Genomic DNA, 144,179 nt, shown 5'->3' on the forward strand with positions numbered 1-144,179 from the left:
GGATAAAAGAGACAGAAAGGAAAACATCTGGGACAATGAAGATGCTAACCCTGAGTGGGGACCTGCAGAAAGGCAGTGGCTCTATTCCTTATCCTTTATGGTCCATCTCTACCAGAGCTGACTTTCTGATAAAGAAATAGAACTGTTCTTTCAGAAGTGCACATAGAGACCTATGGGTGGACTCCAGGATACTGATACCCTGCACAGGAGCAGCAGCTAGGGAACAGATATGGTCTTGAAATGGCAGGAGCTGATATGTAACATCTTTGAGACCCTAATACTTGTTTGAAAAGAGGTGTTAACAGGTGAAGGGTTACTCGCAGGTTGGAGTTCCCCATACCAACTTTCATCAGAACCCCCAAGATTTCAAGGATGATGATCACCTTCACAGTCCAGTATGTATTAACAGATGTCAAGACATGGAAAGAGGTTTGTGTGTCAGGAGGGAAGGTTGAGATTGGGAACACAAGGAAGTTAAGAGTACAGACCCTTGTACAGTTAACAGAAAGACACATGTGTCCTTGGGAGCTGCAAATCCTAAAGATTCCAGTGGTGTATGCCAGGCAGTGGAAAATGCATAGCAGTATATATGGAAGAGCTTCCCTGAGTGCCCATATTTGGTGTTAGGAGTGAGTGTGCAGAGGGGAGTGGAGGGTCCAAAGGCTAGGGCTGTGAGAGACAGCATATGGGTGGCAGGACAGTATGGAGGGGACAAATCCAAGGATAAGTTGAAAATATCTTAGGGAAAGAATTTAAGAGCCATTATGTGTATAAATTTAATAACAAGAGCAGAAGATTTTAGGGAAGAAAAGGACAGAAGATGAATAGAGGCTGGGGAAAGTAAGACAGAGGAAGACGTCAGAAAGCAAATCTCTTCCTTGGCAGTCAACTGATCTGGATTGTGGTTGGATGTTCAGTTGTTCTAAGTTCTTCAGATCAAACAAGGAAAGGTATGTTAATGCAGTGAGTTGGAGCAAGAGTGGTAAGTGTAAGGTCGCAATGATCAGATTCAAAGTTGCCGAAATCCAAGGAAATGGGCGAGATTGGTCAGGAGTTGCATAGGCAGTCTTGGCAGGTCAGGCAAAGGCCTTTTTATTGCTGCCAATGAAGAGACACTGAGGAAGTTATGGAGAGGCAAATCTCTGGAAACTAATTTTGGTGGCCTATTTGCAGAAATCTTTATCTCCATTCCAGCCATCCTCATGCGTCTACTCAGATTCATCAGCTTCCTGTCGGGCATGGTGGAATCGCAATTCTGAAGAGAGCTAGGCAGTGATAGGTCTCAGGAAAGCCTTGGTTACTGGAGGCAAGTGATGTCAGAACCAATGAGATGAGTGGATGGCATCATTAAAGGTTTTCAGGAAATCTGCAGTGAAACAGTCAGGTTTAGGTCAGAACCCAGAATCCTGTCTGAGAGGGAGGGACATGACAAAGGTCAGCGACAGGGTTAGGGAGTAGACAGGAGTGGATGCATCACTCCATATCCTCTAGGATGCAGATGAGGCAGATCAAGGTAGGTCCTGTGCAGGTGGAAGATTATTTAGTAACTGTATTCGGATTCCCAGGGGCAGAGGGGACTTTCTTTATGGAGGACAACTGGTACCAATGGGAGCAATCTTAACATTTGGATGAGATAGGGGTGGTTAGAAGGAGCCAATGTGGACTCTCATATATGGGCTTTAGAGGGCTCACCGAAACAAAAATGAAAACAACATCGCAAGATACAAGAAGCAAGGAGAAGTCTAGTGGGTTAGGAATTGGATTGGGGGTGTGGGAATTAATAAAGGACTACAGCAGGGTCTTAAGAAAGTAAAATAGTGATGTGAAGAAGGAGGATCTTTTGATGGGTTCAAATTAGAAGGAGGTGTGGGCAAAAGGGAGTGCCTATACATTAAACTCAGAAGGACTGGGAATGAGGGGGTTATAGATAACCTCAGGAAATTTGAGTAATGCTAAGGGCAGGAAAAAATCCAGTCCTGTGTAGCTGGAGAAGCAAGCTAGATTGTTTTGAAGATGCCTCTCTCCCCTCTCTCTCTCTCTCTCTCTTTCTCTCTCTCTCTCTCTCTCTCTCTCTCTCTCTCTCTCTCTCTCACACACACACACACACACACACACACACACACACACACACACTCGTTCCTTTCCCAAAGGACTGGAAATGATAAGGACTATAGAAATTCTTTGGGCATTGAGACAGTGGAGCTGATCTACTGGGAGCTCACCAAGGCCAGCTGGACTATGACTGAAAAAGCATGGGAAGAATTCGGGACCACGAGGCGTGCATCCACCCACTGAGACAGTGGAGCTGATCTACGGGAAGCTCACCAAGGCCAGCTGGACTGTGACCGAAAAAGCATGGGATAAAACCGGACTCTCTGAACATGGCGAACAATGAGGGCTGATGAGACACCAAGGACAATGGCAGGGGGTTTTGATCCTACTTAATGTGCTGGCTTTGTGGGAGCATAGCCAGTTTGGATGTTCACCTTCCTAGATATGGACGGAGAGGACCTAGGACTTAACACAGGGCAGGGAACCCGGACTGCTCTGTGGACTGGAGAGGGAGGGGGAGAGGAGTGGGGGGAGGGGGAGAAGGGTGGGAGGAGGGGGAGAAGGGTGGGAGGAGGGGGAGAAGGGTGGGAGGAGGGGGAGAAGGGTGGGAGGAGGGGGAGAAGGGTGGGAGGAGGGGAGGGGAAATGGGAGACTGGGAGGAGGTGGAAACTTGTTTTTTGTTTATGTTTTTTTTTCTTCTTTTCGCAATAAAAAAAAAACTGGACTCTCTGAACATGGCGAACAATGAGGGCTGATGAGAAGCCAAGGACAATGGCACGGGGTTTTGATCCTAGGCAATGTGCTGGCTTTGTGGGAGCCTAGCCAGTTTGGATGTTCACCTTCCTAGATATGGACAGAGGGGGGAGGACCTAGGACTTACCACAGGGCAGGGAACCCTGACTGCTCTTTGGACTGGAGAGGGAGGGGGAGAGGAGTGGGAGGAGGGGGAGAAGGATGGGAGGAGGGGGAGAAGGGTGGGAGGAAGGGGAGGGAAATGGGAGGCTGGGAGGAGGTGGAAACTTGTTTTTTTTTTCTTCCTTTTCTCAATAAAAAAAAAAGAAATTCTTAGGGCACAGTTGATCCATTGAGTTATTTGAAAAGCAAATTCAGAGCCATTTTCAAATTAAATGGAAGGCCTGTACCCATAAGTGAGAAAAGATTTTGCTTAGTAGCCTAGAGGCCACACTGGAAGTAAATTTTTTAGTAGTGGGGAAAGCCTCTACCAAACCTGTGAAAGTGTCAACTCCCACTACTACCAGGAAGTAATTGACGTGGCTTTTGGGATGTATGAGTTGAACCATACATAGATGAGTTGAGAAAGGTGAGAACCTAATAGTAGCTCATAAAGAGACCCTATGACAGATGTTACACTGTTTATAGAGATCCTGTAAGTTCTCTTCCATAAAAGAGTGAAATGAACACATTTACTAAGGACATTTCAGAGGGGAAAGTGGCCTAGAAGGTATCAGTGACTTTCTTGGAGGAAGAAAAGGTTTTTTAGTTGAAGAGGTACTACATTGTTAAGATACTAGTAAGCTTCTCAAAGGTTGTCTTTAGGGATCTGAGTGTTGAAGGAAGCCACTTGTTTGTCCCAGCCACCCAGAACCAAAATAATCCCACAGAAACTGTATTAATCAAATCACTGCTTGTCCCATTAGCTCTAGCTTGTTATTGGCTAACTCGTATATTAATTTAACCCATTTCTATTAATCTGTATATCACCATGTGGCTGTGGCTTACCGGGTAAAGTTTTCAGCATCTAACTCTACTGGAGACTCCATGTCATCTCTCTGACTCTGCTCTTCTTCCTCTAGCATTCAGCTTAGTTTTTCCAGCCTAGTTCTGTCTGCCCCTGCCATAGGCTCAAAGCAGTTCTTTATTCATTAACCAATAAAAGCAACACATAGAGGAAAGGACCTCCCACACCATCTGAGCTGTTTATCATAATAAGTTTGAAAATGAGAGAAAAGGAGTCAAAGGGGAAAGACAGTGGGGTACATCCTAGCTCTTGGCCAACCAGCAGTCCCAGGATTAGGCAGTCTTTGCCCCAAAGTGGAACATTTAGCAATGGGGTTGCTTCAAGGAGACAGGGATGAGTTTCCTGGTAATAACAAGGTATTCGTTGAAGTGAGAAAACACTACATTCTCCAAGTTGAAGTGCTTGAATGAATTATATCATAGGTATACTGAGAATGAGTGTAGATGCTAATTGTGGTGTATATACCTAGGTTTAGGACCATAGTGAGTGCAAAGAATTCTGCCTGTTGAAAATTAGTCTGATAAAAGAGAGAAGCTGCCTCTACCAGCAGCTGAGGGAAGCAGTCAAGATCATCATGGTACCCCATGGTACCAGTTAAAATAACAATCTCAAATTGTTATCATAGCTAGCACAATAAGGGCCTTCCCTGAGAAAACTACCTTCAATGAACCAATCCAAAGGTCTAGGAATGGGAGGTGGTAAAAAAAACCTTAATGAGCCCTCCATTGTCCTAGAGTAATTGTGAAGTATTGGGCTACAAGAAAGAAGTTATCTGTATTTGAGAGAAGAGTAGCTAGGGATGAGTGAAGGGCAGGGCTGGAGAGAAACTACAGTTTAGAAAAGCGTGGTGTAACAAGACTCGGAGCAAAAGGAGGAAGTGCAGGAGAGTGAAAGATGGCTACTCATGTTGCACACAGGTGAGAGGAGAAAAAAAAAGATGTTGAGGGAAAAGTAACTTTGAAAAGTCTAGGGATGAGCAGGATGGCAGTTTCTAGAACATTGTGGCATAAGGGGCCACGTTGATATATACTTCAATTTGTTTAAAGAAATACTGGTTGGGCTTGAAGAACTAAGACCTGGTTATGATCACTACAGAGGTAAAGGTAAAGAAAGGTCAGGAGGGGTGGGGAGCCCAAGGGCAGAACTTCCTGAGGGCCTGTTTCAGGGTGATGGAACTTGTGACTGTGTCTGGAGTGGAAACCAGATGACCATGAGATCATCTTTGAATGCAGCATAAAAAGGTTAGGAGAGGCGCACAACGCTGGAGACCTGTAGCAGGAAGTAGTCTCTGAGACTTCAGACTGCAAGAAGGGCTCTCTCAGTCTTAGGAACTGGTATCGAGTTCACAACAGTTGAACTATGTCATATAGTAGAATGTTGTCGGAAGACGAGAATACTTGGGAGGAGAAAGAGGGAGAGTGTAAGCAAGAGAGAGGAGAGAAGACTGAACAGGAACAGAGTGCCCTTGAAGAACTTTTCCCAAGTGGTAGGAGCCATCATCAAATCTCTGTGGAGAGCAATCCAGGTAAGTCTCTGAGAGAAGTTAGATTCAGGGATGGTCAAAGTGAAAGGAGAAAGTTCCAAGATTTGCTAGAGGATAATGGTGAAGAAGGCAACATTGAGCCCAAGACTGAAAAGAGAACTGATGCCTGGGGATCTGTGAGAAAATAGTAGAAGGGCCAGGTGGTGGGGGCACATGCCCTTCATTCTAGCACTCGGAAGGCAGAGGCAGGTGGATCTCTGTGAGTTTGAGGCCAGCTTGGTCTACAGAGCAAGTTCCAGGACAGGCAGGACTGTTTCATAGAAAAACCCTGTCTCAAAAACACAAAAAATAAATTTAAAAAACTTTTTAAAAAGTAAATAGTAGAAGGTTGGGTATACGTGAGTAGATTAGGAACTGTCTAAAGGTCTTGTATAAGGTGATAGGGACATTGAGCTTTCAAACGTGTAGGACAAGCATGGTATTGTTGGGGGAGTTTGTGGGCATTAGGATATTCATAAGGAGGTAAGAAGTGATGGGTTTAAGTCCCTGCCGCCTGGCAGAGGAAAATGGATGCTTCAGAACTGAGATAAATCAAGAAGGAAGTCTAAGAGAAATGAGTTCCAGGTAATGGTGTTGGGCAAATGTCAGGTGGCCTGTGTCCTATATAATAGGGCTGATTTTAGAGACAAAAACAGGATTGAGGGATGTGAGGGAGTCACCCTCAGGTGCCGTCTAACACAGAAGGATAAATTGAAGATAATTTGATAGTCAAGAAATACATAGTACCGATGCAAGTTTATGAAGCAAGCCCCCTCCTAATAGAGGAAATTGACAGTGGGGTAAGATGAGAAATGAGTTCATAGGACTTACGTTATAGAAGGAAAAAATGAATAGGGGTATGAAATGTGGAATCTCGGCTTGGGCTTTCATGCTGGTGACAGAAAGTATGCTCTTGTGGCTAGGAGGGCAGTGTAGAGGAGTTAGACAACAGAAGCATTCTCCACTTTATTACCTTGTGCCAACCCTCAGAGAGCAAGGCACTGGGCTCAAGAGCAACTGGTTGAGCTACCGGATGGGAGATGGTTTGGGAGGAAGAATCAGCAGAAGCTCTAAAGGTGGAATCTCCAAGGGAGAATGAAGGGGATAGACTCTTTCAAGAGAATTTGGGTTGGAAATTTTTATGTTGCAACATCTGAAATGCATATACAGTATACTAAAATAGACATTATATTACCTAGAGTCACCCTGCCATGCAATAGCTCTCAAAAATCTATTTCTCCCATACAAAATTTTCTTTTCTTTCTTCAGAAATTACCCATTCTCTAACTTCCAATCGACTCCTGGTAATGTTACCTTCAACTCTACAAAATTCTACATATAACTGAGATCATGATGTATTTAATTTCTGGGCTTAACTTATTTTATTTATTAAATATCTTTTGGGTTTGTATATGTTGTAGCAAATGACAGAACTCTGATTCTTCTTTTGAAGACCATTTAGTGTATGCAAAATTATAATTATGCTGCCTTTTAAAAAATCATGGAAAATGTAAGAATGCATCTGAGTGATAGAGAGTTCTTTTAGTATGTGAAAGGGCCTGGATAAAATTCCAAGGAATACACACACGCAAATACACATAGTAAAAAAAAAATGTGTCATCTTGTAAAATTTGCATGTCCTTGAATGCTTTTCTGGTTGTATTCTAATGAACCATTGCAAATTTCAATCCTACTTAGTCTGTCTGATTTTACTTAAATTGAGGAACGCTGTAAATATCCTGCTGAGTTTAACACATATTTTTATCAGATTCTTGATTTAATATTTAATGTAAGTTGTAATTAAGTCTTCATATTTTTCATTGTACTGATATATTTGAAGGGTGACAATAGATCTAATTTTTGGGTTGTTTTTGCCAATATATTATTATTATTGTTTGATGTGAATTTTTTCTTACGTTTAGAAAACAATACAGAATACGGAGCACAGCCCTGCTGTTCCAACCTTGAAAAGCCTGTGGTAAGTAACTAAACTGAAGAGTTCGTGATCTTTTACCTTTTCACTCTTAATCCTCGCAATCACTGTGATGTTTTCTTTAAAAGAAGATTCATTGAAAGTATTTACTGTGTTAAATTTCTGTAATCTCCTTCAGCAAGCAATAATAACCAATGCAGCACCATTAAACATAAAATTAATAGCTAGATATTTCATCACAGTATTTCAGCACCTACTATGAGTGATACACCTAATATCAATTAAGACTGAAGAAAAAGACTGTATTCAAAATTACACATCATGATTTTTAAGTATATTCCTTGCATTTCTATCATTTTAGATTTCTAATATCCAAACAAGATCTGCTACTGTTTCATGGAATCTGAACAGTACTGAAAAATGTGATCATATTAATTCTCCTGTGACATTTGAACTGGCACTATCTAGCGATGGTAAAAATGAAATCTACAAAAGCATGTATAAGTAAGTCTTTTTAATTACTTTGTGTTATTCACTTCAAGTATATTGTATAAGCATATAATCATTGTGCCCCAACTTATACCTAGGTTAAATTCTTCGTTTTTTCCTAGATTCTTCCATTAGACAGGGTTAGTTTTTAGTTTAGTTTTTTCTAATAGTTGGTTTTCAAAAAATCAAAAACGCTCATTAGATTGAAGATGTTATTTAAATATCAGATCATCCATTTTCATCTACAAGCTTCCTGGTAGACAAATTTGAACTTTAGGAGGATAAAAAAGTGAACCTCCAATTCCTCCTCATTTTTCAATTGCTACAATTTAGAAAGAAAGAGCTCCACGTGATGCTGTCGTTGGGTAAACAAGTGAGATAGTTTACATGGCAGTGAAAATTCAAGCCCTGGATTCTTAATTAAGTTCTGGGAGCTGGTTATAAAAAGGAGTCTGTTAAAATAGCAAGATAAATTGAGGGGTGTGGCTCAGAAGATGATCCAGGACTATAGAGAATACATTAGAAGATAACATGTGCACAACCAGATGTTCTAAACAGCAGTCAGCCTGAATGAAGTTGCAACAGACAGAAACAAGGAAGGAAAGACATTCAGATAGAGAGAAAGGGACATTCTTATATCCATTTTTCACCTTAGGCAGTAAGAAAGCAAGACATGGTGTACAATACTTTGAAAATCATATTAGACAATTTGATTTTCTAAAACTCTTTTTGGCCAGATACTCAAGGTAAAAATAGGAATTTATGTAAAGTTTCATAATTTGATAATTATCATGCAAAATTATGAGATTTAAGAATCACAACTCACAATCCTCTATACTGGGTAAGAGACAGGGAAATGCAAAATTAACTTGCATGGAAATCTATTTCTGGCATGTCATGCACTTTACACACATCACTAGTTCAGTACAACATCCCTTCATGATAAAGGTCTTGAAGAGAGCAGGGACACAAGGAACATACCTAAACATAATAAACGCAATATACTGCAAGCCAACAGCTAACACCAAATATATGTGGAGGTTGCTCATTTGTTCCTGGATGCACAGACCCAAAATAATAACACAGAAACTATATTAATTACAACATGTTTTGGCCAGTAACTTAGGCATATTGCTAGCTAACTCTTATATGTTAAATTAACCCAAATTTTCCATTTTTTATACTTTACCTCAAGGCTCATGGTTTATCAGTAAGGTTCTGGGGCCTCTGTCTCTTTCGGCACCTCCATGGCATCTCTCTGACTCCACATTCTTTTCTCCTCTAGCTCGGCTTAGAATTCCCACATTACTCTATTCTGCACTGCAAAAGCCACAAATTAGATTCTTTATTAGTCAATGATAATAAAACATATTCACAGCATACAGAGGGGAATCCCACATCACCTCCCCCTTTTTAATTGGGTTATTTGGAATTTTGATGTCTAATTTCTTGAGTTCTTTATATATTTTGGAGATCAGTCCTCTGTTGATATGGGTTTGTTGAAGATCTTTTCCAATTCAGTAGGCTTCCTTTTTGTCTTATTGACTGTGTTCTTTGCTTTACAAAAGCTTCTCAGTTTCAGGATGTCCTATTTATTTACTGCTGCTCTCAGTGTCTGTCCTCTTGAGGTTATATTCAGAAAGTGGTCTCCTGTGCCCATGAATTGAAGGCTACTTCCCACTTCCTCTTCTATTAGGTTCAGTATGGTAGGATTTATATGGAGGACTTTAATACATTTGGACTTAAGTTTTGTGCATGATGATAGATATGGATCAATTTTCATGCTTCTACATGTTGATATCCTGTTATACCAGAACCATTTGTTGAAGATGCTTTCTTTTTTCCATTGTATATTTTTAACTTCTTTGTCAAAAAATCAGGTGTTCATTGGTGTGTGGATTAACATCAAGGACTTCAATTCAATTCCATTTGTCAATCTCTCTGTTTTTAATGCCAACACCAAGCTGTTTTCATTACTGTAGTTCTGTAATAGAGCTTGATGTCAGGGATGGTGATGCTTCCACATGTTACATTATTGTATGGGATTGTTTTGGCTATTCTGGGTTTTTTATTTTTCCATATAAAGTTGGTTATTGTTCTTTCGAAGTCTGTGAAAAAATTGTGTTGGGATTTTGATGGGGATTGCATTGACTCTATAGATGGCTTTTTGTAGGATTGCCATTTTATTATGTTGATCCCACATATCCAAGAGAATGAGAGATCTTTCCATTTTCTGGTATCTTCTTCAATTTCTTTCTCCAAATACTTAATGTTTTTCTCAAAAAGCTCTTTTGCTTCTTTGGTTAGGGTTGCCTCCTATATGTATACACACACATACACACACATATATATGTGTGTGTATGTGTGTGTGTGTGTGTGTATATATATATATGGTTAATATAGTTTAAGTCATTTGTGGCTATTGTAAAGGGTGATGATTCTCTGATTTCTTTCTCAGCTTTTTTATCATTTGTATATAGGAGGGCTACTGATTTTTCTTAGTTGATCTTGTATCCTACCACATTACTGATGGTATTTCTCAGTGGTAGAAGTCCCCTAGTAGAATTATTGGGGTCACATATGTATACTGTCATATCACCTGTAAATAATTAAAGTTCCACTTCCTCATTTCCAATTTGTAGCCCCTTGTTCTCCTTTTGTTTTCTTATTGCTATAGCCAAAACTTCAAAAACTATATTGAATAAATATGGAGAGAGTGAGCAGTCTCATCTTGTTCCTGATTTTAGTGGGATCGCTTGGAATTCCTCTCCATTTAATTTGATGTTGGCTGTCAGCTTACTGTATATTGCTTTTATTATGTTTAGATGTTTCTTGTATCCCTGATCTCTCCAAGACCTTTATCATAAAAGGGTGTTGGATTTTGTCAAGTGCTTTTTCAGCATCTAAAGAGATGATCATTTTTTTATTTCTGTTTATTCATATGATTAATTACATTGATAGATTTTCTGTGTTGAACCATCCCTGCATCTCTGGAATGAAGCTTATTTGATCACAGTAGATGATTTTTTGATGTGTCCTTGCATTTGCCTTGTTATTATTTTACTGAGTATTTTTGCATCTATGTTTATGAGTGAGACTGGTCTGTAATTTTCTTTCTTGATTGAGTCTTTGTATGGTATTGATATCAGGGTAACTGTAGCCCCATAAAATGAGTTTGGCAATGTTCTTTCTGTTTCTATTATGTGGAACACTTTGAGGAGGATAGGGATCAGCTCTTCTTTGAAGTTCTGCTAGAATTCTACACTGAAACCATTTGGCCCTGGGATTTTTTTGGTTGAGGGGCTTTTGATAACAGCTTCTATTTCCTTGCAGGTTATAAGTCTATTAAAATTGTACACCTGGTCTTCATTTAATTTTGGTATATGGTACTTATCCATGAAATTGTCCATTTCTTTTAAATTTTTCAATTTTGTAGAGTACATGTTTGTATACTATGACCTAATGATTCTCTGAATTTCCTCAATATCTGTTATTATGTCCACCTTTTTATTTCTTATTTTGTTAATTTGGATGTTCTCTTTCTATCTTTTAGTTATTTTAGATAAGGATATGTCTATCTTGTTGATTTTCCCAAAAAAACAGCTCTTTGTTTTATTGATTATTTGTATTGCTTTTGTCTCTATTTTGTTGAGTTCAGCCCTCAGTTTGATTATTTCCTATCTTCTACTCCTTGGGTGAGTCTGCCTTTTTGTTCTAGAGCTTTCAGTTGTGTTGTTAAGTCAGTACTGTGAGCTTTCTCCATTTTATTTATGTAGGCACTTAATTCGATGAACTTTTCTTTTAGCACTGTTTTCAGAGTGTACCATAGCTTTGGGTATGCTGAACCTTAATTTTCATTGAATTCTAGGAAGTCTTATGTAGGAGAAGTGTCGCTTGTTAGTTCCCAGCTGCCCGTCTACAATAGACCCAAAATAATCTCACAGAAATTGTATTATAAATCATTGCTTGGCCCATTAGCTTTAGCTTCTTATTTGCTAACTCATATTATTTTAACCCATTTGTATTATTCTGTATATTGTCACGTGGCTCTGGCTTACTGGATAAAGTTCCTAGCTCTGTCTCTGGCGGCTCCATGGCTTCTCCCTGATTCCATCTCCTTTCTCCCACCATTCAGCTTAGCCTACCCAAGTTCTGCCTTGCTATAGGTCGAAAGCAGTTTTTTTTATTAATCAATGGTACATAGGGAAATCCCACATCAGTCTTTAATTTCTTTCTTTATTTCTTCCTTAAACCAGGGGTGGTTCAATAGAGCACTGTTTAATTTACATGCGTTTGTGGGTTTTCTGAAATTAGTGTTGCTGTTGAATTCTAATTTTAAACCATGGTGGATCCGATAGGATACAGGGAGTTACTCCACTTTTTTGGTATCTGTTGGGATTTGCTTTATTACTGAATATGTGATCTATATTATAGAAGGATCCATGAGGTGCTGAGAAGGTATATTCTTTAGCACTTGGGTAGAATGTTCTGTAGATATCTGTTAATTCCATTTGAATCATGATATCTGTTAGTTCTCTGATTCTCTAATAGGTTTCTATCTGGTTGACCTGTCCATCCAGGCGAGTAGGGTATTGAAGTCTCCTACTATTAGTGTGTGGGGTTTGATGTGCCATTTAAGCTTTATTAATGTTTGTTTTACGTTAGAGGGTGCTCTTGTATTTGGGACATAGGTTCAGGATTGAGACTTCATCTTGATGGATTGTTCCTGTTATGAGTACAAAGTGTCCTCCATATCTTTTGATTGATTTTAGTTTGAAGTCTATTTTGTTACATATTAGGATAGCTATACCCGCTTCTTTATTAGTCCATTTGATTGGAAAATCTTTTCCCCCAGCCTTTACTCTAAGGTAATGTCTGTCTTTGAGGTTGAGGTGTGTTTCTTGTATACAGCAGAAGGCTAGATCCTGCTTTTGTGTCCATTCTTTTAGCCTCTGCCTTTTTATAGGTGAATTGAGTCTTTTGATATTGAGAATTCAAGGACCAATGATTGTTAATTGCTATGATTTTTCAGTGATAGTGTGTGTGTTTCCCTTCCTAGAGTTTTGTTGATGTGAGGTTATCTGTTTACTGTCTTTGTTGTGGGTTCAGTTAGCTTCCGTGGGCTGGGGTTTTCCTTCTAGTACTTTCTGTAGAGCTAGATTTGTAGAAGGATATTGTTTAAATCTGGTTTTGTCATGGAATATCTTGTTTTCTCCATCGGTGATGATTGAAAGTTTTGCTGGTTATAGTAGTCTGGGCTTGCATCTGTGCTCTCTTAGTGTCTGCAACACATCTGCCCAGGACTTTCTGGAGTTTGTAGTTTCCATTGAGAAGTTGGGTGTAATTCTGATAGGTCTACCTTATATGTTATTTGACCTTTTTTCTTACGCAGCTCTTAATATTATTTCTTTATTTTATATGTTTTGTGTTTTGATTATTATATGGTGAGGGGATTTTTTTTTATTCAGGCTATTTGCTGTTCTGTAAGCTTCTCGTACTTTCATAGGGATATCCTTCCTTAGGTTGGGAAAGTTTTCTTCTATGACTTTGTTGAATATATTTTCTGCGCCTTTGACTGGAGTTCTTCTCCTTCTATCCTTATTATTCTTGGGTTTGATCTTTTCATAATGTCCCAGATTACCTGGATGTATTGTGTTAAGAATTTGTTAGATTTAATGTTTTATTTGACCACTGAATCAATTTCTTCTATAGTATTTTCAACACCTGAGAGTCTCTCTTCTATCTCTTGTATTCTGTTCATTATACTTGCCTCTATAGTTCCCATTTATTTACCCAGAGTTTTCATATTCAGAATTCCTTTGGTTTATTTATTGCCACTATTTCAGACTTCAAGACTTGAACTGTTTGCTTCACTTGTTCGATTCTTTTTGCTTTGTTTTTTGGGTTTCTTTGAGAGATCTATTAATTTCTTCTACTTTTTGTTTGTCTTTTCCACCATTTTTGAAGGGAGTTTTTCATTTCCTCTTTAACGGTCTCCAACATCTTCATAAAGTTATGTTTAAAATCATATTCTTCTGCTTCTTCTGGGTTAGGATGATCAAGTCTTCCTGATGTATGACCACTGGGTGCTGGTGTTATCATGCTGCTTTTTAGGTTGTTGGACGAACTCTTACATTGGCACCTACCCATCTCTTCACTCAATTGATGCCAGCAGTATCTTTGCATCTTGGTCCAATCCTTGAAGTGCCAATCTTTGTCTTGGTAACTGTTCTTGGTCTGCTCTGTACTGTCACTGTCTGTGTCTCAGAGGTTTTTGAGCCACCCACCTGCAGGACACTCACCTACTGGCTGGTTATAGAAGCTGAGAAAGGTGGGGTCTGGGGTTTTGTCCAGGTATGGAAGGCCTAGTGAGTGGGGTGTTCTGCTGGATGTCTGATCACTCACCTCTTGGTAGTAGCAGGCAGTGTTTCAGAATTCCACTGAGGTTTCAAAGGGATAGGAGGACTTGTGGGCAGGGCGGGATTTGTAGATTGCAGAGTTTGATAGCTGGTGTGGGGGTATAATAGAGCAGCCTACCTGCAGGAAATTCTCCTGCTGGCTGGCTAGAGAAGCCAAGACAAGTAAGGGAGAGGCCCAGGATTTTGCCCTGGTAGGGAGGGCCTAGAGAGTGAGGTGTACCACCAGGTGGCTGGTCACTCACTTCTTGGTCCTCTCTGTATAATAGAAGGCTATGTTTCAAAGAGTTCCTCTGAGGTTGAAGGGGATAGGAGGTTTGGGGGCAGGGCTGCCTACATATTTATAAAACATGAGACTCTTACTCTCAGGGTCATGAATTTGTGCCCCACATTGGGCACCATTTCATAGGTATAAGATGCCCGTTCATTCCCAGTCACCCAGACCCGAAATAATAACACAGAAACTCTATTAATTAACACTGCTTGGTCAATCACCTAGGTGTGTTGCCAGCTAGCTCTTATATCTTAAATTAACCCATTTCAATTATTTTATATTTTAACACGAGGCTCACGGCTTACTGGTAAGGTTCCAGGGACTCTGCCTCCTTCAGCAGCTACATGGCATCTCTCTGACTCTGCTTTCTTTTCTCTTCTATTCCCACCTTGCTTTATTCTGCACTACAATAGGCCCAAAGCTGATTTTTTATTAACGAATAGTATAAAACATATGCACATCATATAGAGGAGAATCACGCGCCACTAAACAGACAGAAACTCAAAGCAATACCGCTGAAATTGAGAACAAGACAAGGTTGTCCACTCTCTCCATATCTATTCAATATAGTACTTAAGGTTCTACCTAGAGAATAAGACAAAAAAAGGAGATCGAGGGGAAACAAATCAGAAACAAAGAAGTCAAACACTCACTATTTGTTGATGATATGATAGTTACATAAGTGACCCCAAAACTTTTACCAAGGAACTCATACAACTCATAAACACCTTCAGTAATGTAGCAGGATGCAAGATGAACTCAAAAAACCAGTAGCCATCCTTTAAACTGATAATAAATGGACTGAGAAAGAAATCAGAGAAACATTACCCTTTACAATAGCCACAAATAACATAAAATATCTCAGAGTAACTCTAACCAAACAAGTAAAAAAATGCATGACAATAACTTGAAATCTTTGAAGAAGGAAATTGAAGACACCAGAAAATGTAAAGCGCTCTCATGCTCTTGGGTAGGTAGAAATAACACCATAAAAATGCCAATCTTACCAAAAGCAATCTATAGATTCAATAGGATTCCCAGCAAAATCTCAGCAAAATTCTTCCCAGAATTCAAAAGAACAATACTCAAATTCATTTGAAAAAGCAAAAGCCCAGGATAGCCAAAACAATCCTGTACAATAAAGGAACTTCTGGAGGCATCACAATCCCTGACTTCAAGCTCTAATACAGAGTTACAGTAACGAAAACAGCTTGGTGTTGGCATAAAAACAGACAGGAGAAACAATGGAATTGAATTGAAGACCCAGATATAAATCCACACACCTATAAACATCTGATTTTTGACAAAAAATCAAAAAATATAAACTGGAAAAAGAAAGCATATCCAACAAAAGGTGGTGGCATAAGCAGATATCAACATATAGAAGAATGAAAAGAGATTCATATCTATCACCATGCACAAAACTCAAGTTCAAATGGTTCAAAGACCTCAAGATAAAACTAACCACACTGAACCTCATAGAAAAGAAAGTGGGAAGTATCCTTGAATGCACAGGAGACCACTTCCTAAATAATATAGCCCCAGTAGTACAAACACTGAAAACAACAATTAATACATGAGACCTCCTGGACCTGAGAAGCTTCTGTAAAGCAAAAGACACATTCTACAAGTCAAAATGACAGCCTACAAAAAGAAAAGATCTTTAACAACTCCAAATCGGAGAGAGGACTGATCTCCAAAATATACAAAGAATTCAAGAAACTGGTCATCAAAAGAACAAAAAATCCAATTAAAAAAAATGGGGTACAGACCTAAACAGAGAACTCTCAACAAACAAATATAAATGGCTGAAAGACACTTAAGGAAATATCAACATCCTTAGTCATCAGAGAAATTCAAATCAAAACAACTCTGCAATTCCATCTTAAACCTATCAAAATGGCCAAGATCAAAAACACCAATGACAGCTTATATTTGGAGAGGACATGGGGTAAAGAAAACACTCCTCCATTGCTGGTGGGAGTGCAAACTGGTTCAGCCATTTTGGAAATCCGCATGGCGATTTCTCAGAAAATCAGAAAACAACTTACCCTCAAGACCCAGCAATACTGCTTTTGGGAATATACCCAAAGGATGCTCAATCATACCACAGACAGGGACACAAGCTCAACTGTGTTCATAGCAGCATTACTTGTAGTACCCAGAACCTGGAAACAATCTAAATGTCCCTCAACCAAAAAAAAATGAATAAAGAAAATATGGTACATTTACACAGCAAAAAAAAAAAAATAGTGACATATTGAAATTTGTAGGCGAATGGATAAAGCTAAAAAACATCATATTGAGTGAGGTAACACAGACCCAGAGAGACAAATATAATATGTACTCACTCATGAGTGGCTTTTAGACATAAAGGAAACAAAAAACTGCCTACAATTTACAACCCCAAAGAACCTAGACAGCAAAGAGGACCCTAAGAGACACATACATGGATCTATACATAAAGTAGAAAAAGACAAGATCTCCTGAGTAATCTGGGAGCACGGGGATCATAGGAAAGGGTAGAAGGGTGAGGGGAGGAAGGGAGGGGAGCAGAGAAAAATAATTAGCTCAGTAAAAACAGAAATAAACTAAAAACAAAAACAGAAAAAGAAAACGAAATTAGCTTTCAATGTTTGGAGGAAAAGGCAGGGAAAGAGGATGAAGTTGCCTGTTTTCTTACATTTCTGATCACACTTAAAGGCTTTTAAGTAGGCTTTGCTTAAAAGTATCAATCCCTTCAGTCTTTAGAGGGGTCTGTTTAGGAATTCCTTAGTGTGGTGAAATACACTTAGGTGTTTTTAAGGTTTTGCTCAGGAAGACATAGGTTGCGGACTATAATCCCTCTGATTGTGTGGCCAGCTAGGGTTCCACCGCAGAAACATCCTTCTGAAACTGATTGAATGAATTACTTGAGACATGGTGTTCTTTGAAGTTTTGATGTCTACACTCTTTTAAATGGGCTAATCAAAAGAAAATCTATACTATTTTTGTTAAATGTATGTGGCACTAAAATGCAAATTGACTGATTTGAACTACTGTTATGATTCTTGGTGTGTGGTATAAAGATTTATTGATGTAAATGACAGGACAAACCTAGTACTTCTTAGTGGCCTCTTTCCTGATGGCAAGCAGTACCTTTCTCAGCATCTCTAGCCCTGGGCATCCCGGTCTCTAAACTTGAGCACCTGACATAGAAATTTAGAGCTGTTCTGTGGTGTGTCCTCCAGCTTGTGACAACCACTCACATCCCAGATCATATCCCTCATCAATTTGGTATGCTTGGTGAGGCGCTGCTGCTCCTCAATGCAAGCTGGAGCCTACTAGTAATATTTTACACATATAAAGTGGTTTAAAGTTATCCGAACTTCAAGGAAAACTGTGGTTCTCTATCAGTTATTCAGGTATTACAAGACTAGGAATGCTTATTAGCTATTAAATATATGTCAGATCCCATGTAAACAAAGATTATCTTTTCAGTGGTAATGAGGGTACTGTGACCCTACATCATCTCCAGCCCTGCACAGTCTACTTTTTAAGGTAAGAAGTCTATCCTATACAACCTGCCACCAGACTGCAAGCCAAGCAAGACTCCTTAACCTATGAGAGTTTTAGTACTGAGAATTTCTGAAGTCAGCCTGTTTATTTATCAGCAAAATGCCCTTTCCTTCTACCTTCAAACAACCCTATCTCCATAGGCATGTAAGCAACCCTAGTTTAACTCATTAGGTTACCCAGAAAAGAAAGGGCATGAAGGTAAAGAGTGGCAGACTATTGGGAATGAAAAAGGAGCAAAACAGCATAATGGGAAAGGAGAGGGTATTATCTTCTATGAAAATGCCATAATGTGAGCCATTACTATGTATAAACAGGATATGCTAACAACAAAACAACAAAACCTGTGTCTAGAAACACAATCCTGCGACTCAGTACTTGAAAGCTTATGACAATTGTTGTTACCCTTTCAGAGTTACAACCATAAGAGACACAGAGCACAGAAATGTGTCTGAAGTGGTTAGTTTCACAACACGTGGCTGTGAACCGGACCCTCCATTTGCACCTAAACTAATTAGTAGAACCAAGAACAGCCTGAACCTGCAGTGGAAAGTAAGGATTTTACTAACAAAAGTATCTCATTGTGACTTTAAAACACTCTCCGGAATCCTGAACTTTAAAGATGGATTATGCATGCTTAATCAAACTTACTTCTCCAATGCTTCTCTTCACAATGCTCTTTCTCTTCACTCTGAGAGGTCCTGCCAAGCAAATTGAGAAATGTCAATAGAATTTAGATAATTAATAAAAAGTGAACTTCCCCTTCCCAGCGCTTAAATTTTGGTATTAGTCATCACAATTACTAATAAATATATCTCTCCGTTTTCTTAGGTATCACTTTTAATTTCTTTCCTTTTGTGTAGTCTGAAAATACAAAGTACAAAATCACTGTGTGTCTTGTAGACTGTAAAACATGTGCTTTAACCTTAAATCTGAATTGTTATTAAAAAATACAAAAATTTTACAGTAATTTATACCACCTTAAATACATACACATATGTATATAATATGCAACACATTTAAATATTTATTATGTAAAAATAACCCAACATAATTTTATCATTCTGATCTTTACAGGGTTCCAAAGACAATGGATCCAAAATAAGCAGCTTTCTTTTGGAATGGGATGAGGTATGCACACTTATTTTGATTTTATTTTTATTAAAATAACTTTTCATATAATATATGCAGATTACAGTTTCCCCTCCCTCAACTCCAGGTCCCCTGTGCATCCCCCATTCAAATCCACACACTTTGTCATTCTCCTTAGAAAATAGGCATCTAAAACAAGAAAGAAGAAAATAATAATAAGCTATATAAAAACAAGGAAACCTGAATAGGACAAAAGAAACATGAACAGAAAAAAAGAGCCAGAGAAAAAGCAGATAAACACATATGGACATAGAGGCCCATGTTCGCACACCAAGAAATCTCATAAGAATCAAATACCATAATATCTAAGGAAAAGACATAGAGATTTTTAAATGCCCAGACAAAGCATTATGAGTCACTAAAAGAAAATCTTAAAAAAATACTATTTGAGTTCATTTTGCCTTGGTCAACTACTGTTAGGAATGGATCCTGCCCTTAAGTGTGGTTTGGATACCCAGTGAGACTCCATGGGAGAAAATGTGTCCATTTTCCCCTCTCAGTGCAGGGACCCCATCGGGCTTAAACCTCTTGCACAGATATCATGGAAAATCATTCACCTGATTGTGAATGATTAACGTTATGATGAGTATGTGCTATTAAGTGCACTATTTTAAAATATTCTAATATTTTGTGTGCATTGTCAAGGGTAAAGGTGAAGAGTTCAAAAGTTGCTACAGTGGTCCCATGAAACAGCACAAGATCTTTAAACTGACCGCTTCTACGAAGTATGCATTCAGATTAGCTGCCAAAAATCACTTCGGCTCCAGGTACACTGAATTATTTTCACTATTGAAAAATCTACAGTGCCATGAGATCCTGAAACTGGTGTCTCCACTTTTACATATCCTTTTAGTAATTACAGTGAAATAGCCGTCTTCCACACATCAGGAAACACACCTCCGGCACCGCTGCCTCCTAAGTTGAAAGAAGCAGGAGTCTATCGTTTGTGGCTGGAATGGTGTGCCCCAACAAACCCAAACCCAAATGACACTCTTACTTATGTCCTCGAGATGGAGGAACCAAGATCTGTAAGTGTCCTGTTTGGGGGCTATGATCTTTAGCCTCATCTCTCAATACCTTTTTATACTCACTTCTCACTTGGAGGGGGGAACAACCTTGAGTCCCTGTGTTCTGAATGGGCTCAGTGCAGAGCAACTGTTGGGCAAGTCTGCATAGGTTGCTCAACCTCAACTAGCTCAAGGCAACAGCAGCATCTCTGCACTCTGCTCGTTCTATTCAAAGACATCTGTTAGCATTTTCAGCTCCAGCTCTGTTCTGGCTGACTCTATGTGGTCACAGATAACTTTCAGCACCTTTACACAATTCTGCCAAGCTGTCCACCTTCATCTCAGTTTCCTCATGTGGGTGGGCAACTATTTCATTCCATTTGGAGCTTTCAAATCTGTGTCAAAGAGCCGGTCAATTTAAACAGCAGCCACAAATTACTATGTACAAGCCACAAAATGTTAAATGGAGGAGATAACATTGAGACGTGTTCTGGGTCGTAACTAATAGGCTCATATAATATCAGAGCTGGACAAGGCAACCCAATAGGAGGGAAAAACTCCCAAACAAAGGCAAAAGAGTCAGAGATACACCCACTCCCACTATTAGGAGTCCCAAGAAAGCATCAAGCTAACAGCTGTAACATATATGCAGAGGAACTGGTGCAGACCCTTTGGGGTTCAGAAAGTCTAAGGTACTTTCTCAAGACCATTAAGGTAGATAGTAAGTTGAAGCTAGAGCTTGAACCTAAGTTTCGTTCCTAAATTCCCTGTCCTCCATTTTCAGAGATTCGGTTTTAAACCTAAATACAATGGAGAAAATCTCTCCTGCATTATAAGGCATCTTCAGAGAAATACTGCATACAAGTTTCGGGTATGTGTAATAATATAATAATTGGTGTTGCCTTTTCATATAAGACTAAACTCTTCACTGGAATAAATGCTTGTTTTTTTTCTTTGAAATGAAATTTTGCTTTACATTTAATTCTTGAAAATGCTCACCCAGCTGCACATTACACATTATCAAAGCAGACGTTTATTGCCAATGTCCAACAAAATATTTTCTTTTACACAAACAGATTTTTGCCTGCAATCTGGAAGGAAGAAGCAACCCCAGCAGAGAAGTAAAATATTCTACTCGTCCAGTCAAGCCTAGATACCCAAAGAAACCATATGTAGTGGGAGAAATTCAAGCACACCAAGTAAAAATTGGATGGGGTAAATAATTCGTCTATGTCTAAAATTTGTTCTCCCCATAATAACTGTTGAGAAGAAATCTTTCTGCAATTGCTCTAAGCTTAAGAAAATATTCCCATTTGCTTGTGAAATATTCTGCCAAATAAATAAGTTTATATAACCCTATTATTTTTTCTTAATTTGCTATTGAATTTCCTATAGCTAGCTTAATTATTCACACATGAACTAACTTTTGAACTTCATATGGATCCTTAAATAACCATCTTCCAAGTAAAATTTTAGAGAACATAGTTACCATAGAAAGAATTCTGTGTCACAGATAAATATCAGCTTAAGCAAAAGTTATATTTAAACACACTTATTGCCTCAACTACATAAATTAAAGTTATTCCCATATTCTTGTCAGTTTAGTTCCTTACCAAGAACTTTGAAATACTATCTAAATATTTGATGAGTGATATCAAATGTATGTAACTTGTACTAGGTTTGTAGATTATTACTAGTATACAGATATAAATACAACAATGAGACATATTTTTATTTTTCTCTTTGAGAAGTTACAATTTATGAGATAAAATTTTAGTGAAAGACTTGCAAGCTTTTTCTAGAATCACTTACAATATGTTTCTCTTTTTAGACTCCCCCAGAGACAATGGTGGGATGCACATTTCAAGTTACAGTTTAGAAGTCAGTGAAAATTCAGATGGTGGTAAGGCAATACACATTTTAAAATATTTTATTTTGAAATAATCTTACACTCATCTAGAAGCTATGAAAAAATAGTACAGAGTTCCCTAGAAAAACGTTGACTTAGATTCACCTAATAGTAGTGTGTTATGTAGCCATAGTACAATTGAAAGAACCAGAAACCAATAGAAATACACAGCTGTAAAGCCAAACCACAGAATGTAATTGGAGTCCTTTGAGTTTTGACAAGAAATTGTTACTTACTGATCCCTTATACTTTTGTTTAATTCTACTGGGAACAGAATAATTTATTATAAAAAGAATACTGCATTTCTCTAGGTAGTAGTGGCACACATGTGTAATCCCAGCACTCAGGAGGGAGAGGCAGGCAGAGCTCTGTGAGTTGGAGACCAGCCTGATCTACAGAGTGAGTTCCAGAGGAAACCCTGTTTTGAAAACTCCCCCACAAAAAGATTATTGGAACCACTTATGTTCTAAGATGGTTGTTCCTTAGCATATATCATGCATATATTAACTATGGGGATTTGAAAGTTAGAAGTGACCTATGAACAAAGTGAGCCAAATTGCTCTTCTTCCTGCAGCAAATCTCTGGAAGACAATCTACAATGGCACTCTCCAGGAATTTCTGTACGATGGCCTCCAACCAGGCACCACATATAAACTGAGAGTCTTTTGCACTTCACCTGTAGGCCAAAGCCAGGTAAGAAATCAGAAAGGGGAGAGTTCTCAAACTGAGGGTTGAAATAAACTGCTATATTACTGAATGTTTCTAAAGCTGATCTCCAATTTAGTAAAATAGTAAAATATTTTCTATCTCTTAGCCTTCTGATGTATTGAAAATTCAGACACCTACTCTACCTCCTGCATCTTGTCGCTCACTGCCCTTAAACAGTAAAACCAAGTGCAAAGACATAAACCTTGGTAAGTAACTGAGGCTTCCTTACATGATTGACAACTGTGCTTAAACTTCTAGTCCTGTGACTATTTTGAGTGCCTGTGTTAATATCATCAGGCAAAGTTTCCTTTTAGTCTGAATTGAATGATTCTTAGTAAACCACTGCTTGGTAACAGAAACCTAGCTTTTTAATGTGTAAGTCAAATTATGAGGTTAATAGATGTAATAAGCTTGGCGTCTCTAAGTATTTTAAGAGAGGAGTCTTAACTCACTCCACAGTATATTGTATTGTTTTAAAGAACCATTCCTATATACTAGAGACTTGGAATGGAGCTAAAGGATAGTGTATGTGTTTAGTATAAACAAAAATGTGTTCAAACACTAGTACAAAAATAGCTAATTTGGAAAGAGGGGAACTGAATGCATTTTATGTATTTTATAGGCAACCAATCCATTAATCGGAACTTGGAAACAGTCATGCGTGGCAAAAAAGCAAAAGGTCGCCGGAATGACAGAAAGGAGTATCCAGGCACTGAAAAGAAATGTACAGTAAGTAAATGACTTCCTGAAGAACCCACAGTTTCTGGCCAAAATCATAAAATAGGAGAAGTTGCACTGCCCAGGTGACCCACTTGAACTTTATTTCACTTTGAGTGAATACATGCTTGCACTGTACTTGCCGTCCAGGTAAGGAGTGACCACGCCTGCAAAATCATGCATGGGTTTGTTTATTTGTACGTCTGTTTAATTTGTAGCTTGGATCTACTTCAATGAAGTGTGAAACTGTACCAGCCCAGCACCCTCCTTCTCAGTGTGGTACACCTGTGCTAACCTGCAAGGGTCCAACCTGTGTTGTTGTCAGTTGGGAGGTATTTCACTGATTCAACTTCTTATTAATTGTGCTGATACACAAACATGCTAATGGGTTAGAACATTTCTAGGGAAAACTTGAAATCTCTCATGAATAATAGAGTAGAATTAGGATCCCGTAACCCTCAGAGCTTGGTTTCTAGAACATACCTAAAACTTGATACCCGTAATATCATGAAGACTACAAAACTGATATTCTGCTCTTCAGATATCAACTATAAAAGCAGGGATCAAATTGGGTTACTAATTGAGGTTTTAAAGCTAATGCAAGAGACAGCTAAGGTAAATCATTTTATAAAAGTTTAACTTTCTGTGCTGCTGAGGACTGAAGCTGGGGCTGATTCATGCATGCTAGGCAAGCGCGCTACTTCTGAACAATATCCCCAGCCCAGAACTTGCTATTCTTTGAAGAACGTCATTGAAAAATCTTCTGGTACCATTTCTAACCTGTAACTGCAAGCTGGTACATAAGGTATATTAAAGATTTAAAAATATGCTTTTAACAACCCATGTGAATGTCTTACCAAACTACTTACATTCTTAAAAATATAGATTAACCTAATTATTTAGGCAAATAGGTTCATTTGGGTTGTTCTTTTTTCCCCAGTCTCAAGCATTGGTTTATTTTTTAACATTGACAGAAAGGCTTAGTCTGTTAATAATGTGTGACAACACTGATTTTTAACTTATGTAGGCCAATTCACCAGGGCATGTGATCAGTGGTTTATCATACTAACCAATGGCAATGTTAAACAATATTAATATATTCGTTTTCATTCATCTCAGTTGTGAAATCAGCGTGTTCTTTTTCTTACTCTAACTTGTGCATTTGAATGTGGTTCTAGTGTCCAGCCTGTGTTTGTTCCTATCCATCTCTATCCTGTTTCACTTGATGGATTACAAGCTTCATGTGTTATTCTGCTCCACAATATCTCATATAGTGACCACTTAGAAAAAGGATTGAATTTCTGTGTGCATTTCGTCTTTCAGATTCCTAAATGCAATGGTGCTGAAATCACTGCTTACCGACTGCAGTGGGGACAAGATGAAGATTCCATGCACTTGATTTACACTGGCCCTTGTATGCAGTACAAAGTCAAAGGCCTTATTCCAGCAACCACGTATTTTTGCAGAGTCCAGGTAGAGATGGCATTTCTTTCACTATAAAGAAGACAATAGCTATTAAACTGAACTTCCCATACCAGAGTAAAGTCAAGAAGGAAAGGATTTCTAAGAATATTGCTTATCTTTGACTATAGCATTTGGAGTTCCTTATATTATTTAAAGCCCCAAAGGATCTCACATGTACTTTCCAGTCCCACTTGATCTGTCATATTTCCATTAGATTTCTGTGGTTCTCAGATCTCTCTGAACTTAGCAATTATCTAAATTGCTTGTTTAAAACACTTGACTTGTGTCAGCCTGTCATACATGCATATATTGCCACAATTTTAGATAATGAGGAGGAGGATTGCCACAGGTTTGAGGTAAGCCTGGGATATATAGTAAGTTTGTCTTAAACAAACAAATACACCCATTCAGTTCTATACAATCAGTTTCATTCTTTCCTTTTCTTTTTCTTTCTTTTTTTTTTTTTTTTGGTGGGGGTTGGTTTTGCTTTTGGCATTTCAAGAAAAAACAGGGATTCTCTGTGTAGCTCTGGTTGTCCTGGAATTCTCACTGGAGACCAGGCTGTCTCAAACTCAGAAATTCAACAGCCTCTGCTTTCTCAGTGCAAAAATAGGTTGACTTTGAGAAAAACTTGGGATAGGCGCTTATCAGAAGTCAAAAGATTAAGACGATGAACTTCATTTACTCACTAGGGTTCTTATAGGGCTAGTTCTTGGAAAAGCCTTACTGGGGGTTCTGGTAATTTTCTTGAATGACTAGGTTGGTCTTGTGGGTTAGATGAGATGATGTTACTGATTTAAATAGCATTACGGGAATGATATATTCAATTAAAGTCTGCCTTCAGAACACTGAAACTCTTAGTCTCATGGAAAGGGATACTATTCAGGCCAGAATGACGCTGCCTTCAAGACAAGATGGCTGTGCTTCTGTTCTCTCAATTCAGGAACTATGCTTGTGAGGATGTCTCTAATGATACTTCCTGTTAGAGAGGGGCGACAGTCCTAGGAATGAAGGGTCTGGAGGAGGAGGACAACTTTAAGGCCTTCTTGTGAGTTGACTGTGCTAGGAAAACTGAGGTGATCCTGTCAGCCAAAATCTTCTGGAGAAAGTTAACAGATCATGGAAGGAAGAGCAATCCCAGAATGATCATGATAAGCAGGAGCAACCAAAGGAGCAGCCAAAGGAGCAATTAAGTATGTGAAAGGGTTAATCATGAGATGGAGGACTGCTGAAGAACAATGACTCTATCCTTTTTAATTTTAATTTTATAAAAATGACTGATTCCCACAAAGGCCAGAATAGAAGGCTTAAGATCCCCTAGAACAAGAGTTACAAATGGTTGTGAGCCACACTGGGGATGATGGAAACTGAACCCAGGACAGCTGTAAGAGCAACAAGTGATCTTAATCATTAAGCCATCTCTCTGGCCCAGTAGCCTTTAAACCTTGTAATTCATTCCTACCAGAGCTGACTTACTGGTAAACAAATAGCACTGTTTATTCAAAAGTACACACATAGCCCCCATAGGTGACCTCTAAAATTCAGGGAGGGCCCAGAAGTTCTGCAAGACAAAAACAGCTAGGTATTAACTGATCTTAGATTGTGAAGAGCCAACATTTAACACTGCTGATGCTCTCTCTAACACTTGTTTAGAGAGAAAGACAGGTTAACTGATGAAAGGTTTCTCATAGGATGGGAGTCCTCGTATCTAACTCCATCATGACTCCCAAGGTTGTTTAGAGACCCTGATGGAGGCTGAGACCTGGATAGGTACATCAGAGGGGAGAAGTGGCATGGCAGGGGATAGAAAAAGGAACGAGTACTTATTCCTATCCAATTAAGAGGAGACACATGTGGGTGAAGAAGGCGCAATTTCAGAATAGGCCCATGGTACAAGCCAGGTAGAGGAAGGGTCAAATCAGGACATCTGGAAGAGCTCTCCTGAGTATCCATGTTTAGTCTTAAGATTGAGTGTGCCAGAGGGAGAAGGAGGCTCCAGAGACTAGGGCTGTGACAGGATAGATAAGGGAGCAAGGATAGCCTGGAGGAGACCCTTCCAAGACATAGTTGAAAGTATTGGATTTTAGAATTTTAGGATTTCAGAGAAACTGAAGGTAAGACTCAAATATCAGATGGACATGGAGTTGGAGAAGGGCAAAGGAGGAATAGCGGTTGGAAAGTAGGTCATGAGGAAGGAAAGTCAGGATAGCTCTGTAAACCAGGCTGCTTTCGAACTCGAAGAGATCCACCTGTCTCCACCTCCCAAGGGCTGGGACTAAAGTCATGTGCCACTACCACTCATTTGTCTTTTTCTTAAAAAAAAAAAAAAGGCCAGTTTTTCTGTGTATCCTAGATTGGCCTTGAACTATTAATCTTTCTGCCTCCACCAAACATGTACTGGAATTGTAGGTATGTGCCACCATGCCTGGCACTCTATGGGATTTAATTTGAGAAGTTTAATACTGAGTGTTCTTTGTCCATAGTAAAATCAAATTATCAATCAATACAAAAGATATCTTAAAGGTTTATCAGAGAGAAATTAAATAATACAGTTTCAGATTTTATATGATCAAAGCTGAAATCTCAAGGAAAAATATTAAATGAACAGAACTGGATAAAAATCGAAATACACTCTGCCAAAATGAGTGGGATGAACTAAAACAGTACTGAGGAAAAAAACTCAGAATATTAGATGCTTATATTACTACAGAACTCGATTCAGTAATCTAAGTTTCTATATCAGGTAATGAACAGAATGGCAAAATAAATGAAAAGCAAGAAGAAGGGAAGTAACAATGGAAAACAATAATAAAATTCAACAAAACATTATGATTGGTTCACTAGAAAAAAAAATAAGAAAGTTGAAAAAACTTCTCATAAACTGACAAGGATGAAAAGAATAGAGCAGCTGGGGTGATCAGTGTGAGAGGCCATGGGTTCATCTGCACTAAAAAGGGAGGGACACAAATCACTGATTTCCAGGATACAACAGCATTATTTTTATAAACTCAGGACACTTTTATACATGAGCACAAGAAGTGAAACTGGTTCTCAAAAATCACAAAGCAATGAAGCTCAGCCTAGGTAGTATGTAGCAGTGTCGTCATAAAAGAATTTGTGTCTATATAATAAAGACACTTAGAAATTTCCAGTCCTAAACGGTTTCACAGGAGAACTCTCTAAAGAGTTTAAAGGCAAATTAGCAGTGAGTTTACATCTTCCTTTCCAGAATGAAACCTTAATACTAAATAAAAGTATAAACCAGAAAGCACATACATGTAGTATCAACTACTCGAGACTGAAATGCTAGGGTCCCTTAAGTCCAGGGGTTTCAGTCCAACCTCAGCAACATAGCAAGAATCTGGCTCTTAAAAATAAATAAAGTCCTAAATTTATAAACAAGAACAAAAATAAAACAAAAACATAAAAATGTAAGAGAAAAATCTATGTGATCTATGTCTAGGCAAACACTTGATATCAAAAGTAGAGACCCACAAAAGTAATAGTGGTAAGTTTGAGCTATTAAATGTTTAAAATTTTTACTTTTCTATGTTCTAAAATGCATGAAATTGAACCTACTGGCTGGAAGATAATATTTGCCATTCTCATATCTTGAAAAGGGCTAGAACCTAAAATACATAAAGACTCTCAAAACTCGGGAGTTATTTCAGGCAACTCAGTTAGAAAATGCATACAGGCCAAGCAATGATAGCACACGCCTTTAATCTCAGCACTCAGGGAGGCAGAGGCAGGTAAATCTCTATGAGTTTGAGGCCAGCCTCATCTGCAGGGTGACTTCCAGGACAGTAGAGATACACAGAGAAATCCTGACTCAAAAAAACATAGATAGAAGAAAATGAATAAAGATTGGTGACTGAAGATAACGTACCAGGGCAAGTGAGCACATGCAAAGATGTTCAGAGTCATTTACTATTAGGGACATGCGCAAGGAAATTCCATTCGGATCTTTCAGAATGCCTAAGTTAAGGATGTCGAAGTCCTAAGGAAACTGGTCACTCACACTTTGCTGATGAGAATCATAGCCTTTCCAGAAAAGAGCACAGTAGCATCTTACATTTATGTGTAGGAGTCAAAAACTAAAATCGGCTCAATATCTTTCAACATGTGTGTGGTTAAATAAACATCCATCCATCTAGGTATATCTATAATGTGGCACATGGTTCAGTAATGAATTTGAACAAATTACTAATATATAGGATAGATGAAAGCTCTGCAGATTATTACAGTAACTAAAAGCTGAGCCTGCAAAGTTATGTGTTGTGTTATACTACATTCTGAAAACAAGAAATTTGTAGTAATGATGAATAGCTAGCAGTTAATGGTTTCCATGAGTTAGAAGTTGGGCAGAGTAGGAACATACTGTGGCTGGAACAGGAGCACATAGAATCCTTTAATAAAACTTCTTTGTATTGAAGTGGCTATGGTCACTGAAAAAAAGTTAAGTACACACACAAATAACTGCACACAGTTCCAAGTAACATCCATGGGTTTTATCAATGGTGATTTCCTGGTCATAGTATTGAGCTGTAACTATTGAAAAAAATTGTCTCCAGAGAAAAGTAGGTATAGGACATATGTATATATTATTGTTCAGTTTGGGATTATATATTATATGCTTTCCCAAGATCAGTGAAACTGATTGACTAGATGGGAATGTAAGAGATAAAAACTCAAGCATGAAGAATGGAGAAAAGCTTAGTGGCATAGTTGATGAGTCTTGTGGGGGGTTAATTATCTAAAATGTCCGTATAACACTCCTGACTTTCCTTCCCTTGTGTGCACTCTTTATCTTCCTCAAGACAGAGCCTGCAAGTCTCAGCATATATTTCTGCAATGTAGAACCAAATTGTTAGAATATGAGTTTATGATGCACTGTTTTGTTATGCAACAAAATGGCTCATGCACAGAAAATCATCAAAATGAATTGCTAACAAATGTTGCATGTGTTTGTCAGGCTGTCAATATAGTTGGGGTTGGAATGTTTGGAGGAACTGGAAAAGTAACTACACCGGGAACTGTACCCGCCAAAGTTCCAATGTTACAGGAAGTTGAAGACAAAGTTCCTGCCGAACTATCCTCATGTTGCATAGCTATCCAATGGGAGGAGCCAGACTGCCATGGCTCTCCAATCACTGGATATAACATCGAGTATGGAGATAAAAAAATCTTGACTATTGATAGAGTAACAGAGTATGTTCTGAAAAATCTACAGCCTAATACTACATACAGGTAAGTCACTCATATCTTATTTTGGAAAGGTGGAAAAATGTTGAGAATTTTGAGCAGATCTGCTTTTGTATATTTAATACACTTCAGATTTCTTTTGAAAAAGAGTTCTGGCTCATTGGTGAAATTTCATATTAGTAAGAATCATTTCTGCCTCTCCTCAATAGTTTTCAATAGTAGATCTACCTTGTAAACCTGTCTTGTAATCAGTATAATAGTCATTCTATATAGAGATAGAGTGGGTTGGCTTATATGAAGAAAAGTATTTCCTCTACTAAATATAAATTTATAAATTTTAACTTATTTTTACCACTAGAATCAGAATTCAAGCTATTAATCATTATGGACTAAGTCCTTTTAGCCCATCAATAAGAAGCAAAACCAAACCAATACTACCTGAGCCTCCACAGCTTGATTGTGTGGTCCAAGGACACCAGAGTCTCAGACTCAAATGGGGGAATGCATCACGGAAAAAATCACATGCCAACTCTATAAGCTACAACTTACTAATGGAGGATCAACCTGGCAGGTAACCACTTTTACCATTTAATGTCTACTGTAATTAGAACACTTTGAACTGATATATCTTTCCAGCCATATTCTCTCTCTCTCTCTCTCTCTCTCTCTCTCTCTCTCTCTCTCTCTCTCTCTCTCTCTCTCTCTCTCTCTCTCTCTCTCTCTCTCTCTCTCTCTCTCACACACACACACACACACACACACACACACACACAAACACAAACACATACACACAAAAGTCTAAATCTGTAGTTTCAGTGAACGAAGTCGACATGAAAGCAACAACACCAATACTTTTAGTCCTTGTCCAAGGATAAGCTGTGTATTTTCCTTTCTTACTAACCACTTTTCCTTTACCTAGTGCAATGTAAGTACTAGAGAACAGAAGTTTTGGAAGAAAGAGAGAAAGCCTGCCACCCTGACAGTATTGATCTTGTGACTTGATTTCTTTTTGCCTTTTTCTTTGTTTTCTCTTTCTGGCTTGTTTTGACTTTCTTGGGTTCAACTGTTGATTATAACATTGCTTCCCTAATCTTTATCTTTTTCCTCTCAGATTTTCTGTCATTTACCATGGGCCTGATCTGACTCACAAAGTGCAAAAATTGAGTGAATATACACAATACAAGTTTAAAATCCAGGCATGTAATGAAGCTGGTGAGGGACCACAGTCTGATGTCTACACTTTCACTACAACAAAAACCCCACCTGGTGCTCTTAAAGGTAAATGATGCATGCAGACACTGAACATTTTCTTAGAGCTTCCTCAGCACACACATATAAGCAGTAATTAGAAAATGCTAAGTCAAGAGAGGCAGCAAGGCTCAGAAGCACAAATGCCACATGCACTCTCTCATGGAAATTCTGACTTCTAAATTTTATATAAATGTATTTAGGTGAGAGTCAGTATGGGTAGAGGTGAGGAAAGCAGAAATCATAAGACTAGGGGAGACTCTAAGGAAAGGGGTAGAAAGGACATGAAACACATATGACATTAAAGTAGAAGGGGATTCAGGAGGTTGAGGAGTACAAGTAGTAAGACGGAGCAGGAAACTGAGATGCACAGCTGATGGAGAACCTAAACAAATTCAAAATGTTTGAAAACGCCATAAGAAAGTCTCTTACTGGACTGGAGAGATGGCTCAGAGGTTAAGAGCACTGCCGGTTCTTCCAAAGGTCTGAGTTCGACTCCCATGAAACACATGGTGGCTCACAACCATCTGTAATGGGGTCTGGTGCCCTCTTCTGGCCTGCAGGCATACACACAGACAGAATATTGTATACTAAATAAATAAATATAAATGAATAAATAAATAAATAAGAATGCCTGCACAATAAAAAAGAAAGTAAGTCTCTTACTTTCTTTGCTGATTTAAAAATTAAATTAAGAGCCCTGGCTCCACTTGCTAAGCACCTGGGTTCAATTCCCAGCACCCACATGACAGCTCACAACTGTCTGTAACTCCATTCAGGGTATCTGGCTCCCTTGTAGAGTAATACCTGAAGGCAAAACATAAATGCACATAATAATAATAAATAAACTATAAAAAAACAGTGGGGCAGTGGTCATTCACACTCAGCTGGACAGAAGCATGCAGATCACTGTGAGTTCGAGGCCGGCCTGGGCAACAGAGCAAGTTCCAGGACAGGCTCCAAACCTACACAGAGAAACCCAGTCTCAAAAAAAAAAAAAAAAAAAAAAAAAAAAAAAACAGAAAAAAATGTAAAAATTAAATTAAATTAAATCTTGGGGCTAGAAAGATGGTTCAGTAGTTGGGAGCACTAGATGCTCTTGCAGAGAACCCAGGATCAATTCCCAGTGCCTACATGGCATCTCATAGCCATCTGTAGCTACAGTTCCAGGGGATCTAGTGCCCGCTTCTGTCCTCCACAGACACCAGGCACATAGTGCAGATATACATATATGTAAGCAAAACATCCACATACATAAAATAGATAAATGATTTAAAATTTAAATTAAATCTTAAAATTAGCAGCAGTAATTTTTAAAATTCACTAATAAAATATCAGAAAAGTAGTGCTTAATTGTGTACTTCAGGAGCAAGAAAAGATTTATCAAGACTTCAATCCTGGTGGTGGGGGCACACACCTTTAATCTCAGCACTTGGGAGGTAGACCCATGCGGGTCTTTGTGTTCGAGGCCAACGTGTTCTAAAGAGTGAGTTCCAAGACAGCCAGGACTGTTGCACAGAGAAGCTCTGTCCCAAAAAAAAAAAAAAAAAAAATTAAAAAGGATTAATAAAACTCCTGCCATCAATATTTTTCAAATATCTTAGAGATCATCTAATTTAAGCACTGTTAGTTTTAAGTGTAAGACATGGAGCCGAAGAGAGGCCTCAATGCTTAAGAGCACTGACTGCCCTTGTATAGGACTCGGGTTATGTTCCCAGCACCCACTTAGTGGTTCAAAAAATCCACAACTCCGGTTCCATGGAATCCAATGCCCTGTCTCTGTGAGCACCCAGAACACACACTGGTACCCATACCTATACACATGCAAAACACAGGCTCCTGGTTTCCATAATGGTGGGCTGCACACATTGTCATATCCATTCATTGCTACACATTAAATTTTCTAAAATGGTTTGTTATGAAGATTATTCAAACCCAAAACTACACTAGGTGTTTGGGAACTTACTGTAGCACTGAGCCTTTCTTAGGGTGGGCTTTTAAGCACAAAAATCATGTACTGGAATGACATACTTTTAACAAGAACAGTTAGCCAGAAGTAGAACTATAGAAGCCATAAAACAAAGTTAGGACATTTAGAGACTTTGGAGTCAGTTGTCCTAAGGTCTGGGGGCATGTTACAATCAGAACAGTTAAGTCCAATCTTCATAGCAAGTTCCAGACCAGTCACAGCTACACAGGGAAACCATCTCTCAAAATACAACATAAATATCTTTTTAAAAGATGGTTACATGTTTCTCATATTAGGTCTACATGTGCTTGTAATGACTGTGTGGTTTAAGTCATTTTAATGTATTCAGCATCATTTAGAAAAAAATAGAACGTTCTAAAGTGCAATTTTCCTTTTCCAGCCCCTAAATTACATCCACTGAATAGCAACATTTGTGAAATCAAATGGGATTCCTTGGAGCCAATTAAAGGTGATCCCATTGTTTACTCTCTTCAAGTCTTCACTGGAAAGAAAGTTGAACAGGTATATTCTTTCACATTTAGCCTCTAATATTCTGCCAGACACGATAGCTCCTCATTGTAGCCTCAGCACTTGATGGGTAAACACAGGAGGATGAAGGTACTCTTTGGTTACATAGCAAGTCTGAGGGTATCCTGGGCTCTACGGGGTCTTGTATTGTTGACATAAAAAATGTATACTGGGGGATGGGCACACATCTTTGTTCCCAGCACTTGGGAGGCAGAGGAAGGCAGATCTCTGAGTTCTAGGTCAGCTTGGTCTACAGATTGAGTTCCAGGACAACAAGGACTACACAGAGATACCGTGTCTCAAAAAAATATTGTAGTTCTATGTCCAGATGAGGTTAGAGCTTTTAGAGGGTAGTATGTTACTTTCAAAGGGGTTTAAAGTAACTAAATCTTATTCCAAAGCCTCATCTGACCTGTAATATTTATGTACATAATCTAGCTTATTCATTTAATTAACTCATCACCATTGAATTATGTAGTAGTTCTTGATTCCACTGACCACAATCCATGTTCAAGTCCAGACATGAAATAATTAATTCTCAACAATTGTAGGGTTTTTATGCTTTATTAAACATAATTATCTAATAAATACTGAATACCCTCAGAACATTAGAAACACTGAGTAAAATTTTACTTTTGTTCTCAACATGTTCATTAAAATAAGGAATTTTTGTATTTCTTGTTGTAAAAAACTATACAATATAGTTTTAATTGGAAAAAACTGTAATTTTCATTTGATCCCCTTTCCTTTAGATTTACAAAGGACCAAATACCACCTTTTCCTTTTCCAACTATCTTGCAAATTCAAAATATCACTTCAAGGTCTGTGCTGGACGCCAATATGAAAATTCTGATGGCATGCAAGAGGTATGGGGGCCATATAGCTCCAGCTCACTTTTGTCAACTTATAAGCTTCAGTCTGGGTGCAGCAAAGGGAGTGGAGGCAAAAGAAGAAGCAAGCACAACAGCAAAGATAAAAAGCACAAGAATGAAAAGCGTAATCAGTACTAAAACCACATGAAGACTCAACCAAGAAAGAAAATTGCAGACCAATCTCACTCATGAATATTGATGCAAAAATACTCAATAAAAGACTGGCAAACTGAACCCAAGAACACTTCAAAAAAATCATCCACCATGATCAAGTTGGCTTCATTCCAGAGATGCAGGGATGGTTCAAAATATGAAAGTCTATCAGTGTAATCCATCATATAAATAAACTAAAAGAAAAAAATATGATCATCTCTTTAGATGCTAGAAATAGCATTCATCAAGATACAACACCCCTTCATAATAAAGGTCTTAGAGAGATCAGCGATACAAGGAACATATCTAAACATAAAAGACTTGTGAGCATCCTTGTGGGTGCTGGGAAAGAAACCAAGGTTCCCTATAAGAACATCAAATACATCAGGAGGCAGAGGCAGGCAGATCCCTGGGAGTTCTGAGCTAACAAAAGAAATCAAGAAGAGGAGGAGGGATTTTCAAGACAAACATACAACTAATCATAGAGGAAGATCAAAGCTCACCTCTTAGGTTCAACTCAACTGAATCTATCCCAAGATATTGTACAATCCAGTTACAAAGACAAATGGTTAAAAAAAAAAAAGTACTATCAATGAATAAGGAAAAATAACATTTAAAGGTACCCACTTCACATAAGATCAGAGTTCTTGGCATAAACTGAAGACAAGGAGAGAGTAGGCAAAGACTTTCACAGTACTAAATAACAAAAACAACAACAACAAAAACCTCATCAATTCAGAATACTAGTACCCAATGAAGCTATTCTCTACAAATAAAGGAAAAATAAAGTTTCCTAGACAGTAACGACCAAGCAAATTTAGGTTCATCAGACTTGTCCTCTATGAATTGTTAGACTACTTTAGACAAAAAATAATGAACAAGAAGAAATTATTAAAAGGAATAAAATTCACAAGTACAGATAACTATTCAAATTCAGAATATTCTAATGTAATAAACATGGTTTGAAAACTTTATATATTTACTATGGATGAAAAACAAAATAACAATAACTATATGAATATGTTAAGAGATTAGCAATAAGAATTAAAAATAAGGCCCAACTATATATTGTCTACAAAATGACAGTTTAATTGCAAAGACATAAATAAAAGCAAAGAGATACACAAAGATGGATCATGCAGAAAATAGCAGGAGCATCTATCTATATTTCTGGCAATGAAGGCTTTAGACTAAGGAAAATTGTCAAGGATACTACATAATGGCAAAAGGATTGATTCTCTAATCCTTTATCCTTAATTTGCATACACCTAACAATGGACAGAATTCCAAAATACAAATGAGACAAACATTGATAAAATAACTATGAAAAAGAAACAAATCCACTATTCTCCTTGGAAACCTCAACACCCTTTACTAAGATAGACAGGGAAGGCAGAAAATAAAGTGCATAGCATAAATGAACTCCACTGTACCACCAGCCAATTCATCACAATTGATACCTGTATCTAGGAGTAGATATATAGATATAGATATGTGTGTATGTATACATATATTCTACTGTTCATATACATATACATGTATATTTTATATGAGCTCAGATGAAGTATTCACTAAAGTGGACCACACTCTGGGCCATAAAACATACCTAAGATTTATTTATTAAGATTTAAACAGTGAGCTCACAGACTCTGGACTAACAGTTAGAAAGCCATCATGGGACCGACCTAAGCCTGCTGCATGTGGGTGACAGTTGTGTAGCTTGGTCTGTTGTGGGGTCCCTAGTACTGGGACCAGGAACTCTCTCTGATACATTAGCTTACTTTTTGGAATATATTCCCTATTGTGAGATGCCTTGACCAGCCTTGATGCAAGGGGGAGGAATTTGGTCCTTACTCAACTTGTTATGCCGTGCTTTGTTGACTGCCATGGAAGGCCTTACCCCCTCTGAATAGAGAAGGAAAAGGAGTGAATGGGGGCGGGAGGTGTAAAAGGAAGGTGGGGGAGGGAAGAGGATGAGAGGAGGGAGGGGAAACTGTGGTTGGTATGTAAAATAAATAAATTTAAACAGTGTATTTTGATCATATTCATCCGCCACTATCTCCCTTCAATTCCCCCTTATGTCACTACCCCCTTCACACACATCATATCTTCCTTTCTTGCTATTAATAGTTTCTTGAGTCTAATTAGTGTTTCCCATATGTGTGTGGGCTACCAGCAACCACATTACCGCAAAAAGTGTAACTCTCTCTCCTTCAACAGCCATCAACTGTCAATAGCACCTCCAATAGGAGTAGGGACGTGAGAATGCTTCTCCCAACCAGGATGGAGTTTTTAACTGGCTTGATCTTGTGAAGGTGAGCACAACTGGTGTGAGCTGATGCAGATGTGTGTGGTAGCCATGTCATGTCCAGAGCTCAGCTTTTCACAGCTCTCCTCATCTCCCAGCTCTTACCCTCTTTACACCCAGTCTTCCAAGATGTTCCTTGAGCCATAATTGGCAGAGATTGATAAACATGATTCATCCACAGATGATCACTCATGCTTCGTTCACAGTTGATTATACATGGAATTTTCATGGGAGCCTATACTTCAGAAAAAAAGTTTCTCTGACCAAATTTGAGAGCAACACAAATTGATGAGTATAAACATAATTATTTAGAAAACAGATTGATAGTGTGGTCATTTAACAACAATGGGTTCTCTTACAAGACCTATGACCTCCTTACTCATGAGCTTTTGACAAGGTCTAAAGTGACAAGCAGAAAATCTCTCCTAAGTCAAGCCTCATATTTAATCCAAAAGCAGTTAGTTAACCCCATAACCATCATGCCACTTTTGGATGTAACCTGATGCAGTAATTGTAACATGGAGGGTCCTATTTGTTGTGGTTTCTGTCCCGTCCAGTACCCCACAGCCAGCAAGCCCCAAATAAAATCACACAGAGATCTCTATGAGTTATAAAGCTGATTGGCCCATTAGGTCAGGCTACTTATTAGCTCTTGTAGCTTATATTAACCCATTGTTCTTATCTATATTAGCCACATGGCTCAGTACCTTTTTCAGTGGGGCAGATTACATCCTGCTACTTCGGTGGTCTGGGCAGGAGTGGGAGGAATCAACTTCCTCCTTCCCAGAATTCTCCTGTTCTCATTGCATCATTTCTACTTCCTGTTGGGTTTTCCCGCCTATACTTCCTGCCTGGCCAATCAGCATTTATTTAAAACATAATTGACAGAATACAGATAATTCTCCCGCAAGTAATATAATGAAAACACACAAAATAAAGAATATAGATAATAAAAATTTGAAGATTACACATTTTTAATTTCAAACGAGATTACTTCCAGTTGTGGTGGCACAAGCTTTAATTACAGCACTTGGATAGCAGAGGCAGGGGGATTTCCATGAGTTTAAGGCCATTTATAGCTATATAGAGAGATCTTGTCCCAACAAAAGTGATTATAAAGCTACAATGATGAGGACATTTTAATAATGACATAAGGATAGATACATAGATGGATGATACAAAGTAAAAAAATTTTTTAAAGACTTAAAATTTTGATCAGTTGATTTTCAGTAAAGACTCACAAAACAATTCAAGGAAGAAATTATCTTTTATTAACAAATGGCACTAAGACAATTGAATTTCCACATGCAGCAATCAATTTTTAAATGATGCCTCTTAAGGCTCAGAAAATAACTTGGAAGGAATCTAATTTGCCACTTAAAATATATTATGTATTTTGGTAGCATATACAAAGATGAATTATGTAGTAGAAGGTCTGAAAGATCTTGTAATGCTTCCTCTAAAAGTTCTATGGTTTTAGCTCTCATATTTAAATCTATATTCTTTTGGTGTATGGTAAGAATCTAAACTCACACTGTTGCATGACATGACCTCTCATTATGTATCAGGCAAACACCTAACCACACTCAGTACTTACTGTAATAGAAAAGCCTCTCGATGTCAAGTAATGGTTGTCTAGGACAGTTCCTTCTTTTAGCTAAAATCAAACCACAGAACCTCAACCCAATATAATCAAATTTTCACCATAGCCAAGATTTTTCTGGCCAAACTCAGAAGAGTGTCAAGTAACCATAGTCTAGCCTAGATGTGGGTTCAACATCCATTCTCTTGTTGCAGGGTGTCCTAATTAGGGTTTCTTTTCTGTGATGAAACACGATGGACAAAAGCAAGTGGAGAAGAAAGGGTTTATTTGACTTACATTTCCATATCATAGTCAATCACTGAAAGAAGTCAGGACAGGAAATCAAGCAGGGCTAGATACAGAAACTGATGCAGAGGCCATGGAGGGGTGCAGCTTACTGATTTGCTTCCCAGGGCTTGCTCAGTCTGTTTTTTATAGAACCCAGGACCACCAACCCAGGGATGATACCACCCACAAATATGCTGAGCACTCCCCCATCAATCCAGAATTAAAATGCCTTACAGCTGGATCTTATGTAGGCATTTTCTCAACTGAGGTTCCCCTTTCAGTAACTCTAGCTTGGGTCAAGTTGGCATTATACTAGCTAGTACACAGGGTAACTTGCTGGGCTATCTAATATGAACAGTGGTTTTGCAGCACTCCTGGATATGGTCCAGCACCAAACCGTAATACAGGCTATTACCAGAAACAGAATAATTATTGGTTCTCATTACAGATCTCAAAGCCAGGAGATTATATTTTGAAACTTGAGTTTTATAATATAAATTATGTCCCAAAATCCAGCTGGATCTTTTTTAGAGAGCCAATTTGTTTTTCTCTCTGGATAGTCTCAGGCTTCTCTGTTTGTCCTATAGTGTTGGTGTAAGTACAATATGAAATATTTACAGTAGTACAGATTTTCTCCTGACTATCCAAGGGGAAATCAGGTGCTCTGTGAAAACCCATCGTAACAACTCTGGTTACTGAGTTACACTATTATCTATTGTTCTTCTTAGTATTATAGATCATGAATTTAGACTAGCTTGTTAGGTTTCCAGAGCAAAACAGTGCCATTTAGGACTTCTGCTAGTTGCAGAGAGAAACATGGAATCACTTTTAGTTGTATTATTCTCAGTGAGGAAACTGCAATTCACAAAGCTTATATGAAGAGGGAATCAGTCTGTGCTCCTCCAAGTCAGGGTAGCATTCCCAAGAAAGCATGATCTACTGAGTGGATGACAGTTGTCAGTCTCTCAAAAACTCTAACAACTATCTCCAAAAGCACAAAAGAAGTTAGCATGTAGTAGGTAAGGATAAGCCTGATGTCACTACAATAAGTAATGTCCTAATGAGGCACTGTATTGGGAGGAGAAGTACTATTTAATGCAACAAAAATCTGGTTTTGGGTCCCTGTAGTGAATGCTTGCAATGTTATGTTTAGAGCATGGCATCCAACATCCTCTGGCTTGTTATTGAACAAGCAGGAGCCCACATCCACACATGTGCACATCCACACCATACACATTAATAATTTGGGGTTGCCACGACATCCATTTTTATTTATTTTTATTTTTTTATAATATTTATTTATTATGTATACAATATTCTGTCTACATGTATGCCTGCAGGCCACAAGAGGGCACCAGACCCCACTACAGATGGTTGTGAGCCACCATGTGGTTGCTGGGAATTGAACTCAGGACCATTGGAAGAGCAGGCGAAGCTCTTAACCTCTGAGCCATCTCTCCAGCCCGACATCCATTTTTAAATGGAAGTTTAGCTTTGCTGTACCAGAGACAGAGCCCAGTCACAGTTTCGAGCTCTGTACCACATCCAAATGGCTTCAGGAATGGGCAGGATCAAAACTGAAAGGCAGGCATTCACCTAGTAGACTGGGCTCCCAACTTTCCTGCCTGTTTGCCAATGAAGCTAAATTGACACACACCTTCTTCCATAATACGTGGTGCTAGTTGCCTGCCTCTCTTCTCTCTCCCTGCCTATTCTCCAAGAGCAATGCAAAGCCACCATTTAGAGACCCATTCGTGTAGACTCCATGATGTTACTCTTTATTCAGACCTCTGGTGGCTTCTAAGAATAGTAGTGGGTAGTGGTGGTGTATGCCTTTAATCCCAGCATTCTGGAGGAAGAGGCAGACAGATTTCTGTGAGTTCGAGGTCAGCCTGGTCTACAAGAGGTAGTTCCAGGACAAGCTCCAAAGCTAAATAGAGAAACCCTATCTCAGAAAAAAGAAAGAAAGAAAGAAAGAAAGAAAGAAAGAAAGAAAGAAAGAAAGAAAGAAAGAAAGAAAGAAAGAAAGAAAGAAAGAAAGAAAGAAAGAAAGAAAGAAAGAAAGAAAGAAAGAAAGAAAGAAAGAAAGAAAGAAAGAAAGAAAGAAAGAAAGAAAGAAAGAAAGAAAGAAAGAAAGAAAGAAAGAAAGAAAGAAAGAAAAGAGTAGTAACTACCAGCCACACTGAAACTCCAAGATTTTTGATTCAGGTAATTCCTAAAGTAAGGTTTCTTTGTAGAATTAGGGAAAGGTTCCAAAATTGACAGTTTAATGGTCACATAATTCTCTGACTAGACTAAAATCTATTGAATCTATAAATAGGTGAGTTTTGTGATGTGTGAAGTCAATCTTTCTGTCTGTATCCCACCCCCTCTTTATTTTTGAGACAGAATTTCTCTGTGTGGTCATGTCTGTCCTGGAAATCGCTCTGTAGACCAGGTTAGCCTCAAACTCAGAGATTTGTTTTTTTTTTTAAAAAAATTCTTTATTCTTTTAGTTCTTTGTGGGGTCCACTACCTAGTTCCCAAATAAATTGTACATGAAGGCTTATTCTTAATTATATATGCCTGACCTTAGCTTGGATAGTTTCCAGCCAGTTTTTCTTAAATTATCCCATCTATCTTTTGCCTCTGGGATTTTACTTTTTTCTATTTCTGTATACTTTACTTTCTTACTTCGTGGGTTGCTATATAGCTGGGTGACTGCCCCCAATGACCTCCTCTCCGTTCTCTCTGTTCTTTTTCTCCTAGATCTCTCCTCCTATTTATTCTCTCTGCCTGCCAATTCTGCCTATCCTTTCTCCTGCCTTGCTATTGGCTGTTGAGCTCTTTATTAGACTAATCAGTTGTTGTAGACAGGCAAAGTAACACAGCCTTACAGAGTTAAACAACTGCAACATTAAAAACATGCAACACATCTTGGCATCAGCGAAGCAAATTTTCCACAGCATAAACAAATATAACCCATCTTAAAATAATATTCCACAACAGAGATCTGCCTATGTCTGCCTCCTGAAATGCAACACATCTTTGCATCATTAAAGCAAGTGTTCCACAGCATAAACAAATATAACACATCTTAAAATAATATTTCACAAGGGCGATCTACCTACCTCTGCCTCCTGAGTTCTGGAAGGTGAAGGGCTCTCTTGCTTTTCCTACTGTTGTGTTTCATGACCCAGGCTATCTGGCTCACAAACTTCCTAACAATTCCCTTGTCTCACTTCCCATGTCATCATACCAGGACCGGGATTACAGATGTTCTCCACCACATCCGACGCTTTTGAAATATGGGTTCGGGGGTGGAACTCGGGTTATCTTACCTGCAGGATGAGTGTTTTAACCTGCTCAGTCATCTCCTCAACCCCAGATGAGTCATCACCCCACTGCATGTATTGTCACGATTTTAGCATGAGAAACATTGTTCCTAAATAGTTTTGACATAAGAAAATCTTAAATAATAGGTGAAAACAGCTGAGCTGTAAACAGTGGCCAAAAATAAATAAAAGTTAAAAAACAGCGCTGTCTCTACTATCAATAGAACACAGATGATCTGCTTTCCATAGTGACTGTCACTACTTTTGCCCACACATATAAGGGTTACCTGAAGCTGTCGTGATCCAATGGAAGTCTTCCAGAACTGTTTCCGAGGGTCTGGTGTTGCCATGATTGAAGCAAATCTTACTGAAGCAAGTCCAAGGTTTGACAAACACAATGGTCCCAATGGCTGGAAGGAAATCTCAGGTCATCGGTACCTAGATCAGGATCTTCTGGGTGCCTGAACTGACTAGGAGTTTTTCAGGCAATTGTTAAGTGTTTAAGATGGTCACAGTTGTTAGGAGGAGAGTTGAAACTATTACCTAAAAAGTAAGGGTTTGACTGACAGTTTGTGCAGCCTCTGAGAAAATGCCCAAACTGTAGATGTGCTTGGCACCATGATAATGAAATTCTAGTTCTGACAGTATTGAAAAAACTGGACAAAAAGTTATATTTCCCATCTGACCTCCATTTTGGCCTCAACCTGAGTCACCCAATTCCACTCCCTGGAAGTTGCCCTTAAGACATGGTGCCAGAAAGGGAGAGTCAGATAGCTATTCAATTCAATAACCCAACTGCAGGTGCCTGAAGTCTTCAGTCTTTAGGGAAAGGAACAGATCTCAAGAGATGACTCAGCAGTTGAGAGCACTTAACTGATATTGGTGTCCAACAGCCACATCAAATGGTTCTCAATCACCTGCAACTCCTATCCTAGGGGATCCGATGTCCTCTGACCTCCAAGAGCTCCTGCACTAAGGCAGTGCATATACTCAAGCAGGCACACATAAATAATAAGTCAATTCTTTAAAAGGATAAAAGAGAAAAAATAATTAAGAATTGCTGACAACAAATATAAACTTGAAAATAACATATTTCTTCAATGAATTTTATCTAGTAGTGCTTAAATCCTAGCCAAATGCTCTTGTAAGAGCTTGGGTCCTTCTTATCTCTTTCAAGATACACACCTTACAATAGAAAGAGCAATAACCAAAATAAAGCATGCTCCAAAATATACAGAAAAGAACATAAAATTGGGCGTGGTAGAAAGACATATGGAGACCAAATCCAGTTTGGTCACCTCTCATAAGACTCCAATATTGAGTTGAAAACACAGCTACCACACAGACACTGTGATCAGTGTCTGTAATTGCAGCACTTGGGAAGCTGAGACATGAAAATCACAAGTTTAAAGCCTGTCTGTACTACATTGGTGAGTTCAAGGCCAGCCTGAGCTACATAGCAAGACCCTGTCTCAAACCAACAACTGTCAAAAGGAAAGAAATAAAGAAAAGAACAGTTGTTGAGTTAGAGATTCAAAAATATATAAATTATCACAAAGCTCCTTTGGTTGCTCTTTGTAGTTAAGTTACTGCTCCTGGTTCAGATATAACTGAAACATTTTATGAACAAATGAAAAAAAGTTTTTGACAGTAGATGAACTGGCCTCTCATGGTACAGAACCCAATCATACTTTCTACAAATGTTCCTTCTCATTTTTAGGGATGTGCACTTGAAGACAATAGAGTTTCAAATCTACTAACTGGATTAATAAAGATATTAATAAAACTGTATAAAATATAAAATTAAATATTGCTATTTTCTCCAAATACAAAGTGCATTTTGCTTAGTTATATTCATATTCAAATAACATACAGATATAAAATTTAATATATTCTACTCTATCAGTCCATAAACTACAAGCAAAGAAAATTACAAGATTATTAACCAACTAGATGTACTATATGCAAGTCTGATGATACACAGTTCTGATGAAGAGGGATGTGGTTTTTCTTGCCTCGGATATTGCAGATCTAGGGATGGTATTAAACACAAACATACAAATACACACACACATACACACAGTTTTTCCTCTATACGTATGTATGATAAACTTTCATTTTTGTTTGTCTTTGTTACATCCAAATTTTCAGAATTACTAATCTTGTGCCTCGGGCCATTTTTAAGAAAAAAAAGCAGTTGTTTGCCCACATGCACTGCAGCAGTTGAGATGACAACTGAAATAGTTACCGACTCTTGGGTGAATCCGTGTGTGGTTGGGATGCATGAACAAAGGGATGAATCACTGTGGGAGGGCACAAGAACTTAATACACTACTGAGAATAGTGTGGAACCATAGTGGAAGCTTTTGTGTTCTTTCAATTTCCTAAAAATGTACAAAGGTTCCTGAAATGTTTTAAATTACTAAAATGAAAAATGAAAAAAAATTAAAAAAATAATAAATAAAAAAATAAATTACTGAAATGGAAGTGATAATTTAAGACATGTGCCTGCCAAATGATTATCTTTGTCATTGGCCATAGAAAAGATGCTAAAATGCTGGTCTGCTATAAATTGAAACTTTGTTAATGTGGAAAAGGAAATGCATTTAATTTGGAAAATTTGGAAAATTAGGAATGAGAATAGACAATATTCAAACAGATATTTATATGCTGTTTCTCCCAAAGAGCTTCATGATTTTGGAAGAAATGATAAAACACCATGACCAAACTTCACTTGGGAGGAAAGGATTCATTTCATCTTACAGTTGTAGTCTATTGTGCAGGGAAGTCAGCACAGAAACTGGAGTAGAAACCATGGAGGAATGCTGCTCACTGGCTTATTTTCCAGTTCTTGTTCAGCCCGCTTTCTTATATAACCAAGGACCACCTGCCCAGCAGTAGACTACCCACAGTGGTCTGGGCCCTCACACATCAATCATTAATCAAGAAAATACTCCAAAGACTTGCCTTAAGGTCAGTCTTACAGAAGTATTTTCTCAATTGATGATCCTGGCTTGTGTCAAGTTGTCAAAAAACTAATCAGCACAGACATTATGTGTAGGTTGTGAAACAACTCTCATACAAGAAAGAAAAATAGAGGGAGCTGTATTTGAAGATAAAATAGCTTCAGAACATACATAAGCACATACAAAGTCATCAGAAAAAGCACCAGAGTGAAGTAGGACTCTCGTTTCTTTTTAATAATCTCTCTGAAGCTGTGTTTTTGCTTTCCACAATTTCAGTTTCCTGTTGTCAATCATGGTCCAGACTTATTAAATGAAAAATTCCAGAAATTGACAATTCATGAATCATAAATTGCAAGCTGTTCTCAGTAGCGTATAAAGTTCTTGTGCCCTCCTACAGTGATTCATCCCTTTGGTAGTGCACCCCCAACCACACACGATTCACGAATGAGTCGGTAACTATTTCAGTCACTGTCTCAACTGCTGCAGTGCATGTGGACAAATAACTGGATGTTTTTTACTTAAAAATGGCCCCAAGGCACAAGATTAGTAATTCTGGAAATTTGGATGTAACAAAGATAAACAAAACTGAAAGTTTATCATAATCATACATATAGGGAGGAAAAAACTGTGTGTGTGTGTGTGTGTGTGTGTGTTTCAGGAGATCTGACAGTTTTTCTGACCTCTTTGGACTCCTGCATACATGTGGTGCATATATATGCACTCAGGCATACATGCATACACAGAAAAAGAAAATAAATATTTTTAAAATATTATTGTACTACAGGAACAAAAGGAACATTTCATTTTATTTTGAATATAGGTGATAGTTGTTTGTTGCTTTGTTTACATTTCCCTTTTAAAACTTACATACATCTATTAGGAAGATACGATAGTATGACTCACAGAATCCAAAAAATTTATTTGCCGACAAAAGACAAAAATGAAAAATAGTCCTATATTTTTGGACATAGCCTGTTTATTACCTTGTTCAATTATTTAGTCTTACTGCTTTGTTACCAGTTGTACAACAGAAGACTAAATTAAAGAATTAAAATGAGCATTGATTTTTCAACTAATAACACTGTGTATAATTACTTTTTATATATTGTCTTAGGAATTTCATACCACATAGAGTTGTGCTCCAGGTTGTCTTTTTAAAGGCTAAACAGTCTAATAAAATATAATAAAGGGAAAAGATGATAGAGACAAGGGACTGCTTGTATATTGCATAGACAAGTTTTTAAATCAAAACTGGAAGTCAAACAAGTGCCTTTTCTTTTTTAAGTGCTATATACTATGTACAAACTACTCATTTATTAGTTTCTACTTATTTGGAAGGGGTAATCATTGTTAGTTTTGAACACTGGACAACTGCTTTAAGCATGGGGGAAAGACGCTACGGACTGAAGGTTCCCACAAGGAATAATGCGTGACTAACAGGGGCTGGAAGGGGTGCGCCACTAGTGTGCGTGGCTAGCCGTCAAAGTTCAAAATGGCTGCCAAGAAGTCGGACGATTCTGACAAGATGGTTGAGGTATGCGATGAGGTAAACAGCTCTACCCAAACTGGAAGGTTTTCTAAGCCCCTAACGTTTAATGTGTGGGTGATACTATTGGAGAATTTTAAGTAAAACAGTATTTGTTGTAACTAAGAGATCCCTTCAGTTGCGAGGAAGTGATGGGACCTTATTAGGCAGGTCTAGTTCAGTCTTAGTAAGCGGTTGGTTGTGAAGATGTTACCATCACAGCACTAGAACTAAATACCGAGGCACAAGGAGATGTGATGTAATTTTGTGAGGTCACCGTGATAGGACTTGTTCTTAATTAATGGACTAAGGGAAAGAGACATTACTGCCTGGCCGTTTCTAATCTAGGGGTCACGGCAACCATTTTGAAGGCAGAAGATAGTAGAACAGTTGATGCATGTAGAGACAGGATTCTCCCACACCTTTTAAGACAGAGACTGTTAACTGATGTTTTTTTCTTTTAATGGGGGGGGGGGGGGTCGGGAGAGTAGATGCCAGGGCATGACCGCCATGGTGCTCAAGCCCAGGGGCATTTCGTAGAGGAGGACAGGTCTACAAACTTGTCTCGTGCTCTCTCTTTGCTAGTCCCTATGCCTAACATATTCTGAAAATAAAAATGGAACTGGGCAATCTGGGAAGCAAGAAAGGGCCCAGTTTGGACCTTAGTGGGATGAACTGTTCAGACCGTGAGAAGGATAGATGGAAGAAGGTGCTTATGCAGTCTTGACCAAAGCCCTACACGTAAAGAATAGTGCCTATTTCAGTGGTTCACAACCTTCCTAAGGCTACGACCCTTCAATACAATTCCTCATGTTGGGGTAATTATTAAACTTATTAAATTTTAATTGTATATTGTATAATTATTCATATATACATATAATAGATTTAAACATTAAATGTAATATATAAAATGTTGAGATTATTAAATTTTAAATTATTAAGTAGAATTATTAATTAAATCTCCACAGTTATTCATTGCTACTTCAGAATAACTGTAATTTTGCTACAGATATGAATCATAATGTAAATATCTAATGTGAAGGATATCTAATATGCGACAGCCCACTCCGCCACCCACCGCAAGGGGTCTCGAACTACAGATTGAGAACCTTTTGGTCTCTTGGGTAGGGTTGTCAGATTTAGGAAAAAAAGAATTCAGAATGGCTAGTTAAATTTGAATGTCAGCTAAGCAGCACATAATTGTGTAGTATCAATATGGCCCTTGTAAATGTGGTAATAACGCTTACAAAACTGTATTCATTGTTAATGTGATTCTCAAATGTAAGGGGAGGAGTTAGCCAGGGCCCTGTTCACACTGAGACAGGTGGAGGAAGGGCCTCTGCGGGAATTCCAGGAAATTCAAAGGACAGGCGGTCATTAAGGGGAGTGAGGATGGGGGAGCAGAGCTGGGGACGCCTGCAGCACAGCCGCCCAGCGTTACTAGGGCAACTTCTCTGCATCTCCTTCTCGGCGCCAGCGGCCAACAGGGCTCCGGGTAGCCGCGCCCACGCAGGTGGGGGCATGCGGCTGGGAGCCCGCCCAGGCCGGCGAGCCGCAAGCTAGGCCCGCCTTTCCTTCCCCACAGGGGTGGAGCCCGAGCGAGGAGGAATCAGCCTGCGAGCTCTCGCCCTGGTGGAACACTCGCAGGAGAAAATGGAGCCCAGCAAGATGGCGCCTCCCAAGAACGCTCCTAGAGATGCCCTGGTAAGCGCAGGGCACCGAGGCTGGGGCGCACTTAGAGGCGCCCCGTGTGGCAAGCCTGACTGAGTGCCTGGCGGGGAGGCAGGGGGTTCGCGTGCCACGTGCAGCTGGGCGACATAGCTGGAAAAGGGCAATAAGGATCCCCTGTGCCTGGGGCGCCATCCGCACTGCGGGAACCCCTCCAGAGGGGCGCGGGCTGCTTTGGGGCTTTTGTCTCCTTAGCACCGGGCCGCCCCCCAACCCACCCCTGCCCAAGTCTGCAGCCTCATCGGTTCGCCCAGTCTGTGAGTCTTGACTGCGACATGGGTTCTGATGCTAGCTTTTCCTCACTGTCAGATCTGAAAATGACAGCCAGCTGGACCCACCCCTACCTGCCTAGAAAGCCAGTTCAGGCCTTTCTTGTGTCTTTGCTCCCACCCTTGCTAAAATAAAAGTTATCACCAAAAGCATATGACGGATTTTGTGTGATCGCTGACACTCACTGGAGGAGGCACAAGGCTGAGTTTGGGACTTTGTAAAAAACAGGAATATGCCTCCAGTCCAGCTTTGATTTCTTTTATCTACATTGTGCATCTGGCTTTTTGTTTTTATTTGAATCCACAGGTGATGGCACAGATCCTGAAGGATATGGGGATCACTGAATATGAGCCAAGGGTCATAAATCAAATGTTGGAATTTGCTTTCCGTAAGTTAAAATTTTTTGATCTTGTTAATTAGAAAAGATGATTAATTGTAACACTTTAAAGCATATTCTGTTACCAGTCTAGAAATGAGTAAAGCTCTAAGAAGGAGCCCAAGTTAAGGGACAACAGTATTTACATATAGCATGCATGTTTAACTAAAGTACCATGCAAATAGGACAATTATTAAAACCAAGACAGAAAGGTTCCAGAAATTAGTGGAACCTTTTAAAAGGAGCCATAAATATATAAATAGTATTTATATATGTGTATATTTATTATATGTATATATAGTATTTACATATACATATATGTAAGTATGTCTTCATGTAATAAGTTATTTTGCTCTTAAAGGATATGTGACTACAATTCTGGATGATGCAAAAATTTACTCAAGTCATGCTAAGAAACCTACTGTTGATGCAGATGATGTGAGACTGGCAATCCAGTGCCGGGCTGACCAGTCCTTTACCTCTCCTCCCCCACGAGATGTGAGAAAACATTTATTTGCAGTTATTTTTACTTGCACTTTAAAAATTATATTTCTAAAGAGGATTTTTCTCTTTTAGTTTTTACTAGATATTGCAAGGCAGAAAAATCAAACGCCTTTGCCACTGATTAAGCCATATGCAGGACCTAGACTGCCACCTGATAGATACTGCCTAACAGCTCCAAACTATAGGCTGAAGTCCTTAATTAAAAAGGTAAGAATTTCTGGCTCATGCCTTAATCCTAGCAGTAGGGACGCTGAGGCAGGAAGATCAGGAGTTCAAGGCCATCCTTAGAGCTTCAGGGCCGTCCTGAGCTACATCAATCTCTTATCTCAAAAAAAGGGAAGTTTTTTTTTGTGTGTGTGTGGGGGGGGGGGTGTTTAGATTGGTTTGGCTTTTTGGTTTGGTTTGGTTTGGTTTGGTTTGGTTTGGTTTGGTTTGGTTTTTCGAGACAGGGTTTCTCTGTAGCTTTGGAGCCTGTCCTGGAACTCACTCTGTAGACCAGGCTGGCCTTGAACTCACAGACCTGTCTCTTCCTCCTGAGTGCTGGAATTAAAAGAGTGAGCCACCACTACCCAGCTTAGTTTATAATTTTTAAAAGGTGGAAATAATAGCTAAACTAATAAAAAGCAAAGTTCTTATAGATAGCACAGTAAAGGTTAAAGTAATTCTTAGATTTTTTTTTTTAATTTTCATCTAACCCAGTGGGAATTTTTCTCATCATACAACTGAACCTGAACTCATGGAGTCAGTGGCAAAGCTAGGGCTGATTCCCACATCTAGTAGCTTCTTTGGTGTGTGAGATCCAATAATGAAGTAAATGATATGCCATCAGTAATTAGACCTTTTTCAGACATATCACCTAAGGTTGTCTCAGCACTGAAAAAGGACACCCCATATTAGGCTACCTTTGTTTTCTGGAATTCTGCTGTAAGACAGTTTTAATTTAGGCACAGTTAAAACACTGACTAGTTAAAATCCAATATTATAATACAAGGAACTTAGTATTTGTCTCCATTCATGCAGAATTAGATAGGGTCACAATTATATATGTATGCAAAAACTCCAAATATTGTATTTACAACAGAAGAGTTCAATCTTCAGTAGCATGACAAAAAGAAAAACACAATAAAAAGACATTTTTTTCATTTGATCATTCACTAATAGCTCAAATCAGCAGTTATAATTTCGCTTTTCATCAAATTTAGGTGTCAAATGTTAACATTAAAACTTGTGTTTAAATCCCCCAGGGACCTAACCAAGGAAGACTAGTGCCTAGATTAAGTGTCGGTGGTGTTAGTAGCAGACCTGCTACTCCTAATGTAGGTAAGTTAAAGAGGGAAATAGCCTTTCCGGACAGTAAGAACAATGTCTCAGCATGTGCCTTTGAACAATAACCAAGTCAAAATGGGAGTCAGAAACTCCAATGTGTTGCTATTAATAATTTTAATCATCAACAACAACAAAAAAACCCACAAAGACTGATCCCAAACGAGATTGGCAAAGTTCTTGTTGGTATAAACTGTGATTCCAGAAACACTTTGTATCTCCACCTTCTGTGCTTCAAGTCACCAAATACACCCATGCCAGCAACCTACTTACTGAGAATGTAACGAAATGTTCTATAAACTGGCTACACGTTCAAGGAAGATTAAGATCTAAAGAAAGCTCAAGGATGTTAAAAATAGGTTTTAATACTTACCTTTTAAAACCAGTACAAGAACCAGCCTGGGTGACATAAAGGAGATCATGCTAATTATATGTCAGCAAGAGCCCTCAAGCTGTGGCCTATAATGTATGATAGCTCTCCATCATACTACATACATTTCTGACACACGATGTTCCAAGCCTATCTTATATTCGCCAAGCTTTAGAATCAACCACTTCTCCAACTAAACCTTAATTCATTTAGTGAATGGTATTTAGGAACTCTTATATGTAATAATTTAAAAAAAAAAGTAACACAAGTTTTCTGATTTTTTCATATTTTTTGATTTTTTTTCATGTTTTGCAAAAAGAAAATCCTTTTTCCCTTGTATTAATTTCATGGTTCTTGCTGCTTTTAACTTGAGTCTTACCAGTGTCATTATGTCTAGTATAAAATTAATTTTTTTAAAACTGAGTCTTAATCTGTAACCCAGGATAGCCTTTTTTTAAAAAAAAATTTATTTATTTAGTATCTATACAACATTCTGCCTCCATGTATGCCCGCACGCCAGAGGAAGGCGCCAGATCTTATCTCATTACAGATGGTTGTGAGCCACCATGTGGTTGCTGGGAATTGAATGCTGACCAGCTGTGATTTGACCTTTGAGGTGTGAACCATCTCTCTATATTCTCAGGATATGAATTTGCACATCAGCATTTTAAAGCTGTTATTAATGAGGTATATATCTCTAATAACCTACATAAAACCTCCAGTGAACAAAATGTTACGTATAAAATCTGTGTAACTTTTCAGTCATATACTACTTACCTGTATTCAAATTAAGTGAATATCAAATTTTTGCTTTGTTTTTGTGAAAATTACCTCACTATACTGCCCAGGCTTATGTCGAACTCCTAAGCTCAAGTGTTCTGCCTGTCTCTGCTTCCTGACTAGCTGGCTATAGGTGTGTGCCACTGCCCAAGAAACAGCAGGGTGTAATGAGCAGGTACATGTGGCAGGCAAGTAAGCCAACTTCACTTACCAGTTGCTTTTTTACATTTCAAGTCATTTGTTAAGACATTCTTTAGAGTGTAACACCTAGAAATCTTAATCTATAATCTATTAAAGATGTAATCATTAAAATTAAGGAAACTTTTCTTTTTTAGCACATACTTCCTAAGGAAAAGGGGAAGAAACCCGAGAGGGATTACAGAGGAAGAATAGCCATTGTAAATCTTTTTAATTACTCTGCCTTCATTTATAATATCTTTGCACCTCCCATGAGCCCTCTAGACTTTGAAGGTGTATTTCTGTATGCTTTGGAGTAGAGAATATAAGTATATAAGAAGTCATCTAACTGCTATGATCTGTTCATTGTAACTACAGCACCCCCAAAAGCAGGATCTGTCCCAAATAAAGGTCCAACTCCAGTGTCAGTGACAAGCCAAAGATTTGCAGTGCAGATTCCACCTTCTCAGTCTGCACCTGCCAAACCAGGTAACATGATATGGGTGTGGGGACAGAATTCATGAATAACTTTCAATTATACAACAGTTTGTTTTACTGCAGGAAGACTGGCTTTAGTATCACAACAGGTTGACAGGTAGAACTGCAAATCAGGGATCTTTGAATAAGATCTCTACTGTTAAAGTTATACATAACATTTCAGGAGGAGGGTGGTATATTGAGTTGTTCTCCTCAAATTCTAAAATACTACAAACTAAAAGAAATTGGGGTTCACAGATCTAAGGTGTCTTCAGGGGAAAGCACTTCAAGTAAAAACCCAAGGAAATGACACCATTTAGTGAGGAGTGTGAATGATCCTGCTGTAAATTAGAATGGAGGTGTGCCTCACTCATTCTCTAGGTGGCAGCTATGAGGGAAAGGTTAATAGACTGCTAGCATAACAGTTTGCTTATGTGTATGTTCAAATTGCATCTTTTGAAACATTATCGCCATACAAGAAACAACTTAAATAAAAGTTGGGCTAGCAAGATGGCCCTGTAGGTAAGGGCACTTGTCACCAAGTCTGATGACCTGGGTTCAATCCCTTAAGACCCACATTGTGTAAAGAGAGAACCACCCCTAAAAGTTGTCCACTGATCTTCCCATGTCATGTGGTGCACACACCTAAACATAAGTAACTAAATGCAATTCTTTTGAAAACTGCCCTATGAAAGAAGCATGTCTCCTGGCCTCACACATGAATCCAGTACACTAAATACCAATTACAATTAAAAATAAAACAAATTTTGTTAACTTTGCAATAATTTTAGGGAGAATTATCTATACATAGATCAAAGTATACTTATGCCTGATAAAATCACTATTAGCAAATTTTTAGGATAAAAATGTTTAAAGATTGAATCCCACTCTTAGTAATTTCCGGTATCTCTATGATGTAGTTGTATGCTGTGCTAATGAACTTGTATAAAAATTACATTCTAGTTTGCTGTCTATTTTTGTATCATGGGTAACTGACATCGATGGGGTTTTCTTCTATTTATAGCTCCTGCAACGACTACAGTCCAAAATGTTCTGATTAATCCTTCAATGATTGGGTCCAAAAATATTCTCATTACTACCAACATGGTTTCCTCACAGAACACAGCCAGTGACTCCAACCCGCTGAAGAGGAGGCACGATGACGACGATGACAATGACACTATGTAAGGAATGAAGTCTGTTCTACAGATAGTAAAGCCCACATGGTGGACTGAACAGCCTAGGTCTTAAGTTTTATCTTAGAAACGTAGTAGCAGTATTTTTCACATTAGCTACACATGATAAGTTTCATTGAGTTCAAATGTTTTCAGTATGCTTTAGATATACAAGTCCTTGTTTCTAGACAGCTTTAGTCTCACTATGGCAATTCTATTTTTAGAAGCAGTTCTGTGCCACGGCTGATAGCAGCACTTCGATTCCAGTTCCTGGTCTCATTTACATTTAAGCATGACTACATTGTCACCTTTGTGACCAAATCTCTCAATCTAGTAACCTTTTTTGAAACAGTGGATTTAGAAGGGTCCTAAATCTATTTTGAATGTATTTGGGTTTGGTCTTTTCTAGTCCCCACCTCAGCTACCTATCTAGATGCCATTTCGTTTCTGTTCCCACCTCTCATCGCCTTACGTCACTTGCCATTGCACTTAAATTTAAGACTGTAACTGGAATTTGTAAAGCACCTGGCATTTTTTAGTTCACTTGAACCTGGGTGTCTGCATTTGCTTTTTCACTCCATAACAGCGCAGGGAGGTCTCGGCCCTTACCTGCCATGCCTGCTAGGCTTTACTCTCTGACATCAGTTACATTCAGTTGCATTCCAAGTTGACAGCCTCATCATCTTTCATGCTTAAATAATTTTTTTAACAGACATAATGTAAAAGCCGCCTTAGTAATTTACACTGGACCTAGATAAAAACCACTGAAATCTAGTGCTTTTGTTGTTTCCTTATTCTTCCACCTGCATATATGCTTTGATCACTACTGATTGAACCGGTCTACTTGGTTTCATTAAGATCATCTTGCTGCTGAGAACGTCACACGTAAGATAAGATCAAGCCTGAAAGTAGAGTCTAATGATTCTCCTTCCCCATAAGGCCAACAGGGAAAAAAGATTAGTGTCACCTGACTCCATTTACACATGACCTACAGAAATTTCCCAACCATGTGTTTCTAACACTTTCTATTTTGTTTTTATACATACCTACAAGACACACTGGGGAAGACTGCAAAGCTTTTTTTGAGTATAAAAAAGCATTGTTTGATTTGGTGGCATTTAAGTTCTATTTAGCCAATACTGGAAAAATGTAAGCAGAAGTTCCCAAAACCTCCACATTATTAAATTTTATAGCCATGGGTCATCAAACTTACTAAGTATTGGCACAGGATGGTGTTTGACACAAGAATAGTATAGTAACTCGTCCCGGTTTGTATGTTTAGGAATGTTACGGAAGGTTGATCTGATCAGTATCACAAGAGAAATGTGCATTCTACAGCACTCACGTCACTACTTGAATGTTCTCAGGGAGGCAGAATATTGGGCGGCCTGGCTTCTAGTACTAGTTTCATTACCAACAACGTGACCTTACTTTACCTCTGAGCCTTGTTCACTAGTAATGGGAAATACCACCTACCCTGCCTACCTCACAGGGATGTTGTGAGGGTTTAGCTGGTGTGTGTGAGAGAAAGTTCTCAAGATTGTAAAATCTATAAGTAATTATTAATGTATTTGTTGCAAGATTAATAAAAATTTAACTTTACCAGTGACCTTTTATTTTTGACTGACGGGATTCGAGGAGGTAAATAAGGCAACAGTAGAGCAATTCAGATTATCAGGTGACAGCTTGCTTTTGCTGGGAATTGGTATATGATTCATAGTAAAAAAAAAAAAAAGCAACGAAAATCAAATATGGGTTTAAAATCTTACAAACTGAAGATGCTCTGTATGATGGGAATGTGTATAGAGATCCCTGTACTGAACTGATGAGTGCTTCTGGGGAGGCAGTAGACAGGTTGGCAAAAACTTGACTATACCCAAAAAAACCCCGAAAATTTGAGTTCCTCATTTATAGTATGGGGATTCTGTGGGCATATTAGGGGGTTGAATGTGATTTTACTATTTAAAATCTATGCCTTTCAAGATTTATCAAGGTACACTATTCTAATTTACATGTACAGGAACAGTTCGATCTGGGTATCTTATTTGCTCAGGTTTTAAATTCCTTCAGGGCAAAAATCCTATCTTCTACTCCCTCCACTGTGTCCTAAGTACATAGTTGTACTGAAATATTTGGTTATTTGCCAAGCTACCTTTTCTGTTAAACTTATTTTTTCTACTTAGTCTCTGTATTAAACATCTAACTAGGGGGCTGGAGAGATGGCTCAGGAGTTAAGAGGCACTGGGCTGCTTTTCTAGGACTCTGGTTGGATTCCCAAGACCTACGTGGCAGCTCACAACCATCAATCCAACAATCTCCAACAATCTCTTCTGGCCTCCACAGACACTGCACACAGGTGGACAGATGTACATGTATGCAAAAGACCCATACACATAATAATAAAAAACTGAAGAAATTTTGTAAATAGAAAATCCTAGAAATATAATCTCATTGAATACTTAAAAGATACAATAAAAAACTGATAGATGATGCTGTCAATTAGTACTAAATGCATGGATATCTATTTACAGGGTGTTTTTTTGTCTTTTTGTTGTTTTTTTTCTGTATTTTTGGAGCCTGTCCTGGAACTAGCTCTTACAGACCAGGCTGGCCTCGAACTCCACACCTGCCTCTGCATCCCAGGTTCTGGGATTAAAGGCGTGTGCCACCATCACCCGGCCTATTTACAGTTCTTTCAGCATCTCTGAGCACTTGAACTAAGTATTGAAAGATTGTGGGTGAGGGGAGACAAGGGTGATAAGCACTCAGGTAAACCTCTAGCCCAACAGTAACATTCACTTACAACATCTGAGCTTCATCTGCAAAATTCCCGCTGCTCAAACCAAGGTCTATCAGATACTGTACCGAAAAACGGTACAATGTACAATTAACTACAAATATGGAGAAGCATATAAACTAGAATGCAAAAGAATTAAGAATAACTGGAGTTTTCACAATTTCTGCTTAAGCAACTGCCAAAATAGATTTGACAGTGACAATGAAACAATGCCTTCAACTCTGATAAACTGATACTCAGATTCTTAACTATGTCTACATAACCAAGGGTAATTAGATAAACACGAGTATCTGTATTAAACAAACTTTGTAAATTTTTTGATATTTAAGAGATGATCTAATGTTAGGAACTTCAAATAATAGATGACTTAAAGCAGGAGAGATTACTCACAGATTTTAGGGAAATACATTTTATAGAAAAGAATGAGCATCAGCAGATTTTGGTATCTGAGATACAGTTCCCCATAGATACAAAGGGTTTATAAAAGCATGGCCAAATTAGTAATCAGGTTTAAGAGCTGAACAGCTAATTTCAAACCAAGTCTCAGAACTTCCTCCTTGGCAGTCTTTCTCAGGAAATTACTAAATCCAGATTTGCATAAAAAGTAAATCAGCCAGGCATGGTGATGCATTCCTGCCATTAGTACTACTGGGGTGGAGGGGGCAAAGGCAGAGATCACTGGAAGTTGAAGGGCAGCCTGAGTTAGCTAACAAATTCCAGGTCAGTGAGGGCTGTCAAAAAGAAACACAATTAACTATCCAAAAAGAAACTTAAACTGAGAAATAGAAGGGGAAACACGGTTTCAAAGGTAAAAAGAACCCCTAGAGGGATACAGGAAAGCCCTGAGCAATATGGCTACAATAAACCTAGGGTAGCCAGGAAAACTGGAACAGAGGCACCAAGGATTCCAGATTTCAAAACTTAAAAAAGCTATCTGATGTGTTTCCATATACTTCATGTTCATACTTTTAGTGTATGTTGGAATGAAGTAGTGGAAAAAAATGAGAAAATTATTTTTGTTTTGAGATAGGGTCTCACTTTGTATCCTTGGTTGATGTGGAACTCCCTATGTGCTAGGATCAAAGACTTGTGTATCATGCCCAGCAAGGAAAAAAAAAAACATGGCTGAAGAGATAGCTCCGCACTTCAGAGCACTGGTTACTCTCTTCCAGGGGTCCTGTGTTCAATTCCCAGCATTTACATGGTGGCTCATGACCACTCATGAGAGCTGATGCCCTCTTTAGGCCTGCAGGGATACACGTAGGCATAACATTACATACATGATATATTATTTTAAAAATGGCAAAAATATAGCATAGTACATACATATATAACACTTATAATCATAGTGTAAACCTTCAAGCTAGAGATAGGATCGAGACTGGCCTCTAACTCACTACATACCCAAGGATGATCTTGAACTGTCCTTCTGTCTTCACTACCCATGTGAAGGAATTATAAGCAAACACCATGCTCAGACCCTTCATAATGTAAATTTCTGATCTAATTTATAGCAATGGCAAAACAATACTGAGAATGAAGTATATGTGGAATACAGGCTGTTGATTTCATTCTTCAAAGTATGAAATTAATAGGCATGTTTGAAAATCTCAGTACTTAGAACCATGAAATGGGAATCAAGAAAAGCAATGGTCACACTAGGCAATGTGAATCAAGAATGGGAGTAATGAGGTGAGGCTTGTTTGGGTTGATTTTGTTTAGATCCAGTTGTGAAACATCTATAGACTTTCACTAAGTAATAGGCATCTGTCTAATCCCACCTCCCCACTACTACAGCCAATCCTTCCATTCAAAATGTAGATAGATACTTGATTCCATACGAAGGTTCTATTCTCACCCTTCCTAACAAAATGACAGGAAAACTCCAGTTTCGGCGGACATCTTTATTAATAGATCATCAACTTCTCCAAATCTACAGCTGGAATTTCATCTTATTTCCATGCTGAGTCATGAACAGTGACAAAGCCAACCAGAGGTACTCAAAGAGGACTAAGCTTTCATAGCTCACTTTCTTCTACAGGCAGAATATAAATAGATGCACTCTAGAATGCACAATGGCTTTAGTCACTATGGAATTAAAATGGGATCTTGAAGAATGTAGACAAATCCCGATGAAGGAAGGACGAGCTGAGATGCTGTGCAACTGTTTAAGGGTTCCTGGTGCTGCATCTCGGTCACTAGCTGAATCTTGCACTAACACCAAATGGAGATGCGGAAAACACACTAAGTTGACTTAGGGGTTGTGCACAGGAACCAAAAGGCAGGAAAATACTAAACATTGCTGAGAGCATCCACCCCAGGAAGGACTTTACCTGTTTTTGAGAGAGCACATACACAGACAGCATTACTTTAAGACCCACTAAGCTACAGCTGCCCTATTTTTCTTACTGATAAAATAGGGGAGGAGTTCAAGCACTCCTGCATTCTTTCTTGGTCCCAGGTCAATTAAAATGTGTTCCTACCTATGCCTCCCGCCAAGTGGATTGCAGGTGCTTTGCTTGTGCTATCTAGCTAGTATGATTGCTACTGTTCCCCACCCTGCCTTCAAATAAACCAAAACAGAGAATAACCTCACCTTCCAGCAGCTCTAGACTGGCACCACCCCCAGTGCTCACATGGCTGACTTTATCCTCTGTGTTCCATTTGGCACAGCAAGTGGCAGTGTCTCCACCGCCTGTTGAATGAAGACCAGAGAAAAGTGTTTTGGCATCGGAACTGTAAAGGTTCAACCCAAAAGGTTGCTAGCTAATGAACGCCCCACTGCATCTCAAGAGGACTCCCTAAGAATGACACCTCCATCAACTATCAGAGATTTAGAAAATATTAAGCACATTCCCCCTCTGCCTCCCCTGCATAGAGCTCTGCCACTGTTGCATTAGTGTGAGATTAGCACAGGACCCCTTACCTATGATAGTGATGCAACCCCTAGCAGTGGCTTTTACCACCTCATCCATGAGGGACTTGGTTCCCCTGGCAAAAGCTTCCCATTCAAAGACCCCAACAGGTCCATTCCAAACAATCTGCTTGGCTCGAGCCACAGCCTCAGCATATTTCTTGCTGCTCTCAGGACCACAGTCCAGGCCCTGGATAGTAGAATCAAGAGGATGAACCATTAAGAAAACTTACTAGGACCATATCACCTCCACCAAAACCATAATGTAAGGCTGAGCAAACATCCAGAGTTTCTACTAGAATCAAAATGTACCCTTTAGCCTGTGCGAACACCCTTTGACAGAACCATTCTACTTTATGGATCAAAGAAGGGGAAACCTCATGTTGCTCAAGGGCAGCCAAGATAGGTGGTTCTCAACCTATATTGATTCTGCCTGTCAAACAAGTATGTGCCAATGTCTGGAGACATTGTTGGTTGTCATAACATGGAGCCAGCACAACTGACGCCTTGTAGCTAGTGATTCCTTACATGTGTCACAATGTAAGCACGGCCTTGCCACAGCTAAGACTATTTGAGATGTCAATAGAGACTGAGAAACAATGAATCAGATAAATCAAGTTCAATCCTTCAATGTATCATAATCTCCAGGAAGCCTTGCTCAAAAGCAATGTGTTGAATCCCACTCCTAGGGTTTCTGATTTAGTAGGCCTAAAATAGGGCTCAAGACTGTCTTTTTGTTTTGGGTTTGTTTGTTTTTAGATAGGATCTCACTATATACACTTGACTGGCCTGGAATTTGTTATGTAGACTAGGCACACCTCAAACTCAGATGCCTAGCACTCCCTCCAGAGCAGAAGGATTAAAGGTGAGTGAGTGCCATCTTGCCTAGTCTATATGATTTATACTTATCTTCATGTATGTGTATATCTACATGATTTATGCTTCTCTTCATGTAAGTGTATATCTACATGTATATGGGGCCTAGAGGTCACACAGGGCATTGGATTGTGGGGAACACACATGCCATGAAGAAGTCAGAAAGCAACTTTTGGAAATCTGTTCTCTCCTTCAGTTTAGGATTCAGAAATATAGCTCAGGTCCATCCGGCTTGTGTAGCAAACCACTTTTACCCACGGAGCCGCCTTGCCGGCATGATAGTTTGCTTTAAATGGCTCACAGCCATGTAATCCAGAACAGTTCAAATCAGGAAGGGGAAGAATTCTACCTCCAGCATTATAGCGCTGCTAAATAAACACTGAAAAAAAGTACATTTGCTCTATTATTGATAAAACAGCATCAATCTGATAGCACCATTTATACTGACGGAATTGCCCTCAAGTGCCCATTGCAACATTTCCCATACTGAGTTCCATGGAGATTATTAATATAATTTCTTGAGAGGAAGGGGCACAGCTCAGTAGCAGAGCACTTCTTAACACCTGTGAAACACTCAGCTGGATCTCCAGTGCCACAAAAAGTATCTGCTAAATGAATGACTGCTCCCGCTCCCAAGTTTCTGAGCATTACATAACTAAACACATGATTGACTCACCATCCAGCCAGCAGGTATACCAGAGGCCACAGTAGCTTGGCCAGTCTTGGCATTCTCATCAAATTTGTCAGCAGTGACAAAGTCAACGGGCAAGGTAATCTTCACACCATTTTTCTCAGCTTTAGCCATGAGATCTTTGACAATCTTGGCTCCTTCTTCATCATACAGAGAAGTTCCGATCTACACAAGAGAGTCAGGAGATGAAGTTCAGCCTCTGAACCAAGAACATGACTGACCCAAAACAGACTGGACCATAACTATATAGTAATACAGGAACCAAAGACAAGTAACTTCAGATGAGATGAAAACGGTTTTAGGACTCACATTGAATTCCCATAAACTGCTATCACTACGGAGCCATTTCCCAGCCACCTGCCACTGGTTTCCTACCTCCATGTTGTTGAGCACCTTAAGGAAGGTAAAAGCCATTCCACCACCAATGATCATCTCATTGACTTTGTCCAACATATTATTGATCAGCTGGATCTTGTCTGCAACTTTAGCTCTAGAAGGGAAAGCAAGACTCATCACCACAAGCACACAATTGATGAGTACAGTGTTAAACTCAGAGACACAGCAGGAGACAAGAAAATGCCCCCAAACAGCAAAAGCTTGGCCATGTTTCTCCACATTCCATACTTTGAATAAATCCTTTGAAGGTAGCTCCAAAACAAGGGCTTAAAAAATAATATTCTCACTGGGCAGTGGTGGTGCACGCCTTTAATCCCAGCATGCGGGAGGCAAAGGCAGGCGGATCTGAGTTCGAGGCCAGCCTGGTCTACAAGAGCTAGTTCCAGGACAGGATCTAAAGTTACAGAGAAACTCTGTCTTGAAAAAAGATTTTTCTGGGGTTAAGGGTATAGCTAAATATAAAAACACCTGTTTTCCACGGGTAAAACCCTGCATTTGATCCTCAGTACCATAAAAACAGAAAAACAAGACCTTCCTTATCACCACACCCTCATCCAAAATTCAAAATCCAGATTACCAGATTAGTAACTGATGGCCTGCATGGAAATGGTCTCCATAGACTCACATTTGCATACTTAGTCTCCAGTTAACTAGACAGTATGAGGAGACGTGACACTGTGAACATGACATAAGGTATCCAAAACCCATGCCAGGCCCCATCTGTCCCTCTGCTTGCTGCCTGCAGACCCAGAAAAAACAGTCTATTCTTTAGGGTTTGTGCTATCCTTGACTTCAAGTGTTCAGAGATCTTACAACATATGTCCTGTGGTTAAAATAGACTGCTGTGTTTCGGTCTTATTCCAAAACCTGATCATGCCAGTAGGTGGCATTCACTCCCATATTCCAGGTCTTCAGAAACCTAAGAGTCAACCCAGACAGCTTAAATGCTAATTTGAAGAAGCCAGAGGCCAGAGTCTGATGCCTTTAACTCAGTAAACAAGAGTCCATGTTTCTAAGAACTAACCTTTTTGCAAGACAACACAAAAATCTATACCTATCTGGGTTATTTTTAGGCCTCTAAAACAGGACTCATGAAGCCTAGAGAGCAACCATGTTCTTGCTCCGTGAAACTGACACCCAGTTCCAGAGTCAGTTTTCATGAGAAACTGCTGAGTATGCTTACTCATTTGGAAGGGAAAAATCCCAGGCCAGAGAAGGGTCATGGTCCAGAGAGAGGCTGCCCAAGCAGCTATGCCACCGGAAAGGCAGCTTTCTCATCCTTCACTTCTGAAAGTTTTTCGGCTAAACATTACACTTATGCACACACTGCCTTTGCCCATAAGAACATAAAATAGGTACATGATCTGGAGAATTAAGTCTAAATGATACTTTAAACACAGAAGTTCTTAGTTATGCCCTGCCAGGTTATAATATACCAACTTTGAAACTGTTTTAAGAAGAGCCTTGAAGAGCTAGCTGTGGCACAAGTATGTAATCCTAACACTCAGGAAGCTGAAGTAGGAGTGTCAGGGCTCAAGACCAGCCTGAACTACAAAGCAATTTCAAGGTCAGCCTGGGGTATGAGAAATATCTTAAAGGGGGAAAAAGAGCCCCATGACCATCTTCAAGGGCTTTCTCCATATTTCCCTGTGGAACCATTTTCTGCCCTTCTCTACTCTTTTCTGTCCACGAAGCTGACCTAAATAGACCACATTAAGAGGCTCACATGTCTTCTGCTTTCCAGACAAACTGGGCCAATAAGTGGTGTGTGTAGGGAGTACCCTAGCAGAAAATTGAAGAAAAAGCCCAAATATCTTTCCCTGGTTCCCTCTAACAGATGACCAGTCCTTTATCCCCTGACTAAAGACCTTTTTCCACCGACTACCTCTCTGGATTGATAGCTCTTATTAGCCCCAGACTATTGAGGGGCTTCCCTAAACCCCATCCTCACCTCAACAGTCCCTTTATTAAATTCTCAGTTACCCAATGTGATTGAGCAGGCTGACCATAAACCACCCAAGTTATGATTGGTTCCCAGGATAACACTATCCACCAAAACATGATCCTAAAGTATTCTTCTTACCCTCCCAATATTGCCAGGAAGGGTCGTTCAGGACTCTCCAAAGCTTTGGCAAAGTAATTCAGCTCCTTCTTCATCAAAAATCCACCAGCCTTCTGTGGCAGATTCACACCCACCATGGAGCTAGGAGGGAAAAAAAAAACAAATGTATTCAAAATCCAGTCAAATTCTACCATTTTTTCCTAGACCCAGACGCCAGCTCCTTACCACTAAAATGCTTTTACCACTTGAGACACTAAGAGACCATGGCTTCATCCCTTAGATGCATTTCAGACTAATTTTACAACCAAGGCTAAATAAAAAAGAGCAATGGACTGAGGTGGAATTTGACATACCCAGGATCTGAGCTAGGTTCTATGTAGCTGGGTGTTTTTGTGGGAATCCCAACAGTAGGAGTAGGGGTGTCTCTTAGTCTTTTGCCTGCTCTTGGGACTCTTCTTCCTCCTACTGAGTTGCCTCGTCCATTCTTGATGAGGGTATGTGCCTAGTCCTATTGTAACTTGTTATGCCATGTCCAGCTGTTATCCCTGGAAGGCCTCTTTTTTAGGAAGGGAAACAGGAGTGGATCTGGGGAAAGGAAAATGGGAGGGAGAAGTGGGAGGAGTGGAGGGTGGGGAAACCATGAATGGGATATAATGAGAGAAGAATTTATAAATAAAATAATAAAGTACCCAGTTAGTGGCTAAGATCACTTGCTGCTCTTACAGAGGACCTCGGTTCATTCCCAGCACCCACATGGGAGCTTAAAACCCTCTAATAACTCCAGCTCCAGGGGATCAGATGCCCCCACTTCTTGCTTCTGAGGGGACTGCATGCACATGGTACAGATAAACATGTAGGTAAAATATGTTAAGTTTATAGATACCCAGTTAATAGTTAACAGATCAAAGGTGGAATCACAGTTGATAAGAAAATAGATATTTTGATATAATATTCTCAAATAAAAATCAATAAAGTTAAAGAAATCTCTTCCTGCAGCTTCACAAAATGTTTTACCACTCCCAAACATTTTGTCTCTATTTCCACTTTGAATCAAGATATTTAACATGGGACAGATAAGTAGAGACAAAAGTTCAAAGGATGGATGTGTCTTGGGATTTTCTTAATTTAGCTCATTCTAGAGTCCCCTGGAAGAAGGAACCTCTTGATCAAATTGACCTGTGGGCAAGTTTGTGAGGCATTGTTTTGATTGCTAATTGATGTAGAAAGGCCCAACCCAGGATGAGTGATAGCATCCCTAGGCTGGTGGGACTGGAAAACTGGCTAGCACTGGTAGCATGGGAACCCATGCTTATTTTAATCCCAACATTTGGGATGCAGAGGCAGGTATATGTCTGAGTCCAAGGGCAGCCTGGTCTGCATAATGAGTTCTAAGCCAATCTAGTGCTACAAAATGAGACTCTGCCTCAAACAAAAAGCTGAATAAAAACCAGTGAATAAGCAAGTAAGCCAAGCTTCCTTCCCTGATTTCTTTCGATGGATTGTGACAAATCACACAAACCCTTTCTCCCCATAAGCTGCTATTGATGTTTTGACTTTTTAATCACAAGAATAGAATTTGAGCTGCTCAAGCATCCAAGATCACTGTATTCTGCCTAGTAGTACTGACAAAGCTCTCAGTACCTGTGGGCTCGGTGTGCAGTACCAAAAGCATCATTGACATAGACATCCCCAAGTTTGGACAGTGAGGCTCGGAAAGCATCAATTTTGGCTGGTTCAGCTTTAATCTGCAGAAAAAAAATTCAAAAAGGAAAATTCAACATAGGAAATATTAATGGCTCCAAAAACAATTTCAGAAGCATTTCTGGCCACCAAGAATCCTCTTGAACATCTTAAAATCCTGAGTTCGTAGGAAAGTTTTAGTATTAGCAGCAAGGTCTATTCCTTCTCCCAAATATTCCAGGTCCCTTGGTCATTTCCTGTCTCCATTGCTTCCTTCTGAAAACTGTACACATGTACACACACAAATACTAAATATGTGATAAAAAATTTAAAACTAAACAAAAAGAATGAGAGAAAATTGGACCAAGCAATGGGTACAAGGGAGGTAATGTAACTCTAAAAATAACCATGTGAACACACTAAACAGCATTCAAGTATGGGAGTGGATAGATGTCCCAGTGGTTAAGAGCAACTTGCTGCTCTTCCAGAGCTCACAGAGCCTATAAAAATAAGCTTTTAGGCCGGGCAGTGGTGGCGCACGCCTTTAATCCCAGCACTCAGGAGGCAGAGGCAGGCGGATCTCTGGGAGTTTGAGGCCAGCCTGATCTACAAGAGCTAGTTCCAGGACAGGCTCAAAGCTACAGAGAAACACTGTCTCGAAAAACCAAAGAAAAAAAAATAAGCTTTTAAAACTGAATTGTCTTCATTTCATTTGTGTCCATTTTGAACTTATGACTGGTTCCTGCAATTTCAGGCATTCTAAGCCATGAGACTGAATTAACTAGTTAATAGTTAATTAGTAAATTAACTAATAATAGTAAATAACTAATAAAAATAATAGTAAATTAACTAATAAGTTAGTAAATAAACTAGTTAATAGTTAATTAGGAAATTAACTAAAAGTCAGAGACTAGCATAGTTGATTGATTCCTAAATAAAACACTCCGTATCAACTTTCCAGTTGCCTCTAGCCATTTCTAAGCACTAGAGTTTGGGCATCTTGAGTTTCAGTTTAAAAGGGCACTGAATTTTAGGTTAGCACTTGAGTAGTACTGTAGAAAGACTACGCCAAAGCATGGTGGGGCCAGCTCAGGGCCTGTGCTGCTAAGAAAAGAAACTGAGAGCGGCACACCAGATGACCTTAAGAAATGTCAGAAGTCAAAGGGGGACTGATAAATACCTTCAGAGCGTCTAGTTCTTTCTTCTTTAAAGACCCAAAGAGGGGAAAGTACTAGGGCGTGCCCTTAGCTAACCAAAGGTCAAACATAAAACCCTGCTCAGCGAGGCAGTTTTAACATTCAATAATTGAGGTCTCACGGTGGTGGTGCACGCCTTTAATCCCAGCATTTGGGAGGCAGAGGCAGGTGGATCCCTGTGAGTTCAAGGCCAGCCTGGTCTACAAGTGGGTTCCAGGAAAGCAAGAATTGTTACACAGAGAAACCCTGTTTCAAAAATACCAAAAAAAAAATTAATAATTGAAGTCTGTTGTTAAGCCTAGCGACCAGTCTTGTGGATTGTCTACAGCCTTTGACAATGGCATGTGAGTAGATCCAGACTGTATACAATTGCAATTGACTACAGGACTCACAGAGCCTCCAATATTTACTATCTGGTTCTTTGTAGAAAAAGCTTGCAGATCTAATTGCCTAAACTATAAAGTCTAGCAACAGCACCACTAACTTAAACAAAATGTCTGCCTGCCCGAAACCCAATCTTCTCACACTAAGATTTGTTTGCTTAGGAAATGAGGATGAAAACACTACTTTTCATGAGAGAAAGCCTTGAGTCAGGTCAGAGGACAGCTCGGTAAACCCATCGCTGGGAAGGTGGAAGAGATCAAGAGTTCAAGGTCACCCTCCTACACCACCCAAGAAAGAAATGCCTTAAGTCCCAGGCCTTAAGTAAACTCACCACGACCATTACATTCCCTGAATACTCTGGTTACCTGAGCATTCAGGTACTTTTCAAAGGCATTTCAAAAAGTGAATAGGAAGAGAGCTTCTGCGGTGCTGGTCACATTTCCTTCCCTCACTGGGGAGTGATTATATAGTGTGTGTACTCTGCTCTGCGACAACTGGTAACTCATCACGCTGTGCGTTTAAATAATTGTTTTGGTTTCTACCGTGCTGAGGGTTGTACCCAGGGCAATGCACACTACCCTGAGTTCCATCCGTGGCCCGCATTTGTACCTTTTTACAAGTATGGTATAGTCAATTTCAAAAGGTGTTTGGGAATAATCAAGGTAAGCTTCCACTATCCTTTACTCGTGGCCTCACACAAATTCAGATCCTAAGGCCCAAGAATATCAAAAGCACAGGTCCTACCTTGTTCCCAGAAGCATCCTTTCCCTTCCCTTCTTCCTCCACATGAAAGCGGAGGTTCTCCAGCAGGATGACAGTGCCAGCTGCTGGGTTGGCACAGGCATTCTCGACTTCTGGGCCCACACAATCCTTTAAGAAGAGAACATCCCTGGGGGGGAGGGAGGAACAAGCAATGAAGACTGGAGCAAGCTGAAAGCTGAGAAGCAGTGACAGCAGGCCTTACCTACCCCCGGAGCTCACCAGCACCGGAGCCCTGTACTTACTTGCCCAGCAGAGACTTGAGTTCTGCCGCAACTGGCTCTAGGGAGTACTTGTCAGGCATGGGAACACCATCAGGTCGGCCCAAGTGGCTCATAAGGACAACTGACTTGGCTCCATTGTCCAAGCAGAATTTGATGCTTGGGACAGCAGCCTTGATCCTATAAGCAAGAGAAGACAGAAGACAGGAACAACGTTCTTCCTAGGAATTAGTGAGAACCATTTTAAACAGTAACTTTGTAAAATACAAAGTTTCCTCAAGTCTGAGGGTTGCAGAATTCAGGTTTGTATTCAGGAGAAGACAGACATGATAAAACCTACCACCTGGAACTCCAGTCTCATTATAGACCTGTTCCTCATGTAGAAAAGAACTTAGCCACCTGCAATCTACAGCAGGACCTGCAGGGGAGGTTAGCCCTTGGCTTCTAGGGGCTGGTAATGCACAAAGCTGGGCATGCAAAGACAATCAGCAGCGGGGCAAACTGCACACGGTGCTGCACACCTGGGATCCCAGCCCTTGGGAGGGAGAAGAAAGAGGATCAAAGTTTAAGATCATCCTCAGAACAGCAACTGTGGCCAGTCTGGAACACATGAGGCCATGTCTATAAACCAACAATCTTGGCTCTTAAAGCGTTCCCCCCCATTCTCTCGAAAACAACTGATCACTGTTTCTATCCTCTGGATAAGCCAGGCAATGCATGACCAACACCTGCTCCCTTCTAAAGGTCTGAAGTGTGGGTAGTTGCTAGGTAGAGGATACCTTTGTGACCAGAGCCACTTGGCATGAACCCAAAGGAAATGAAATTAGCATACAGAAAGATATCTGCACGCCCAAGTTTATCGTAGCATTGTTCACAATGGCTAAAATGAAGACCTCACCTCGTTGCCCATCAGCAGATGAATGGAGGAAAAAAATGAGGACTCTACATACACATAAAATAAATCTTTTTTAAAAAAAAAACTCGCCGGGCGGTGGTGGCGCACGCCTTTAATCCTAGCACTCGGGAGGCAGAGGCAGGCGGATCTCTGTGAGTTCGAGACCAGCCTGGTCTACAGGACTGGCTCCAGGACAGGTTCCAAAGCCACAGAGAAACCCTGTCTCGAAAAATAAAAAATAAAAAAAACTCAATTTGGGACTGATGAGATGGCTCAGTGGTTAAGAACACTGGCTGCTCTTCCAGGTCCTGAGTTCAATTCCCAACCACATCTCACAACCATTTATAATAGGTTCTGATGCACTCTTCTGATATGCAGGTGTACATAAATAAATTAAAAGAATTTAATATAAAAAATAAAGAGCCAGGTATTAAAGCATATGCCTGGAACCCAACACCTGGAAGGCTGAGGCAGGACTCCAAGCTCAAGCTCAGCAAAAGCTGACACACTGTCTCAGAAAAAATGTTTTGAAATAAAATCTTTCTCATAATTTTCAAAAAGCAACAACAGTGCTTCTACACAGGCACTGGAGAAATTGCTCAGTGGTTAAGGCTTGTAGCTATTCTAGAGGACCTGCGTTCAGTTCCCAGCAGCCATATCAGCTGGCTTACAACTACCTCTTAACTTCACCTTCAGTGTATCTAATACCCTCTGTGCGCTCCACAGGCAACTTCACACAGTGCACCAATACCCCCCCATACATATTCTCTCTCATATAAAAATATATCTTTATAAAGAAATTCTGCTTCTGAAGTTAGCACCCAAGACACGAGGGAGCTAAACTGACTGAAAGGGTTACTTCTCAAGTCTTCTGATTTTTTTTAGAGGGCTAAAGGCAAGCCAAACGTTCCCACAAAAAATACCTCATTTGGGCTACTTAGAACAAATTCTGGCAAATCTACATGTAAGCTTAGAAATGACTGATATTGCCGGCCAGTGATGGTGCACACCTTTAATTCCAGTACTCAGGAAGCAAAGGATCTCAGTGAATTTGAGGCCAGCCTGGTCTACAAAGCAAGTTCCAGGACAGTCAGGACAGTTACAGAGGAACCTTATCTTGAAAACCAACATTGATATTAAAATCCTTCTCTTGCAGTTTGTTTTGCAAGTCAATTAACCTTTGACTCCCAAATTCCTTGAATTTTTTTTTAAAACAAGGAGAACTTTCTCAGGATGTTTTGCTGATAGTGAAGGATTTTTAGGGGGAGGGTAGTCTGGAGTTTTCTGTTTGGTTGTCTTAAGATATTTTTATTAATTCTTAAGAATCATAGTGTATGTTTTATTAATTCTCAAGTATTATACAAAAACCCCTCACTCATTTTGGTTTGCTGTGGAAAGTTTTAGGATAGCCTAGAATGGCCCGAAACTGGCTTTGTAGCTCGTGCTACATGACTTCCTACATCCAGCCTTCCAAGCACTAGCATCATAGACAAGCTAGAATTTTTGTTTGTTTTGAGACAAGGTCTCTCTATAGACCTGGCTGTCCCAGAACTCTCTATAGACCAGGCTGGCTTTAGTCTCAGAGATCCACCTGCCTCTGCTGCCCAAGTGCTGGGATTAAAGTCATGCACCACCACACCCGGAATAGGTGACTTCTTTCCAGGAGTTTTCATAAATTGAGAATAATCCAATTCACAATGATAAGAAAGCAGGTTAGTATAGACCAAACAAAGTTTTATGGCTTCAGTTGCTGTATTCCCCAGCATGGAAAGAAAGAAATCTACATCCCATGTACTCCTACATCTTAAACCCAAGCTGGGTTTAGCAGTAATCTTACCTTTGGTTATTTGTTATCTGGTTGTTCTTCATAGGAACATTGAAGTCCACCCTAGAAAAGAAAAAGGCTTCAGTTTCAGAGTAATGATCAACTTCTTGGTCCCTCAAAAGTTTGAACCTCAAAAGTTCAAATCTCACCTTTAAAATAAGAGGCATTAAAAGAAGGTTGGCAAGATGGCTCAAGGGGTACAGGCACTTGGTGCCAAGTCTGACAACCTGAGTTTTATCCCCAAGACCCATGCGGTAGAAGAAAACCAACTCTTGCAAGTTGTCCTCTGAGCTCCACACCTTTGCCTTGATATGTACAGTCTATGTACACACACACACACACACACACACACACACACACACACACACACACACTAAATAGTAAATGTCATTTTAAAACTATTAAATGAAGACAGTACTCAGTCACTTGGAAGGGAGGGATGGGCCAGACGATGATCCTGCGGTATAGGTACATGTTCTTGAACTGCTCACACAAACGTGCTCATTTCAAAGAAATTTGAGTATATGGAAACCTTTTTAGATATGTAGCAAATAGTTTTTAAAACATTTCAAACTAGTCTACAGTCATACCACCCTGAACGCGCCCGATCTCGTCTGATTTCGGAAGCTAAGCAGGGTTGGGCCTGGTTAGTACTTGGATGGGAGACCGCCTGGGAATACCGGGTGCTGTAGGCTTAAAAAGAAACAAGAGAAAAGTATTCTTTATAAATTTATAAAATAAAAAAAAAGTTTCAAACTACAAGAACTTGTCCAGGAGATCTGGGAAGCTAAATGTAATTACACCTAAATGCATTTATTTTAGCCTGGTATTCTCTATTTAGCCTGGTGATATCTATAGCAGTCTGTGGAGGTGACGATGTGTAATATACCTTGATTCTAATTCTTTTGATACCGATTCTGGCTCCTTGTAAAAACATTTCCCAAAAAAAAAGAAAAGAAATTCAAAAATAAAACACATCAAGAGAATTCCATTTCATTCTTTTCAGAGAATATCTGGCACACTAAGAATAGGAAAAAACCTAGGCCCCAGTATCCAGTTGATATAATAGTCACTTTCAAAGAACCTGAGGGGAAAAAAAGGAGTGAAATGTGCCTATGCCCACTGACAGACAGACAAGTGGAAGGCAAGTGATTAAAATGAAAGCTAGTAATATACTGGCCTAACGGATTACTGCCTTATTCTTTTCTGTGGTGTTGCTGGGGACTGAACCCAGGGCTATTTCCTGTACTGTGGCTGATTTTAATGTCGAAGCCTGCCATGATTGAGACAGACTCGTAAAATCTAGCTTGCTTTCATCTCCTGAATAAATGCTGAGATTAAGTATTAGATTACTGTACCAATACATCCACTAAGACCATTTTTAATTCATTTTTCTTTTTGGGGGGAAGGGTGGTTCTAGACAGGATTTCTCTGTGTAGCCTTGGCTGCCCTAGAACTCAATCTGTAGATCAGGCTGGTCTCAAACTCAGAAATCCACCTGCCTCTGCACCACCACTGCCCAGCTTATTAATTTTTCTTAAATCTGAGAAGTGATTCTAGTATCTAACTCAAGTTAGTGAATGATAGAAGGCTTAGAAGTGACATAGTATCAAGCAAGTGTTGGCTGTTATTTTATGTTAATGATTCTCCAAACTAGAAGTGTTATTTGACAGATCAACCATATTAAAATCATTACTGAAAAAACATCTAGGGACTACGATACGGGCGACAGGACTGCTACTGTCCTTGTTTGTGAAACTCCCCTTTGCAAAGCTCTTCACTGTTCTTTCTTCCTGTCTGAGCAGTGACCCCAAGTCCTGCAGACCACAGGTTTCCTCCATGCGCTGAACACTAATCCGGCTCACCAAGGAGTTTAAGGGACATAGTCCTTGATTCAGATTTAAGGAAGCCTTTAAAATTAAATGGCACTATGCCTCTGAACAACGAAATACACTCTTAGCTGGTTTCTGGCACCTCAGGCATCCTCTTTAAATATCCTGAGCAGGTCCTTGCCAGCCTTAAAGTTCAGACCAAAGTGGATCAAGTATCCTATTACCATGAGCCTCTCACAGCCTCCCAGGAAGGCTAATGGACACAAGGGTTAACTGCATAGGAGAAACAGCGCTGCCACCAAAACCTAAGAAGGAATGCCTTTGGGCTGAAATACCCAAACCTCTGTGGCTTCTGTCCAAGCTCTGATGGCATCAGCTTACTTATGAAAACTGGATTAGTTCTCTCGCTGCCCTCTTGATGACTTCAACCTTTACCTATCCTCTCCTAGACCCACACCTCTGCCTGCACTAGCTTTTCTTCTGAGGATTCCAGGGAAGAGCCTTCCCTACGCATCCCACTTATTTCTGTATATAATGCGCACCTTTTTCTCAAGGTCCGAGGAATACTCAAGCTTTGCCTAAGGACAAGGTCAAGTATCACTACACACATCAGAACGGCTAAATTAAAAAAACAACAACTGTAGCCAGGCAGTGGTGGTGCACGCCTTTAATCCCAGCACTCAGAGGCAGAGGCAAGTGAATCTCTGTGAGTTGGAGGCCAACATGGTCTGTCTACAAGAGCTAGATCCAGGACAGCCTCCAAAGCGCCAGAGAAACCCTGTCTCAGAAAAGAAAAAAAAATGACAACTACCAAACTTGCAGTGACAATCCGTGCCTCTTATCCACCCTTTGCTGATAAGCCAATTAAAAGAGCCACATTAATAGCAAAAAAAAAAAAGCAGAAAGACACTGATTTAATGTTACCCCCATAAGACACAAAGAAATCCAGTGGCGCTCCAAATCCATCTTCAGAAAGCTGCCCACCACTGAGCCATCTTTGTCTGTGTAAGGTGTAACTTTGCAGGAAAATAGCCCAAGCTTTTCTTCTCCCAGCATGAAATTCCTGTTTTAATAACATCTGATAGCTAAAATACCTCCTTAGTATATATATTCATTTCTGCCAGTTTTTCTACCACCCAATACTGGTGAGGATGCAGAAAAACTGACCACATTCCTAGCAGGAATGTGAAATGGTGAGCACCTTTGGAAAGCTATCTGGGGATGCCTCAAAAGGTTAAACATGGGATGGCTCAGTTGCAAAATGCTTGCAAGCCCAATTCTAGGTGTCTTACCCAAGACCCATGTGGTCAAACCAAGACTGACACCCCCTCAAAAAAAATCCATAGCAGCTTTTGTAAAAACCTCAAACTGGCAACAACCCAGATAGCATTCAATGGTTGGATGAATGATTCAACTACGATACACCCATACTGTGAAAAAATATCCAGCAATTCAGAGGAATATACTGTTGGTACATGTACCAACTTGGATAACTATTAAATGAACGTTGAGTGAAAGAGTGCATCTCCAAAAGTTACACTCTATTAATCTGTATATGCCATGCTTTTGCAATGACAAGTATTAAAATAGAGCACAGGTCAGAAATCACTGGGGATTAAAAGTGGAGGGCATGATTAGAATCAAGTAACAGAGAGGAGACATCTTAGTGGTGATCAAACAATCCTATGTTTGCTTGAGGTAGTGGTTATACAAATCTACCTATGATAAAACGCTAGAGAACTAAACACCCTTTCCACCAATGTCAAATTCCTACTTCTGACTTTGACCTACAATTATGTGCTATGCAGCCACTGGGAAAAACTGAATTTCTGTACAATCTTTGCAATTTCCTAGAAATTTGAAATTATTGCAAAATATTAATTTTTAAAAAACCACTAAGTTAGAATATCGAATCTTAAATCCTAGCACTTGGGAGGCAGAGGCAGGTGAATCTCTGAATCAGAGGCCAGCTTGGTCCAGATGAGTTCCAGGACAGCCAGAGCTACACAGAGAAACCTTGTCTCGAAAACCAAAAACAAAAAAACAAAAAACAAAAACATCTCTTTATTGAAATCTCCCAGTTTCAAGGCCAGTTAGTTCTACTAAACGCTCAGAGGAACCATGCCCACTGGTGCCACGTGGTCTGACTGCTAAATTACACCCGTGATTCCATTTTCTTTCTTTCCACCAGGATTGTTGCTTTGTAAGTCACAACAAAACCAGTGAGTTTGGAAAAAATAATTTAAATTAAAAACAAAACAGGAAGGTACAAGAAAAAGAGAAGTACTTCACCAGCAAGCAAAGGATGACTAGTAACCTGTGAGTGGAAAGAAAGGAAATGACAGGGCAGAAATCAGCGGGAAATTTACTCAAATGACCTTGTAAAATCAACAGGAGTTGGAGGGAAGGAAAAAAACTGTTAGTGGAACCTGTTGGGGTTTCTGGCTATTTTAAAGCTGCCCCAAAAGGAGCTGGGGTGACTGAGTGGGAGAGCGCTCAAGCATAAAATACCTACGGGTTGATTCCCCAGCACATCAAAAATAAATTACCCCAACAAATCAACTTCCCTTGCCAATTCAAACCAAAGGACTAGACAAGTCAGGAGACAAATATCTATCCTTCTACAGGGCAGAAAGGAGGCAAGTGAAACAGCCACTCCTCCAGAGGCCCCATTTCTGAAGCACTGCCAATAACTACAAAGCACTGAAACAAGAAGGTATTGAGCTCACCCAGGCATGGCTGCCCAGACTGCTCTAAAATCTAAGCCTACAATGCAACTCCCTATTCAAGAAGCATTGATAATGCAGAAACAAAGCAACTTTGCCAGTGTGGCCTTAAAAACAAGTACAATGTATCCATACAAAAGAAAAAGAGATTGTAAACCCCAGACACAGTCAATTTCAAACTGTCCCTGGGTCATCATATCCAAGAGTTTAGAGAATCTGATTGGTGGCTATGAGACCTAAATTCTAGTCCCAGTTCTACCACAACCTTGAGAGTTCAGTGACTTTCAACGCGACATCAATTATCATACTGCTAGTTCAATAACCTTGAACATCTCCATCCGCAAAACTGGACTAGCCAATCATTTCAAGGCTCAAGGCTAACCTGTGTTAAGTGAAATTTGACTTGGTACAACGGGAGAAAAAACTGTTTACTCCATTCTTACCCCCAACCAGAGTTAATTCCTTAACTGTAAGAGAAGAACTGCAATTACGGGAAGGTGAACACAATGTCCCACTGTCTTTCAGCAGCTGCACGCATCTGGAAGGGCCAGTCTCAAGCCAGTGGAGGTACAAGTTATTTTAAACCTTTTTATGCTAGTTGCAGGCCAACATCTACCTTCTTAGTTTCACGGGGTTAATTTCATTTCCTTGGAGCAGCATGAAGAGCTAGAACCTGCCCTTTAACCCGAGGGTGGCTGGGATCTCTACTCCATCGGGATTACAAAGGTCTGTCCTGTTTGAGACAACAGGAGTATTTTGTATGAGCACTGGGTTCTGGTTATCTGCACAGCATGAAAGGGTCACCTGCCAAATAATATTGGCTACGACAAAATATGTGGCTGTACAGTTCTCTCACTCCTAGCTGGAGAGGTAGGCTAGCCTCTGCTCCCTTACACGAGTGATAATATCTAAAAGATGCCCTCATTCGAACTGGCCCAAATTGTGAAAGGGACCAGGATTACGTCATTCACACACTGCCAATCAATCAACTGCTTCCAAAAAAGGTCAAGCCGGCAGCAGTCACTGCGATTATCTATGGCCCTTCAAAATTACCATCCTTGAGTCCTACAGCCGAGTTCATCAGTTACGTATCTCATCATCATCCTTCACTCCTGAAAACACATTATAAATTAAGAAAGGCAGAAAGGTGTAAGCCCCATACACGCTAGTAAATTCTGTCAGGTAAGGGAGAAGCCAACTTGATAAATGACCAGGGATCCACGTGGGCCGACTAAGAAAAGAGTGCCATGTGCGTGGAGCCTTCCTCACTTTAACTAACATCCTGCTTCTCGAGCCACCTCTGAGGGTGAGGTTAGAAGCCTCCAACTCTGGGCGGCCACACCCTGTATGTGTCACAACCCTGATGCAAACCCCAAGCAAGGCCAGGAGTCCAACTGCAAGGTAGGGCAGCAGAGGCCTGTTATATAAGCTGTACAGAGCTTCATCCAGTGGGCCTCACCTTCCCACCCACAATTCTTTGGGGAGAGAGACCTCCACTCCTGAGCATTTCGAGCAACATCCTCCGGGGAAGAAATCTTTTTGTACCGGGACCAATGAAACGTGGGCGGTTTCGAATTCGTCAGAAATGGTCCAAAGACCGTGGGGGAAGGGAAATTAGCTAAATGACCTTTCAAGGTCCCTCCACTAGGGCCTAGAGATTTACAGGATAAGTATTAGGTCCCGTCTCGTTACAGGAGATGAAGCTGCATTTCAGAAATGGGAAAAGGATTGACTCCTGGGAATCTGAACCCTTTCTCGGTGGGATCCACTCCCCAAAGGACACTATTGGTCGCTTTTCATGCTAGAAGCAGTTAGGAAGCATCAAACCCGGACAGTATCTGCCCCAACGGGGTGAGATGGACACCCCTGCTCTGCTAACCCAGGACCCCCGAGACCCAGCTGAAAACTAAGCACAACTTAGGGTGCACAGAAAAGCGTGCTTGCCAGGGCCAGAGAGGCTGTGCAAGAGCCTTAGGGTGTGAGAGCGGCAGTACAAGATTACCTCATCACGACCCGCTTTCCCTTCACGTCCAGTTTGTCCAAAGTCAGCTTGTTAGAAAGCGACATTTTGGCAACGCGTTAGGATCAAGAGGCTCGGTCCTGAGGAAGAGGAGACCACTGCGGCGGACGTGCGCTTTTGAAGCGTGCAGAACGCCGGTTGCGGGAGGACCGGAGGGTGCCCGCCCCGCCCCTGGCTCCGCCCCTGAGCCTGCCCTTGGATCCGCCCCTTCCCGGCGCTGCTCCCAGTGTACGAAGCAGCAAAGCTACTATTGGCCGCCGCCCAGAAGGCCGGTCCGCTTCCATTGTTCCGAAGCTCTGTCCATCTACAAGGGACTGGTGGGACGTGCGACTTCCATTTGTCACGTCCAGCACGACGCGAGCAGCAGGGGGAACCTTGCTGACTAGGGGCGGAGAAGAAGCGTTCGCGGTGGGGCCCGAAAGAAGGGAGCGGATGGCGCCATAGGGTGGGCGTGGAATGTGTGCCGGGCCAGAGGCCACTAGTGCAGCCGTAGTGCCCAGCAGCGCATGCTCCGGACTGCCTTGGAAAAAGCAGCACCCCCACCCGGTGGAATTCCCAGGGGTCTTTTCAAAATCTTTGCAAATGCCATTTCCTTTATCTTCTGCTTTCTCAGCTCCCAAATGGAATGCTACATAAGGCCTTACTTAGCAATGGAAACCTTTCAGAAGTCAAAAAAGGACCAGGTCCTCCTCGCCCTTTTATAATAAAAAGTACAGTGTAATTGCCGTGGTTACTTTATTCATTGTAATGGCGAATACGTTCAGCATGTGTCATGTTAACTAACAATGCTCATAAAACGTCTAAGTACGTTCTGTTATTAAAGATGAAGTAACTGATGGACAAAGGTTTAATGTCTTACGTATGCATGATAACAGAGCTTTTAAGTGATTATTTCAATCCTGGGCCACTGGGACTTAGACTCCTTTGTGAGTGTAGCCTAGTGGTAAAGTGCATGTGATCCAATCTCCAGCACTGGAGAAAAGTCTAAATCTCTACTGACACTAATTTGGACTAAGGATGCAAGGTAAACGCTTGCCTACGGTTCGACACGAGGCAGCTACTTAATGAAAGGCACGTGAGAAATGTAAGCCCTTCCCCCTCATTCCTCTGGTTCTCGTTTCCACCTCTCCCACTAGCTGACACCCAGGAGAAACTGACCAGACCACCTCTGGAAATTACTATATTATGGGAAGTAACTCAGACAATAGCATGTGTTTTCTCTCATATGCATGTGTTATATAAGCATATATATATATATATATGTGGAGAGGGTAGATGCAGGTCCACAAAGGGGGAGGGGGGTAAGAACAGGGGGACAAAAAAAGGTAACAAAAGACATGTGACATGGAAGAGACAAAGAACTTCGGGCAACTGAGGAATGCTGAGAGCCTCCAATTGGTTATTCAATACTAAGTGGTCTGAAATTGTATACACTACATACAAGTAACTTTATATAGAGTGAGATGGTTTAATTACATATTTAGGTACAGAGAGAGAGAGAGAGAGAGAGAGAGAGAGAGAGAGAGAGAGAGAAAGCAGCCATGTATTGGAGAGAGGGACTGCACTTTTACCTGCTAAGCCATCTCCAGCCTGAAATAACAATGAGAAACAGACAGCCTAAGAGGAGAAGGCTTTGAGAACTGAAAAACAGGAAAATAAAAAAATCTACAATTATACGTGTGAGGCCAGATATGGATCAGAGCTTTTGGGTGTTGTAACAGTGTTTAAGTGACAGTTTTCATCCGAGCAGAACTGAGACACCCTTCGTTACCATCAGTTCCCTCACCAGTACCTATCCCCTTCCTTCACTGCCTGCAGAAATCCGATTTAATAGCACGTTGGTATAGTGACCAGTGCTCAGCAAGGATAGGCTTATGTCCTAGCGCCAAGGGATAAATCACTGGTGACCTAAGCCTGAGTCTGGGAATCCCATCCCCCACATGCCCTTTTGTCACACATTAGTCTGGGAATGGGCAGTGACCCAACTTAGGTCAATGAGATAAAAGGAAAGCCTGCTGTGCTGAGAAACAACAGAGAACAGTGAAGCAAAGCCAGGCCTGTACCTATATTGATGTGTTGCTAATTAATAGAACGTTAGGAAGTAACTATGGATGACTTCTACACTAGCCATAAATCTCTCTCTCTCTTTTCCTCCCCCACTTCTCCCCTTTCCCTCCTCTTCCTCTCCCTCTCTGATCTTTCATTCTGAGGACAGCAGCTTCCATGTATTGGGGACATTTAAATAATTTATGGGGTAGCCCGGATGGTGAGTCTCTCAGAGCACCTTTAAACAACTGAGTCCTTTAAAGAACTGAGTCCTGCTGCCTGCAGTTCTGTAAGGGAGCTAGCTTGGAAAGGGACTCTGGTGACCCCAAGACCAGCTTTCAGATGTGATCCCCCAAGTCAAGTTTTCAGATGTGTGTCACCAAGGCCAGCGTGTAATTGCAATCTCAGGAGGAGCTTCAAACTAAAACAAATTTAGCTGTTGTCAAATTCCTGACTCATAGAAAGTATGAGGCAATATTTATTGTTTTGAAGTACTAAATTTTGAGATGCTTTCTTACTCAGAAATAGACAAGTAATAGAGAGTTTCGGCAATGAATTTGTTCCATGAAACAAAATAATCACCTACACATTGATAACGGTGAACACAAATTACAGAATAACTGAGCCCCTGAAGACGTCAGTGGGTTGCTGAATTTACCAAGCACAGCACTATTGTGCCACCTGCCTTTCTGTAGTGTGAAATAAACAAGCCTCTACTGTGAGTGATAATTTATTGAAGATAATCTCATTGCACTCTCGGGGGAATTAAATGGCATTCATATGATCAAGTATAGATGCTTGTAAATTCTTTTTTATGTGGCCTAAGCCATCCTCAAATTTGTGATCCTCCTGTGTTAGCCCCCTGAGTGCTGGGATTACAGGCATATACCACACATCCATTTTTAAGGAGAGTTTCGCATCTGCTAATATTGGAGGTAGATAGTAGAGCCTGATTCTCTCACTGAGAAATAATAGAAATAGAAATAATAGAAAAGCTGAAATTTTTGTAAGGACCAGTGCTGGAAGCTATACCAAGGACTGAACCCATGTCTTTTCCTACATGCCACGTGCTAATTCCAGAAGAGGCAACCGAGACTGAAAAGATGAATAAAGCTTCAGTTAGATTCCTAAGACTTCAGAGTCCACCAAGTAGAAGGAGCTGTGATGGTTTAGACAAGAATGGACCCCACAGGCTCATATATTTGGATGCTTAGTTCGCTTAGTTCCAGGGAGTGAAACTGTTTAAAAGGATGAGAAGAATTAGGATGTGTGGTTTTATTGAAGGAAATGAATGTATCAGTGGGATGGGCTCTGAGGTTTCAAAAGTTTGTGCCAGGCCCACCCCCACCCAGTCTTTCTCTCTCTCTCTCTCTCTCTCTCTCTCTCTCTCTCTCTCTCTCTCTCTCTCTCTCTCTCACACACACACACACACACACACACACACACACACACACACACACACACACACACATACACTGTGTGTGTTGTGTACATGCAAGCACCAGGGTAGGTGTCACAGGACAACCTTCCAGAATCAACTCTCTTCTTCCACCTTGTGGGCCCTAAGGATCCAATTCAAGTCCTTGAGAGATTTTTCCCTAATCTGACTTAGCAGGATTCTCAATTAAACCCAGTTCAGTTCTTTGGTGACAAGTGATGGAAATCCAAAGTTGGAGCTAGTCAAATGGTAAACTCTGACCCTGACTGAAGTTTTGGTCCAAGAAGTTAATTTGTCAATTGTAGTTATCTGACCACTTGACAGGAGGTGAAGATCCTTTTCCAAGATGGTGCTCACATGGATCTTGGAAAGAGATCTCAGTTTCTTAACAACATGGTCCTTACCATAGGTCTAGTGAGTGCCCTCATGATAGGAGTTGAGTACTCCTCAAATGACTGATCCAAATAGTAAAACAAGAAATAAATTACAGTAGCCTTTGTTACTCTCTCTCTCTCTCTCTCTCTCTCTCTCTCTCTCTCTCTCTCTCTCTTTCTCTCTCTCTCTCTCTCTCTGTCTCTGTCTCTATGCCATGCACGTTCACCTCATCCAGATTCTAGCCACTGGGAATGAATCACTAATCCCCACTGGGCTGGAGAGTTGCTGGACTTCACCTTTTTTCTTTCATTTGGAATTTCACCTCTTAAAAGTAAAATAAAGAAGATCTTTGACTATTGAAAACCACCAGACTCTTTTCTTGACCCTTTTTTAACATAATATTTTTATTGATTAATTGGGAGTTTCATATAATACTCTTCAATCACATTAACTTTCCAGTCTTACCAGGTCCACTACCCCCACCCTTGAAATCTTCCCCACCCCCAAAAAAAAGAAAGAAAAAGAAAGAAAGAAAAGATACCCAGTCCAATATGTGTTACCCATATACCCACTGGAGCATGGTCAAACTCACAGTGGACAGCCCCTTAACTGAGGTCTTCCCCATCCCCACCCCCACCGGAAACCATCATCTGTGAAAAGTGGCAGAAAAGTGGCACTTCAGGGTCTTGTTGATGACTGCAGACTCACGGTTGAGAATGAAAGACACCCAAGGTTTCTGTGACAACCCCCCTCCCCTCCCTGCAAAAAAAAAAAAAAGAAACAGTCTAGACAGGAAGCCATTGAAGGGAACTCTTAACCCTTTTGTTGCCAAGAGCTGGGTCTGATGAGATCCTGAAAGCATGTTTCTTAGCCCATGAGGAAGAAAACAAAAGGAATATTAAAGACAGCAAAGTTCAGTCCCTCTGACCATTGCCTATACTTATACTCATATCTCACCTATGCTGATATTTCTTGGGATTGTAAAATGTCTATTTGGTAACAATTCTGAAAATTTCACAGGTCCCAACTTGTACCTTCTCTGTAGTTAAATGCCTGTGATGGTTTTGAACATCTAGCTTTATTTTAACATTCAATGACCACTGCATTAACTGGAACTTAGCATTTAGCTTCAATTTGAATATTCAGTGAATATCACATTAAAAGGTAGTTACACTGCTATAATTACTGAGACATTGCTATATTAAACTATGACCTGGGATACACCTGGCAAAATCCTTAATGCAGGAAATGCCAAGAGGAAAAAAAAATCACCTGGTCTACCTGGGGGCAGTGGTGGCACATGCCTTTAACCCCAGCAGTATGGAAGCAAAGGCAGGTGAATCTCTGTGAGTTTGAGGCCACCTGGTCTCCAGAGTGAGTTCCAGGACAGCCAGGGCTACACAGAGAAACTCTGTCTCAAAATAACAGAAAAAAAAAAAAACACCTGGTTTTTAAAATTGCAAGGACAGGAAGAGGGTTGGGAAACTACATGTTTAAATACAGAAGAGACATTTCAAAGAAATACGGTGCATGTTTCCTGTTACTCTCCTAATTCAAACAAGCCAGCCATAAACATTAATATCCACCTACACAATTTATGGAACAACTGGAAAATTTTTCATATTGACTGGATATTTGATGGTCTTTGGATATTTGATTTCAAATTTCAGGTATGATAGCTATACAGTTGTGTGGTGCTAATGTATCTCTTTGAGAGGGTCAGACAGTCATATCCACCCCTCCCTCCTCACGATCCATCCCCGCTTCTCCTCAGTTTTGATTTTTGAAGAGTCTTTATCTTAGACATACACTGAATTATTTTTCTTTTGTTGGTGATGTGAGGATTAAAGCCAGGGTCTTTAACCACTAAGCTACATCTCCAGCCCTCCAGGTCTCACTGAAGAGCCCAGGCCACCTCCTTCCTGCCTCAACTTCCTTACTTCTAGCATTATACGCCAGACTTATTTCATTGGCATTCTGTTGTTGTTGCTAATGATTTGGGTTTTTTGTTTTTTTTTTTGTTGTTGTTGTTGCAACTCACTACACAGGATAGTCTGGCCTTGAACTCAAGGCAATCCTCTTTCTTCAGCCTTCCATGCCCTGAGTTTACAGGTTTGAGACACCACACTTAACTGTTACTGACATTTTTTTTTATTATTGCGAAAAGAAGAAAAAAAAACATAAACAAAAAACAAGTTTCCACCTCCTCCCAGCCTCCCATTTCCCTTCCCCTCCTCCCACCCTTCTCCCCCTCCTCCCACCCTTCTCCCCCTCCTCCCACCCTTCTCCCCCTCCCCCCACTCCTCTCCCCCTCCCTCTCCAGTCCACAGAGCAGTCCGGGTTCCCTGCCCTGTGTTAAGTCCTAGGTCCTCCCCCCTCCGTCCATATCTAGGAAGGTGAACATCCAAACTGGATAGGCTCCCACAAAGCCAGCACATTAAGTAGGATCAAAACCCCCTGCCATTGTCCTCATTGTTCGCCATGTTCAGAGAGTCCGGTTTTATCCCATGCTTTTTCAGTCACAGTCCAGCTGGCCTTGGTGAGCTCCCCGTAGATCAGCTCCACTGTCTCAGTGGGTGGATGCACGCCTCGTGGTCCCGACTTCTTTGCTCATGTTCTCCCTCCTTCTGCTCCTCCTTGGGACCTTGGGAGCTCAGTCCAGTGCTCCTGTGTGGGTCTCTGTCTCTATCTCTATCCATCACCAGATGAAGATTCTATGATGATATGCAAGATATTCGTCAGTATTGCTCTAGGATAGGGTCATTTCAGGTTCCCAATCCTCAGCTGCCCAGTAACAACTGACATTTTTTTTTATTGAGAAAAGGAGAAAAAAAAAAACCAAGTTTCCACCTCCTCCCAGCCTCCCATTTCCCTCCCCCTCCTCCCACCCTTCTCCCCCTCCTCCCACCCTTCTCCCCCTCCCCCCACTCCTTTCCCCCCTCCCTCTCCAGTCCAAAGAGCAGTCAGGGTTTTCTGCCCTATGGTAAGTCCTAGGTCCTCCCCCCTCCGTCCATATCTAGGAAGGTGAACATCCAAACTGGCTAGGCTCCCACAAAGCCAGCACATTAAGCAGGATCAAAACCCCGTGCCATTGTCCTTGGTGTCTCATCAGCCCTCATTGTTCGCCATGTTCAGAGAGTCCAGTTTTATCCCATGCTTTTTCAGTCACAGTCCAGCTGGCCTTGGTGAGCTCCCAATAGATCAGCTCCACTGTCTCAGTGGGTGGGTGCACCCCTCGTGGTCCCGACTTCATTGCTCATGTTCTCCCTCCTTCTGCTCCTCATTGGGACCTTGGGAGCTCAGTCCAGTGCTCCAGTGTGGGTCTCTGTCTCTATCTCCATCCATCACCAGATGAAGGTTCTATGATGATATGCAAGATATTCGTCAGTATTGCTCTAGGATAGGGTCATTTCAGGTTCCCTATCCTCAGCTGCCCAAGGAACTAACTGGGGACCTCGGCTTGGGCACCTGGGAGCCCCTCTAGGGTCAGATCTCTTGCCAACCCTAAAGTGGCTCCCTTAACTAAGAATTGTGGTTCCGTGCTCCCCTGTCCAACCTTCCTTTATCCCAATCCTCCTGTTTCCCCAAGCCCCCCCCTCCTTCCCTTCTAACTTTTCTCTCCCCATCTCCCCTTACCCCCATCCCACCCCACCCCCAAGATCCCAATTTTCTCCACGGCAATTTTGTCTACTTCCCTTAGCCAAGAGGATAACTATATGTTTTTCCTTGGGTTCACCTTCTTACTTAGCTTCTTTAGATTCACCTATTGTAGACTCCGTGACCCTTATTTATGGCTAGAAACCAATTATGAGTGAGTACATCCCATGTTCATCTTTTTGGGTATGGCTTACCTCACTCAGGATAGTGTTTTCTATTTCCATCCATTTGCATGCAAAATTCGAGAAGTCATTGTTTTTTACCGCAGCGTAGTACTCTAATGTGTATATATTCCATACTTTCTTCATCCATTCTTCCATTGAAGGGCATCTAGGTTGTTTCCAGGTTCTGGCTATTACAAATAATACTGCTATGAACATAGTTGAACAAATGCTTTTGTCATATGATAGGGCATCTCTTGGGTATATTCCCAAGAGTGGTATTGCTGGGTCTAGGGGTAGGTTGATCCCGAATTTCCTGAGAAACCGAAACACTGACTTCCACAGTGGTTGCACGAGATTGCATTCCCACCAGCAATGGATGAGGGTACCCCTTCCTCCACAGCCTCTCCAGCAAAGGCTATCCTTGGTGTTTTTGACTTTAGCCATTCTGACAGGTGTAAGATGATATCTCAAAGTTGTTTTGATTTGCATTTCCCTGATTGCTAAGGAAGTTGAGCATGACCTTAAGTGTCTTTTGGCCATTTGAACTTCTTCTGTTGAGAATTCTCTGTTCAGTTCAGTGCCCCATTTTTTAATTGGGTTAATTAGCATTTTAAAGTCTAGTTTCTTGAGTTCTCTATATATTTTGGAGATCAGACCTTTGTCTGTTGCGGGGTTGGTGAAGATCTTCTCCCAGTCAGTATGAAGAGGATACCAAAAAATGGATGGACCTCCCTTGCTCTTGGATTGGGAGGATCAACATAGTAAAAATGGCAATTCTACCAAAGGCTATTTATAGATTCAATGCAATCCCCATCAAGATCCCATCAAAAATCTTCACAGATCTGGAGAGGACAATAATCAACTTTATATGGAAAAATGAAAAACTCAGGATAGCCAAAACAATCCTATACAATAAAGGATCTTCTGGAGGCATTACCATCCCTGACTACAAACTCTATTACAGAGCTACAGTAATGAAAACAGTGTGGTACTGGCATAAAAACAGAGAAGTCGACCAATGGAATCATATAGAAGACCCGGATTTTAACCCACAAACCTATGAACACCTCATTTTTGATAAAGGAGCTAAAAGTATACAATGGAAGAAAGAAAGCATCTTCAACAAATGGTGCTGGCACAACTGGATGTCAACCTGTAGAAGAATGAAAATAGACCCATATCTATCACCGTGCACAAAACTCAAGTCCAAATGGATTAAAGACCTCAATATCAGCCCAAATACACTGAAAAGGATAGAAGAGAAAGTGGGAAATACCCTACAACAGATGGGCACAGGAGATCGCTTCCTATGTATAACCCCAGAAGCACAGACAATAAGGGCAACATTGAATAAATGGGACCTACTAAAACTGAGAAGCTTCTGTAAAGCAAAGGACACTGTCACTAAGACACAATGACATTTTGTTTTTGCGATAGGATTTCACTATGTCATTCTGGCTTACCTAGAAGTCACTCTGTAGACCAGGCTGGCCTCAAACTCATAGAGGTCCACCCGCCTCTGTGTGTGTCCTGAGTGCTGGGATTAAAGGTGTGCAATGTGTGCTCAGTGCACTCATATTAGAAAACATGTGATGTTTGTTGCTGTAATATTACCTTTCTTCATTGGCTAAGGCAGTCCCTGAAACTACCCATAATTTTTTTAGATGAAGTCTTGCTATATAACTCTGACTAGCCTAATCCTCACTATGTAGAGCATCTCTTCCTTTTTCAGCTTCCCAAGTGCTAGGATTACAGATGTGTCCACCATGCCCAGCTACCCTTATTCTATTTTCCCTTATTGTAATTAGTAAGTAATTTTCAGAAAGATGCAGTGAGGTTGTATAAATATCCCTTGTCTCATTGTTCTGACCGTTGAAGCTGTTACATGAATCTCATCTCTCTCTTTCTCTGTCTCTCTCTCTGTCTGTGTGTGTGTCCGCGCGCGCGCTAAAACTGTTCACCAACTACCAACTAAAATATTAAATAAGGAGGAAAAGGCTTTGCAAGTTAGTATTGCATGACTCAAAACGTGTCTGCCAGCTGGATTCCACCCATGAGCCATGAGGTTGTAACCTTTGCTCTTTATTTACCCATATTAAAATACAGTGTCTCAAAATAATTTGTGATGCTGAACACCGAGAGGGTGGTTGCTTTTGCAGAGGAGAAGTGGGTATTAACTGACCAGTCACTTAAGTACTTCTTAGATGCCAGTAATTTCCTATTATTCTGAGTGTCCACTGTAAACAGCTGTCAGGTTTGCCTAGGACCCAAGCACTCAATATTTGTAGGGCTAGAATTAGGATAATGCCAGTATAATCACAACAGTTAGTCACCCTAACAGTTACATGTTTGTCTAGTGAAAGTTCACTGAGCTGTGTGTTTATGATTCATACATCGGTGCCTTGAACTGGGTCGAGAAGAGGTCTGCTTAGCACAAATATAGAACTGATTGCTGTCTGTAGAATCTAGACTTCCACAAAGGGGGCTTAAGGTTATATTATCATTTTCCTCAGTCATATCATAGTGTTAAAGTTTGAGGTAATTAAAACTCTCAGATATGTTTTTCATGAACTATGATTTACACATGATTCCTCTTTCCTTCATACAAGTAATGTTTTTTTATTTTATTTTTATTTATGTGCATTGGTGTTTTTCTCACAGGGTGTCAGATCCCCTGGAACTGGAGTTACAGTTGTGAGCTCCCGTGTGGGTGCTGGGAACGTATTTTTAACTGCTGAGCCACCTCTCCAGGGGTATACAAGTAGTTTTTAATCTTAGAGACAGGAGCTCCATTAAAGTTCACTGTGCTTCTGTTTCTATCATCTTTTGCAGAACTGCGTCCTTGACTTTGAGAGATTTGATCCTGGCCCTCCTGTGGTCTTTTGCAGACTAATAAAGGGCATGACAGAGCTCTCATTCTCCCGACTATATCCACTTCCACTAATCTCGGCATTTTGGTCACTACCACTACCTTTTTCTCTCAGTAGCCTGCTGTATTTGAATCTTGTGTCCTCCAAAGGTCCCCGTGGTAAGGCTCTACCTAGTGCCGTGCCACTGGGAGGTGGTGGAATCTTTATGGGGTGGGCCTAGTGGGAGGTTTTCAGGTCACTGTAGGTATTCCCTTCCAGATCTGGGACTCTAACTCTTTTGTCTGTTTCTGCTAGGCTTCTGGCCGCGAGGTGAACAAGTATGCTCTCATGTTTTGCCATCAGTCAAAGCAACAAAGCCTTTCTCTGTATGAGTCTATTCATCTCAGTTAGGTTTTGTGGTTATGGGAAGCTCATTAACTTGTAATACTGACTCAGCTGTCAGTATAGCCCCAAGTATTTGGTGTTTAGTGCATTTTGTATTATAGATCAACTGAATGCTAGTCACAAAGCTGGGTAAATATGTGAAATTGTGAAGGAAATTTGGGGGACTTTATTTTGTTGTTGGGTTTTTTGTGTTTGTTTGTTTGTTTGTTTGTTTTTCAAGATAGGTTTTTTTGTGTAGCCCTGGCCGTCGTGGAACTCGCTACATAGCCATGAGGCTGATCTTGAACTCACAGAGGTCTAGCTGCCTCTGCCTCCTGAGTGCTGGGATTAAAGGTGTGCACCACCACCACTTGGCTGTGGAGGAAGTTTTTTTGTTTTTTTTTTGTTGTTGTTGTTGTTGTTTTTAAATATTTATTTATTTATTTATGTATACAATATTCTGTCTGTGTATATGACTGCAGGTCAGAAGAGGGCACCAGGCCTCATTACAGATGGTTGTGAGCCACCATGTGGTTGCTGGGAATTGAACTCAGGACCTTTGGAAGAGCAGGCAATGCTCTTAACCTGTGAGCCATCGCTCCAGCCCAGTGGAGGAAGTTTTTTAATCTACTAAGTAAAATGTCAATGTTACATGCTGTTCAGAATTGAGGAAGCAATTCTTAATTGAAATGATACCCCATTGCTTTTAATGTATTCTGTCGGATACAACCAACTGACTTATTACTGATAGCTCAGTTAATTCCTTTTCCAAAAACTTCTCTTTGTTGTGAAGAGAGCTGCCTTGCCTATGACACGCCCCCATTCCCAGGAACATCCACCAAGCAACAATTGCTCAACGGAGTCACAAAGGCCTAGTCTGTATGCGTCACCTCTGGGCTATTTCTAAAGGTCCATGTGCAGCTCAGAATTGTCTAGCCTTCCAAAAGTCCACCTGTGTCTCAGAAACGTCTATAGGCTGAACCTGCCATTACACCTTTTCCCTGTCTGTATTTATTTCTTTACTCCTTTAGGAATTTTGTTCCTATTTATTCCACATTTTTATTTAAAATTTTACTTTTCATTTTACATATCAACTGCTGCTTCCCCTCCCTCCTCATATCCCCCCTCACTTCCCTCCATCCCACCCCCATCCACTCCTCAGAGGGGGTAAGGCCTAGCAGAAGCGCTCCACAATCTAGTGCCATATAAATCTCAGCTACTTTTTCCCAAAGAATACTTGGAAGAATTCTAAGAGTACCCCTATGATCTTTCACTCTACCATCCATATGTTTGTATAATTCTCACCCCTTAAATATGAGCTGAACCTGTCCGTTGCTTGTATCCAACAGAATATATTAAGAACATGGGGTATCATTCCAGTAATTAGATTTGTTACATAGCCCTGGGAACTCCATCTTGTTAGTACACATGAGGGAACCGCCCTTGCTGGCTCTGAAATAAACGCCCTTTTGTGCAAGGTCCTGTGGAGAGGGGCGCATAGCAAGTGTTAATTCCACCAGTTGAGAATAAGACCACCACCACAATTTAAAGCCAAATTTGAAGCAAGCATTAATTAAATTCTGGCCAGGAAGATGGATTCCGACTACGTCTACTCCTGGATTCCCAGGAAATGGCCACAAGTCCCATCTGGCAGAGGCTTAAAAAGGCAACCTCACAAGGCTACCGTATTTCTCATATCCTGTCTACATACCTCCTGCCTACATGTGATCAAGCACATTTGGGTCACACAAACTTGTTTAGGGGAGTGAAAACATGTGACTTGTTATCTCCCATAAACAGGAACCTCAGCATTTCTGAAAGTATCTGTCCTTGGGCAATGGGATCATAGGTTAGGGAAGGATAGTTTTGTTTCATGGGTCTCTTAGGCACATCAATTTTTTAAGTTTATTCATTTTTATTTTTTGTACGCTGGTGTTTTGCCTGCATGAATATCTGTATGAGGATGTTGGATCCCCAGGAACGGGCATTACAGACAGTTGTGAGCTCCCATGTGGGTTCTGGGAATTGAACCTGAGTTCTCTGGAAGAGCAGCCAGTGCTCTCAACCACTGAGTCATCTCCCTTAGCCACTGAGTCATCGCGACAATCCCTTAGGCACAGTAATTAAAACTTAAGATGTGACTTTGGCTCTCACACAAGGAAGTATGGGAAGACCCTAGGATGAGTAAGATCTACCCCCAGGTGAGTGGCCAGCAGGAAAATAGGACCTAAGTCCTTCAACTAGAAGATAAACATGGCCGACAATGTTAAGGAAGAATACAACTGCTCAGTTGAACCTCTGATGAGACTACTTCCTGGATGATAACTAAAGCATATCCTTAGTGACATATGCTCAGGTTATCTAGATGAGATGTACTCCATACTCCTGGCTGACAGAAACTGGGAGATTGTGAAAACGTTCTACTTTAAACTGTGAAATTTGTTTCACAGAAATAGAGAACGAGTACTAGTACATGACACTAAATGTTAGCATATGTACTCATTGGAAAAATGAGGAAGGCGGGTCGCCAAACAGGTCTCCACACTGCAGCAATGGAACACAAGCCCTAGGAAATCAAACCTTTTCAGTCAGTCTCTGTCGGCAATGAGATCAGACTAGAATTCAGGGTCCAGAGGAATACTTTGCCAGGAAAAGACTTCTCCCAATTCTGAAAACTTATTCTGCTGCTAAACCTACAAGTGCAGATTCCCTGGCTTTTGCTTCATCTTTCCTATGAAGTATAATACTGTTACATGAAAGGCAGAGTAAGGAAGAGGTTCCCTGCCCTTAAGGGTTTTATCTTCTGGTATTTTGACTGTTTGTTATGTGAGGGGCGGAACCAGCTCTCCCAGGCCCCTGGTGAGGACTAGAGCTAACTTTCCCAAGTTCTGGGGATAGCTCTCCTATGAAGGTCAGAACCAGCTCTCCTGTGCCTAGGCCAGTGAGGAGCTGGACCGGCTCAGCACAACCCTGTACTTCAACGTCTGGTTCAACACATGGTTCATTGTGTGTTTTGCATGGGCCCTTGTAGTAACACGGGCAAAGGACATCAACAAAGACCCTGGCTGTGGTAGGGCTATGAACCCAGACATGACCCCTGGCCACAGCTCAGCTGGACATCACCATGGCCTTCAGTAGGTTTGCAGGCCAATCTAATCTGGATGGCCCTGGTGACAGCACAATCCTCGGGCACCAATATGGCCTCAGATGTCAGACCAGACCCCCAGCATCTGCACAGCCTTCTGGGTAACAGGGGGATTTATGGTATTTTTTAATGTCTAGATAAACAATGTAAATAATTGATTTTCCTCTAATATTTATTCATATGAAACATATATTGTTTATTTAAAAAGAATTCTTTATTTGTGATGGTTTTGGCATGTGGCTCAGACTGACCATAACTCTCAATTATTCGGAATGATTTTATTATGGAAGTTAGTTTTTTACTGTTCTTTGTTTGTTGTGGGTTTTCTCGGTTCGTTTTTTATTGTTGTTGTTGTTTTGTTTTTTTTTTGTTTGTTTGTTTTTTGAGACAGGGCTTCTCTGTGTAACCCTGGATGCCCTGGAACTTGCTCTGTAGACCAGGCTGGTCTCAAACACTCAGAGATCCACCTGCCTCTGCCTCCCAAGTGCTGAGATTAAAGGCATGCACCATCACTGCTCAGCTGGAAGTTAGTTTTGTTTTGGGTTTTTGTTTGTTTGTGTTTTCATTTAATGTTCATTGGTGCTCTGCCTGAATGTATATCTGTGTGAGGGCACCATATCCCCTGGAAATGGAGTTACAGACAGGTGTGAGCTGGCATGTGGGTGCTGGGAATCGAGCCTGGGTCCTCTGGAAAAGTGGCCAGTGCTCTCAACCGCTGAGTCTTCTCTCTAGCTCAGCAAGTTAGTTTTGAATAGAACTCTTTTATAGCCTACCATTTTAATAAAGTGAATTTTTCAGTCAGCAGGTAACTCTCTGACATAGGGAGTTACTTCAGTGGCCTAAGCTCTTTGAAGTACTCTGGTTTGGGTGCTAAATCACATGGCACTACTGTCATTACTTTGTGGCTTTATCCCCCTCCTTTAGTTTAGCAGTGTCTGTAACCCAGGTTCCCTTTCACAAGCAACTTGAACCTTCCCAAAGGACAAAAAAAGGCCACTTAGGCCTCTTGATCCCCACTCCCTCCTTCTTTCTCAGATTCAAGCGAGGAGGCAAGGAAAGGGAGATAGAAAGTTCAGAGGTATAAAAAGACTCTGGCTTGTGTTCCCTGGGAGGCATCTTTTTGCCAATTAATTTATTAACAAGCCCCAAGAGTTGTCTTGGAAATAGATTGCTGTCTCCATGGACATGCGAGCAATGGGAAAAGAGGCAACAGAAAAAGCACACATTCAGCTGCACAGACATGGAGAGAACAAGGAAAACAAGTGCCTAAGAGCTCCAGCAAACAGAAAATAACACTGAGTTCCCTATGCTCAGTGCTATTTGCTGAGAACGTGTTATTTACATAGGAAGGACAAGGAGTCAAAGGTGCGTGAACCTGGAATACCCTGGCATCAGTCATCTGCTGCAAATTCCTGAAGAGGAGGTGTTATGCAATTATTTAGATTACAATGCCCCAGTTCTAAACTCGCATCCTTAACACCACCATCATAACCCATACTATTTGCTCTTCCTTAAAGTATACAACACCTAACTTATAGTCAAGCCATAGCCATCCAGCAAGAGACTACATTTCCTTATTTCTCTTGCAGCTTCAAGTACCTATGTAATCAAATTCTAGACTTCCTGGATTGTTCCACAGTGTAACCCTGCTAAGAAATTCATGCTTTCTTCTGACTTTTACTCTTTCCTGGTGGCTGGAAGATGGCAAAAGCTACTGAAGCCATTTTGAACTCCTTAACCTGGGCCGCTCACCTCTACACTATGAACATGACAGAGAAATGAACTTCTATCACCATTAAACAACTTGTGTGAAATTTTGAGTGTTCATTGCAGTATCTATCTTATCCCTAATAAGACTATGCCTAAAAAAAAAAAAAGACTATGCTTGAACTAACCTTGAAAAAGACACCACATACACCTCCCCAGTACACATCACACACATGCATGGGGGTGCAGAACATGAGAAGACAGAGCAATGAGAGATAATAGAAAGTCCATTGGGCTAGGCAATGGTAGCACATGTCTTTAATCCCAGTACTCTGAGGCAGGTGGTCTACAAAGACAGTTCCAAGACACCCAGGACTGTTACACAGAGAAAACCTATCTTGAACTGCCTGCCCCCACAGAGAGAGGGAGGGAGAGAAAGTCCATTGGGCCATTGGTAGATTAGTGGGAGTAAATATAGATTTCTTTTAAAAATAAGTGGTGCTGGGTGAACTGTGTAATTACATACTGAAATAACTTTTTGGTAATTTTATTTCTTCATGATGCTGAGGATGAAACCAGGACCCCATACATTCTAAGCAAGCTCTAGACCACTGAGCTAGACTTCTAACCTAGAAAGATAAGATTCAATTTTCTTTTTTACAATACAGCAGGTAAAATTCTAAATGGACAAAGATTTAGTGCTTTTACCTTTTTTACCTTTTATTTATTATGTATACAGTGTTATGCCTACGTGTATGCCTGCAGGCCATAAAAGGGCACCAGATCTCATTATAGATGGTTATGAGCCACTATGTTGGTGCTGGAAATTGAACCTAGGTCCTCTGATAGAACAGTCAATGCTCTTAACCTCTGAGCCATCTCTCCAGCCCATACTTTTACTTTTAAACCAGCAGTTCTATTTCTGTGAACTTATTGCAAAATAGATCTGCACTTTATAGATTAAAGGATAAGTATTTTCTCATTGTGTATAAAAAAAGACAAGAAAAATCCTTGAGCATTACAGATCTCCTTACATTTAGTTAGGTTTTGCCAAATTGACACAAGCCAAAAAGAGGGTAAAAAAATGCCTCCATCACGTTGGCCTGTAGGCAAGTTTGTGTGGCCTTTTTTTTTAAATAAATGATTGATGTGACCACTGTAGACAGTGACATTCCTGGGCAAGTGGTCTTGGATTGTATAAGAAAGCAGGCTGAGTAAGCCAAAACAATAAGCCACTAGCTAATGTTTCTCCATAGACTCTCAGCACACCAGGCTTCCTCTTTTATTCTTGTGGATTGATAGATACATCTTTAAATCACTAAATATTATTCTGAATATTATTATTCTGCTCCCTAGATGTTTCACAGTTTATACAATGACCTATTGAAAGACATCATGGCAGCTTCCAAGTTTGAGCAATCTTGAGTGACACTTCAATGACCATTTGTGGTCAGATGTTTGTCTGGCTGGCTTGTTTTTGAAACAGTCTCACTATGCAGCCCAGCTGGGCCATGAATTCAAGATTCTCCTGCCTTAGCCTCTCTGACTGCTGAGAACTGATGTGAACCAGAGCTTTTCTTAGTTGTTCTTTGGTGATTTCATACATATATACGAAGTATCTTGATAATGTCCATTCCAGTGCATATTTTTATATGACTGGCTTTTTATTTGAAAATTAGAGTTTTTCTAAAATACATTTTAGGGCCAGCTAGATGGCTGAAGAGGTAAAAGCACTTGCCATCAAGTCTGACAGCCTGAGCTCAATCCCCAGGATTGAAGGAAACCTACATATTTGAACATTTTTTGTTTATTTTTCAAGAAAGACTGCTGTTGTTTGTTGTTGTTGTTGTTTACACTCTTTTGGCTCTTTGGGGAGCCCACCACTCAGCTTCCAAATAAATCACACAGAATCTTATTATTATTTATAAATTCCCAGCCTTAGCTTGGCTTGTTTTGAACAAGATTTTCTTAACTTAAATGATTCCATCTAACTTTTGCCTCTGGGCTTTTATCTTTAGCCTATATACCTTTTTTTTTTTTCACTTATTATTCTGTGGTGCCTGACTCCTGGAGTCCTCCTCCTTCTCTTGCCCCTAGATCTTTTTTCCCTGATTTCTCCTCTTATTTATTCTCTCTGCCTGCCAGCCCTGCCTATGCTTTCTCCTGCCTTGCTACTGGCCATTCAGCTCTTTTTTTATTTATTTAACTTTATTTTATGTGCATTGGTGTGAAGGTGTCAGATCCCCTGGACCTGGATCTTCAGACAGTTGTGAGCTGCCATGTGGGTGCTGGGAATTGAACCTTGGTCCTCTGGAAGGGCAGTCAGTGCTCTTAACCACTGAGCCATCTCTCCAGCGCAGCCATTTGGCTCTTTATTAGACCATCAAGTATTTTAGACTGCTTCACAGAGTTAAACAAATGCAACATAAAAGAATGCAACACATTTTTGCATCATTAAACAAATATTCCACAGTATGAACTAATGTAACACATTTTAAAATAATATTCTATAAGAGTTTCTCTGTGCAATAACTCTGGCTGTCCTAGAACTCACTCTGTAGACCAGGCTAGCCTCAGACTCACAAAGATCCACCTGTCTCTGCCTCCTGAGTGCTGGGATTAAAGGTGTGTGCCACCACTGCTTGGCTTAAATGTGTTTTTTTATAAATATTTATTTATTATGTATACAATATTCTTTCTGTGTGTATGCCTGAAGGCCAGAAGAGGGCACCAGACCCCATTACAGGTGGTTGTGAGCCACCATGTGGTTGCTGGGAATTGAACTCAGGACCTTTGGAAGAGCAGGCAATTCTCTTAACCGCTGAGCCATCTCTCCAGCCCCCTTAAATGTGTTTTCTTATTGAATGGGAAGTTCATCCCTTGGGCTAAACTGACAGGTAAGCAAGCTCTTGGAATGCACCCGTTTATGGCCCAGGGCTGGGATTATAGGCCGGCTTTTCCCATGACTATTGGGATTTGAACTCAAGTCCTCCTGCTTACAGAGAAAGCATTCATATTCACAAGCTATCTTCCCAGTTCCCTTTTTTAGGATTTTACCACATTAGTTATTCTCTCTCTCTCTCTCTCTCTCTCTCTCTCTCTCTCTCTCTCTGTCTCTCTCTCTCTCTCTCTGTCTCTCTCTCTCTCTCTCTGTCTCTCTCTCACACACACACACACACACACACATACACACACACACACACACAAATTGTACACATAGTTAGAGGAAAAAAATTTCAAATACAGATATAAAAAGATTAAACCACCCAAAGTCTTACCACTCAATGATCATCACTGTTAATATTCTGGAGTGTGCCTTTATAAAATTGTAATTTCAAATCTAGGCATATAAATGTACATATATAACATGGGAGTCTCCTTGATATCTTTTTTACAACTTACAAAACAACTTGCAATATGCTTCTTTCCACTTGGGTAAATATATACACTTAGATTCTCATTGATGAAGACTTTATAGCACCACACTCTATGGACATATTATAAATTATCAATGTATTCCCACAACATTATTATGATTTTCAATTTTTCACCATTATAAAAAAAATACTTCAAGAAATAGCTTTAGGGATGGAGAGCTACCTTGGCAATCAGATCCCAGCACCCTCAATGGGCCGCTCACAAAGCCTTTTGACTCCAGCTCCCAGGGTTCTGACGCCCTCTTCTGGCCCAGCATGTACACTCACACAGACACACACAAAGGGGCTCTCATGATGCAGCTCCACTCCCTCCTCTCCCCATTGCCAGCTAGCTTCCCTTGTAAAGTTGGTGCCATATACCATCCTTCCTTGTTCTACCCTCAAATCCAAATTCCAAACTCAGCACTCTGTGCTATCCACTCAGCACACAGTCTCCAACGGGTCACTCCTATCTATTAATTATCAACACAAGAGTGAATCACAAAAAAAAAGAGTGAATCACACTGCGGAGATGGCTCAATGTGTAAAACCCCCTTTTTTTTTTTTTTTTTTTTTTTTTTTTGGTTTTTCGAGACAGGGTTTCTCTGTGGCTTTGGAGCCTGTCCTGGAACTAGCTCTGTAGACCAGGCTGGTCTCGAACTCACAGAGATCCGCCTACCTCTGCCTCCCGAGTGCTGGGATTAAAGGCGTGCGCCACCATTGCCCGGATGTGTAAAACTCTTGTTCTGCAAACTTGATCACCTGAGTTTAATGCCTAACACCCACATGAAAGTTGAATGTGGCAACCAGCATCTATAACCTCAGCGATAGGAAAACAGAAACCCCTGGGGCTTGCTAGCCAATCAATGAACTCGAGAGTCAGTGAAAGACCCTGTCTCAAAACACAAGGGGGAGAGTGATCAAGAAAGACATTAGCACAGGCCGCGCGAGCGCACACACACTTGATTTGGGATGTCTGACCTCTAGAACTGTGAATTATATTTTTCTGTTGCTTTAAGTCACCACATTTGCAGCAATTGATTATAGTGGTCACAAGAAGTGGACACACGGTGTTGCCTGCTCTATATCTGTTAGCACTGGAGTGTTTAGCCCGCCTATTAGTAAAGAACAATGGGGCCAGCGGGACGTCATGGGTTCGCCCCCAGTACCTTCTCCAGCACTGTCTGATTGGTTATTCCTCAGCTAACCACCAGGTGGAGGTGCTGTACAGGAGATGGAGAGGAACTGATTTCTAGTTCATGCTTTCTGTATTCTTTTCTTGAGGTAAGATCTTACCAGGCTGCCCTCTAACTCATTATATAGCTGAGAATGACCTTGAACTCCTGATCCTCTTGCCTCCACTTTTCAAGTGCTGGGATTGCAGGGGTGCATTACCACACCTGGATCCCTCGGCCCCTTTACACAACTTATTTGTTTTTATCCTTCCTATCCATAAAATCAGAATCTTCTTCCCTCAAGCAGCATGTTTGGCCCTTGTACATATTCAGGCTGCAGATTATTTCTCTCTCCCTCCCTTCCCTCCTTATTCTCCCTCCTTTCTCCTTTTATTATAACATCTCGTGTAGGCTAGCCTAGAACTCAGTATGTAGTACAATAGTATGTATTCAACTCCCAATCCTCTGGACCCTACCTCCTGAGTGCTGAGATGAAAGACATGTAGATGACCACACCCAGTGTATGTGGTGCTGAGGTTCAAACCCAGGATGGCATCCCTGTTAAGACAGGACTCTTCTAACTGAGCTATATTGCCAGGCGCCAGTTTCGTTATCTCCAGGACTGAAAAGGAATTGGTTCGACAAGGTCATGCTGTGTTGCCCAGGCTTGCTGAGAGCTCAATCTTCTTGCCTTAGCTTCACAAGTATCTACAACTACAGGTAAGTGGGACTGTGCCCTGCTGAAGATCTGTTAGTATTTACAAAGCTTTGGATGCTGGGAAATTGCAACCTTTGATCTGGATCTACTGGTACATGCCTATAATCCCAGCTACTAGGGAGGCATAGACTGGAGGACTCCATTGAGTTTAAGGTCTGTCTGGGATGCAGAAGAAGTTCAAGATCAGCACAGGTAACTTAGTGAGACCCTGTCTCAAAATAGAACATCAAAAGGGGCTGTGGATATAACCCAGTGGTGAATTAAGCTCTAGTTTTAATTCCAGTATAGTAATAAATAAAAGAAATAAACAAATGCTGTGAACTCTGGAGAAAGTGCAGGTTTGCCTTTAGGGCTGGTCTTAACAAATGTTGAGGTGGACAAGCTGGAGCCACTGTATTTATAGTGGCTTCTCTTTAATAAGACTATGATCAGACACACGATGCTCTTTCCCCTCCAGCTCCTTCTGTCAGGAGGAGGATGGGTTTTTTTTAATTTATTTATTTATTAAGAGGATGGATTTCTTAGCTAACATTTGTGGGCCAGGACTGCCAATGAGCCCGTGTAAGCATTATTTCCCTTAATCCTTACCACAATTTGGAAAATGCTGATTCAATTTTGCTAATTTCATAGATGGGACGCACAAAGTTTAGGGAAGTTGAGCATCAGAATTAGTTACTATCTAGCTATCAATTTCTGTGGTAATGTTAGGAATTTGGCTTCTGGCCATCTTTCCTTTCTTTGATTTACTCACAAACTGCATCATTGATTTGATCCTTGAACATTGTACAGCATTACAATGATTTGATTACATTTGATTACATTGATTTGATCCTTGATCATTGCACAGCATTACAATGATCATTTTCTGTAGAGATGCTGTATTCATTACTGCTCTAGTTGTCATGATAATACCTGGCAAAGGCAGTTGAAGAAAGGAAAGGTTTCTACTCAACTATCTACTCACGGTTTGAGTCGAGTCCTCTGCAGTGGGAAAGGCAGGATAGCTACAGTGTGAGGCTGCATCGGCAGCCAGGAGGCAGAAGGAAATGAATGCTTCTGTTCGGCTCGTTTTCTCTTTTTTATGCAGTCTGGCTACCATCCCATTCCCACCACAATCAACCCACCTACAAATGCCCTCACAGACATGCCCAGAAGTCTGTCTCCTAGGTGATTCTAGAGCTATCAAGTTGACAGCCAATACTAACCATCACCTATATGTTGTACACCTATGTAGCAAATTCCATCAAAAAAAAAGTTAGCTGACCTTCGATGTTCAACCGGAATCTGGCGCTGTGCTTAAAACCTTTGCTTTCCACTAAATGCTTGTTAACATGTGATTTGGAGAAGTACCCTAGTTAGACCTCGAGGTAATGACCTTTTCATTGCTGTGACAAAATCCCTGAGGAAAAGCATCACAAAGAAGGAAAGATTAACTTTGACCCATGACTTCAGAGTTTGCAGTCCCTGATAGCTTGACTCCACTAGCTTTGGGTCTGTGGTGAGGCAGAATAGCCTGGTGGGGATCACCATGGAGCAAAGTTTTAAACCTCAAAGACAACGGAGAAGGAGTCAAGGTCGCAATATACTCCTCAGTGCTTGACCCGCTGACATAACCTCCCACTGGGCCCCGAGTCCTAAAGCTTCTACCAGCACCCAATAAATGCCACAATCTGGCAAACAGGTCTTTATTTACAATATGGGAAGTTTGGTGGGGGCCACTTAAAATCCAAATCATGACAGGCTCTTGTTCATGTCTCTGTGTTTAATGATTTAATATGGAAAGAGCCCCTGGCAAACTTCATCTGTGATCTACTTACCACTGGCCATCAATAATAAACTTAAATGCGGGGGTGGGCCCTTTGTTCGCGAGCTAACCAAGCAGCGCAGAGTTTCGATCTGGGCACCGAGTGAAACATCATTGTGGTGAGTGAGTGCTGCGGCAGCCGGGATCATACCTCAGCCCGCCCACACTTCCTGGCCATCCTACAGGGGCTATACTGCCCAAACCCCCTCTCTCTTCCTATCCCACTCAGCTTACATCCAGATCCCCACACCCCCTGTCTCCCTCCCTCCTTTGGGGCATAGCGCCTCCCTGCCCAGCCTGCTAGGGCGCTGGGACCCAATCTGAACCGGGAGGACAAAGGGGTGGCCGGTAGCTCCTTTGTTCCCATAGCCTGCCCACAGCGAGCAGGGTGGGCCCTTTGTTCGCGAGCTAACCAAGCAGCGTGGAGTTTCGTTCTGGGCACCGAGTGAAACATCATTGTGGAGAAACATCTCTGGGGAGTGACATCACTGGGAAGGTACATCAGTGGGCAAGAAGACCTGATCCTATAAAAGAAGATCCAAAGGGGAGTATTGGGAGGAAGAGATGGGCAGATGCCAATGCAAGAATTCTCCCAACAATCTGAAAAACAACACGAAACCACCAGAAGCCAGTGACCCCACAACAGGAGGACATGAACACCTTAATCAAGAAGAAGTAGAAAAAACTGACTTCATGAAAGTGATTGACACCCTTAAACAGCATATAAAAAACGCCCTTATAGAAATGGATGAGAAGTATAATAGAAAGTTCGAGGAATTGAGTAAATCAGTGAATGATACCCTAGGAAACCAAGGAAAAACAATCAAGCAGATAAAGGAAACAGTTCATGACTTGAAAAGTGAAATGGAGGCAAAGAAGAAAACACAAACAGAGGGCCGACTGGACATGGAAAATCTAGGTAAACGAATAGAGACTACAGAATCAAGTATAACCAGCAGAATACAAGAGATAGAAGAAAGAATCTCAGATTCTGAGGATAACATAGAGAAAATAAACACTCTGATCAAAGAAAACAGCAAGTCCAACAAACTCTCATCACAAAACATTCAGGAAATATGGGACACAATAAAAAGACCAAACCTAAGAATAATTGGAGTAGAAGAAGGAGAAGAAGTGCAGCTCAACGGTACAGAAAATATACTTAATAAAATTATAGAAGAAAACTTTCCCAACCTGAAGACAGATGTACCTATGAAGGTTCAAGAAGCATACAGAACACCAAATAGGCTGGATCAAAAGAAAACATCCCCTTGCCATATAATAATCAAAACACAAAATATACAGAATAAAGAAAGAATATTAAGAGCCGCAAAGGAAAAAGGCCAAGTTACTTATAAAGGTAAACCTATCAGACTTACACCTGACTTCTCTATGGAAACCATGAAAGCCAGAAGGTCCTGGATAGATGTTCTCCAAAAACTAAGAGACCACGGATGCAAGCCCAGACTACTATATCCAGCCAAACTTTCATTCACTATAAATGGAGAAAACAAAATTTTCCAGGATAAAAACAAATTTAAACAATACGTAGCCACAAATCCAGCCTTACAGAAAATAATAGAAGGAAAATCACTAACCAAGGAGTCCAACAATGACCACAATAACTCAAACATCTAGAGACTCTTCACCAGCGCAAATCAAAGAAGGAAAACACACAAACCCTACTACTTAAAAAGTGACCGGAGTTAACAACCACTGGTCATTAATATCACTTAATATCAATGGGCTCAACTCACCTATAAAAAGGCACAGGCTAAGAGATTGGACAAGAAAACAGGATCCAACATTCTGCTGTCTACAAGAAACACACCTCAACCACAAAGACAGGCACCTACTCAGAGTAAAGGGCTGGGAAAAGGCTTATCAAGCAAATGGACCTAAGAAACAAGCAGGTGTGGCCATACTAATTTCTAACAAAGTTGACTTCAAACTTAAATCAATCAGAAGAGATGGAGAGGGACATTTTATACTCATAACAGGAACAATTCATCAGGAAGAAGTCTCAATCCTGAATATCTATGCCCCTAATATAAAAGCACCCACGTACGTAAAAGAAACATTACTAAAACTCAAGGCAGCCATCAAACCGCACACACTAATAGTAGGAGACTTCAACACTCCTCTCTCACCAATGGACAGGTCAATCAGACAGAAACCTAACAGAGAAATTAGAGAATTAATGGAGGTAATGAAGCAAATGGACTTAACAGACATCTATAGATTATTCCACCCAAAGAGGAAAGAATATACCTTCTTCTCTGCAGCTCATGGAACCTTCTCGAAAATTGACCACATACTTGGTAACAAAGCGAACTTACACAGTTACAAAAAAATATTAGTAACCACCTGTGTCTTATCAGATCACCATGGATTAAAGTTAGAATTCAACAACAATGCTACCCCCAGAAAGCCTACAAACTCGTGGAAACTGAACAGTCATCTACTGAACCATACCTGGATTAAGGAAGAAATAAGGAAAGAAATTAAAGTCTTCCTTGAATTCAATGAAAATAAAGAAACAACATACTCGAACTTATGGGACACTATGAAAGCAGTCCTGAGAGGAAAGTTCATAGCACTAAGTGCCCACCTAAAGAAAACAGAGAAAGCACATATTGGAGACTTAACAGCCCACTTGAAAGCTCTAGAAAAAAAAGAAGCAGACTCACCTAGGAGGAGTAGAAGACTGGAAATAATCAAATTGAGGGCTGAAATCAACAAAATAGAAACACAGAAAACAATCCAAAGAATCAATGAAACAAAAAGCTGGTTCCTGGAGAAAATCAACAAGATAGATAAACCCCTATCCAAACTAATCAAACGAAAGAGAGAGAACACGCAAATTAATAAGATCAGAAATGAAAAGGGGGACATAACCACAGACACAGAGGAAATTCAGAGAGTCATTAGATCTTACTACAAAAGCCTATATGCCACAAAACTGGAAAATGTAAAAGAAATGGACGCTTTTTTAGATAAATACCATTTACCAAAACTAAACCAGGACCAGGTGAACAATCTAAACAGACCTGTAAGTCGCGAAGAATTAGAAGCTGTTATCAAAAACCTCCCTACCAAAAAAGCCCAGGACCAGATGGTTTCAATGCAGAATTCTACCAGAACTTCCAAGAAGACCTAATACCTATACTCCTTAATGTATTCCACAATATAGAATCAGAAGGGTCATTACCAAATTCCTTTTATGAAGCCACAATTACTCTGATACCAAAACCACTCAAAGACTCAACCAGGAAAGAGAACTACAGGCCAATCTCACTCATGAATATCGACGCAAAAATCCTCAACAAAATACTGGCAAATCGAATCCAAGAACACATCCGAAAAATTATCCATTATGATCAAGTAGGCTTCATTCCTCAGATGCAGGGCTGGTTCAACATACGAAAATCTATCAATGTAATCCAGCATATAAATAAACTGAAAGAAAAAAACCATATGATCATTTCATTAGATGCTGAAAAGGCATTTGACAAAATTCAACATCCATTTATGTTAAAAGTCTTGGAGAGATTAGGGATACAAGGGTCATACCTAAATATAATAAAAGCTATATACAGCAAGCCGACAGCTAACATCAAATTAAACGGAGAGAAACTCAAAGCCATCCCGCTTAACTCAGGAACACGGCAAGGCTGTCCACTCTCACCATACCTCTTCAATATAGTGCTTGAAGTTCTAGCAATAGCAATAAGACAACATAATGGGATCAAGGGGATTCGAATTGGAAAGGAAGAAGTTAAACTTTCGTTATTTGCAGATGATATGATAGTGTACATAAGCGACCCCCAAAACTCCACCAAAGAACTTATACAGCTGATAAACAGCTTTAGTAATGTGGCAGGATACAAGATCAACTCCAAAAAATCAGTTGCCCTCTTATACACAAAGGATAGGGAAGCAGAGAGGGAAATCAGAGAAGCTTCACCATTCACGATAGCCACAAATAGCATAAAATATCTGGGGGTAAATCTAACCAAAAAAGTGAAAGATCTATTTGACAAGAACTTTAAGGCATTGAAGAAAGAAATTGAAGAGGATACCAAAAAATGGATGGACCTCCCTTGCTCTTGGATTGGGAGGATCAACATAGTAAAAATGGCAATTCTACCAAAGGCAATTTATAGATTCAATGCAATCCCCATCAAGATCCCATCAAAATTCTTCACAGATCTGGAGAAGACAATAATCAACTTTATATGGAAAAACAAAAAACCCAGGATAGCCAAAACAATCCTATACAATAAAGGATCTTCTGGAGGCATTACCATCCCTGACTTCAAACTCTATTACAGAGCTACAGTAATGAAAACAGTGTGGTACTGGCATAAAAACAGAGAAGTCGACCAATGGAATCGTATAGAAGACCCGGATTTTATCCCACAAACCTATGAACACCTCATTTTCGATAAAGGAGCTAAAAGTATGCAATGGAAGAAAGAAAGCATCTTCAACAAATGGTGCTGGCACAACTGGATGTCAACCTGTAGAAGAATGAAAATAGACCCATATCTCTCACCGTGCACAAAGCTCAAGTCCAAATGGATTAAAGACCTCAATATCAGTCCGAACACACTGAACCTGATAGAAGAGAAAGTGGGAAATACCCTACAACAGATGGGCACAGGAGATCGCTTCCTATGTATAACCCCAGAAGCACAGACATTAAGGGCAACATTGAATAAATGGGACCTACTTAAACTGAGAAGCTTCTGTAAAGCAAAGGACACTGTCACTAAGACACAAAGGCAACCTACTGACTGGGAGAAGATCTTCACCAACCCCGCAACAGACAAAGGTCTGATCTCCAAAATATATAGAGAACTCAAGAAACTAGACTTTAAAATGCTAATTAACCCAATTAAAAAATGGGGCACTGAACTGAACAGAGAATTCTCAACAGAAGAACTTCAAATGGCCAAAAGACACTTAAGGTCGTGCTCAACTTCCTTAGCAATCAGGGAAATGCAAATCAAAACAACTTTGAGATATCATCTTACACCTGTCAGAATGGCTAAAGTCAAAAACACCAAGGATAACCTTTGCTGGAGAGGCTGTGGAAGAACGGGTACCCTCATCCATTGCTGGTGGGAATGCAATCTTGTGCAACCACTGTGGAAGTCAGTGTTTCGGTTTCTCAGGAAATTCGGGATCAACTTACCCCTGGACCCAGCAATACCACTCTTGGGAATATACCCAAGAGATGCTCTATCAAATGACAAAATCATTTCTTCAACTATGTTCATAGCAGTATTATTTGTAATAGCCAGAACCTGGAAACAACCTAGATGCCCTTCAATGGAAGAATGGATGAAGAAAGTATGGAATATATACACGTTAGATTTCTACGCTGCGGTAAAAAACAATGACTTCTCGAATTTTGCATGCAAATGGATGGAAATAGAAAACACTATCCTGAGTGAGGTGTCCCAGACCCAAAAAGATGAATATGGGATGTACTCACTCATAATTGGTTTCTAGCCATAAATAAGGACCACGGAGTCTACAATAGGTGAACCTAAAGAAGCTAAGGAAGAAGGTGAACCCAAGGAAAAACATATAGTTGTCCTCTTGGCTAAGGGAAGTAGACCAAATTTCCGGGGAGAAAATGGGATCTTGGGGGGGGGGTGGGATGGGGGTAAGGGGAGATGGGGAGAGAAAAGGTAGAAGGGAAGGAGGGGGGACCTGGGAAACAGGAGAATTGGGATAAAGGAAAGGTGGATAGGGGAGCACGGAACCACAATTCTTAGTTAAGGGAGCCACTTTAGGGTGGGCAAGCGACTTGACCCTAGAGGGGCTCCCTAGTGCCCAAGATGAGGTTCCCAGTTAGTTCCTTGGGCAGCTGAGGATTGGGAACCTGAAATGACCCTATCCTAGAGCAATACTGACGAATATCTTGCATATCATCATAGAATCTTCATCTGGTGATGGATAGAGATAGAGACAGAGACCCACACAGGAGCACTGGACTGAGCTCCCAAGGTCCCAATGAGGAGCAGAAGGAGGGAGAACATGAGCAAAGAATTCGGGACCACGAGGCGTGCATCCACCCACTGAGACAGTGGAGCTGATCTATGGGGAGCTCACCAAGGCCAGCTGGACTGTGACCGAAAAAGCATGGGATAAAACCGGACTCTCTGAACATGGCGAACAATGAGGGCTGATGAGACACCAAGGACAATGGCAGGGGGTTTTGATCCTACTTAATGTGCTGGCTTTGTGGGAGCCTAGCCAGTTTGGATGTTCACCTTCCTAGATATGGACGGAGGGGGGAGGACCTAGGACTTAACACAGGGCAGGGAACCCGGACTGCTCTGTGGACTGGAGAGGGAGGGGGAGAGGAGTGGGGGGAGGGGGAGAAGGGTGGGAGGAGGGGGAGAAGGGTGGGAGGAGGGGGAGAAGGGTGGGAGGAGGGGGAGAAGGGTGGGAGGAGGGGAAGGGAAATGGGAGGCTGGGAGGAGGTGGAAACTTGTTTTTTGTTTATGTTTTTTTTTCTTCTTTTCGCAATAAAAAAAAAATAAACTTAAATGCACCCTGAAGGAGAAGTACATACTCAAGTGAGATGATGACATTGAGCCATTATTGAATCAAGTTAACGTTCCTGGTTTATAGATAGATCTGCACAGCAGCCAGTGTCCAGACACATCTAGAAACCTGCTTGTATACATCCTGAGCTAATTGCCCAATTTTCCTGGGCTAATGGAAGAAGGACACTCAAATTGCTCAGTTTTAAATAAATATGTAACGTATTACTGTAGATGTAGTGAGAGAGATCAAAGCTAAACCAGTGTGATAGCACATGCATTTAATCCCAGCATTGGGGAGCTGGAAGCTCAGGATCAGTAGTTCAAGTAGTTCGGCTACATAATAAGTTCAAGGTCAACCTTGGATACATGAGATCCTGTCTCAAAAATTAAACACGCACACAAACAAAAATCTTCATAATGTAGCTTTCAGATCCTCTATTTTATTATTTTGATAATTAGAATGAACATTATTTTGGACAAACAATTAAATTGACCCAAGAGTAAAGAGCCCTTGGGTCAATTTAAGAGCATTATGTATCTTCATACAGAGACATGCATCCTCACTAAATTCCATTTAATAGCATAACTCCTATATATCTGCTATAATCATAATTTATTTGGATTTCACTGTGCCTATGTTATTCTTAGGTTTATAAATAGCAGCCTTTAAAAATAAAGCAATATATGGGCCTGAAAAATAACTCAACCATAAAAGTGCTTACTTCCATGCCTGAATATCTGAGCATGAGCATGATCCCTAGGACCCCACACAGTAAAAGGAGAGAACCAGCTCTCAGAAGCTGTCTTCTGTTTTACTCTCTCTCTCTCTCTCTCTCTCTCTCTCTCTCTCTCTCTCTCTCACACACACACACACACACACACACGATATATTCTATATATAATTATTATTGACCTAACTTTATATCTTTTGGTAGAATGATTAAAATGCAAAAAAACAAGCATGGTTATAGGTATAAAAGTTTTGGTTAAATATTAATAAAATTTATAATGGCAAAATTACATTATTGTTACTGTTATTTTTAAATTGTTGTTGTGTGTGCACATATGATATGTGTGGGGAGAAGTAACTTCAAAGGACAAGTCATGGAGTCGATTCTCTCCTTCCATCTTTGAGTGGATTCCTGGAATCAAACTCAGGCTTGTTTGGCAAGTGCCTTTATCTACTGAGCCTTGGCACCGGGCCTGTTAGTGTTATTTTTTTAAGAGATATTACACAAAGAGAAATCCGAAGACTATGTAATGATTAAATGTTAATCACTGTGTCACCTAAGGGGAGTTAATTTTTGAAGCTAGAAGGACATTGCCAGAGTAACTGTTTAACCCAGAGTATCTCAAACTTTGCTGAGCCTAGGAATCACCTGGGAATGTTGCTGACAGGCAGATTCAGGTTCAGTCGGCCTGAGATTGTGTATTTCTAAAAAGCTTTCAGGGTGTATCCTCACGCTTGGAGTTTGTGTGACATTGTGACTAGAAAGCAGTCATGTTGACTCTGCCTCTTGTTTGGTTTGGTTTGGTGTGGTTGAAACAGGGTTTTCTTATATAGCATATGTTTGCTTCAAATTAATGATCCTCCTGATCAGGCCTGGCTCTGCCTTTTAAATCACTACCAATCCTATTAATAGAATAGGTGTGGTCACAAGAAAGTACAGTAACTGGGCCCTGGACCTTAGTAGGTCCTCAGACCTTAACACAACTGACTCCATAATGGAGTATCATTCAGGCCATAAAACTCAGCATGTAGACAGTATCACCTGCCAAAATGAAAACAAAGACCTAATCCATCGGTCTATAATTCTGGAAAGTCTCTAAATGTAGCAGCCTTGCCTTTTGGCCTCTGCAGTCCCACGTTTGGCTAACTGTTCTTGTTAACTGAAATAAGTCTTTGTTGACAGGGGTTTCTGTCCCACCCAGTCCTGTAGCCATTCAGTCCAAAGAAATACACCGAAGTCTACGTTAAATACAAAACTGGTTGGCCCAGTAGCTCAGGCTTCTTAATAATTAGTTCTTTTTTTTAAATATTTATTTATTTATTATGTATACAATATTCTGTCTATGTGTATGTCTGCAGGCCAGAAGAGGGCACCAGACCTCATTACAGATGGTTGAGAGCCACCATGTGGTTGCTGGGAATTGAACTCAGGACCTTTGGAAGAGCAGGCAATGCTCTTAACCTCTGAGCCATCTCTCCAGCCCTTAATTAGTTCTTATAACTTAAACTAGCCCATTATTCTTGTCTATGTTAGCCATGTAGTATGTGGCAAGGCAATCACATCTTGCTTCCTCTGCATCTGGGTCAAGACTGCAGACTCAAACTTCCCTCTTTCCAGAATTCTCATTATCCCATCCCTACTTCCTGCCTGGTTACTGGCCAATCAGCATTTTATTAAAAATAATATAGGTGGCAGGATAAAAGACCATTGTCCCAAAGCATAAGTCAACCTAGGGCATAGTTTTGTGCTTAAAAACTCAACCCGAGAAAAGCTTGGAACTATACTGGGATCCCAAATGCAAGTGTGGTCATTGGCTGACTAATAAAGACTTTCTCTTGGCTTAACCCATGCCTGAGCAGTATTCTCAGGTGGAGACCTCACAACAATACATAATCAATGAGGAGGTGGAGACATTACCCCCTTTTCTTTTTTTTTTATTTTTCGAGACAGGGTTTCTCCGTAGCTTTTGGTTCCTGTCCTGGAACTAGCTCTTGTAGACCAGGCTGGCCTCGAACTCACAGAGATCCGCCTGCCTCTGCCTCCCGAGTGCTGGGATTAAAGGCGTGCGCCACCACCGCCCGGCGATTACCCCCTTTTCATGAATACAAAACTGACCTTGAAATTGTGGTTAGGAAAAGCTTGAGAACCACACAGGTAGGCCTCAGATTCATTTCCCAATGGAGAAGTCTCTGACCCTCTTTTCAGCATTCATAGGGAAGAACATTTCAGTTCTTCAAAATCAATTAAAGCGTAATATATTTCCATCTTTAGAAGAAGGATGGTGTTTGTTTTTATAGTTTAATTTTTTCTGCTATAAGACTTTCTACTTCAGACTTGTTAAAAAGAGAAATTATATAAAGATTTTCAAACGTCTTTGATAAAGAGAGAGCCCAATGCTTTTATTAAAAATTAAAAAGTGCTTGGAGCTCTAGTAATTTCATCTAGGAAATGAATTTTCTTGTGTCCTGGCTAGCTAGTTAATATTTAACACATAACAACACATAATGCAAACCCCTGTGAAATGAATGAATATGCCTTGAACTACAGCGCCATCCCTCCCAAGCCCCAAACAAAAGTGACGACAGTACCGGTTTATCAGTGATGGCACCAAACAGTATTTCTTTCATTCAGTTCATCGTCATTATCATCATTGTCATCGTCGTATGTGGGTGAGAGAGACAGTCAAATTTTGAGGCAAGTGCTCTTGCCTGCAGATCTTTCTTGATTGTCCTCACATTTTTCTTACATTTCAGACTTATTTCTTTTGATTTTATATGTATGGGTTTTACCTGAATGTATATCTATGTACCGTGTGCATGCAGTTCCCCCAGAGGCCGGAAGAGGAGGGGGGTTATATTCCCTGAAAGTGGAGTTATAGATGGCTCTGAGCCACCATGTGGGGACTGGGAACCAAATCCCTGTCCTCTTAAAGAGGAACAAGTGATCTTACCTACCCACCCACTTCTCCAGCCCCTACTGTTTTTTCAATGTCAAACATAGTCCACTTTTCAGATTGCTTCACGGGTGCAGGACCATTGGGTTGCAACAAATGTCTACCGCTTTACCAAATTGGTTCTTGGAAGCTTTGGGCTAACCCCCACCGATTTCCTCTCTGGAGACTGATCTTGTGGAGGTGAAGCTGATATAATTCTAGCTAATAGTAGCAAGCACTACCTCCTCCATGGACACATGACTGATGCCCTCACACGAGGCCCCAAACCCTGAAAGTCCTTGTGCTTGCTTGAATGCTTCTTGATCTAAATATTGAAATTATGAACAACCTTGAACTCACTACACAACCCAGCCTGGCCTTGGACTCACAGAGATAAGCCAGCCTCTGCTTCCAGAACCCTCAGATTCAAGGCAAGCAACATTTCTACTTTACACAGGATCTCCCAGTCTCTGCAGCACAAGAGCAAACATACTGTTCATACGTTTCCTAGAAAACACCTATCTCATCGTCTCCAAAACTTAATCAGTCTGAGTAGTTAATCATTTACCTTTCTGTCATAAAAGACTAGACTTCTATGCACCTAAGTACACTCTCCTGTTAGCTCTCAGCCATCCTCGTCTTCACAGCATGGAAAGCCTTGCGTCACATAGTCTCAAGGACTCTTAGGCCGTTGACCAGTGTGCTGCCCAGTGAGCTTCGTCATTTTCTTCTTCTGTGAGATAAGTTAGTTTCATTAAGAAAAATGTGGCATGTTAGTTATGTTAGATCTTAGCCTATGCTTTGCTTTCACTACTGTGAAGGAATCAGTAAGAGTAAGAAGAAACAGTAAGAACGAGAAGACAACAGAGCTCTCTCCATCCAGAAGAACCTGTTCTGATGCCTGCTGAGGTTGTTTGAACACCACCTCTCTTCTGTCGGCCATGCAGGGACAGCAGAGAGGAGAACAAGCAAAGGGTGGGGGAAGCAAGCAAGCAGTCACTAGACCAACTAGACAGGTGAAGATTGCGCAAGACCAGGAGAGGAACACAGCTTTGCACGTCCCTTCCATTACTCAAGAGCCACTCCACCCCAAGGAGGAGACAATATCAGGAAGGAATGGGTGTGGCCGGTTTCAGAAAAAAATTACATTGCTCAGCATTGTCCAGAAGCAGCATAGCCGCAGGTTCCAGGGTCCAGTTTGGACAGTGGACACATTATTGGTAATCAACACTGTTCAAAATGTTCCCCGTTTTTATTTATGTATAAAAATACTGGGGACTAAGGTGGGTATATGGACTAGAATCTGTGTTGTTCCCTTTACAATTTCTGATGTCATGAGAGTCCATAAGTCAGTTTTTCCTCCAACTCAGAGCACAAGAGCTTAGGAGAATGCTTGTATAGATCTAGATCTACCGATTTAAGAAGAGGGTTTGATGAATTAGAGAAGGAAGACTTACAGAAGATATCATCCAAGCTAGTTGGGCAAAGCAGACTACATAGAAATGCCATCTAAAGACATCTTAAGATAGATTTGAGGATCCTGTCAGTGGTGGCGCACGCCTTTAATCCCAGCACTTGGGAAGCAGAGGCAAGCGGATCTCTGTGAGTTCAAGGCTAGTCTGGTCTACAAGTGAGTTCCAGGACAGCCAGAGCAACACACAGAGAAATGCCATCTTAAAAAAACAAAACAAAACAAAACAAAAAACAAAGCAAAACAAAACAACCCCCCCCCAAAAAAAAACCCCTATAGATTTAAAAACTCCAATGGCTGTGTGTCTGGGACATCAGTCACAAACCAGAGTTGTGTAGGAGGCAATTTCTTTCTTCCCCTTATTTTACTTTTTGTTTTATTTTTTTTTATTTTTTTGCCATTGTATAGAGTCTTTATTTTTTTTTAAATTTATTTATTTATTAAAGATTTCTGTCTCTTCCCCGCCACCGCCTCCCATTTCCCTCCCCCTCCCCCAATTAAGTCCCCCCCCCAGCCCGAAAAGCAATCAGGGTTCCCTGTCCTGTGGGAAGTCCAAGGAACCCCCACCTCCATCCAGGTCTAGTAAGTTGAGCATCCAAACTGCCTAGGCTCCCACAAAGCCAGTACGTGCAGTAGGATCAGAAACCCATTGCCATTGTTCTTGAGTTCTCAGTAGTCCTCATTGTCCGCTATGTTCAGCTAGTCCGGATTTATCCTATGCTTTTTCAGACCTTGGGAATATACCCAAGAGAGGCCCTATCATACAACAAAAGTATATGCTCAACTATGTTCATGGCAGCATTGTTTGTAATAGCCAGAACCTGGAAACAACCTAGATGCCCTTCAATGGAAGAATGGATGAAGAAAGTATGGAATATATACATATTAGAGTATTACTTTTTGTTTTAATGTGGTTCTTTGTTGTTGTGCTGTCTTTGTTTTGTTGGTTCTGTTGGTATGGGTTCTTAGCAGTAGTGTTGTTATGTGACCCTGTTCCTGGGAGAAATGAACAGTTGTCTCCTCATTCCAGCTAGGGAACTGACCACATACCAAAGTACAGCTACCACCAAGGTCCAACTTTGTCAGTCAATGAGCTTTATTAGGTGTATTTACAAGAACATGAGTGAGGGGTTATTTACAGGAGCAGAAATGACTATAAAACAGCTGCATTACCAAAGTCCACCCAGGCTTGGATGGCACTTCACAAAAGCTGGAAACCTAGAGTGCACTGCACAACTTGCAGACAGCTGAACAGGATGGAAAGTGTCCTTTCCTGGTGGCTCAGTTGCTCTGAGCCCCTTCCTGGCAGCTCAGCTGCTCCCTGCTTGTGCCAGCAGCTAGGCTTGCCTAAGGGTATCTCTCAGCAGGCTTTACTGTTTAAGCTTTCCTGCAGGATGGAATATTTTAATCTCCCCCTAGAACATCCTGTTGTTTTAGCTCCCTGTAAACATCCGTTTTAGGGAGCTTCCCTGCAAGATGGAAGGTTTTAATCTGGGAGGAAGCTGGTACACAAATGCAGTCTCTCTTGACAGGAACTTCTTTGGAGAAAATATTTGAACAACGATCTCAAGACACATAAGACCTTTCTGTTCCTCAGAATTTCAGGTGACTGCTGTTCCAAGTCTTCTCCTTAATAGAACAGGAATTTCTTCCCTCCACCCAATCCCATAACAGTGGGACCCTGCTCCTGTATTCTCCTACTTGCCTGATGAACACTACCCAAATGGTCCCAGGTCTTACAGTTATAAGCAAGCCCTGCCTTTGTCCCTGAAGAATGGGTTCATTTTGTCACACTCAGCTTACATGTATTTTGGGCAACATTATGCAGCAGGATTTGGGGTTGTAAGACTTTCAGTCACTCGACAACAATTAGATGTGTATTTTCTTTCTCCACAGTCTCGTTGCCCAATGCATTTCTAATGCGGGCCCAGAAGAGTGGTTGCTGGTGAGCACTGTCTGGCCAAGTGATAAATGTTTGTCTGTTTACGAGTTTCCTTAGTCGGTGGTAGCTCGACAGCTTATAGTTAGGAATCTCTTCAAGGAAGATCAAGATAATGACATCCTTGTGCTCATAGAACATCTTCATGGTGGCCAGCTGGACTTCAAGCCGGCACCATTCACTATGCAGGTATTGGTTACTGACCACACATAAAGTTTTTCGGCTTGTGTTAATTGCGTTCTGGATGTTCTCAAAGATGTCAATGCCGGGTTCAAAGTCCCGGTGGTGAAGACAAAGCTTAAAGGTAGTCTGGTTGCCTTCTTCCAGGGCTGGAACAAGCTCTTTATATACCCAGTCCTCATCAGTGGCTGAGAAAGAGACAAATGCATCATACAAGAACTTCTTTTCTGTTTTGTGCCATTTAGTGAGGTACCAAGCCCTACATATATACAAAAAATACCACAGAGATGAAATCATCTTGGCACTGAACCAAGAGAAGACCATGGTGGTGAGGACCATCGTGAAGGAACAGAAAAAATAGACCTTTCCAAAGTCAAAATTACACATGGCATCATCAAAATCTATAAGCAAACTCTGGCTGTCTGGCTGCTGACAAGGGTAGCTCCGGAGGAAGGGGATGTGGACCTCCCCTGTGTTCATTGACCAGTTCTTGAACCACATGTTGTCACAGTTGCACTGAAGTTTGTTCCCATAGACATCAAAAAACACCAATGATGTCAGATTCTCCAGATGACTTTGATTAATGACCTTCAAGTTGTTGAATCTTAAAGATAAGATCTGTAGGCTCTGTAAACTGGAGAACAGGCCAGGAATCAATGAATCTAAGTTGTTATTTTCAAGGCGCAGGAGCTTTAGCCTTTTGAGTTTTTTGAATAAGGAGGCATTTAAATAGAGACTTCGATCTCCACCTTTTGTTCCTGAGATATCCAGCTTTGTGAGATTAATCAGAGGGTCAAATTGGTAGTGGTCCAGGAATACGGAGGGGTTTTTTCCTAGGAGTAACTCCTGCAAGCTACTCAGCCCTTGGAAAAGGTTCTTCGGAACAACCTGAATCCCATTTCTTTGTCCTTCTAGGTTGAGCTCTTTCAAAGATTTGAGCTTCATAAATGGAGGATGTTGAAGGGTCATAGTAGTTTCATATTTGATGTTATTAAAACCGAGTTTTAAAACCTGAAGATTTTCCAGGCCGGAGAAAACGTGTTCCTGAAAATATGACAAGCTATTGTACATTAGGTCAAGGTGATGGAGACAAGTGAGACCAGAGAATGCACGCGGCTCTATAATTTCCAGGCGGTTGTGGGAGAGAATCAAAACATTGAGTTTTTTCAAACATTGGAAGGTTCCATGGTTGAGAGTCCGGATATTGTTGGCCTCGAGATCTAGGAACTCTAGATTTGGAAGCTGAGTAAAGGAATGCCTGTCAATTGTTACTATCCAGCACCTAGCTAAATTGAGCTCCTTCAGTGAAAATAGCCCACTGAAGGCCAGGTTATTGAGTTCTGTGATGGGGTTTTTTCCGAGAAAGAGAGACTTCAAGCCCTTCAAGGGTGAAAAGGCAAAATCTGGAAAACCTTTAAGCTTGTTGTGGCTCAGATCTAGGATGCTTAAGTTCTGCAGGGAACCCCAGGTCCTGTTGCTGATGAAGGAAAGCTGGCACTTGTTTAGATTCAGTCTTTGGAGACTGGGCAGAGCATCAAACTCACTGTCATTGAGATGAACCAAGTCACTGTTTTGGCCCAGGTCAAGAAACAAAAGCCTGGTACACTTCGCCAGATGCTTAATGCCCTCTGCATTGGTGGCATTCTTTTGAAAAACCAGGGCCTCTAACCTGGGTAGGTTTTTGAGGAGGTGACAAACAGTTTCCACATTTAAGTGACCATGTCTAAGCTCCCGGTTACTGAGGTCCATAACCCTTACATTCTGCAGGTGTTTGGCTGAAAGCATCTCCAGTTTCACCAATGTTCCACTCAGATTCAAGCTCCTAAGCTGGGGCAGAGTTTCCAGATACACATTCTGAATGACTCCGTGGCCATTCTGGGAAGCACTTAGCGTGGTTAGGTTAGGCAATGACAAAGCAGAGAAATTTAACTCCATTAGTTTGTTCCCCTGAAAACTCAGGTGGATCAGAGAAGTCAGTGCCTTAGGGCTGTGGTCCAAGTAGATGATGCTGTTGTTAGTAAGATCAAGATACTCCAGGCACGGAAGATACTGGACTGCTTCAAGAATAACAGAAAGATCGGTAATGCTGTTTCGCGAGAGGCTCAAATATTTCAACTTGACAAGAGGAGTAAAGGCTCTTTTGTGAATATGGGTAATCTGATTGTGGCTCAGGAGCAAAGTCTCCAGATTGGACAGGCCCTCAAAGGACTTATTCACACTTTGAATCTTATTTTCCACTAAATTTAGAATGGTCAAATTTTCAAGTCCCCTAAAGGCACCTTCGTCGATTTTCCAAATTAAATTCCACTCTAGTCTCAGGTCCACCAGAGCAGGCAGATTAGTGAAGCTCTGGGGAAGAAGGACTTGAATGTAGTTCTCTGTAAGGTTGAGGTGAGTAGTATATCTAGGTATGTCACTAATGGCATCTGTCAAGTTAGTGATCTTCTTCCGAATGCAGAACACATGGTGAATATCAAATTCATACTGTGTGCACTTATTGAACCCATATGTCTCTACCAGAGACAGCAGAGAAAGCCCTATTAACATGACCAGAAGTTGGAGAGAAAGTGAGTAGCTGCCCCAACTCATCTTGACTGCCCCAGGCATCCAGGTTACAACAGAAACAAAAAAATCCCGTCACATAGGCGATTCTCATGTTAGAAGGCATGCTCTTTACATAGGAACTTTCCTGAAAAGAAAAACAAAGGATTTTAGTTTAAATTTCTCTTCCCTAATAAGTATTTTATAGTTTGCGTCAAGGAAACAAAAAGTTCAATAACAGCATCAACTTTTTCTTTTTTCTGAGGTAGGGGTTCTCTGTGTAACAGCTCTGGCTGCATTGGAATTTGCTTTGGAGATCTGTCTGCCTCTGCCTGAGTGCTGAGATTAAAGTCATGTGCTACCATCACCCGGCCCAACACCAACTTTCAAAACTCCCTTCCAGAACCCTGTCTGTTATCAAAAAAGGTTACTGCTCTTAGCAAGCAAAAATTTCAGGACACAGAACTGTAGGAGCCAGCCATGTTACGCTAAATATGAACAGATCGCACAAAGGAAGTTCTTTACTTCCAACCATTATCACCTGCCAGTATAGGACTTAACCACCAATAAGTAGTTTACCCTGAAGCAATTCTGGTTGCTGGAAGAACCACAAACTGAGATTACCCAAGTACCACCCAAGAACAGACCATTCAAAGGAAATGCCTAACGTTCCAATCACTGTAGATAGGATCACCTGCCAGCACACACTCACCAGGACACCCCTAGACAAATGCAGCCAACAGGGGTCCTGAACCTCAGAAACCCCTCAACCCCACCTTTACTACTATAAAAACCCAACTCTAACTGAGCTTGGGGCTCTCCATTTATTCCAATATGTTGGACATGCAGAGAGACAGAGTTTGCAAACTTACATAAAATAAAGTCTCTTTACTTTTACATACAGGACTCAGTCTCCTTGTTGGCTTTTGGGGGACTTTGCGGATTTGGGTATAACAAGAACCAAAGGAGGCAACATTATGTGTTATTTAATTTATGTTAATCAAGAAGCCCCCCCATTTGTAGGCTGATACCTGAAATGCCATCACTACTGATGCATTAGATGGGCTGGGAAAACGGAATGCCATATATGACACAAGTCACTTTCTGCCTTAATGTGAATGAGGCCACATGATCAATGATTTCACCACAATTTGCATTTGATAGAGGGAGAGGTGAGTTGGTAAAGCTTTGTACTTGAGCTGAACTGAAGGTCAAAAGGAGGGGAGGGATGGAGGTGGGCAGAAACCTTGGGCATGAGGAAGAAGAACACTGAGATAACTTGATATAATTTGAGCAAGATGCCCTGACTAGTGAAGGGCAGGAACACGATATCTGAGTATTTATGATTTGGAGACTCTGTCTATATATTTGGTAGCTTTTTTCCCAGTGACTTACTTGTTTATCTCCATTCTTCAGTTTCTTTCTTTTTTCTTTTCTTTTTGATGTTTTGTGAGCACTCTTGTATAGTCTTTGTATATCAATCCTTTGTTAATATCAATATCTCCTTGCCATCTATAATTTAACATTGTCTACGAACTCCTTTGTTGACAGAAAAAAATCAGTAATCATATGGTATGGTGGTTAGTTTTAATTATCAACCTGAAAGAATATAGAATCGAGTAAGTTAAGTCTTGGGGAAGGATTGTCTTGATGAGATTAATCTGGGAGCATGTCTGTAGGGGTTGATTTAAGTATATTAATTGATGTGGGAAAATCTGGCCTAAAAGTGGGTGGCACCATTTCCACATTTTCCTGGACAACATGAAAATAGGCTCTGTGAGATGCTGTTTTCTGCCTGTCTCCTGGAAGTGTTTAGGTCATGTTATTTTGAGGACTCGATTTCTTCTTATTTTCTAGTTTGATACAGCAAGGGTATCAAAATTTTTGTTGATGTTGATCACAAAGATAACAAGCTGAATTCCCTTATTTGTTTTTAAAATGGGAGTGTTTGTTATATTAGGGGTTTTCGTTAGTTAGTTTAGTTTTTGTTGTCATTGTTTGTTTATTTTTGCTTTTTTCTAAGACAAGGTCTTACTAGGTAGCTCTAGTTGTCCTAGGACTCACTATGTAGGCCAGCTCAGCCTTAAACTCGAGCTCACAGGGGTCTGCCTACCTCTGCCTCCCAAGGGCTGGGGTTAAAGGTGCTCTCCACTATAACCAGTGTAGTTTTATTTGTTAATATGCCTTCTGCAAGTAATTGAAATTATACCTTTCTGTTTTGAGTTCACTCATTTTCTATGTCTTTCTATTTGATTTTCAGATGTGATCACAGCTTCAAATACCGTATTAAGTTACAGTACTGACGGAGCCCGTCCTCTTGTCAGTGAGATGACATCTATAAGCTTCCTATTAATTATTATTTGTCACAGTTCGTGACAAATGTCAAGACAAGAAAATGCCTTCTTATTCCTCAATTTCTAAGATGGGGGAGGGGAGGATGGCTGTTTACATCGAAAGGGTGCCAGAATCCTTGGACTACAGAGCAGGCACTACAACTGAGATGAATAAATTAACTCAGTGACAGGGAGCAGAGGTTTATGGCTTTTTGTCATTGTAGTTGTTGAGAAAAGTGCCCCCCTCTGGAGCTCACTATGCACCCCAGGCTGCACTGTGGTAGTTCTCTCAGTCTTCTGAGTGATGGAATTAAAGGCATGCACCACTATGCCTGTAATGATCTGTTCTGTCCCTTTAAGAGACAAGCCATGCCACACCCTCCCACTCCCACCCCCACCCCCCATCCACTGAGACAGGCAGATCTTCCTGCTTCAGTCTGGGTCTCTTTTTATTCCATCTCCCCATCTCCCTCTCGAAAAGGCAGCTTATTCTACAAGAGCTAGTTCCAGGACAGGCTCCAAAACCACAGAGAAACCTTGTCTCGAAAAAAACCAAAAAAAGAAAAAAGAAAAAAGAAAAGGCAGCTTATGTCTCTCCTTTCTCTCTCTCCTCTCTCTCTCTTTCTCTCTCTTTTTCTCTCTCTCTGTTCTTCTCCCTTCTTTCCCCCCTCCATAACCCACTAAATAAATATCCAACCTCACTCTGCATGGCGTGGCAATCCATGTTTCTGTCTCCTTCCCCACCGCATGGTTTCCTGCCTGGGACCAGCCACCTGCAGAGTGGGACCTGTGCCATATGTGCCTTGCCTGGGACTGGCTGCTCTGGGACCTGCTGCCTGCTCCCGCTCAGAGAACTGCAGCGTGGTCTCATGGCCCTCTGCCCCCTGCAGCCACTCAGGGAGCCACAGCATGTTTTTTATTACTCCATCTCAATGCCCAAGAATGAAACAGAGAAGAGAGATCTATAAAAGTTAATACAAGAAAAGGAAAGATGGAGATGGAGACAGGTGTTAGAGCACAAGACCCCGAGTTTGGGTCCCAAGATTCTCCTAAAGCAAAAGAACTTTCTGGGCATGGTATCCATGCATATAGTCCCAGCACTCGGGAGCTGAGGTGGGATAACAACTTGGCTGAGGAACCTGAGACCCAACTGTGCAACTCAGAAAGAATAAAAAAGGGAAAGAAGAAAAGATAGGAAAGAAGCAGAGAGGGCAATAGAGGAGAGGGGAGGGAGGAGAAGTGGGAGAAATGGAGTAAGAAGAGGAAGAAATAGTAAATCCACATTGCATAATGTGGCTAGAGGAAATTGGGTGGGGCAAGATGACATTGCTAGATTAATGTGCTCTTTGTTCTCAGAGAAGACGAAGGACAGTGATATATGCTTTCAAATCTACCAGAGTTTGCTACAAAAATACAGTAAATGAAGGGCACTAGCCATGAAGAAGTCTGAAGGCAAACATAAAAAATGTTCTAAACATGTAAATATCCCATGCTTCAAGGGACAGATAGGGGAACATCATCAGTGAAGTTGTTCTGGGGCAGGGCTGGTGGAAGAGACAAGGAGCAGACAAGGAGCAAAAGTCAGAACAGGAAGCTGGGGCCTGACAGCCATACAAAGAGAATTTTTAAAGGTGTGGAACTGCCTTCAGCAGGCTTGGCAGGTGAGATCCCAGCACACAGAAGGGAGAGGCAGGGAGCAAGCCAACCTTCAAAGGCACTGCTCTTTCAGCTGGATTTTAAAAATAACATTACATTTGATTGTGTGCGTGTGTGTGTTTGTGTTTTGTGTGGACAAGTGCACAATAGCTCGAATGTCGAGGTCAGAAGACAATGTGGGGGTTTGTTTCTCTCTTCTCATCATTTGGGTCCCAGGGATTAATTTAAACTCCAGTTGTCTCAGGTTTGGCAGCAAGTGTCTTTATTTGCTGACTCCCTTGCAGCTGCATTTTACAGGCTCACTCACCACAATGGTTTGATGCCAGGGACTTTTGAAAGAACAAGGCAGAGAACTAACCCCTTCCAGTTGTGATATTAATAAGGCAAGGATGCTTAGTGCAGTCATACACGCCTGTAATCTGAACACTAGGGAGACCTCAAGAAAGATCTGAGAAACAAAAGTCAATGGTTTATAATGTTGTACGTCTTTGTTTACAAATCCCCAAGCCTAACACTTATCTTTCAGCTAGGACTACATGCTGCACTAAACGTACCTGGACCCAAGTAAAACAAACAAAAACTCAAGTAGCTGGAAGAGAAAGTGGATGTGCAGGATGTGGTAACTATGCCTAGAATCCCAGCACTTGGAAGGTAGAGGCTGGAAGATTGGGAGTTGAAGGTTAATCTTTCAGCAATATGTCAAGTTTGAGAGCCTGGGCTACATGAGCCCCCTTTTCAAAAACCAAGCAAACAAAAACTGTGAAGTTGGAAATAGTGACACACATGTATAATCCCAGCACTGAGGAGATGGAAGCAAGAAAATGATGAGGTTAAGGCCAGCCTGGTCGCGTTGTGCCAGGTGGTGATGGCACACGCCTTTAATCCCAGCACTCAGGAGGCAGAGACAGGCAGATCTCTGTGAGTTCGAGGCCAGTCTGGTCTACATATCGAGTTCCGTGACAACCAGAGCTACAGAGAGAAATTAGAAACCCCCTGAAAAATGGGTGCTAATACGTCTCAGTGGGTAGAGGTGCTTTCCACAAAGCCTGATAGCCTGGGACCTACATGGTAAGACAATTGTCACCTCCAAGCTGTCCTCACCTTCACGGACACAGCATGGCATGCACACACTCAACATCTCCACCCCTTCACACACAAAATAAAGAAATTGTGTGTGTGTGTGTCTTTAAATGAGTGGATGCAAGCCAGTACAAAGCTACTGCAGAAAGTTAAAGTTTCAATTCTCTAAACACTTGGGATTTGGTCCCCACTAGTCAATTAAGGAGCAAAATAAATACATGAGAAATGGGGAAGAATGAGCAAATACAGAACATATGTACGAGCTCATTCACAGGGGAAACAGATAGGCAGGTGTCTTGTGTCTCAGCCTGCAGATTCTATTCTTGATTCTGCTCAGTCCTTATCAGCTTGCCAAGCTACTGTTTCTGTCTTTGCTATGCACTGGCCTTTAGACAGCCAGTCTTTCCTGCTCCCCACTGAGATGCAACTACTTTTAGATTCAATAAGCTTCTGAACCTGCTTGTCAAATCAACACAGGAAAGGGAGGAGCTTGCTTCTCCAGGCTCCAGAGGCCAGCTAAGGAAACTGCAGCTCTGATGAGGAGAGCTCCCACTGCAGAAACTGCAAAGCCAAGGGAGCCTTTCAGAGGCTCAACCAAGGCTTTAAAAAATATTCACTGCACTGTTAGCAGAGAAGAGACTGAACCTACAATCTGTAACCACATTTCAGTTATTTGGACTCTGTTTCTCTTAAAGCCTCAAAATCTCCTCTCAAGTTAGGAAATTTTAATTGAGTGGCAAAGAAACCCCAATAACTTGTTATTCTGAGTTTTTGTTGTTATTTTGTATGTGTTTTGTGTGTGTGGTGTATGTACTTGTTTGTGTGAGTGTGTGTACATGAGTATGTGCCTGTGCACATATACGTATGTGTGTGTGGAGGCCAGAGGTTGATCTCTGGTGTCTTTCCAGTTTCAGGGATCCTTCTGTCTTTGTCCCCTAACTGTGCCCAGCATTTCATGTGAGCTCTGGAGATCTGAACTCAGGACCTCATGACTTGTCACCTCCCTAGCCCCCTAGCCTACTTCTTATTTTTTTAAAAAAGGGTTTTATTTTTATGTGTATGAGTGTTTCGCTTGCATGTATGTGTGCACCATGTAAGTGCTTGCAATGGGAGCTACAGAAGGTTGTGAGCTACGGTGTGGCTACTAGGAATTGAACTTGTGTCCCCTGGAAGAGCAGCCACTGCTCTCAACTGCTGAGCCATCTCTCCAGTACCCTAGCTTAGTTTTTCCTTTTGTTACATGTTTTATTTTGAGATAATAGGGATTCCCATGCAACCTTAGGAAACAATACAAAAAAATGCCACTATACCTTGAATCTTGAACGTCCCTCAGAAGCCCATATAAGAAAGATTGAGTCCCCAGTTGTGGCACTGCAGGAGAGGTGGTGGGACCTTTTTCAAATAGAGCCTAGCAGGTAGTCTTCAGGCCACTGAAGCATGTGCTGGAAGGGACTAGTGGAACTCAGGTCCTCTTTCTTTCTCTCTTTTTTTCTTCAACCACAAGAAAACAGCTTTTTTTTGTACCACATATCCATTCTTACAGTGTGCTGCCTCAGTACCAATAGATCAAACCTGAAAGCCCCTCACCTGAATTACAGTAATGGGAATGGACTAATGCAGATGTTTGTACATTTGGCCCTGTTTTCTTTCATGATTCTGTCAAGCAAACTTATAGTGCAGTATCACAACCAGGAGATTGACACTGATGTAATCCCCTGATTATATTAGCTCTCCCTGGTCTTGTAATTGTGTGTATGAACTCAGATCTATACAATTTTATTGCACACAGATATGTTTGTATATCCAGCATCACATTTTAAAACACAAGATGGTTATAATTCCACAAATAACTTCTAACTTGGTCTCTGCTTCTCCATGCTAGTAATTTTAAGAATGCTATACAAATGGAATTAGGCAATATATGATATATAGAGGTTGATTGGTGTAGGAGTTCCTTCTGTTTGTGTGTTGCTTTCATAGGATAATGAATAAAGAAACTGCCTTGGCCTAGTTGATAGGGCGGAACTTAGGTAAGCGGAGAAGACAGAACTGAATTCTGGGAGAAAGAAAGCAGAGTCAGAGAATCACCATGGAGCCACCAGAAAAAGATAGCTGAATCTTTCCCGGTAAGCCACAACCTCGTGGTGATATACAGATTAATAGAAATGGGTTAAATCAAGATATGAGAGTTAGCCAATTAGAGGCTAGAGATAATGGGCCAGGCAGTGATTTAATTAATACAATTTCTGTGTAGTTATTTCGGGTGTAAGCTAGTTGGGCAGCCAGGACAAACAAAATCATGCAACAGCCGGTTTTTTAAATTGCACATAATTCCTTAAAGATTGACCCAAATTGTAGTCTTTTCATTTCTGTGTAGGAGTCCATGTTGTGGATATGCCACAGCTCGTTTATCCACATCAGTTGATGGACATCTGAATTGTTTCTACCTTTGGCTGTTTTGACTGAAGTTAGAATGAACATTTATGTACATGGCCTTTTTTCAAAGCGTACATCTTAATTTCCCAGATAACTATTAATGTCCTTTCAAACTCCCAAATTCTGTAGTTTAGATTTAGGACATATTCCAAATATCCTCCCACACTATTGAATAATGTGAAAGATTAATTAATCTCCATTATGACTCAACATACATAACCTTAAAAATATGTTTAAGACAAATGGGACATGTACATCACACACACACACACACACACCCTCACAGGGCTCAGGAACCCATCTGAAAGATGAATGGAAAGAGTATAAGAGCCAGAGGTGAGGAAGGACCAGAGTGAAAATTATCTTCTGGCTATGACACGACCACTGCTTTCATCATCTCAGCAACTGTGGCTGCCAGTGTAAGACCAACACAAGATGAAGCCAGTTAACACTCTAGCATGAAGCTATTCCCAGTTGATTGTATCTGGGGAAGGGAGGGTCAATTTTCCTTAGGGTTATGGCTCCTGGTTGGTTGACAGCAATCCAGCAAATTACCACTCTCAGACATATATGGCCAGCCCAAATTGGATTTGTTGAGTTATTTAAAAAAGAAGGAGGCTGGGAGAGATGGCTCAGTGGTTAAGACCACTACCTGTTCTTCCAAAGGTCCTGAGTTCAATTCCCAGCAGCCACATGGTGGCTCACAACTACCTGTAATGAGAACTGGTGCTCTCTTCTGGCCTGCAGGCATGCATACAGACAGAACACTGTATATTTAATAAATAAATAACTCTTTTATTAGAAAAAAAGGAGGATATGAAGTTGGGAAGGAGTTCAGGGAGGTGTAATGGATCTGGGAGGAGTGGAGGTGGATATGATCAAAATACGTTATATAAAATATCAGAGAATTAATACAACATTAAATTTTTAAAAGAATTAAATAGCATTAATGATATTGTTCAGCATGGGGTTTGATATGATGTAGGTTCTCAATGAGTGTCAGTCCTTGTTCGGCAGGAACTGGGGCTATAACAGGCAGTGTCCCTACAAGACCAAGAAAGACAACTTTCAGCTATTTAAGTATGTTCCAAAATGACCAAAACATCATGTTCATTGATAACATTGTCAGTTGTCAGTTTTTCAGGGCCTGTGTGACCAGGTGATTGCTTCTAAGACACACAGTATCACAGATAAACCGCAATGCATCAGAATCCTGGGGGAGTCTTCTCCCTACAGGGGAAAACCAGCCAGAGTGAGATACTAGATCTGGGGTAGGCTGAGAATAAAAGGATAGGGGAATGGTGAGCAGGAAGAGACAGGTTTGAGGCCTAGATGGTTGTGGAGACTAAGGAGATAGACAAAGCAGACAAGCTTACTACGCTTTACTGTTTTGTTTTGATTCTGGAGATGGAACCCGGTTCCCACACATGGGAGACAGTGAGCACATTCACAGCCCAGCTTTATTGTTGGACATGTGATTTGGGATGTCCTTCTGCCAGGCAGGAAATTCGAACAGAGATATACAGAGAGAGTAGGAGTCAAGGAGATGGCATGTAGGTGCCAAAGAAGAAAGACGCCAGAACAGAACCTTACAGGGTGGGCCACAGTCTTGTGGCGATCACAGAATAATAGAAATGGGCTAATTTAAGAAATAAGAGTTAGTTAATAAGAAGCCTAAGTGTTGCAATTAATATAGTTTCTGTGTGATATTCAGGACAAAGCGGCCAGGAAACAAGCAAGCAGTCTCTGCCTACAGATATGTTGTATAAAGTCCTACACTGGCTGTTTGGATGCTCACCTTACTAGACCTGGAAGGAGGTGGGAGGTCCTTGGACTTCCCACAGGGCAGGGAAGCCTGACTGCTCTTCGGGCTGATGAGGGAGGGGAAGTTGAGTGGAGGAGGGGGAGGGGGAGGGAAATGGGAGGCGGTGGCGGGGAGGAGGCAGAAATCTTTAATAAATAAATAAATTAATTAATTTTTTAAAAAAGTCCTACACTGCACCTTTAAGAAAAACCAACAGGCTGTAAATGTCACTCAATGGTAGACTGCCTAAACCTGTACATAAGAGAGAAAGAAGGAAGGAGGGACATGGACAGAGGTAGAGAGAGAAAGAGGAAAATGGAAAACCTGCAGAAAAGCCACCCCCCTTCACACACTTTCAGATGGGGTTTATGTAGCCTAGAACTCACTGAGATCTGTCTGCTTCTGCCTGTGAACTGCTAGGATTAAAGATGCAAGACACCACCCCTGAAAAACGTGGGCACATCCTTTTCAAAACAAAATGTTAACATTGGCTTTTCCCCTTGACTTTCCCTACAGAGATCCACTAGAGGACTGACCTTTTAAGTTCATGTGGACCTACATAGGGTGTGTCCCGTTGCCATGCCTCGGCAGCACTGTCTAGATTCTAAAAATCCACAGGCCCTCGCACTCTCTAAACTCTCGGACACCCCAGAGAGAGCACCTGAACTTTGCAGTCCATCCATTCCCTTGGAAACAAAGAAGAGCAGTGGCAGATTCTTAGGCCGACATACCCTGACAAAGGCTTAGCTTCGAGGTCAGCACAAGTTTATTTCATATACCTACTTTGTGATTTACCACATGTGCTCAAGTTCCATGCTTTTATCACTTGTTTCTGTTCATTTGGAACTCAACTGATGACCTTTCTGGGCTTAGTGGCACACACCTGCAATCCTAGCTCTTGGGGAGGTGGAGGTGGGAAGATAAGGATCTCACACCACTTTCAGTGACCTATTGAGATCAAGGTCACTCTGAGCTCCGTGAAGACCCATCTCAAATATCCAAAACCATAGAGCCAGCAAGGTGGCTAAATGGGTTAACAATGCTCACTGCCAGGTCTGACGGCCTGCATTCAGTCCCTGGACCTACGTGGTAGAAAGAGGGAATTAACGCCGGCAGGTTGCTCTCTGACCTCCACACGTGAGCTGTGATGCATGAACATGAGCATATACACACAGAGACACACACAATAAACAGACAGACAGATAGATAAATGGAGTCAAGAAAAATAGTGACTCAATAACTAACAACTCTTAACTCAGTGGAAAAGTTCGCCATGAGCATGGATCCACCCAGGTCCTGGACAGGCCAACGGCTGTCACACATGTTAATGCTAAAAAGAGTTTCCCACAGAAAACTGAAAGTGAACCAAGGCAAGAGCAGCAGGGGAGGCACTGTTCTGTGTGGTAGAGGAGCTGAGAGGTCCTCTTTACACTGCTCTGGAGTGAGAGCCATCTCTAAATTCCTAGGCCATTGTAGCAAAACCCAGGGGGCAGAGCTAGAAGTCGCTGTTCGCTTCACCAAGGAAGTTTTGCTCCCATTATGAGAGCTGAGGATGAGTACAGACTGGGCAGTGGATGTGAGGGCTGGTGTAGACTGGGCAGTAGAGCTGAATCTCACCAAGGCCAGGAATATTTGTCTTTCAGAAGTGGTACAACATAGCAGCGGAGCTAGAAAACAGCCATTCCCTTCATTCCAGCCACTAGGGACTTCCAGAGCAGATGTGGTTTGTGGCATGGTGTCTTTCCCATGCTAGAAGCTGGCTGGGTCAGCTGCTTTTATGTGGTAAAGTAAAGAGTGCAAGTAGGATTCAGGCAGCATAATCCACCACTGCCCTTGACTCACCTTGGTGATCTTGGAAAACCCAGCTTGAGAAAGATGGATTGTGACGTTTCAACAAAGGGGTGCCCAACATGCCTGCCGCCATCAGCTCCTTTCCTAACAGAGATGGAGAGTTCTTGGTTCTGTGGTTTACTCCATCCTGGGATCCGCCACCTGCTGACCTTAACCCTTAGTATAACCACTGAGCTATACTGCCAATCTGGCCTTGAAATCCAACAGAGAGCCAGGCATGATGATGCAGGCCTGTAATCCTGGCAGCACTCAGGAGGCTGAGGCAGGAGCATTGTTAAATCCAAAGCCAGTCCTCAGAGTGAGTTTCAGGCCAATTTGGGCTATGAGTGACATCCTGTCTTTAAACAAACAACAAACAAACAAAAAGTAACTAGAGAATCTCAAATCTAGAAGAGACTTTCAAATCTTATGAAAATCTTGCTGCAGGCCCTGGACTACTATAAGCAGAGGAATGCTGAGACTACGTGGCAAGGCCTGAGAGCTCATAACACCCTGTGGTGGTAGGCACACTTGCTTAGCCGTTACGTCTGACCTGGATATTCTTTCTACAAATAGGAATTGGCACACATTATATAGGATAAATGTACAAATGATAAATGCCAGTAAACACAGTACCATTAATACAGCTCATAGTCCTGAGACAAGCTAAGGATAATGCAAGAACATCTTAGCTGGATCTGATTTTATAGCCCTGCAATCACAACTACTAGGAGGTTGACATAGGAGGACCACAAGCTTAAGGCCTGCTACAGAGTAGGTTCAAGGCCAGCCTGGGCAATTTAGTTAGACCAGTCTTAAAAACAAGAAGGTCCGTGATAAAACTCAGTGGTAGAGCGCTTGGTCTGGAATGGGCAAGCTCCAGTATGACACCCACAGACTATTATGTTTCAAACAAAAGAAGAAGAAAGATGCCATACGAAGGATGACTATGCACAATTTAATAAAGAAATTGAGACCCTGATTATGAGAAGGCCAACAAAAATAACAGGAACTAACAGAGATCCAGCGGATTGCAACATCCTGGTCACCCCCACACATGAGGCCGAAAGACGAGACAGTCTATGAGTCAAAACAGGAACAACATGATTCTCTACTTGGAGAGGATAGAACAAAGGTGGCTTTAAGGGAACTAAGTGTCAGGACAGTTGAGGTACTAGTATGAGAATATAAAGCTGTCTTGGACCCATGCATTCATCTGTGAACTCATTCTACACACATGTCCAGTGCCCACCTCAGTTACTCTTTTAGGGGATGTGTAAGAAACATTCCTTTCACTAGAGCATGAACTCCTCATGAGGTATTTCGCAAGGGAAAGTTCTGGAAAGGAAGAAATATAGAGAGTGACTATTGTATCTAGATTTATGCCTACAGCTCAGTAGTGCCATTTAATGAGCTCCTCCTTTGGCTCGCAACAACATGCTGCCTTGCATGATGAGTTATATAGCTGCTCTTCACATGCAGGTAACAGCTATTACTGTCATATATTGTGCACTAGTGCTCGTCATGAAAGATCTCAATTGTTATTCCAACCCTACGATACAGGTGTCATACCCTTATCCTCCTTTTCTAGACAAAGAATCTGAATGTGGCCATAGCCATGCCAGTATCTCCCTGAGTGCTGCAGTGGGCCAACCCTACTTTATAGTAACTTGTCTTACTGGAAAGCAGTAATAAAAAGTGCAGAAATGGGGGCTGGAGAGATGGCTCAATGGCCAAAAGCATTTGCTGCTCTTTCAGAGGACCTGGGTTTGGCTCACAACTATCTATAACTTCAGTTCCAGGGGATCCGATGTCCTCTTTTGACCTCCACAGGAAATGGACATTCGTGTAGTACACAGACATACATGTAGGCAAAACACACATACATATAGAATTAAATAAATATAAGAGTTGTTAAATGCAAAAATTTTGGAAGAAATGTGACATGCTTTGGTGGAGTATGCTACCCATGATTGGAGAAAGACAAAAGTCTCATGTAGCCCAGGCTAGCCTCAGACTCACTATGTAACAGAGAATGCTTTAAACACCTAATCCTCCTGCCTCTGCCTCCCCAAAAACTGGAATTGCAGGCATATGCTGTCATGTTCAGCACTGTGTTTGTTTTTTATCCCACTCTTCTGTGCCCTCTGGCTTTTTCTCTTAATCCATTCTTTCAAAAACTAAACCTTGAGCCAATGAGAGGTCTCAGCAGTTAAATTTGCTGTTGAGCCTGAGAAATGTGATTCCTGGATCACAGGGTGGAAAGAGAGACCTGGCTCTACATGTTGTACTCTGACTTCTACACATGAACCGTGGCATGCACATACACAGGCATTCATGCATGTGCATACACACATAAATCGAAAAAAATCTGTTGTAAGTGTGGGAATAAAAAAGAATATAGACTGGGCATGGTGGCACATGTTTTTAGTCTCAGCACTCCAGAGATAAAGGAAGGTGGATCTCTGGGAGAAATCCTGAGTTCCATGCTGTGGGACAATGATCTTTTATCCTGGCACTTGTATTATTTTTAATAAAACACTAATTGGCCAGTAGCCAGGCAGGAAGTATAGGCAGGTCAACCAGGCAGGAAGTAGAGGTGGGATAAGAACAGGAGAATGCTAGGAAGAGGAAAGATCAGTCTGCAGTCATCATCCAGACACAGAGGAAGCCAGACGCAGAGCAAGCAAGATGAGACTGCCTTGCTGATAAAAGGTACCAAGCCACGTGGCTAGCACAGACAAGAATTATAAGATAATATAAGTTATAAGAGTTAATAAGAAGCCTGAGCTAATAGGCCAACCAGTTTATAATTAACGTAGACCTCTGTGTGCTTATTTGGGACTAAACGGGTGTGGGAACTGGTGGGACAGAAACCTCGGTCAACAGTTCCAGGCCATCCAGGGCTATATAATAAGACCCTTTCTCAAAAGAAGGAGAAGGACAAGGCAGAGAAGGAAGAGGATTTCTGAGTGTTTAATTGTTGATCTCAAACTCATAAAGACAAGGACTAGGACTGAATTCCCATTAGGCACAGTAAATACAAAGTTTTTTGTATATAATATTTCTAGGGTTCCATAAAAATATCTTATTTGTGTATGCATGTGCATGTGTGATCATGTGCACTATATGTATGCAGTACCCCCAAAGACCAGAAGAGGGCATTGGATCTCCTGGAACTGGAGTTGCAGTGAGGTGTACACCCATGTGAGAACTGAACCCAAAATCCTCTGAAAGAGCAACTGGTGCTCTTAATCATGGACTCGTCTCTCCAGCCCTGTGTTTACACTCAGGTGGAAGGAAATGTTTTAATTCAGAATGCTAAGATAATTGTCTACATATTAGCAATGCCTAATTTGCAATAAGGAAGGTCAGAGGCTATAGTAACAGCGTTCTCTGTTTATTGTTGCTTCTTGTTAGTGTTTTGTCCCAGTTATTTTTGTTGTTGATTAAGGCCCATGAATTAGGGAAACTATGGTATATGTCTTTCTCAGTCCGACTGACTTAATTCATTAAATATGATAATATCCGATCACTTCCATTTCTTGCAAACAATACTTGTATTCTTCTTTGTAGCTGAATAAAATTCCCAAACCATAGCACGTACATGTATTGGGATTTTATCTAGTCAACTGCTGTTTTTAGACCTTTAAAGGGAGAAGAAAGAGAAGATGTCCAGAAATCCTTGAGCTTCTCTGTTAAGCGTAGGCTCACCCTACCTAGTCTCTGATCCAGTGTAGAAGCAGGCCCTGAGCTAGGAAACCTTCTAATCCTAAAACTCCAATCTCGAACTGCAAGGGGATAGAAAGTCCACGACGAAAATGCGGTCCCAAGTAACTTGCTGTGTTTTTTTTTTTCTACTTGACAGAAACTAAGGTCATCTGGGAAGGGGGAGGGTTACTCATTTAAGAAAATTGATGCATCCATCAGATTGGCCTTTAGGCAAAACTCTAAGGCATATTATTGATTAATGATTGATATGGAAGGACCCAGACTAGTGTGGGTGGTGCCACTCCTGGACATTGGGTCCTAGATGGTATAAGAAAGCACACTGAGGAAGCCATGGGGAGCAAGCCAGTAAGCAGCACCCCTCCATGACCTCTGCTTTACTTTCTGCCTTGAGTTCCTACCCTGACTTCAGTCTTGATGAACTGTAATCCACAAACTGAAACAAACCTTTTTCAACCCAAGTTCCTTTCGGTCATGGTGTTTTAGCACAGCAGTAGAAAGCAAACCAGGACACTTGCCCTCAAGGACAGAACACATGTGTGGTTCTCAGTCCTGCCTGAGAAGCAGAATCCTCCAGGGACCTTTGGTCCCACTGCAGTCTAGATTCAAAACAAATGTCTGAATATGAGGACAAGATTGAAACTAAGATCGGAGGAAGAAATTCTCCGATTAGCATGACTCAGATTCACCTGGGAGCTTCTCTAAAGCCAAGGGTTGCTAGGCCCCACCCCTTGACAATTTTAGAGTCTCTTGATCTGGAGAGGGCCCAAGATTTGCATTTTCCTCCTGTTTCCATGTCAAATTGATGCCTCCAGAGACCACATTCTGAACAACAATCCCCACAGCCTCCTCCTCAGTTTTCCCCTGAACCAAATCACTGGAGAGGAAACAGGAGTGGCCCCCATGGTCAGTTCAATCTCTACCCCATTCTCACTACAGATAAAAAATATGTTCACAAAGCTTCCAACCTCACCACAGCTAAGCAGAGTCTCTGTCTCTCTCTGTTTCCCTTTCTCTCCTCTCTCTCTGTCTCTTTCTGTGTCTCTGTCTCTGTCTCTGTCTCTCTCTCTCTCTCTCTCTCTCTCACACACACACACACACATACACACACACACACACACACCCTTCAGGCAACAGGCTTATAAATACAGTTTTTCCCTCAACACTGAACCCTTCATAGCACTGAAGTTTGAGAGGCAGGACTGGCCCCACAGGTAACAACAGCCTTTGACCTGTCAGCAGTCACATCAAAACAGGCAAGAGATAAGCTGAACTCAGAAGAGAAGCCTACTGGTGTTCCCTTCGCAAGGCTTAACCTGTCTCTGGAGCATTCTTGAGCTTCTTTTCTGAGTAGGTCCATGACCCTATTGGTTTTCCTAGCATTCATCAAAGGCATTCCTGAAATGGGCGGGGGCTTAGGAGCTGTGTGAAGCTAAAGATGTCTGAAGGAGTCCTGAGGAATATTATGTAAGAAGCAGAACTTCTTGACTCTTTTCCAAACTTCCAACACACACTCACAATCAGTATTATGTGCCTTGAAGTAAGGCCCCCAGTGTCTTTGAAGTGCCCTGTTAGTCTTTAATAAAATATGACTTTCTCGGGAGGCAGAGGCAGGCGGATCTCTGTGAGTTCGAGACCAGCCTGGTCTACAAGAGCTAGTTCCAGGACAGGCTCCAAAACCACAGAGAAACCCTGTCTCGAAAAACCAAAAAAAATAAAAAATAAATAAAAAATAAATAAAAAATAAATAAAATAAAAAAATAAAATATGACTTTGAAACTATAAAGACTTTATTACTTTTATAATAATTCTAATCTTTTTCTGTGGAGTTAAGGAGATACATCTAGGGGCTGGAGAGACGGCTCAGTGGTTAAGAGCACCGGCTGCTCTTCCAGAGGACCCTGGTTCAATCCCCAATATCCATATGGCAGCTCATAACTGTCTGCAACTCCATTTCCAGGAGATCTGACGCCCTCGTACAGGCATACATGGAAGCAAATCACGAATACACATGAAATTATATAAATAAAATACTTTTTTTTAAAAAAAAGATGCTTCTATTGCTGCCCTTGGAGTGTTCTGTCTATCTGTCTCTCCCTCCTCCCATCCCTGCTTCCTTTCCTCCCACCCTCACCTAAACCTTCTCTCACCTTTTCTCTCTGTGTGGCCCAGGCTGACTACAAACTCTTGGATTCAAGAATCCTCTTGACTCAAATTCCAAGGTCGGAATCTCAGGGATATACTACTCTATGGACCTGGAAATTGATTGGCAATGTTATTATTTGACCATCAGTGTAAGAATGGAGGAGAGCCTCCATTTTTACAGGAAGTACACCAGAGTCCGGGCTCTAATCTAGTGGGTCTGTGCAACTTGCTGACCAGAGAAAAAAGTCTCATAATTACTTAGAATTTCATAGCTTACAGTCCTACCACATAATTCTCCATAAAGTTTTTTTTCATTTATTTTGTGGATATTGTGCTCTACCTCTGTGTATACCTGAACAACAGAAGAGGACATCAGTTTCCATTATAGATGGTTGTGAACCACCACATGTTTGCTGGGAATTGAACTCAGGACCTCTGGAATGGCAATCAATGTTCTCAGCTACTGAGCTGTCTGTCCAACCCCTCCATAAAGTTTTATAGAAAAGGGATGTCCACTGGGCGACAGGGCACACGTCTTTATTCCCAGCACTTGGGAGCAGAGGCAGGCAGATTTCTGTGAGGCTGAGACCAGCCTGGTATAAAAAGCAAGTTCCAGGAGAGGCTCCAAAGCTACACAGAGAAATCCTGTCTCAAAAAACCCAAAAAAGAAAAGAATAAAAGAGGAGAAAAGAATAAGCGAAAAAGAAAAAAGAAAGAAAAGAAAAAAGAAAAAGAAGAAAAGGAAAGGATTCCAGTCCATAGAAGTAGCATGAGTTGGCACTCAGCTAGTAAATGATATGCAAGATTACCTTTCAAATCCAGGCCTCCTGACCTCAATCCAGAACTCTTACCACTTCAGAAAAGAGGGTGCAAACAGATCTACGCATACTTGTTCTACCCCATTCACATAGCAGAGGTGCTGGGCATCTCTGAAATGCAGCAAAACCCTGTCAACATAGAGTGCTTGTTTGCTTAGCATGTGTGAAGTTCTGGGTTCCATTCTCAGCACCAAATAAACCAGGCTTAGTGGCTCACACTTTTATTTCTATCACCAGGAGCATCAGAAGTTAAAAATTACCCTGAGCTAAACATTAAGTTTGAGTCCAGCCTGGCATCCTATCAGAATGAGAAAGAGAAAATTGGTGAGATGGAGGAAGGGAGTGAGGAGGAGAAAAAGGAGAGAGAGGGGCTGGAGAGATGGCTCAGAGGTTAAGAGCATTGCCTGCTCTTCCAAAGGTCCTGAGTTCAATTCCCAGCAACCATATGGTGGCTCACAACCATCTGTAATGGGGTCTGGTGCCTTCTTCTGGCCTGCAGGCATACACACAGACAGAATATAGTATACATAATAAAAATATTTAAAAAAAAGAAAAGAAAAAGGAGAGAGAGGAAAAAAGAAATAAAGGAGAGAGGGAGAGAAGGAGGGGGAAAGGAAGAGATAAGGAGAGAGAGGGAGGGAGGGAGGGAGAGAGGGAGAGAACTTGTAATCATCCTAGCACCAAGGCGCACAGGACACTAGGACAGGAAGCCAATTCTGGTCGATCAGGGCTATTGTGGCACAGTGGCCCATTCCTTTAATCTTCGCACTTTGAAGGCATTGAAGGCAGAGAGGTAGGTGGGTTTATGTCTATGTACTCATTTCCAGGCCAGCCAGGGATATATAGTGAGACCCTGTCTTAAACACACAAAAAAGCAAAGGAAAGTTTAAAAAAATTAAAGCTTATTAAAATAAAAAAAGATAAATTTGCATATGGTGCTTGGGAAAGTTTATTATCCAAAGCATAGAAGTACACTTCAAACACAACAGTAATTTGCATAGCAGATTCTGCCCAGTAGGTACTGCAAGGCCTGCCAAATTTTTAGTTGCTGATTAATGGGTTAGGGGATGTAGTTTATTTAGTGGAGTATTTGACAAGCAAGCACAAAGCTCTGCCTTTGATCCCAAGTACTGCATAGACCGAGTATGGTAGAGCATAGTTGTAAGACCAGCACTCAGGACTCAGGACATAGGAAGAGCAGAAGTTCAAGGTGATCTTCAACACCTAGCTAGTTTGAAGCCCACTTGGACTTCATAAGACCTTGCCTCAATAATAATAATAATAATAATAATAATAATAATAATAATAGTAATAATAATGAGCAAAAAGTATAAGCACCAGGGAGCAAGGACGTTACTGTAATAAGAAAGTAAATGTCACTCCCCCTGTGTGCAGTAAGTGTTACTACTGCCAATGGTGGGAGTGATGGAGTGAGGTGTGTTGAATTAAAAAAAAAGTCTGGGTCAGAAGTGGTGATGCATTTTTGCAATCCCAGTACCCTTGAAGCAGAAGATCAGTGGCAGAAGAGCATCCTTGGCTTTTAGAGAGCTCCAGGCAAACTTGGGGTACATGGCCATATCCCCATTTTCTATATATTGCTGAAACAGCATCAAGTCAAGGAAAACAACATACCTCGGAGAAGCTCCTGGCCCGTGCAGCAGTGCTTCATCTTCTCTAAACAATGACATTCTGTCTCTGGACTCTTAGAAACCTCGTGATGATTGTTCCAAACTCTTAAAACATGAGACACTTCCTTCTTCTTCAAACCTCTTCTTCTTTTTTTTTATCCAGACATGGTGGAGGAGGGGGATAAGGATGTGTGCTTTATATAGACCAAAACCTTGCCTGATGTGTATGGCAAAACCAAACAATCTTCTAAGGAGATTTTACCTTCTGCCTACTCTACTTTCCCCCGAGTTTCTTCCTGTGTAATCAATCTCTTTTGGGGATGTTCAGCTGGATTAAGCCCTGGTATTGAGAACCATCCTGCCCTGAACTTAGACCTGTACATCAAGGTACCTGTGGTAACTAAATCACGGGATCAGGATGTCTGACTCTGTTTCCTGACCCATGACTCATCATCCCACCACACATTTTGTTGCCTAATTGATGCAATTCTATTCTGTATTTACTTCATTTGGGGGGAACACAGTTTGACTTTTCTCCTAAAACTGTGGCCATGAGAAGCTTGTGAGACTGCCTTAGTTTGCTTTTTGTTGCTCTGATAAAACATTAATGAGAAGGGACTCGGGAGTGGGAGTTCATCTTACAGGTTACAGAACACCAAGGCAAGATATTCAAAGGCAGGGACCTGGAGGTAGGACCTGAAGCAGAGACTATGAAGGAATATTTCACATCCAGGCCCACTTGTCCAGGGATGGCACCATCCATGGTGGGCTTTCTCAATTAGCAATCAAGAAAATGTGCAACAGACCTGTGTGAATAGGTCGAGTTAAGGGAAGAAAATTCTCAATTGAGATTCCTTCTTCCTAGGTATGTTTAGGTTGTGTCAGGTTGACAAAAACCATCCAGTACAAAGAGCAAATCCACATTATCAAGAACCAGTTTGAGAGAGGGAGGATAAGTCTTCTCAGGGGTAAGCTCCGCATAGGTTGTCCAGTTTCAAGTGGTCAGTCCTAAACATATTTACATATGAGCAATAGATGAGACAGGTTGTATATTGTAGTGGTTTGAATAAAATGGCCAGCATAGGCTCATATATTTGAATGCTTAGTCATCAGGGAGTGGCACTAGTTGAGGAGTAGGTGTGGCCTTGTTGGAGGAAGTGTGTCATTCAGGGTGGGCTTTATGCTTTCAAAAGCTCCAGTCAGGTAGTGTTGTACTCTTACTGCTTGCTGCCTGTGGATCCAGATATGGAGGGAAAGGGGCACACACAGGTCAAGTTGTAAAGGGAAGGGGTAGAAATGATGTAAATACAGTATTCATGTATGAAATTCTGAAAAAACAAAAAATAAAAGGGGATGGATAAATGGCTCAAGTGGTTAATAGCACTGGCAGCTCTTCCAGACGTCCCAGATTGGATTTCCAGAAACCACGTCTTGGCTTACAATCATCTCTAACTCTAATTCCAGGAGATCAGAAACCCTCTTCCGACCTCTTAGGGCACCATGCACACTCACGATGCACAGACATACATGCAGACAAAACACTCATATACATAAAATAAAAATTAAATAATAATAATATATAAATAGAATTGATGGTTCATAGTCCAGTTGTAATCATTTGAGAAGAAGCCATGCTGTTTTCCATAAAGGCTTTACCTTTTCACATTTCCACTACTATAGACAAGGCACTATAGACATTGCCTCTGAATCCTCACCAATAGTCATTATTTACTGTCATTTAAAAACCTTATGACAGCCACCATGACAGCTCCGATATAGCATCTCAGTATAGTTTTGATTTTCAATTCCCTGGTGATCAGCGATATTGAGATTAAATCTTGATTTATTTATTTATGTATTTATTTACTTACTTATTTTGAGATAGAGTTTCTTTGTCTAACATCTTTGGCTATCCTGGAACTAGCTCTGTAGACCAGGCTGGCCTCAAACTCACAGAGAACCACCTACCTCTGCCTCCCGAGTGCTGGGATTAAAGGCGTGCGCCACCACTGCCCAGTAGAAAGTCCTGTATGTTATGTATCAATTATTTACTTCTAAGACCAGAACTCTATTTCAAAACCTGGGAGAACGTGAACATATAATTGATGTTATGGTTATAATAGATCTCCTCCTCACGGTCTCCCATTCTCTTTGATCTTGTGTTACTATCTATGAACCAATAGAAACGAGCAGTGGTTGGTGGCACTGATCAGTCACGGTACCTGCCACGTTCATTGATTTCCTTATTTCTGAGTGAGATGAAAGCATCTGAAGGAAATGACAGATCTTACCCAAAGCCTCCCTCTGGCCGTTGGGCTGAGAGTAGATAGATGTCTTAGTTACTTGTCTATTACCATGATAGCACACCATGACCAAGGCAACTTTGGAAAGAAAAAGTTTAATTGTGGCTTACTGTTTCAGAGGGTTAGAGTACACACCTGCCACGGCAGGGAGCATGGGCAGCAGGCAGGAAGGAATGGTGCTGGAACAGGAGTTGATAGCTCGCATCTTGAGACACTACCATGAAGCAGAGATTGGTACACTTCAAAGCCTGGCCCCAGGGACACACCTCCTCCGCGAAGTCACCCTGCCTAATCTTTCACAAACAGTTCTAACAACTGAGGACCTATTCAAGCATATGAACCCATGGGAGGCCATTCCCACTCAAACCGCCACAGCACACCAGAGGGTACATCTTGGATTATGTGTCCAGATGGACAGCTGTGACATCAGATTGACTGGACCTTAGCAGAACGGTGGGAGCAGCAAGTTGGAAGCTTCTTAATATAGTTCAAAGGCAGAGCCGTCTTGCTTAACGTTAGATTGGGCTGTAATGTGATAGGAGGACAGAACATTTTAAAGTCAGTAGATTTTTTCCAAATTAAAAAAAATGTATCAATTTATTTGTGTACGAGGCGGGGGATCTTGCAGAAGTCACTTTTCTCATTCCAGCAGGAAATGAAGCAGTAAGTGCCTTTTCCAGCTGCACCATCTCACCAGCTTCCTAGCCCGGGTTGGTCTCAAAGTGCTATGTAGTAAGGAAGACCTTCAACTTCTGGTCCTCCAGGTCTCCCCCTCTTTAGCACTTAGTGTGCCTCTGTGACAACTTTATGCAGTTAGTTGCTTCAAATCACCACTTTTTTAATTTGATTTTTATTCTAATTAATTTTGCTATGTTTTGTTTTTTGAGACAGGGTTTCTCTGTGTAGACCTGGCTGTCCTGGAACTCTCTATGTAGAACAGGCTGGCCTCAAACTAGGAGAGATCTGCCTGCCTCTGCCTCCTGAGCACTGGGATTAAAGGAGTGCGTGACCACGTTCAGCCACGGCTTCTGTTTTTAAATTCCTGAGTTGAATTCCTGTCCTGACTTCCTCAATGGTGAATTGTGGCCTGGAAGTGTAGAATTAATCAAACCCTTTTCCTCCCCACCCCAAGGCGCTTTTAGTCTTGGTGTTTACCACAGCATCAGAAAACAAAGTAGGATGATTGCAATCAGAAAGACCAATTAAAACAATGCTATGGCTCAAAAGCCTCCACACACACCCTTGAGAGGTGATTAATGGTTGCTGGGAGAAAGGAGTCGTATTCCTCCTTCCTCCCCGGTGTAGGCACTGGTAAGTTGTCCTTGCTCAAGCAGACAACCCCCTACCCAAGCCCATGAAAACAACATTAATCAAATGCAGTGGGTCAGAGTGAAAAAAGATTAGAGGTGCTGAAGAGATGGTTTCATGGTTAAAAGCACTTTCTGTTCCTTCAGCGAACTTGAGTTCAGTTCTCAGTATCAATGCGAGGTTGCTCACTGGCTTAGTTAGGTTTTCTACTGCTGTGAATAGACACTGTGACCACGGCAACTCTTATAAATGAAATCATTAAATTGGGATGGCTTGCTTACAGTTCAGAGGTTCAGTCCATTTGGCCCATTATCATCATGGTGGGGAACATGGTGGTGTGCAGTCAGACACGATGCTCTGCTGGAGAAGGCATTTTTGCTTTATTAAATCTACCTTATCTTTTAAAGATTCATTTTAGGGTGTGTGTGTGTGTGTGTGCGTGTGTGTGTGTGTGTGTGTGTGTGTGTGTGTATGCCTGTGTATATACATAAATATGCAAGTGCCCTAGGAGGCAGAATAGAGCATTAGATTCCCTGGAGCTGAAGTTACAGGGGATTGTAAGTATGGTTTATTTACAGAAAACAAAACAAAATAACAAGGCGCTTTCCTCTGGAATGGGAGACACCAGGAAAAGAACATAGATGGTACACTGTTTCCACAACAGAGAAAAAAAAGATGTGCCTCATTTCTACTTTGTTTCTGCTTTTTCTGTCAAAACAAACAGATTTCTCAAGGGAATAGAAACATGAATCTGCAGTAATTTGCAGTGAAGACAGAGACTGTCCTGGCAATCAAAGGAACAATGTGCAAAGTGTTGATTTGAAGCAGTGTCTGGCAAAATTCAGAGTGGATCATTTAAAGGTAGGCTTGAAGTGAGCAGTTCATCAAGATGTCCTCACAGTGGTTCACTCTGCAAAGCCCCTGTTAGCTACACATCTTCACTCTCTGCTCTTCCCTAAGCAACTGCTGGAAGTGCTGGTGATGGAGACTAGGGCCTGGGCCATACTAAAGAAGCTGGGGGTCCACCAATGCACTACATGGACTCTAAATGAACATTATGGTGAGTTTGAAGACTCTGAACACTTTGTCCATCTACTTTGCTTATATAAGTCTGGAAAATGCAGTAAAGACATTGCATAGTTTAATCAGGGCAAATATAAAGGCGTGAACCTTCTCATTTCATGAACTTCTATGTGTCAGCTCTGTTGGAGATGAACAGGAATTAGTCTCTGTCTTCTAAAGGTCATAGACCATAACTATTTGCCAAATGATTTGTTAATAATCAGATTATTTCCCCAAGTATAATGGAAATCCTGTTCACAAGTACCAACTACAGAATATTTAGTAAGTTTAGTTGATCAGGAAATCAACATGAACTATGCACCAGCAATGTTTCCCTCAAAATTTAACATCAATGGGCTCACTCGGTTTTTGGCAGTGGTAAACCTGTGACAGTTTTAAGGACAACGAAAGAGGAAGGGAGGAGAGAGATACTGGGCATGAATTTAGGGCCTTGTACATATCAAACTAGCATCCTTCCACCAAGATATATCCCTAGCAAACACCACAGTTTTAGTATTTTATTTTATTTTTAATTTCTTTATATTTGTATTTGCCATACGCACACATGTGTACAGGTGTACTGGAGGAGGATGTTTGGTGTCCTGCTCTATCACTGACTATCTTGTCCCCTTAAGAGAGAATCTCTCACTAGCCTGGACCTAGGCTGGTGGCCCCAGCAATCCTCCTGTCTCTGCCTCCCTAGTGTTGGACAAAAATTATCTCAGGGCCTATACCTCAAGGCCTATAGGACAGAAAAAAGCCTGGCTCGAGTTCACGGCCTATGCTTCGAGGCCTGTAGGACAGAGAAAAGTCTGGCTCAAGTTTGAGTGAGGATGAGACAGCAAAAACTAAGTAAACTCCCCTCCAGCTAGAGGGAGGGTGTAGCTGCCTCTCATTGGCTGAAGGTACCCTCACATCACAGGTTGTTGCTTACCCATGATAAGTGGACGCTCACAGTAATAAACTGAGTTCCTGCTTTGACTCAGCTCCCTAACATGTTTGATTGTCCCGCATCTTGAGGCTGCTGGAATGTGTGGATAGGGCACTCACCTTTCCCCGGGAAATAAGGAGGCTCAAGGAAGCCTAGCACCCAGCACTGGGGTTACAGACATGCATGGCCACACCCAGCTTTTTATGTATGTGCTAAGGATTTGAACTCAGGTTCTCATGATTGTGCAGCAAGCACTCTTACCCACTGGGCTATCCGCCCAGCTGCAGGATCACATTTTAAAATGAACTTTATCAAAGTTGGTTTTACATAAAGTCAGGATGTTAAGAGGATATGGCAGTCACATTACCTAAAGAGGGAGGGCCCGGGTGAATAGTGTGTACCTTTCAAGAGATCTGGGAAATGGGGCAGAAAGAAAAATGTAGTTTCAAATGGGTTGCCATGTGAGAGAACTTGTTTATTAAGAGGACAATCTCATGGGGCGTGTGGTTGCTTCTCTGGCCCTCTGTTTGAGGGAGTGCTGCTCACTGACCTGACATTTCACCACGTTGACTAGGCTAGCTGGCTAGTGTTGGGCACCTTTCAGACTCTGCTCAGAGATTAGGCTACTCAACAAAGTCAGAGATATAGGAAAGAGGTGGAGCAAGATGAAAGTAACTTTAATCTTATCTTTAACTAGGACAGTCATTGGAACAAGAGTGAGTTCCACTGGTATTTTCCATGACCTCAACCACACCTTGTGAGTAAAAATGACAATCAAATCATATATTAAGAGCCCAGAAGACTTTAGGTCTCTGCCATTTCCCCAGTATAAAATATACATATATATCCATCCAGTACATAATATGTATATATTATCACTATTTTTATTATTTTATTTTTATTTATTCTTCTATCATACAACACATCTCAACTGCAGTTTTCCTCCATCCATTCCTCCCACCCCCGCCCCGCTACCACATTCTCTCTCCCCCAGATCTACCAGATCTACTCTTCCTCCATTTCCCTTCAGAAAAAAGCAGGCCTCACAGTGATTGATATCCACCAAACCTAGCCTAACAAGACACAGTAAGACTAGGCACATACCCTCATATCAAGCCTGGATAAGGCAACCCAGAAGGAGGAAAATAATCCCAAGAGCAGGCAAAAGAGTTAGAGATACACCTACTCCCACTATTAGGAGTTCCACAAAAGCTCCAAGCTACACAACCATAGCATACATGCAGAGGAAATAGATGAGCCCCTATGAACCTTGCTTAGTTGATCTGTGGGCTATGTTCTTCTGGTGTCCTCCACCACTCTGGATCCTACAATCCCCACCCCTTCTGCTGGGTTCCCAAGCTCCACCTAATATCTGGCTGTGGGTCTCTATATCTGCTCCCATCAGCAGCCAGGGGAAGCCTCTCTGATGACAATCCTTAATACATATTTTATTATTCTGCCTTATCAAAGGATAAGATTGTGCGTTCCTCATTTCTTGTCTCACTTCCCTGTTCCCTGGCTATTCTCAAGGTAAAAAGCTATATCTAATGATGAGAAACAGACCCCAATGGGCAGGCTCTTAGATCTTAGATGAGCCAGAAGAAGGGAGCTTCTAAAGGTCACTTTCACACAGCCCCTGCAGATGGTGACCTTGGAGCAGCAAGCAGGAAGGACAACACATCCAAGAGCAGCCTGCTGCAAAGGCATCCATCTGCTGATAAGCAAGTGTGGTGGAGATGACAGGGTAAGCCTGTAGCTGGAGCAAATGCGACTTTCTTCCCACGAAGCATTTGACAGGAAGTTCTGTGACTCACGTTATACTCATCTCAACCATATCTCCCACACGGTCCCAAAGCATGGAGAAAGGATATTGCTTCTGACTCTGCACCTATACAACTTGCTGGCTGCCCAATTTCTTTCCTTCAGGAGAGCTGGCTTGTACAGAAAAACACAGTTCCTTTTAAAATATTGTTGTGGACAGAGTTGGACTTTTATGGCTCTGTGAATCAAGGCCTCATCAGGTTAAGTATGTGCTCTTCCTTAGCTATACTCCCCACCCCAACATGCGCTACTTCCCTAACGCAAATGCTGTAGACAGCCAAGCCGATGCCTTTCAGAGGGTGGTGATCTGTGAGTGGGGACTGTCTCCAGAGTGAAAAATCAGTGTCGGCTAAATTTCATGACCTCAGTCACTCAGCCACAGGGGAAAAAACACTTTCTGCTGAGCTTTGATTGTGTGTAAAAGAAAAATCTCAAAGGGTACTATCTTAGTTAGGGTTTCTATTGCTGTGAGGAGACACCATGCCTATGGCAAATTTATAAAGGAAAACATTTCATTGGGCCTGGCTAACAGTTTAGAGGTATAGTTCATTATTGTCGTGGCACGAAACATGACATCGTGCAGGTAACCATGGTGCTGGAGAGGAATCGGAGAGCACTCCATCTGAATCTGCAGCAACAGATAGAGACTGCCATACTGGGTCTGTGTCGTTTTAACTTTGGCACAATG

At 41.1% G+C, this 144,179-nt stretch overlaps 4 protein-coding genes and 1 non-coding gene across 5 annotated transcripts; 3 read left to right on the plus strand and 2 right to left on the minus strand.

Moving 5' to 3' along the window:
- Positions 1-6,192: 6,192 nt before the first annotated feature.
- Positions 6,193-34,917, plus strand: LOC121444810 (fibronectin type III domain containing protein 3C1-like). The gene is made up of 21 exons (XM_041646716.1): positions 6,193-6,238; positions 7,256-7,311; positions 7,628-7,770; positions 17,926-17,985; positions 18,414-18,552; positions 19,078-19,131; positions 19,798-19,919; positions 20,006-20,180; positions 20,944-21,030; positions 21,236-21,374; positions 21,991-22,062; positions 22,643-22,761; positions 22,883-22,982; positions 23,399-23,505; positions 23,712-23,825; positions 24,817-24,966; positions 29,933-30,207; positions 30,521-30,733; positions 31,274-31,440; positions 33,780-33,901; positions 34,660-34,917. Exons 1-21 carry the CDS (start codon positions 6,193-6,195, stop codon positions 34,915-34,917), a joined length of 2,718 nt encoding a protein of 905 aa, XP_041502650.1.
- Positions 34,918-46,882: 11,965 nt separating this feature from the next.
- On the plus strand, positions 46,883-55,697 carry LOC121444799 (transcription initiation factor TFIID subunit 9B-like). The gene is given in 9 exon segments (XM_041646711.1): positions 46,883-46,936; positions 48,501-48,531; positions 48,534-48,619; positions 49,220-49,301; positions 49,651-49,787; positions 49,866-50,000; positions 51,038-51,113; positions 52,822-52,932; positions 53,945-55,697. Coding segments are annotated over 9 exon segments (876 nt in total). The 3' UTR covers positions 54,109-55,697.
- A 3,084-nt stretch (positions 55,698-58,781) lies between these two features.
- On the minus strand, positions 58,782-77,525 carry LOC121444798 (phosphoglycerate kinase 1). The gene is made up of 11 exons (XM_041646710.1): positions 77,352-77,525; positions 70,804-70,854; positions 68,096-68,251; positions 67,836-67,980; positions 65,473-65,576; positions 63,853-63,972; positions 61,749-61,863; positions 61,359-61,538; positions 59,819-59,996; positions 59,489-59,587; positions 58,782-59,225 (listed from the first exon to the last, which is right to left on the minus strand). Exons 1-11 carry the CDS (start codon positions 77,414-77,416, stop codon positions 59,185-59,187), a joined length of 1,254 nt encoding a protein of 417 aa, XP_041502644.1. The 5' UTR covers positions 77,417-77,525; the 3' UTR covers positions 58,782-59,184.
- On the plus strand, positions 71,368-71,486 carry LOC121444820. The gene has a single exon (XR_005973826.1). It is a non-coding gene; the product is annotated as a 5S ribosomal RNA (ribosomal RNA).
- Positions 77,526-113,739: 36,214 nt separating the features above from the next.
- Positions 113,740-117,650, minus strand: LOC121444811 (toll-like receptor 13). The gene is given in 3 exon segments (XM_041646717.1): positions 113,740-116,703; positions 116,705-116,755; positions 117,639-117,650. Coding segments are annotated over 3 exon segments (2,964 nt in total). The 3' UTR covers positions 113,740-113,802.
- Between the last annotated feature and the right edge of the window lie 26,529 nt (positions 117,651-144,179).

Source organism: Microtus oregoni, unplaced genomic scaffold (genome assembly GCF_018167655.1).
Source record: "Microtus oregoni isolate MIOR12 unplaced genomic scaffold, Mior012 000142F_ref0000161, whole genome shotgun sequence".
Taxonomy (NCBI): Eukaryota; Metazoa; Chordata; class Mammalia; order Rodentia; family Cricetidae; genus Microtus; species Microtus oregoni.

Bases quoted from the DNA above. Each gene is read 5' to 3' on its own strand.
- LOC121444810 (XM_041646716.1), top strand. From the start codon at position 6,193: ATGAAATGTGGAATCTCGGCTTGGGCTTTCATGCTGGTGACAGAAA. The intron at 21,031-21,235 runs GTATGTGTAATA...TTACACAAACAG, and splicing joins ATACTGCATACAAGTTTCGG to ATTTTTGCCTGCAATCTGGA. The intron at 30,208-30,520 runs GTAAGTCACTCA...TTTTACCACTAG, and splicing joins CAGCCTAATACTACATACAG to AATCAGAATTCAAGCTATTA.
- LOC121444798 (XM_041646710.1), bottom strand. From the start codon at position 77,416: ATGTCGCTTTCTAACAAGCTGACTTTGGACAAACTGGACGTGAAGGGA. The intron at 67,981-68,095 runs GTAAGTACAGGG...CCTCCCCCCCAG, and splicing joins CTCAAGTCTCTGCTGGGCAA to GGATGTTCTCTTCTTAAAGG. The intron at 65,577-67,835 runs GTAGGACCTGTG...TTTTTTCTGCAG, and splicing joins AGGATGCTTCTGGGAACAAG to ATTAAAGCTGAACCAGCCAA.